Here is a 103,615-nt window from a genome sequence, read left to right as displayed (position 1 = left end):
AGGGAGGGGCCGCCTCCCAGGTTGGGGCGTGATTTTGAGACTCAGCAGGGGCGAGGAGGGTTTGTTAAGCGCTGCAGATACAAGTCACAGGTGGCCTCCAGCAGGCCACAGGCTGTGCCCTTTACACTGGCCACCTTGATCCTGGGTGGTCACAGGTCCTTGGACAAAAATCCTGCTGGAGTTTAGCCCGTGTATCCAACCCCCAGGCCAGGGAATGTTTTCCCCACTTCTGAGGAGAGAAAACTGGGGCAGTGGATGTGTCCATGGTAGAGCTGGTCTGGGAACCCAGGTATCCTGGGCTGCCATAGGGGCCTACACGCTCCATCCCCAGTGAGCACCTGGGCCTTCCTTTCTCTGCTTCTGCCTGAAAAGTCCTGGGGAGGTGGGGCAGAAAACGCAGGCTCCCCAGTCCCTGTGTTAGCACATGGCATGCGGGTCTATCTAGTCCCTTCCCCCCTTGCAGGGGATGCTGCTATTCAGAGGTGCGGGGGGTGTGTGTGTGTAATTGCCATTTGTGCAGAGTAAACTCCCAGCAGGGGCTGAGCGGGGGCAGCACGGCTTGGCTCGCAGCGTTCCAACAAGAGGAGCGTTACTTAGCAGCCCTGGATCCTGGCCTGGATTTATCAACAGCCTCGGTTTGCCTGATGTGAATCCCAGTGGTAATCCCAGACTGGCTGGGTCTGGGAGTGACGCGGGGGAGGGGGTCTCAAGCTGCGGGGGTGGGGCAGGGTCAGAACTTCTACCTCAAAGCAGTTCCTGCCGCTGCCCAGCTCCAGACAATGACACCTGGCCTCTCCTCTAGAGCAGTCTGGCTGGAGATTTGCTAGGGGAGAGTGTGACAAAGTGGGACTGTTCTTAATGTTTCCTCTGAATAATGTGGGGGTGCCTCAGTTTCCCCTAGGCAGTTCTTAAGTATCTAGGGGGTGGGGTAAGGGTGTATGATCACTGCAGAGCCCTAGAGGACAGGTGTGTGCAGGAGTCTGGACACAGAGAATGGCTGACACCCTGTTTCCTGGCAACTGATGGGTGTGAAGGTGATTTAATCAAGAAAGTTTCAGTTCCTAACAGCCAGAAATTTTCTGTTGTGAATGGATCCACTTCTTTTCCTGTTGAAAGATCCAGTGTGGATAGCTTTGAGAAGGTCTCAGATGAAGTGAAAGCTGTTAAGAAAGTTACAGTCCTATAACCAAGTGGCTGTGTTTAGCCAGCTTGTTGGGGAGAAGACCCAATCCCAGTTTGACCCCCTGGGGTTTTGGAGGTGGCCAAAGGGCATGGGCCACATAAACCTTTCCACATGTGGCCTGCGAGTGCTATCGACCACCCCTGACCTAAGGGAGGGTGTGAAACTGGAAGGACCTGGTGTAACCCCTACCAAGGAATGGGAGAGACGCTGGGGCATCCATGGGAACGTTGGCGGCTTCAAACTTCCCCAGGTCACTGGCTAAAGTGACCCCGCTCAGTTTGATCTCGAAGGGGGGAGAGATGTGACAAAGTGGGACGGTTCAGAGGAAACATTAAGAATAGTGTGGGGGTGCCTCAGTTTCCCCTATGCAGTTCTTAAGTATCTAGGGGATGGGGATAAGGGTGTATGATCGTTGCAGAGCCCTAGAGGGCAGGTGTGTGCAGGAGTCTGGACACAGAGAATGGCCGACACCCTGTTTCCTGGCAACTGATAGCCTGGCCCTTCCCCACTGCAAGGTGAGAGCTAAAGGGTTGGAGAACAAAGGAATCAGGTGACCTCCTGGCCCGGGGAAAGGGACAAAGCCCAGGGGAGCGGGGGCTGGAGGGAGTTTCAGTTTGGGGCTGGCTGGGGACATGGAGTGAAGTGCAGACAGTGTTGTCTGGCTCACTGCCCCCAAAATGGACCCAGCTGAGGGGTCCAGTTCTCTGCACCTACAAGCTCTGTGTTAGACCATGTGCCTGTCGTCTAATAAACCTTCTGTTTTACTGGCTGGCTGAGAGTCCCGTCTGACTGCGAAGTTGGGGTGCAGGACCCTCTGGCTTCCCCAGGAGCCTGCCTGGGCAGACTTGCTGTGGGAAGCGCACGGAGGGGCAGAGGAGGCTGAATGCTCTGAGGTTGGACCCAGGAAGGTGGAAGCTGGGTGAGCTGTGTGTCCTGCAGACAGGCTGCTCACAGAAAGGAGACTTCCCCAGAGTCCTGACTGGCTTCATGGGGAGCAGTTCTAGAGCATCACCCGGGGACTTCATGACAGAGGGATACTCTTACCCCTGTACATCAGCTTGGTAGAGTCCCCTGATTTGGGAGAGTCCAGGGCTTATGGGTCTGGGGTGTGTGCTGTGCCCTCCTGGGGCTGATGTGATGGCCACCCAAGGAGTTTGGGCTGGTGCTTTTCCCTGATGGGAACATCTGGGCAGAGACTTTAAACATTCATAAGAACAGCCATACTGGGTCAGACCAATGGTCTATCCAGCCCAGTGCCCCAGAGGGAATGAACAGAACATGGAATCGTCAAGTGATCCATTCCCTGCTGCCCCTTCCAGTTTCTGGCAAACAGAGGCTAGGGACACCATCCCTGCCCATCCTGGCTAATAGCCATTGATGGACCTGTCCTCCATGAACTCATGTAGGTTTTTTAACCCTGTCAGAGTTTACAACATCCTCTGGCAAGGAGTTCCACAGGTTGTGCATTGTGTGAAGAAACACTTCCTTTCGTTTCTTTTAAACCTGCTGCCTAACTTTCATTTGGTGGCCCCTAGCTCATGTGTTATGAGGAGAAAATAACACTTTCTCCACATAAGTCATGATTTCATAGACTCCTATTGTATCCCACCTTAGTCCTCCCTTTTCCAAGCAGGTAAGTCCTAGTCTTATTAATCTCTCTTCATATGGCTGCTGTTCCATACCCGTAATCATTTTTGTTGCCATTTTCTGAACCTTTTCCAATTCCAATACATCTTTTTTGAGATGGGGTGACCACATCTGCACGCAGTATTCAAGATGTGGACGTACCATGGATTTATATAGAGGCAACATGATATTTTGTCTTCTGTCCCTTTCCTAATAATTACCAACATTCTGTTTGCTTTTTGGATGGCAGCTGCACATTGAGTGGATGCGTTCACAATCACTGAAAGGTCTTGTTCTCGAGTGGGAACAGCTAATTTAGACCCCATCATTTCATATGTATAAATGGTCAGACTGGGTTCCTCATTCAATCCCTTGTCTGAAAGGGTAAAGTTAAGCCTGAGCCTCCATGGCTTGAGAGCTAAGAGGCAAACTCTGTTGCTGGGTCACTCCACTCCTCTGGGGCTTGGGCACACAATGGGGGCACATATGTCACGGAGTCCCTGGGCGATGCTCTGGAACTGCTCCCTATGAAGCCAGTCAGGACTCTGGGGCAGTTGCCTCTCTGGGAGCAGCCTGTCTTCAGCTCACACGGCTTCCACCTTCCTGGGTCTGACCTCGGAGCATTCAGCATCCTCTGCCCCTCTGTGCACTTCCCAGAGCGAGTCCGCTCATGCGGGGCTCCTGGGGAAGCCAGAGGGTCCTGCCCCCAACTCTGCAGTCAGACGGGACTCTCAGCCAGCCAGTAACACAGAAGGTTTATTAGACGACAGGCACATGGTCTGAAACAGAGCTTGCAGGTGCAGAGAACAGGACCCCTCAGCTGGGTCCATTTTGGGGGGGCAGTGAGCCAGACAATCCCATCTGCCCTTCACTCCATGTCCCCAGCCAGCCCCAAACTGAAACTCTCTCCAGCCCCTCCTCCTCTGGGCTTTGTTCCTTTCCCGGGCCAGGAGGTCACCTGATTCCTTTGTTCTCCAACCCTTTAGCTCTCGCTTTGCAGGGGGGAAGGGCCCAGGCCATCAGTTGCCAGGAAACAGGGTGTCGGCCATTCTCTGTGTCCAGACCCCTGCACACACCTGCCCTCTAGGGCTCTGCAATGATCACATACCCTTATCCCACCACCTAGATACTTAAGAACTGCCTAGGGGAAACTGAGGCACCCCCACACTATTCAGAGGAAACATTAAGAACAGTCCCACTTCATCACAACATACCATGGTACTCAGCGGGTTACAGTTTGGGAGGCAGACACAGCGGCCGGGTGTGCTTTTCGTTTTAATGTCAGTTATAATAAAATTATTTTACAGAGCCCAAAAAAGTCAAAATAGTGCAAAACATCTCACTGTCATGCATCCATGTTTACCATTGTTTGCTCCCGTTCAGGTATGGACAGACACACGGGCCCTTGCTGACAGATGTGCTACAGGAGCAGAAGTTACTTTTGTTTGAGTTTCAATCACATGCCGACCGGAAGTTCTCGAAGGGGCGCTTTGGAGAGGGAGCCCAGGCAACGGGTCTTGTGTTCCAGGAGCCGTGGGGCTCAGCGGGGGCCTAGCTCGCCGCGCTGCAGGCAGGGATGAGGTCAGTCAGTGCAGGGGCGAGAGGTGGGGAACGGCCAGGGCTGCTGTCTTTGCAGCCCTTTGGGTGGCAGGGCAGGAGGCTGCATTGCTGCTCGCTGCAGGAGCTGGAAAAGGGGTGTAAACATTGAACTGAAACAGGTGTGAGCAGCTAACACTTTGGTCCCAGGCACGTACTACAAAAAGGACTGGATGTTGAGGGCAAAGGGGAGAGGCTGAGGTCTGGTCGCCCTGTCTGGGAAAGGGCATTGTAGGACTACAGGCGGGAGGGTGGAGACAGGAGCTGCTCAGGGTCAGCATCCCTAACCAGAGTTGACGTTCCCAGGGAGAAAGAACATCCACTTTGACGTCAGCCAGGGTTGACATTTACCCCCAGTGCTTGGGGCTCTACACCCCCTTGGGTCTGCCCCTACTCTGCCTGCTCTAGCACACTGGGTTTCTTTGCATAGCTCCCTGCAGCACTTAAGATGGTCCCCCAGGCCACGGCAAACCCATTGTCAATCTCTGTTCCTACGTGCATGCCTGGGGGCTCTCCTTGCTTGCATGTTGTCTACTTGGCATGAGCTCAGGCTGCTGTACTGGGCTAGGTCACTGCCCCTTACCCCTGCATTATGTGGGGAAAGGAGCCTATTGCTCCTGGCCTTCAACTCCTTATGGGGCCGGGGCCTCCCTTCTTAAAGGGGGGAGTAGAGCCAAATCCCTGAAGCTGCTCCTCCCCACCTCAACACTGGCTAGAGGGCTGCTAATGCCCTGGCCGTACCCTGTGCCTAGCAGGGGCCTGCGTGGTCTGACAGGTACAGCAGGGCTGTGCTGTTAAGAAACAGGGCTCAGGAGTGAGCCCCCAGTCCTGTGAGTACAGGGCGGGTGCACTCCCAGCCCTGCCAGCTCCTTGTTTCCAAGCTCCCCCAGGGTCCCTGCCCTCTAACCCCATGAAGCAAATGGCTGCTTTGTCCAGCTCTCTTCAGGCCAGGGCCTGAAGCTCTTTGCAGCCCTGCTGCTCCATGGAGCTTGGCTGTTTAAAGGCCCAAGCAAGGCCTGGAGCCGAGGCTACCCTGGAAGGCTTGCACCTAAGCAGGGCCCTGCTGGCATTCGTATTGCTTTGCCAGGGCCAAGGCTGCATCACACCGTGGGGTACTGTGCTAGGCACTAGAATGGATCGGCCACTGCAGGGCTGTGCCCGCTGCCCCGTTTCCGCTCCCACCCAGGCTCCCTGTCCCTGTCCCTTTCCCGCTGCTTGCGTTTCCCCTGACACCCAACGCATCTTCTGCTTTGATGCCGCTCTGGGGGCCTGTTGCAGAGGAGCTAGTTCTAGGACATTGCACCCCTCAGCTGGAGATGGTTTGTTGGCTTTGCTGTGGGAAAACGTAAGCCCTGGTGTGAAAGGGGGCTCCAGGGCTTGCTCCCCCTGCCTGAGCCATGGGACTGTGCAAACTACAGCCCTGCCTGGCACTGCTTGGGGGCCCTGGGTGGTGTTAACCCCAACCTTTAGAAACCAGCTGTGCATAGGGGGAAGCAGTGTCTGCCCTGTGAATTCTGCTGGTGGTGGTGGGCACTCTGCCCTCCTGTGCCCCACATATCTTAAAAGGGGCTGAGGGGTGCGTATGGGGCCTGGATTCAATCAGGCTGGGGCAGGATTGGACCAGGTTAAATCTCTTTGGCTGTGGGATTCAAGCACTCAGGGGTCTGTGCCAGGGCAGAGGGACCATTTCCAATCAGCCTCTCGTGGCTTGTGACCTTGGTCAAGCTTCCCCCAGTTTCTCTCAAGCTCCCCACTTCGATGCCAGCCCCAGGCTGCACCGGGAGCCCTGCTGGCAGTGCCTACCCCGGGAGACTGTCTGGCAGCTTGGAAAACCTGAGCTCCTTCCTGGCCGTGATACAACACTGCAGAGGGCCCAGCTGTCCCAGACCAGTGCCAGGGAGCTGGAGGCGTAATGTCTAAGTCCAGCTGTGGAGGGGAGGAGGGATGTTAGGTGCCAAAATTAGCGTGGCCTTTAGCCTTGAAACCAGCCCTACCTCTGCTAGCCCCCCGGTGCGTCCAGCCAGGGAGGCCCAGCTGCCAGCCTCTCTGCTCGGCATGGGGCTGGGCTTGAAATGAGTTAGGGGTAGCAGAGGCAGCCACTCTTGGCTCAGGAGTGACCAGCCAGTGCTAGGGAGAGTAAGAGCAGCAAGTTATTAATGGAGGTTGGGGGGGGGGTATTAAAACTCCCTAGCTATTAAGAGGCCAGGAAGGGGTGGGGGGCAGATTATCCCACAGCGGCTAGTAGTGGTTCTTGCCTCTTCCTCTCAGGTACCCGCTTCTGGCCAGGGGAAGAGCCAGGATCCTGCACTGGACCTTGGGGCAGCTCCACGCTGTTCTTGGAGGCTCCCAAGGTGCTGCTGGGTTTCCTTTGGGGTAGGGCTGGTGGGTGTTTACACAGTTGGGGGCAGCTGCCTGGGTTTGGGGTTCCTCTCTAAGGGGAGGGGGCTGGGACCAGGCGCTGCCTTTGCCATGGACAAGTGAGCATGGCAGAGCAGGGCACAGGGTTACAAGGGCTGCACCTCCGTCCCCTGTGCCATGTGGCCGTGGTCTGACGCGATAGCCCTTTGGAGCTGTTGCAGTCGGGTAGAGAACACGGAAAAACCATCTGTATTTACAGCTATTTACATATTTACAGAGCTGTTGGCGGGGGCCAGGCCCTCCCATCCCCTCTCCCTGGGCACAGCTCCCTGGTGCAACTCAATCCACAGCCGCCCGGCTGCCAAGGCTGGTACCGGGCAGGGCAGGGTGGGGGGAGCTGGTGCCTGGGCCTGGAGGCTGCTGTGCCCCCGTTTTGCCTGCGGGGAGGTAGGAGGTTGCCTGCCCCGTATGGGGATGAGAGGCCGGTGCGGGCGCAAGGAGCAGAGGGTTGGGCCTCCCCCTGCCACCCTGGGCCTAGCCCCGCTGCCTGGGCCCCGCAGTGCCTGGTCTGAATCAAGCCTCCTGACTCTCGGACCCCTCGTCAGCGGGTGCCGGGGCATGGCTCCTGCACCTGGCCAGAGCCCTCGCTGCATAACCAGGGCCTGGGCGCTGGTGAGTCACTGGGGCAGCCGGGAGTGAGCGTACGAGACGCTGGAGGTCAGAACCAAGCCCGGGCCCCGAGCAGGGTGAGCTCTGCCTCTGGCCTGATGTGAGGCTGTTCTGGCTACAGGATCCAGCCTTCCTGGGCAGCTGCTGCCCACGGAGCTGGGCCAGGCTCTCGGCTTTCCGTGGCAAGGGCGGGGTGACTGCAGGCTCTGCCTGGGGCCTCAAATCATCTGTGCGCAGAGCACCCCCTTCCCCCAGGCTCAACTGCGCGCCCTGGGCTCTCCACTGGGTCCGGCCATCACTCCATCCAGCTGCCCCACATGGTGGGGCTGTGACAAAGACTCTGGCTTTAGGGACCAGCTGAGCCCATCCTGGCCTATAGGCCCTATGCACTCGGGTCTGCTAAATCAGGCAGTGCTGCCCATGGGCACAGCCCCATGGCTGTGTCGGGAAGGGCTGGAAGCTGCAGTGAAGGTGGGGATGGGGTCTCTCTCCTACCCGCGAGGTACCCGGGTTCCTGGCTGCCGGGAAGAGATGGGCTCTACGTTTCCAGCTGGCGCCCGATGGCCAGCGAGGCATGGAAGAGGGAGGCACGGTCCCTGCAGAAAAATGACGGAGTTGGCACTCTCCTGGGGAGAGGGGATTCACGCTCACAGGGCCAAGGCGCGGCCAGCCAGGCAGAGCGGGTAGGAGGGTTCTTGGCACACCTGGGCTCAGGCTGTGCCAGGGAATGGATAAAGCCCACGGACCTCCCCCTGTGCTCGCAGCGCGTCGCTGGGGACCAGGCAGGAGCCCTGCTGAGCCCGGACCCCGCTGCTGAACTCCACTCGCCCCTGCGGCCAGACCGGGGTGGTGGGAGCTCTCCCAGGTGGGGGGCAAAGGAAGGTTTAGGGCCCCCAGGACCATCGTGCAGCGCATGTGCACAGGGGCAGCGCTCTTTGCCCCACTGCTTTTCAAGCACCCTGGGCCCGTGTGGGAGTCCCGCTGCCTACCGGCTGGGAGCACCCACCCCAGCACCACCGGGCCCTCAGCACGCCCCCAAGGCAGGAATCACGGGCCTGTGCCACTCTCCCCCGTGGCAGAAATATTTTGCCTTTTAGCCTGTAAAGTGACCCAGCCTCCTCGGGTGCCTCCCCTTGTCCCACCTGCTGCATCAACTCACTTGCACCCATGCTGCGACTCCGATGTTTTCACTCCCTCCCACCTCCACCGCCCGCCACCCAGCCTTCCTTTACTCACCGGCTCCCCCACGCAGGCTGGCATCCCCCCCCTTTGCGGCTCCTCCTCTCCCAGGGAGCCTACCCTGCTTCAGCCCCCCAGGAAGGGCTGCCTGCGGGGAGGGGGGAGATGGTGTTTGCAAAGGTGCTGCAGATGGCATGTCCCTGTCCCAACACAGGCGCTGCCTGGGAGGGACGCTGGTGCTGCGGCTGCATGGCCGGATCCTATTTATACCTGGGGGCGGGACCCCTTCCTAACAGCACAAGGCCCTGCCTCTTCCCGGCGGCACTGGCCTCCTGCCATCTCCGAGCCTGCCGGGGAGGGAGGGTAGAGCTGGGATCCTGGTTCCTTAGCATGATGCCACCCCACGTGTGTGCGGCCCCGTAGAAGGGACCTGTCAGTGGTCCTGGTTCACATCTCCCCCTCCCCTGCCCCGCTCTCCTGCTAGCACTCTCCTGCCACTGGCCTGGGTGGACAAGATCGGCCCCAGCCCTGCTGCCTGGCCTCAGACTAAGATGCTCTGAGCCACCTGCCCAGGACTGTACAGGCCCTGGGGGATACGGCACAGGGCTTGGCTATTGCTGACTCAGCTTGTGGCAAGCTCTGGCGTGGGGGGGCAGTGGACTCCCAGAGCCGCCAGCCGGAGCAGGCTGATGCTGGCCCGTGTGTATCCTTAGCAACCATGCTCTGTGAAGGTAGCCCTGGAGGAGGAACTAAGGCCCCGGCTCAATCTCCCTGTGCCCATTGCTGCCTGGCTCATCTCTATTGCTGAATGACGTTGCCGTCACAACCACAGGGCAATTTGGACATGTGATGCTGCCTCCTGCTGGAGGGAATCAACCTACTCAATCATGTGTCATATCCTCTATACTGCTACCAGCTAGGGTAATTCTCCTGGAGCTCAGGGACGAGTGTGGGGGCTGGAAGGGCGGGGATCGAGCCTTGCTTCCCTTGGAAGTGGAGGGCAGCGATGTGCCAACCTTGCGGCCATACTGAGTGGCTCACATTTGTTCAAACGCTCCTGCCTCACGGTCAGCTCCAGGCCTCGGCTTCTGCCTCTCCCAGCATCTTTCGCAACAGAAACAGGTTTGGGAAGAGGCGATAAGTCCACCCCTGCCAGCAGCGAGGGCAGCTTGCGCTCCCTGGGGCGGCTGCATCTTCTCTGCCCCACAGCAGCCAGGGCAGTGCCCTTGAACTGCAGCCCAGGGATGCAGGGAGGGGCACAGAGTGTCTGTTTTGATCCCTGGCACTGGGAAGTGGGCGCCTGCTTGTGGCAAGGGCTGCCCGGAGTGGGGGCTCCCTTCCCTAACCGGTGTGGGGCTGTGGACGACCTGTATGGCTTTTACGTGGCTGGAGGATGCTGTAGAAAAGGGACAGGACGGGGGTGGTGCTGGGGATGTTCTACACCTGCTCAGGCCCTTAACTGCTGCCTTCCTCGGCCGAGCGCGTGTCCGACTTGAGCTTGACGAACTCCTTGGCCACCTCGTCGTTGTTGCGCTGAGAGAGGATGCGCAGGACGGTGAGGCCCGTGTCGTCCATGTGGATGCGCCGGCCCAGGGGCAGCCAGCAGGCACAGCTGCCCCGCTGCACGATGTCCTTGAGCTGAAGCACAGCGATGCCCACCGTGCGGTCCTCCCGAGCGAAGCAGTAGTCCTTGACGCACACCTGCACCTCGTAGCACTCGGGGCCCGTCTCACTGCTCAGGGTGCTGCGCGGGAGGGAAGGGGACGGACACGGTCACCGGCCCCGCCCGCAGGGTCCTGCTTGCCAGCCACTGCGTGCACCTGGGCACTGGTGCGTTGCTGCCCAGGAATCAGCCTTGGGCGGGGGGATTGCAGAGCGGCGCTGGTAACCTACCCAGGCGGGAACGTGGACCCCAGGCCCCCAGGAGGGGCAGGGCCCTGGGACCCCGGTGGTTGTCTCTCCCTGGCAGCTGTTGGGTCCCTGGGCTACAACAGCAGCTGCCTGGGCAGTGGGGGTGGTGCCCCAGCCCAGCGTGGCTACCTCTGGCTCCGAGGGAAGGGAAAACGCTGCTGGCCGCAGGGCGAGGTTCCCAGAGGCTGGAGGCGCCGAAGCTGAGCTCCAGCTGCCATCGCAGGCCCAGGCGGCCAGCCATGCAGTGACCGTCCTGCCACCCCAGGGCTAAACGTCTCTTACCAGGAACCAGCCGGGAGAGCGTCAGCTGAATCATTAATTGCAACTAGTAATCGCCGGGGGAAAATATTGGCAATTCATAGCGAAGGGGGCGTTTCATGATCAGCCTGACTCCAGCGATGGTGGAGCAAGGTGGGGAGAAAAGGTCGATTTTTTTCGACTTTGGAAATGGTGCTGCAGTGCCTCATGGGAGCTGTAGTTCAGGTGCCTCGCGCTCCTATTTTCCTCTACAGGCAGGGCTCCCCGGCTGGACTACAACTCCCATGGTCCCCTCCTTGGAGCAAGGAAGCAGAGCCTCATGGGAGCCCCAGCCGTGGTGCCTCATGGGAGCTGTAGTTCATGCACCCATTCTCTTCTATAGGCGTGGCTCCCCGCCTGGACTCCATCTCCCATGGCGTACCATGGGCGGTGGTGCGTCATGCGAACCCCGGGCCACAGTGCATCATGGGAGATGAAGAATCTCAGGGTTGGAAGGGACCTCAGGAGGTCACCTAGTCCAACCCCCTGCCCCAACTTTTGCCCCAGATCCCTAAACGGCCCCCTCAAGGATTGAACTCACAACACTGGGTCTAGCAGGCCAATGCTCAAGCCACTGAGCTATCCCTCCCCCAACCGTTTTTTGTGAAAAATTTCATTTAGTCAAAACCCCAATTCTCCATCAAAAATCATCTTACAGGGAACATTTTTGACCAGCCCTAGGTGGCACTTTGAACAGCTTTCCCCACCCAGTGCATCAGCTGACTCAGAGAGACACACAGACATCACTGAATCACCACCGCTCACGTGCAGTTCATTTTCCACTGCAAATCCCTGCCCTGCTTCGCTCATAAGAGATGATGGACGGAGGGGGGCAACTGAAACCCGTGTCAAAGCCACTCACAACTGGAAGCTTTCGTTGTATTTGGGGGCCCAGCTGTTGTTCTTGGACTTGGTGGCAAATTTCCTCTTCTTGTCACTGAGATGGGGCCCAATGATGTTGACCTCGATGAAGGGCCGGAAGATGCCCGATGTTTGCCACTTGAGGTCATTAGCAGCCACGACTGCGAGAAAGGAAAGGGTGCATCAGCTGGTAGCTTGGGGCCATGGGGAGGATGGGGGGCACTGGGAGGGCTGGTGGGAAGAGTGCAGCCCAGACCAGGCAGTGCTGGCTGCTCCTAGCCTTTGGCAACCGAAAGTTCAATTGCTGAAACATTGTGACCACAGGAGACTCACTCCTGCCCATCTCCCAACAACCCTGGCGGCAGGGCAACATCCTGGGCCAGCCAGGTAGGGCTATTGAAGGGGTTTGGGCATGTGCATGTCCCCAAAGAGCCGGGAGGGTATCCCTGGCCTCCTGCCTCCCTCCCTGTGCTCAGAGCACTGGGCACGCCCCATGCCGGGCACCAACCTTTGACGGTGACTTTGTGTTCCCCGGTGCCAGGGTGAGTGAAGAGCTCTATGTGGATCGACACCTCCCCGACTGGGTCATCCACGCCAGATCCTGCGCCGCAATGGCAAGGCAAGCTGTGAGCCCCCCCTCCAGCCAAGCACACACGGCAGGCCAAGTTGGGCCCACCCTGCTGGAGGAATCAGGTCACCAGCTTGGGCTGAGCACCTCAAAGGCAGAGAGGAGACAACTGCTCACGGATGTCCCCCCCCCGCCCCCCCCGACATGTTCAGCAGCGTTTTCCTGTTCCCTTCCCAGAGCCAGCATGAGACGGCCCGGGGGCTGTGGAGAGCCAGCTGCAGCTTTCCCCTTGCTCTGAGCAGGGCCCCGGTGAAAGGAGCATGATGGTTGTCCCATTGCCCCCTGGCCCATGGAAAGTGTTCCCTTTCCCTTCCCTAGGGCGGTCCCCTGAGACGCACTACACCCACTATGGGCCTGGTGTTCCACCCACACCGGGACAATCGAGCAATTCCAGAGCCGGCACTGGCTCTGTACTGGTTTAAGTGAGCTCGACTCTGACCCGGACACCTTAGACCCTTCAACTACCCATTGATGACAGAACAAGGAGCAATGGTCTCAAGCTGCGGTGGGGAAGGTCTAGGTTGGACATTAGGAAACACTGTTTTATTAGGAATCATAGAATATCAGGGTTGGAAGGGACCTCAGGAGGTCATCTAGTCCAAACCCCTGCTCAAAGCAGGACCGATCCCCAATTAAATCATCCCAGCCAGGGCTTTGTCAAGCCTGACCTTAAAAACCTCTAAGGAAGGGGATTCCACCATCTCCCTAGGGAACGCATTCCAGTGTTTCACCACCCTCCTAGTGAAAAAGTTTTTCCTAATATCCAACCTAAACCTCCCACTGCAACTTGAGACCATTACTCCTTGTCCTGTCCTCTTCCACCACTGAGAATAGTCTAGAACCATCCTCTCTGGAACCACCTCTCAGGTAGTTGAAAGCAGCTATCAAATCCCCCCTCATTCTTCTCTTCTGCAGACTAAACAATCCCAGTTCCCTCAGCCTCTCCTCATAAGTCCTGTGTTCCAGACCCCTAATCATTTTTGTTGCCCTTCGCTGGACTCTCTCCAATTTATCCACATCCTTCTTGTGGTGGTGAAGCCCTGGAATGGGTTACCTGAGGGGGGGGTGGAATCTCCTTCCTTAGAAGTTTTTAAGGTCAGGCTTGACAAAGCCCTGGCTGGGGTGATTTAGTTGGGGTAGGTCCTGCTTTGAGTAGGGGGTGGGACTAGATACCTCCTGAGGTCCCTTCCAACCCCGAGATTCTCTGATTCTATTGAGTAAAGGAGGAAACAGCTGCCCAGAAACAGTGCGGCCTAGTGGGCTAAGACTAGGCTGGGAGGCAGGCGCTCAGGGTCCTAGGCCTGGCTCCATCACCCTCCTGCGAGAGTCCCTTTGGCCTACAGCCCCAAAGGGGTTGAGGGGCCAAGCTCCCAGCCCCTTTGAGGAGCTGAGCTCTCCCCTCGCATGGTCGGCGTGTCTTTGTGGAGTGTCACCGGCTAACCCGGGGCCTGGATCGTGCCTAGCACAACGTGAGGCTGCTTTTGGGTTGCACGTTTAGGTGCAGCTCTAATGCCTGCGCCATGGCCAAGTTCTACCCAGCAAGGCCGTGGCAGAACCAGGCCTAGAACCCAGGAGCCCTGACCCCCCCCCTCCCAACGTCCCCGCTCTGCTGTGCAGCTCCAGACACCCAGGCAGCCCTGCGCCTGTGACAGGCCAGCCCGCGTAGGAAGCGTCACCCTGCCAATGCATTCGGAATGACGTGCAGGAGCCAGGAGGGGGGATTCATGGCTCTTTTCGCCATGAACCGTAGAGAACGGCAGGGCCCAAGCTAATTGCAATAACAAAATTGCTCAGTTATTGAGCCATAATTCACAGGTGGCAGCTCATGGCTTTGGGGACGGGCCCGGCCAGGCTTTAGACCCTGTAGTCCATCCGGGGGCAGAGGCTGGGCCTCTGGGCAGGACCGTGCATGAGGCTGAGTGATGGCCAATTACCACCCGTTTTGTTCTTTTCTAATGAGTCCCTGGGAAGCGACTCGACTTTGGCAGCAGGCAGGTTGGGCTCAGCGAGGGAGGCTGCTACATCCCCACCTGCTGCGTGGTGCCCAGGAGTGGAGGAGGCTGCCCACGGGTACGGGGGGGGCTCCTGTCCCAGAGAGCTACCAGGGGCGAGCCCCGCTAAGGACACCCAGGCAGCCCTGGAGTCAGAGTGCCCTGCCTGGGGAAGACGCTGACAGCTCTGCTGAACTGTGGGGAGCAGGGGGGAGAGTCTTATGGGCTCCGCAGAGCCTCCCCGCCCATCATATTTCACCGGGACCTGCTTGGAGCCATCAGCCCAGAGCCCACCTGATTTCTGGCAGCAGCGTCTCCTTGATAGCCAGAATGCCACAGTCACAGACTAGCAGCGCACAAGCCCACGTGACCTGAGCCCACCAGCACCTCCCCAGCCCAGCCCCCAGCTCCCCCACCCTATCCTACCCCCTGAAGGCTGACCCCCCACCCCGCCTTACCCCACAGGCAAATCCTGACCCGCAAGACCGTTCACAGGCTAGACAGGGTTCCCTGGGGCTCTGCATGCAGGTGGGGGGACGGGGAGGGGAGAGAGGATGGGAGGAGGTGCATGATGAGCAATTCAGTCCAACTGAGGGTGGGGGGCGGGGGTGGGGGTAAGACATTTAGACGGTGGGTGGGCGGAATCTTCCAAACCATCATGGAAAACAGCCCCGGCCGGAGAAGGAAAGGCTAACGTCCTCTTGTGCAGGGCTTGAGTCGGACGAGCAAAGACCATGGATCGCAGAGCAGGAGTCCCTCGCCAGCCCCAGCAGCCGGCTTTTAGCCAATCATGGCTGGGCTCTGAGTCGGGGGATGGGGAAGGACACCCAAAGGTCCCTCCCACCAGGGATTAGGGTGAGCTACTGCTGGATAGGGGGGCATTATGCCTGGGCTTCTACTGACTTGCCCGGGTTGGTGACTTTCGGTGGGGAGGGTGTGACGAAGTGGTACTGTTCTCAGTGTTTCTTCTGAATAGTGTGGGGGTGCCTCAGTTTCCCCTGTGCAGTTCTTAAGTATCTAGGGGGTGGGGTAAGGGTGTATGATCACTGCAGAGCCCTAGAGGGCAGGTGTGTGCAGGGGTCTGGACACAGAGAATGGCCGACACCCTGTTTCCTGGCAACTGATGGCCTGGGCTCTTCCCCACTGCAAGGTGAGAGCTAAAGGGTTGGAGAACAAAGGAATCAGGTGACCTCCTGGCCCGGGAAAGGGACAAAGCCCAGAGGAGGAGGGGCTGGAGAGAGTTTCAGTTTGGGGCTGGCTGGGACATGGAGTGAAGGGCAGACGGGGTTGTCTCGCTCACTGCCTCCCAAAATGGACCCAGCTGAGGGGTCCTGTTCTCTGCACCTACAAGCTCTGTTTTAGACCATGTTCCTGTGGTTTAATAAACCTCTGTTTTACTGGCTGGCTGAGAGTCACGTCTGACTGTGAAGTTGGGGTGCAGGACCCTCTGGCTTCCCCAGGAGCCGCGCCTGAGCGGACTCGCTGTGGGAAGCGCACGGAGGGGCAGAGGATGCTGAATGCTCCAAGGTGAGACCCAGGAAGGTGGAAGCCGTGTGAGCTGTGTGTCCTGCAGACAGGCTGCTCCCAGAGAGGAGACTTCCCCAGAGTCTTGCCCGGCTTCATAGGGAGCAATTCCAGAGCATCGCCCAGGGAGTCCGTGACAGGGGGCACCAGAAAGAGGGGAGCAGTGAGACAGCCTTTGAGGGGGCATGTGCGGGGGTCCGCACTGAAGGCCCCCCCCTTGTTGGGGAAGGGGTCAAAGTCTCAGCCTCTATCCCATGCAGCCATGTTGCCCATATACCCAGTGTGTGCACTGGGACCTGTAGCCTAATGGGTGTGTGGTAGAGGATAACAGCCTACTACTGCTAATGGCTACCAGAGATCCTCCTGTAGTGCAGAGGTTTGTTCTGCCGTACTGAAGCGGCTGGATTCAAATGACTGTAGTGTACGGGAGGTGGCTGGTGCATACAGCTCCATCTCAAAGGTGGAGGTGATGGGACCGGGCCCCACTGCTGCTCCAAAGGGGGTGGGGGGGGCTGGGGTGAGGGGGAAACCTCTCTGGATCCATAGCCTTTGGCCCCTGCGTGGCTAAACTCATGTCTCTTTTTCTTTTCCCTCCAGAGCTGCACCAAACTAAAACAATATCCCCCCGGAGTCACATGCTGAGACTCGCTCAGTCCATAAACCGAGGGAGGGAGGAGTGATCATCTCTGTGCTCAGTGCAAGCATGGAAAACACAAAACGCAGTGACCCCTGCACCAGGCTGAATGGCACCAACACACGAGGGCTGGAATGCAAGTGGCAGGGCCAAGCTGCATGGGGGGGGAAGGGGGGGCGAGGGGATGGGGCAGCCCCACCCCCGCATTCGGATGCACTCTTAAGGCGGGCAGGACTTATTTGCACCCGGAGCAAGGCTAGTAAGAGTCTCCGTGAGGCTGGTGAGCCGCTGGCCGCATCTGCGCCCCCTCGGCTCTCTTTGGAGCCCAGTGTTCAAAGGCCGAGGCTGGGCTGGCTCGGATTTCCACCTCCCACACCCTGCCCCGGGCTCCCCAAAGGTTTGGAGGCAGGCAGCTGCTTTGCTGAGGCTCAGCAGCTCAGCGGCGGGAGGGAGCTCTCGGCTCTTTGCTGCAGCCGTCTCATCGTGGGGGCGGGGGGAACCTCGGCTGGCTCCCCGTCATTTCCCACCCACTTGTGAGTGCTGTGAATGCCTGCACTGTGGGAGAGGGGGTCTGGCAGAGGCAGAATAAGACCGAGCCCTTGGGTCCCTGGGATCAACGCCCAGTGACCTAGATACACAGGCCCAAAGAGACCCCTGTGATCAGAGCACAGGCCTTAGAATGTTACCCACGGATTCCTGCATCCAGCCCATAGCTTGTGGTTGAGCTAGAGATCTTAGCCAAAGACCCCCAGTCTAGGGGTACAGACTCCAAGCGAATCCCTTGGTAGGCTGTTCCCGTGGTTAATGACCCTCCCTGGGGCCACCTCAGCAGTGAGCCAGTGAGAAACACCAGGGCTGGGTGTAGCCCTCAGTTAGTGGGCAAATCCGCCCACTTCAATAGGGCAAGTGCCGACTGAAGGCCAACTCTCATCGAGTAAGGTGCCTCGGAGCCTCTGGGCCTAGGAGTCTAGCCAGTGGCCAAGAAGGGATGACTTGGGGGGAGAGGAATTGGGAAGAAGTGCCCATTTGTGGGGCCGAGGCAGGTTAGGGGTCTGACTGGAAAGAAAGACACAACCACCTCCTCTCTCCCCATCCCCAGCCGCTTTTAGAGCAGGCATTCCCCAGCCCTGAATGAACAGGCCCCCCGTAAGCCACACGACACCCCCTCCCCATCCTCCCAGCTCTCCAGGCCTTTGCGCCCCGATCGGGGTTGGAGGGACTGTTACTAGCTCTGGCCGGTTGGAGGTGGGGTGCTCAGGACGGGTGCATCAGGGTTCGGAAGTGTTAGACGTACCCTTCTCAGGATAAATTTCTTCACTAAGGGTAAACCTAATACCTTTTCCACCATGGACTAGTAAAAAGGTAAACGAGAAAGAGAGAGAGACACAGAGAGAGAAAGAGAGAGAGACACACACACACACAGAGACAGAGCACGTGTAAGGGAAGGCAAAGGGAAACATTGAAAAATAGGGAGGAAAAACAACAGAGAAAGAGATCAGATCTCGCAGACAGGTGCCGGCTTCAGCTAGAGAATCCAAAACAAGACGTTACAGCGACATTGTGTTAGACAGCGGGGGGGAAAAGGGGGGTGTGCTGGGAGCTGGATGCTTCCAGGAGGATGGTTTGAGCAATCTGGGGCCAGCGTCAGCTGGGGTCCCCCGTGGACAACAGCGATTTAGGGTCTGTGGAATTTGCCAGCAGGCGTGGGCATCGCACTGCCTGGGAGGGGGCTTTTTTCGCTGCATTGTTACTCCAGGATCCCTGGTGCTTTCATACAGGTTGTTACTGCCGGCTGGGGGCTAATTAGCACCAATTGGGAGGGTGGGTCTGTGGCCTCCTGTCCCACTAGCAGTGGAATCCCACAGTCCACCACCAGTACCGAGTCACTAGACCCCTGTGGATGTACATGGCCCTTGCCAAGGGGGAGCGGGCAGCATTACCATCTCCCAGCACAGCCTCTTCTGCACCCCCCGCTCGGCCACCAGACGGGAGGCACAGACAGGACAAACTCCCCACTATGCCTGCCAGGGCTCCACCCGACCCCTGCAGTGCCTGGCCGGTGCCCACGCGCACACACTGGAGGGTCTGCCTGCGCCGTCCAGCACTGAACCGGGTAATTCCTTCTGCTGTCTGGAGAGTCCCTGACTCGGTTTCCCCTCCCGCAGTGGTCCGGACCAGGGGGAGCTCCCTGTGCTAATCTGAAGAGGAACAGGCCTGGATGCGAGGCAGGAACCAGTGCTGGCAGCTGTGGCCTGCGGGGAGCGGCATGTGGAGGGTTAACCCCTTCCAAGCTGGGCCCTGCACACGGGGTCCATCCCCCAGTGCTCCTGGGGCACGCTGAGAATTTTATTTAAACATTTTTGGAAGTGGCCAGTGAGTTGGGGCACCCGGAGGGAGGCACCTGGAACCTGATTTTTGGGGGTGCTGGTGGCCCGTAACGTCAAAGGGAGCTGGGGGGCTCCGTGCCTCTGACAATCAGGCACCAGGCTGAGCTTCCAAAAGCTGCGGCACCAAAACCAGTGGCCACCTTGGGAAGGCCCCCTCCTGCCCCAGCGATGCCCCGGCTGTTGGCTCCCCTGGGCCTGGAGCCCGGGAGTGCAGGACGCAGCCAGCACAGCTGCTATTCCTGGGCGTCCTGCAGGATCCCTTTGCATGCACCCCAGATTCCCCTGCTGCGTGTGCTCCATAGGTGCATGTAGCAGTTATAACAGGGGCCAGGCTGCTGGCCTGGGGGCTCTCGGCCCCTTTCCCTAGCAGTGCCAGGGCCCCACCACCAATGCCCCCTGCCCACCAACTCTCCAGCACCCAGGCAGGGCAGCGGAAGGGCTGATGCCCCACTGGGGTTAGAGTCCTGTTTCACTGCTACCCGAGGAACAGCAGGATACACCCCCAGCAGGTGCCCTCCCCACAGACATGCCCAGCACGCCGAGTGGGGTTCGCTGGGCTGGGCCGGTGCCCCCATCCTGGATGCACCCAGGACATTAGGTGGACGTACCCAGGATACCAGTCAAACAAGTGGGCGCAGCGGCTGTGGCAGCCCTTGGCGGGGGCTGCGCAAAGGGGGCCGTGGGGTCTCTTACCCTGAGATGACTGAGTCTGCACGAAGGTTTTGATGAGCAGGTCGGTGGCCTGCGTGTACAGAGACAGGGCATAGCGCAGTGATTGCAGGTCGGGGCTCTTCTCCAGGAAGGTCTTCTTCAGCCCCACTCCTCCGGCATGGAAATATTGCTGAGGGGGAGACAGAGGAGACCGGGTGAGAAGGGAGCCATGTGGGGGTTCAGGGAATGGTGGGCATGGCTGGACAGCTACCCAAGGAGCCAGCATGGTGGGCAATCTGCTGCGGGCACAGTCCCAGGATATCCCAGCAGGGAGGTCTCCGCTTCTCGCTCGTGCCATGGTGCTGTCGTGGGCGGATGGGGAATCCTGCTGCAGTTCCCTGGCTGGATGGTGCGGACACCTCTTCTGTCTCCACTCCCAGAGAAGGGGGGCTTCGACAGACTGCATTTATCCCACCCTTTAGCAGGAGGGAAAGGTGGGCAGGCAGCCGACCAGGTGCAGGGGAGACGGCACGGATTTACCTTGATGGTGTCCAGGGCCAGCTCCACCACGGCACACTGCTTGGGGGTCAGGCTCTTGGCCTCCTCGCGCACCATGTGGTCCTGAAACCAGCAAGTCACTCAGTAAGAGCCAGGGCTGTACCATGCCAGTTCCCAGGATGGTGCACCTGCCTCCCCCCCGCCAAGCTGGGGTGACAGGTGCCTGATGTCTCTCAGTTACTATACCAGGTCCTTTTCATAGGATCATAGAATATCAGGGTTGGAAGGGACCTCAGGAGGTCATCTAGTCCAATCCCCAATTTTTGCCCCAGATCCCTAAATGGCCTCCTCAAAGATTGAGCTCAACCCTGGGTTTAGCAGGCCAATAACTCAAACCACGGAGCTATCCCTCCCCTTAATTAGCCTGGTTTCTTGCTTTATATTAACGATGTCTCTGACAAGCTAAAGAGACTTCCAGGTGCTACTGCTTATATTCCAGCATTACAATAACTGGCTAATTGACCTCTGGGGAGGAGCAGCCTCACCCAGAGATTAAATATACCGGCGCTGTCCCATTCCTTTTACCTTCAGTTTGGACAGCTGCCCCAGCTCCTTGGCTGCATTGAAGATCATCTGGGTGCCCTGCAGTGCACAAGAAAGAGAACAAAAGGCGAAGAGGCTTGAAAGCGATTCTTCCCCATGCTAGCTGACCGCGCAGGGCCCACCCCCAGTCACTAGTGCTGGGAGGAGAGACCGCCTGGCAGGGGATCGCAGGGCAGTGCAGGGGAGGGACAATACTAGGGTATAGAATGGCGGGGAGATGTGTGTACGAATAGTGCCCTGTGGGTTTCCCTGAATTAATTTCACCAGATCCCCCTGCCGTGACGCACTTGAGCAACCAAGGGGCCTGGGGCTCCACCCGGCAGACGGACCAGCTGGCATGTGAAAAAATGGACTCCCCTATATTTGTACCAAGGAAGCAGCGAGTTGGCAGCTCTCTGCCTGGCAGGGTCCCCAGGCCCCAACCCCTGCTGGATAGCCATGGAGATGTTTGTGACTCACGCAGGCTGATGTTAATGAACACCCTCGGAGCATCAGTCCAAATGATTTGCGGGGGTATGGGTGCAGCACCCCTCCTCCCGCTGGGCTTGGAGAGTGGAAGTGCTTGACTTCCCTCCACTGCACGCGGTTCCGGCTTCATGAGGGCTGCTCCCCTTCCTACTCCCACTGCAGCTGTGTGACTCTGGGGAGGAGCTCCCAGAGGGTGCATTGGCCTAACCCCAGCCAGAGCTAAGCCATGACTGACTCTCTGGTTACAAAGCAGCAGCTGCTCTCCCTTTGGCCCGTGCAGGCCCTTGTGACCTGGCCCCGATGGCTGCACTGCCCAGGAATGGCTCTGGGCAGGAGGGGTGGAGTCCTTCCCTCCCTGACCTGCAGTTTGCTGCTGGCATTTTCAAAGGGGACCTAAGAGACAAGCCCTAGCCCCCACCCCGGATGGCTCCCCAGGGCAGAGTGGGAGCTGGGGCCACTTGCTCCCCTTCCGCTCCGACTGGCCTACAAGGTGCCTTTCAGCCTCCCAGCAAGTCTGAGTCAAGATCTGACCCCTGCTCCCTCCTGCCGCAGGATCCCCACCCCGGGCCCTGATTCTGACGTGCATGAGTCCAATGTTCACTCTTAACCCCCTGGGACCAAACCGTGGGGCTCAGGGTGGGGGCAGGGGAGGTCAGAGAGACAGTCTGACACCCACCTTGCTTCCCCCCTCCCCTCCATCCCCACAGAGAAATGAGCCAGAGAGCAAAAGAAGAGAGGATGTTTTAACAGGAAAGGAGCGAGAGAGGGGTGACACCGGGCAGAGACACACAGGAGCTGGGAGGCGACACACAGGTGACAGGTTCCAGCCTAGAGGAGGAAGGTCCAGCTTGCTGAGCTTTCAGGGACCAGCCTGGGTCCCCGGGGAGCCCTAAGGGGCACTCGGTGGCCATATGATGCTCACGCCTCTGAGCGTCCTTCTAGCCTCCCTGACAGCAGTTCTGCTGTCCGGGTTCCCGCTGCCCGGCAGCTACTGCAGTGCCACCTTGGAGAGGGCACCCCTTGGCCACGCGCTGGTCGGCAGGTTCACCGGAGCTGGGGCTCGTGAAAGCTGACACCCCTTGGGGAGGGGTATCTCACAGGGGAAAGGTCACCCTTCCCCCAGTGCCCCTTTCAAAGGGCTGCTCCCCTCAGCCCCTTGCGACGAAGGAAACCCGGCCCAGCCAGGCCTGGGGTGAATCAGGCTGCGGCCTGCCCGTGGTGGGGTGGGAAGGCGAAGTTACTGCCCTCGGGCCCAGCTCACCGTCTGCAGGGCCCCCCACGGAGCAGCTGAAGGAACGGCAATGCTGCAACCGCAGGGCCTCATGGAGCCCTTTGCTCCCACCAGTGACCGACAAACCCAGCTGCCCCTGCAATGGGCCCTGTCCCACGCCACAGTGGGGCGGACTAGGGCACAGCCGGAAAGTGGCCGCACAGTGAGTCAAAGCCAGGAATGACTCCTGACCCCAAGTCCCTTGCTCTAACCACTAGGCCTAGTCCCTCCCAGAACCAGGCAAGAACCCAGGTGTCCTGACCCCCAGTCCCCTGCTCTAATCACTAGGCCCCACTCCCTTCTGCAGGGTTTGGATTGCTGGGCCCTGCCTACACACCCGGCCCCAGTCAGGAATGGTTCCATAGCCCTTGTCAGCAGAAGGGCCGCCAGGAGCCCTTCTTGTGCTGGCCTCAAAGCCCAGCCCGTGCCCCCGCATGCAGGCAGGCCAGCGAACTGAGCCCCAGTCAGCAGCGAGATCGACGAGACACAGTCCCTGGGGAGCACAGGGTGGGGCAGGGGGTGAGAAAACAACAGCAAGAGGCACAGAGGAGAGAGAGAGCAAAAACCGAGCAGGCTAAGAATCAAAGAGTCTCCTTACATCTGTGTGACTGGGCAGCTTCACCCTGCTCTGGAGAGAGAACAGCATTGGATATAGTTATCACCATCAGCAAACCGACCCGGCCGAGGATGGACCCGCCCCCCTGGAGCACCTCACCAGGGCCAAGCCCACTAGCCCGAGCGGGATCGGACCCCGGGTCCGCTCCTCTGGCCAGCTGGGTGCAGAAAGAGTTGGGCCCAATTCTTTGCTGGGGTAAATTGGTGCTGTTTTTGTTGGCGCCGGTGCACACCAGCAGAGGATCTGGCCCATTGTGCTCGCTGAGCTTTGTTCCACCCCCACAAATGGCTCCGCTGGCTGCTTGCAGACTTCAGGAAATACCTGTGATGAGTCCACCAGTTCTCATGCAGCTCCACCTGCAAGAGTGTGCTGGGAGCTCTCCCTGCCTTCCCAGGTGGCGGCTGCAGGAGGAAGTCTACTCTGATCCCCATCACAGGTATTATGGGGCTCCTTTTGCCTTCCTGGGATGAGTAGGGGGAAGCTCCTGAATGATGATACCCTTCCAGGGTCTCCAAGCCCTTTACAATGCACTAATCCACCAACCTCTCACTACTTGTAGCCTTGTTTTACTACTGGGGAAACTGAGGCACACAGCAAGGCAGTGGCTTGCTCAAAATCACATGGCAAATCAGTGGCAGAGCCCAGGAGTCCTGGCCTCCTGCTGCTTCTGTCCACAGCACAGGTGAAGGTTTCCAGACACTCCACAGAGCCAACGAAGAGCTGTGCCCACGGGCAGTGGTTCTGTCACTCACTCTAGGGTGCTGGCTAGCCAGGGTTGCTGCTCTTTAGACAAAACCCACTGCAGGTGGGCAGGTTTGGAGGACCTGGATTTCTGTGCCCACCTGGAGTGGACACTTCTTGGCATCTGCTCCCGTGCACGGCGGAGTCCCACAGGACTCCTGCCTGCCTCACCTTGACGGTACAGACCACTTTGCAGGAGCAGCCCCTGGCTAGCCGGCGTCAGGAGCAGAAAGGCTCCCCCACACCTCAATATGGCATCAAATAGCTCCTCTGCCACACACACGCACACACAATTGCCTTGCCTGCCACGCCGGCAGATCGGTCCCTGCCCGGGCGGGTGCCGCCGGGCTCTCTGGAGGTGCACCAGCCCTGGCATTCTGTAGAGGATGGGCTTTGCTGCCTTTCCCCCAAAGCACCAGGGTTCCTCATTCTCCGCTACCTGGGGCCATGGGCGGGCGGCTCTGTCCCCTCTCTAATCATAGGGGCCAGACCATTAAATCCACAGGAAGGGTAGGGCTGGGCTGTGGTACAGCCATGCAGACGCCTTGCTGCTCATTCCTGGCAAACCGTCCTCGAGGGCCTGCTAGAGCCGCGGCTGGGCCGTCCCCACTGCGGCTCATCTGACCTGCAGCAGACCCAGTTCCCGGCACGCACCTGCTCTGCTCCAGCTCCCGGCCGCCAGTCTCCCCAGGCCACGGGCAAGACACCGCCTCCCCAGCCTGGACGCCACATGCATGGGTATCCCCAGCACTCCCAATATACACAGACGCACCACAAACCCCCCCCCCCCCCCGGCTAAACACCTACATGTGTAACTGCTCATGCACACATACATCCCCGGGCAACACAGACCCAGACAACACAACACACAACTACACCTCTGTACGACAACACACACACACAGTGCACATCCAGACGACACAACATGTGAAGCACGACACCCGGGTCCCCAGGCAATAGGCAGCCGGGTCTGTCTCTGCTCGCTGTACTGAGCAGGGCTAGCAGATTGACTTGAGTGGGGGGTGGGGGACAATACATGGCTAGCACAGACAGTCAAAGAAGCCAGAGGGCTAGTTACCTTCTCTGTCCCCTTGCCGTGTTTTCTCAAGAGCGTCCCCTGCAGAAACAACGTCAGAAGTCGATCAGCGGTCCAGAGAGGTGTGAGTGTGCCGGGGTGTGTGTTTGTGTGTGATCATTCGCTGGAGGGGAAGGATGCACTAACTGACCCCCCCCCCCACGCTCCCCACATCCTCCTTCCCTTGCAGACTGGGGGACTTTGGCAGCTGGGGATGCAAAAGGGGGGGGACTGCCATAGGAGGCGGTATGGCTGCCTCTCGCAACCTTCCCGTCCTGGGCTAGTCTCAGTCCTCACCTATGACCGTGATGGTGGGGGTGTGTCTGTGTGTGTGTGTAGGGGGGCTCAGGCACCTCACTGGCAATCCGCAGGGGAAGCCTAGCACTCGTTGAATCCCAGGCAGCTTGGCAGGGCGGCTGCGCATTCTCGCCCCCAAAACCTTGGCCGGATGGGCGCGGATTGGCCTTGAAATGGGCCAGGCCCCTGCCCTGGGAGCCCAGCTGGTGTCTGCCCAAAGGGGCCCTTCCCTGCAGTGACAATACCTTGCACGTCACTTGGCCATAAGGCGGTCAGGCTCCTAACTCTGAGGGATTCGCGGCACGAGGTCAGGCCCCAGGTGCCAGACTCCGCCCCGCCCCCTGCTGCTCGGGGAGGCTGACGGGTCTGCGGGCGGAGTGGATCGGGGGGCACATCCCACCTGCCCGCTAGGCCTCTCCCACTGTGGACCCCTGGAGGTGAACGTGGCATTGGAGACAGCAGGGCAACAGTGTTGAGTGATGCTGCTTTTACAGCCAGCTAAAAAGGAGGAGAGGAGGCAGTGGGCACAGCTGGTAAAGGGGGGGGGCATGCCCGTTCCCAGCAAAGGGGGGAGCTTTAGGAGTGTCCTTCGAAAGGGGTTTCACAGCATGGCTGGGATTATGCAAGACACCACAGCTGAGCTGGGGGAGCAGAGAGCCAGCAGTGGGATGAATGGGGGGTGGGTGGGCATCCAGAAAGGACAAAAATCCCCAGGCAGGATGGGGGCCTGGGAATCCACTGCTGTACAGACAGGTGGGGGGAGCTGGAGAAGCCAAGCAGCAGCGGTCACATCGCTCTGCCCTGAGCGGCCTGCCCGGGAGGAGGGGACACAAGCCGAAGGCTGCCTGCACTAGGCGTTCTTCTCTCTGGAGATCCCTAGCGGAAAGCAGGCCACGCTGTAGGTCAGGTACCGCCTGTGGGCCTCCACTCGGGGTCTTCAGCGAGCCAGCTACCCATGCTACCCATCGCATGCAAAGCTCGTCTTCCTACCCTAGCGAAGGCGAGCCCCAGAGGGACGATGGTGAGTCGCTTGGACACAAGGGCATCCCCTTTAAAGAGCTGGAGTGTCGGGGGAAGGATCAGCCCAGCACCGGCACCGTCTCCTCAGCAGCTGAACGGCTAATGCCACAATTCGGGAGGAACCGCTAAAAAAGCCAAGGGGTCTCCACCCGCTGGTGCTGCCTCGCCAGGGAGCACTAGGCTCCGTGTCCCGAACTGGGCCGGATCCCACACAGCAGGGACTAAACCTGAATAAGCGTCTCAAACTCCAGCGGAAACAAAAGGGGGAAGGGGGGAATGCAGCATGGCAGGTGGCCAACAGGGCGGGCGAAAAAGCTGTATAGTCACAAACCAATAGGAAGGGAATTAAAATGCCTGACACTGAACACAGCCTTTGCTAGTAGCTCTTCTGACTCGCTAGCAAGCCCCGTACACTCACCACCATTACATTACAGCTCCCACTTCCCCATGTGACGGGGCTGTGCACTGAGCGAGCGGCAGAGCTGAGGATGGAACCCAGGAGTCCCGGCTCCAAGTCCCCTGTTCTAAACACGTGAGGCCATTGCCTGTGAAATGGAAGAACTGACAGTGCCCTTTGAACAGGCTCCGATGACAGAAAAGCGAGGTGCTGGGCCTTGTGAACAGCTGCTCAAAGTACAAATGCATGTAGGGCACCTATTTAAGCGCACTTGATTCATGCTCCGTGATCCTTCGTTCAGTAATAACCCCTAGGAGGGGCCTTGCGTTTCCATTCAGACGCAGCTCAGTCTCATCACCCACCTAGGGAAACCGAGGCACGGGGAGGGGCAGTGTCTTGCCCAAGGCCAAACGGACAGCCAGTGGCAGAGCGGGGAAGAGCTGCCAGGAAAGCCTGGTTCTCACTCCCACGCTCTGAGCAGAAACCTAGGCCTGGGCCAGCCTGGCAGAACTAAGCAGCAGAGCCTGGTTTGCTAGCTATTGAAACACGCTGCTACTCTTTTGCCTTCCCCACACACCCTGGGCCAGGAAACACAGAGGGATTTCACACAGCCGCTCCCCACACCCCATCCCACTCTGTGCTGCTCTAAACACCAGCTGGACTGCAACCCTGCAGTGCCCGGGGCCCCCCAGGTTCAAGGTCCCCCCCCAGCCCTCTCTGCATCGCCCCAGTCCCCAGATTCACCCACTTCTCCTAAAAGACAGAGACCAGAGACACGGGTTGCTAGCTGAGAGTGCTGGGCTTCCGGAGTGTCACCAAACGGGCGTCACGCCAAGACCCAGAAGAGGAAGGAAAGGGCTCTTTGTTAGGAGTTGCAGGACAGACCCTTAAATAAAGATGGGCTGTTGCTGGGCTGCTTGGGCCAGGGAGGGAACCAGCCACTAAGCCCCAATGCAGCACACAGGAAAGAAAGCCCCCAAAGCCCCCGCCAAGGGGCGTGCGGGCACGAGAATGCAGGTCCCACCTTGGCCTCCAATACTAGGGCACCAGCCGGTCTGAGGGAGCTGTCCCTAAAAGGACTCCACATCTCTTCCTTCCACCCCCTTCTCCCCCCCACATTGTCCCCCGACCGGACCCAGCCACGGTGAGTTTCCGCGGCGCTGCCTGGCCCCTGGGAGACAGGCTCGCCCTACAGATCGGGGCACAGGCGGTGGATGAGGAGCAGCTGAGCAACGGGGGGGACAGAGGTGGGGTCACTCGGGGAGGGAGCGGAGCGGGGGCGGGGAGGGGGCGTGGGCAGCCACACAAGACAATAACCGGCTGAGATCGGAACCGACACACAGCAGACAGACAGACAGACAGACAGGGAGCTGCCGTACTTACAATCATCTGCCATTGTGAGGGGAGCGGAACAATTGGAGAGAACAACCGTCACATGAGTGTCATGCCCGCCTGCCTTCCTGCCTCCCCTGTCCCCCCTGGCCAGCCTCACCACCACCACCGGGCCCACTGCCCCCATGCACCCCCAGGAATAACCCCCGGCAGACCCAGAGCTCCAGGGCGCAAGGGGCTGAGCTGGGGGGATCCCCGGTGACGGGGACTCTGGTGAGGGGGGATCCCTGGTGAAGGGGATGTTCTCAACCTCACAATAAAGATCTATGAACAAAGGAAAACACCAAGCAATCTAACCCCCTGTGAGGCCTTTTGAATCAATGGTGCCAAAGGCAGAACCCCCTGCTCCCCAAGGAGATAAGCCTGTGGCCATGGGCAAAATCCTTCTCTACTGCTCAGAAGCTGTAACTAACAATGGCTGAATCACCACCTTTCATTCTAAAAATGCCCAACACTTGTCTTAAACGACCATCGCCATGCAGGGCTCACTCAGTGCTGGAATGCAGCACGGCAGCTGTTTAGCAGCGCACGGCAATGCTACGCAAGGTGTGGTCAGGACGTGAAGAATTTGAGATCCAAGTGAAAGTGCAATGGGGAATCACCTACGCCGAAACGCAGCAGCGTCCTGGGGTGAATCCCCATGGGCTTCCAAAATGCACCCTGAGACCCCTAAGAAGCGACCTCCAGCAGGACAGGCCTCCTTGGCCTCCCACTGATCAACACTGACCTCCACCCACCACCACTCCCTGCACAACTCGGGGGCTGTCTTTCCGGTCCCCCAGTCGCAGACGGAGCAAGCCGAGCTCTGTTTAGCTGTGACAAAAGAACGGGCTGCGGTGCCAGAGCAGACAGCCTGCTTAGTTCCAGGGCGGCTGAGCTAAATGCGGGCGAGGCTGACTCACGGCTGGGCCGCCGCGTGGCAGCGGAAAGCATCCTCTGATGCTGCGTGGAGGAGATTCCATGGCATTCTGCTGTCTGGGTTCCTGTGACTCATGGCACGGAGCTGTCAGGTCTCTGATCAAGTTTAAAGGGCCCCTCAAACTATGCCCGCCATCAGCTAGCTGGTGAGACAGCTCCCTGCACTGCAACAGTGGCAGCGGGGCTGTAGGAGTGACTCAGGAGTGGCAGAGAGCAGCCGGCTGGAATGCCAGAACACTCCTCCCAGAGGGATTGGTGCATCTGTTTGCCTGGGCAGATCTTCCTGGGGAGCAGCTGTTAGCCCCTGCAACGGCTCCCCAGGAGTGAAAATCTCCCATTGTCTGGGACACTAAAGCTAGACTAGGAAATTCCCATGCAAAAAGCTTCATTAAAGTTAAGTGGATGGGCCAGCAGCCTTCTCAGGAAACCTCAGCAGCGTGTTTCCATTGAAGGGGAAACCCTCCCAAATCCTGTAGAAGGCCTGGAAATTCAAAGGCAAAGCTCCAGTCAAATGGGGCAGTAGGCCCAGTCCCTCTGGAGTCTCTGGCCTCAGTTCTCAGTCACTGCACTTGGGATCAGGAGGGAGGAGGAATTAAGGGGACTTTAAGCCATCTTTGCACTTCGGGGGGCAGTTCAAGGGCTTGTCCAGCCCCTGGGGCTCATTAGAGCAGCTCGGCGGTGTCTCCTGACACTCTGCTTCCCACGGCCCTGGAAAGCAACGCCCGGGCTGGAGGAAAGCGTTCCCCGATTGTGCCCCCAATCCATCCCTTGCCCCAGGGCTGTGAGCATGGCCTACTCCAGGGGCATCTCCCGGGGCTCTTTATACCTACCTTATGGGCCCTTTATGCAATACGTGGAGAACCTCAGAAATCCCCCTGCAAATGTCCCCCTGTGATGTTATTGACAAAATCTGTAACTGTATAGATCCGATGAAGTGAGCTGCAGCTCACGAAAGCTTATGCTCAAATAAATTTCTTAGTCTCTAAGGTGCCACAAGTCCTCCTTTTCTTTTTGCGGATACAGACTAACACGGCTGCTACTCTGAAACCTGGTATAGATCACTGTTGCAACCACTGTTATATATTTGCAGCACATATTGTACAAAGGTTGTTGTGTGAGGTGTCTATGGGAAGGTTATGATTGGCTGGTTATAATTATGCTATCTGTATATATGTATCATTTTGCAGTTGAAGTTATGAATATTGGCTCTGTCTGTATTTCAAACTTATGCTGTGCTTCTGGGTGACACCCCAGACAAGTTGGTGTCAGCTCTGCCTAGCCTGCTGGATGGCCCATTAAGGACTATCAGCTATACAATGACCCATTGAGAGAAGGCAGATACGCCTTGTGACTCAGCCAGGTATGCCGGGACTTGCCCATGTGACTCCAAACTCCATTTTGCTGTAATTTTCCACAGTAAGAACAAAGAGGGGTTCTTACACCTGGAAAAGACTATAAAAGACTGCTGCAGCTCCTCCATCTGGTCTTCAATCCTACTTCGTACTTCTGGAGGGGCTTTGCTACAGACAGAAGCTCTACACAAAGGACTGAATGACCCATCTCAGGTGTGGATGTTCTCCAGAGACTTGATTTGAACCTGCCGTTTATTCCATCACTGCTACAAGCCTGCACCAAGAACTTTGCCATTCCTGTATGTCATTGATTCCATTTAACCCATTCTAGCTCTCGTCTCTATCTTTTTCCTTTTATGAATAAACCGTTAGATTTTAGATTCTAAAGGACTGGCAACAGCGTGATTTGTGGGTAAGATCTGATTTGTCTATTGACCTGGGTCTGGGGCTTGGTTCTTTGGGATTGGGAGAATCATTTTTCTTTTACTGGGGTATTGGTTTTCATAACCATCTGTCCCCATAACGAGTGGTGCTGGTGGTGATACTGGGAAACTGGAGTGTCTAAGAGAATTGCTTATTGACTTGTGGTTAGCCAGTGGGGTAAAACCAAAGTCTTCTCTGGCTGGCTGGTTTGGTTTGCCTTGGTGTGCAAAGGAACCCTAGCCTTGGGCTGTAACTGCCCTGCTTGAAGCAATTTGTCCTGAATTGGCACTCTCAGTTGGGTCCCACCAGAACCAGCCTCATTACATGCCCCCGTCCCCTTTCCTTCCCCACCCTCACCCTCCCACCCAGAGACAACCCAACCCGATGTTCTCTCCCCCACGCCCTCTGCCTACCTCGCAGAGAGGCCGATGCCCAGAAGCGGCAACAGATGCTAAGAGGAGCCCCCTTTGCCCTAAGCAGCATGTGCAGCTCTTGGAGAGGAGACAAAGTCCTTCCCTTGCCAGGGAGCCGTGCTCAGGACACACCTGCCCAGTGCTTGTGCTCAGGAGGCAGATCAGGGTGCTCCCCTGCCTGGCACCCCACACTTAGAGGAAGGGGGGCACCAGGGTTCTGCTTCTGCTGCTGAAGTGGGAGGCCCGACTTCCTGACTCCATGTGCCATGGCACTCCGTGCCCTCGCTGGGCACGCTGGGCCGGGGCAGAGGGGTGAGGTGGAGACATGCTTCTCCAGCCAGACCCTTATTCCCAGGCGTTGATCGGGGAATGTAAATGCTGGGGGAGTTCCCCCCCACACCAGAGTGATCTGGAAACGTCCTGGGCAGGGCAGGGGGGAGCTGAGCCCCTCATTCCCTGATTGAGCTCTGGAGCTAGAGAGCTCAAGCACGCTCTGGATGAAGCTCCGCCCCGCTAAGTGCTCGATGCCCAGGCTCACGCGGTGCCAGGGCTCCAAAGCAGACCGCTTCCAGCTGAGCTTCCGCCATGGAGAGCCCAGAGCCCAGGGGAGGGTCCCCACGTGTCCCTCCCTCCCTGCCCACCATGTCCTGACTCCCGCCCCCGGGGGCTCACCGTCTGGTCGGTGAGCGGCGGGAGGACGATGGTCTTCTCCATGGTGTTCATCACCAGCTTCCAGAGCTCCTTCAACACACGCTTCAGCACCGTCTTCTCGCAGATCTTGGCGAAGAGAGCCAGGCTGGGAACAGAGGCGGGGAGGGAGAGGATGGACTTGGGTTCTGGGCATGCCACCCACCCCCCATACAGAGCCCCCCCCCCCCCACACAGAGTCCCTACACTCACACACACAGACACACAGCCCCTACACATCACTACACACAGACACACATAAAACGCACGTACACATCACTACACACACACACACACACAATGTCCCTACAAACACACACACAAAATGCACCCCCCCATGCTCTCCAGGACTCTCCCATAGGACCCCCCCCCATACTCCAACACCCTCAGCCTGCATGGGCTGGTCCTGGTGCTCCGGGCCCTGCTCCCCCCTGCCAGCTGCCGGCCATGTCTGACTCCTGTGCTCTGCACTGGCAGCTCCTTCCCTCCCCTGGCGGCCGAGGGCCCACCCCAGCCACCCGAACCCCGGTGTCCCCATCCTCTGGGCAGTGCTAGTCGTCACAGGGCTCTGTGTAACCCAGGGAGCAAAAGCAGCACCCGACACGGGCTCGGCCTTTTGCCAGGCTGAGGTCATGGGGATTAAAGGAACACGCGGCCCGCGGCTGGCCGCAGAGCGCCCCACGGGGGCAGAGGGCTCACCTCGGGGCACAGGGGGGAGGCGACCGCGGCAGAGCAGGGAGGACATGCCCGGGGTAGAGAGAGGCTGTGCCCTGGGGACAGCAGGGACTGGGTGGGCACAGGGCTCGGGGTGCAGGGAGGGATCCTGTCGCTCACGAGAGCCACTGCTGGGCCCAGCAGAGCACCCCTGGGCCGGGGGAAGCCACGGAGCGCTGGACACTGCCCACTGAGCGCCACGCCTTACCCTGCGCAGGCCTCTGGGCACAGCGGCCTAGGCACCCCGCTGATCACAGGGCACAGGACCTTCCCCCGCAGGGCCCCCTCCCCTGCAGTGCCCTGCCCCCCTCGGTGCCCTCCCCAGCCCTGCTCCCCCACTGTGCCCTCCTCATTCCCCCACCCCACATGCCCTTCCCAGCCCCAGCCCCCCTGCGGAGCCCCCAGTGCCCCTCCCCGCAGTGCCCCCCAAGCCCCCTGCACTCACTTGCTGTCCAGAAGGTCCATGATGGGCTGAAGGACGTTGTCGGCGTCCTGAGCGACGCTGCTGCAGGCGCTGGCGGGGACATTCCCGGTGCCCTTCACCTGGCTCAGGATGTCGCCCATCTGCTTCACGCACTCCTCAATGTGAGGCTGGAAACTGGGCGCCACAGGGCGCAGGCAGCTCCGTGAGCAGGGCAGGGAGCCCCTCCCCATGGCCCAGGAACACCCTGCTCCACTGGTTTTGGGGAATCCACCCTCCCCACAGCCACAGGCTCTGGGGACCCCCCAGCCCTGCCAGCTCCAGGGACCCCGAGCCCTGCACACTAGTTCCTGGGACCCCCCCCATCCCCGCACAAACTGGTTACTGGGGGCCCCCCATCCCTGCACACTAGTTCCTGGGACCCCCCATCCCAGCACACACTAGTTCCTGGGCCCCCCCATCCCTGCGGGCTCTGGGGACCCCCTCATCCCTGCCCACTCTGGTGCCCAGGACTCTCCCAGCCCTTCAGGCTCCAGGGACCCCCCACCCTGGAACACTAGTTCCTAGGAACCCCATCCCAGCACACACTGGTTACTGGGGCCCCTCCATCCCTGCACACTGGTTCCTGGGACCCCCATCCCAGCACACTGGTTCCTGGGACCCCCATCCCTGCAGGCTCCCCCCAACTCCTGCAGCCCCAAACCCGACCGTGACCCTCGGGGCTCATCCCCAGAATCACCACACAAGGAGCCTCCTTCCAAACAGGAGCAGAGCCTGACCCTGTGCTTTGCACCCGACGATTTATACCCCTCCCCCCCGCCCTCTCCCCGGCGCACCTGGTGGCAAAAACTCCGCTGAGCTCATCCAAGCCGCTGTTGAGTTTTGCCTGCAGCTCCGTCAGGGTGTCGCTGGCCTCGGCGTCCAGCTGCAGGGGGACGCGCCTGGTTAACAGACGCTGCCCCTCTGCGGGCAGCGCCGGACACTCGGGGGCCCGTGGTCCCCAGAATACTCCCAGAATGCCCTGAGAAGCAAGGGCCGAGTCTGTCTTGGGTGGAAGCTGGCCTGAAAGCCGGACGGGGACAGAAGCTGGCCACGGGTCGCTGGGTCTCTCACAGCACCACAAGACGGCACTGCTGCCCAGGGGCCAGGAGACAGGGGCCAATGCAGTGCCGTGCCCTGGGGGCCAGCGGCACCCCGCTGGGGGTGGGAGATCCCACCAGACTGGGACATACCACTGCAGAGCCTCACTATGGGGCCAGCGTCTGGAAACGTCGGGGCACACCCCGTACAGGGGTCCAGCTGCAGGAGCGAGCGGGGCACCCCGGTACAAACCTCCTTCCCCCCCATGGCTTCAAACATCTTCTCCAGCTGGACACGGAGCTGCTGGATGTTGTTCATCAGGATACAGGGCTAGAGGGGGACCAGAGGGAGAGGCGGTTAGTGCAGGACGCTCACACCCTACTGGCTGCGATCACAGCAGTGGGGAACGCAGCAACAGCCAGACCGGCTCAGACCCAAGGCCCAGCTCGCTGGGTCCTGTCGCTGTCACTGGCCTGGCCAGCAGGCATGGTGGGGTAGGCTGCCCCACATCTGATCTCTGGGTCTCTAGTAGTTAGAGCCTGGCTGAAGCCCTGGAGCATTCATCACCCCTCCCCCCGCCAGCCAACACTTGTGCTATTGTTAACTATGAAACCTTGGGCCAGTGGCTGCATTCCTGAGCCTGGGGGATTTTGCAGCCCAGGTGGGTGGGGACCTCCCCCATCTCCTTAGCTCACATTAGAGATGCGGGGCAGAGAGGTCACGGCTCAGCTGCCCCCATTGAGGGATCTATAGCCACATTAGTCACCTGGCTAAGTGGCCATATGCCAGAGACACTGAGCCCTCTCAGTGCTCATTGATTTCACTGGGGGTTGTGGTGCTCAGCACCTGGAGACCTTGCTGCAGGATTTAGGGGCCCAGCAGAAGGCCTCCAAACTTCAGAGCAAGAGCTGGAGAGTCAGCCGCAGAGCAGGGGGCAGATGGAGATCTCCCAATTCCCAGAGCTGGTGGGGGGGAAGGCTCGGGAATCCTGACCCGGGGTGTGAGTACACGGGTGGTGGGAGGGCAGGGGAGGTGGAGCGGTCAGCGTGGGAGCGTTTTCCAGAAGAGGTTTCTCAGGCCACGTGACTCGATGTGAGGGAGGAGGGGAGGGGCTCCGGCCTGAGCCAGCAGCTCCGTCTCCATTCACAGGAGCCCCCAAACTCCACATCCCCAGCTGCCCAGGCTCGCCTTGTGGTGTGGGTGTGACACACACAGGAGAGGCCGGTGCTCCCGGGTCATGATAGCAAGGCACCCAGGCCTGGATTTACCAGCTCTCTGGCCCTGCATGGAAACTCCAGGGGCTTGCTGGCCGGGGGGCAGGGTCGCTGGGAGTGGGTCAGCATCACTGCTCCACCCATTCGGCTGGCTGACAGCCTGGCATTTTCCAAATCCACCCCGTGCTGAACTCTAGCGAAGCCAATGGAGTTACGCCACAGGGTGAATTTGGCCTGTTGGCCCGAGTATGCAGGTGGGGTCTATCTGCCACCCAGCTGGCCTGACAGTGGTGCCTTTAAACCCCCAAAGCCTGCTCTGAGCTGGTGGCAGGTCTGCCAGTTCCATCCGAGTCCGTGGAGTGACTCCGGGTATGACTCTCCTCTCATTTACCCTAGCTTTACATCACTGAACTCAATGGACACTGGGGCAAGGACTCCTGCTTTACACCAGCTTCAGCAGGAGAAATGGGCCCTCCCATATCTAGAGGCCTCTTTGCGGGATTAAAGGGAGCGTGTCTCATGAGTGAGGAACAGGGCTGCCTCGTGACGCCTTTGTACGCCAGTGCATGGGAATGAGGGTGTGACACACCTGCTTGTGTGGGGGTTGGATGGGTGTGTAAGCACGTGTCAGTGTGTCCTGTGTACCCACACAGCAGGGTGAGCTATGGAGCTGGGACTTGGGTGCGGATCTAGAGCTCCCCAGACTCTGGCGGGGTTTGGATAGGATGGGCTTTGGTTCTGCCCAGGGTAGAGACAGGCTGCCACGTTCAGAACCCCATGTGCATCCAAAGTGTCCCAGGGGTTTGGATCCAGCCTGGCAGAATCACTCCTGGGAACGGGTGGCCCAGAGTCACATAAGACCCAAGAGCAGCTTGCAAATAGCAGAGATGGGGCCTTTCAAGGCAACCAACAGAGAACGGAGAGGAGAAGAGGAAGGGTGCAGAGGAGACTGGCGCTAATTGCTTCCAGGGGGGATCTGGTGGCATCGGTGGCATGGAGACACCGCGACAGAGAGTGGCCCCGCCAATCGGAAGGCAAGAGAGCAAGGCAGGAGGAGGGGATACGTCACCACTTTCTCCTTCTCCTTGGAGCAGTACAAAGCGAAATCCTTGGAGATGATTTCGGCGTATTGCAGCAGCACGTTGCTGATGGTCTGCAGGCAGGAATGGCCAGGCCGGGCCGGGGGCGGAGCAGAGCGAGCCGGGAGAGCCGGAGGGAGCAAAGGAAGGCAAGGCAAGAGAAAAGGAAAGGAACGAGACTGTGAAATCCAGGTTTGGTCTGAAATAAAGTGCCCGAGGATTGCTTTGGGCCTACGAAGCTGCAGATTGAACTCCAGGAAACAAAAAGGCCCCCGTTGTGCATCAGCGCTGTGCATAGGTGTGACTGTCGGGATGGGGGCATTTCAATGGGCATGCTGCCATCCTCCCATTCCCACTTTTGGCCCCCCACAACTTTTTGTTATACAAGACCTGAATTAACCCTATAAAATCCCATTCCCTGAGCCCACACTGCCCAGGAGGAGGTGCTGGAGATACGTGTGGGTGGGAGGCACTTCCCAGCGCTGCCGTTCCTCCCCAGCACTAGTGCTTCAGGTTTCCATGGCTGGCACACGGCACATGGCAGGGCCCCGGGACAGGAGCCCCTTCCACAGCTGTTTGTTGCTGCCGGGGAGAGGCGATGTGCTGACATGGGGCCGGCGGCGCAGGGCTCAGCTCCCTTCCATGGTGCCGCCCCGTGGAAGTCAGTGGAGTGACCCTGACTTACCCATTGTGAGTCACAGGAGACTCAAGCCTGCAGCGTTTAATTAATCCAGGAGCTAGCGAGCCTGGGGTAACCGCAGGGTTTGCCTGGGTCCAGCAGCCTCAACAAAGGATCCCCATTAGTTACAATATGGCCCGGTCCCACGCCTTCTCCACCATCGGGGCACTGCAGTCCCGGGTGCACGTCCCGGTTAGTGCCATCTCTAACTGTGCAGCATGTTGCAGCCTGGACGATTGAATGGGTGCAGATGCTGCTCCCGCTGAGGTCTTGCGCTGTTTGAGCTGGGACCATTGCCATTCCGGGGTGGGGGTCACAGCAGTGTAAACACAAGGTTGGACCCAGCACATCGCCTGGCCCCACCGGGCTCCTTACCTTGGCAAACCTCCGCATGTAGTGCCCGACGATCTGCGGGTCGGGGCACTCCAGCTTCTTGATGATCTCAAAGCTCTGGTTCAGCTGGGAGAAGACGTCCACCACGGAGCAGGAGAAGAGAGCGTGCTCAGAGGTTTGCTGGAACTGGAGCAGGAGACAGAGGGGGAGCAGAGCATAGGAAAGAACGGGTTATTTTCTGGGCTCAGAGCTAGAGCCTCGGGTCTGGGTGATATGTCACAGAGACAGCTGCTGAACTGACTTTACGTCCTGCCTTCTTCTGAGCATCTCAAAGCATTTTGCAAAGGCAGGTGAGTATCCCATTGTATAGATGGGGAAACTGAGGCAGAGAGCGGGGCTGTGACTGGCCCAACATCACAGAGGTGTCAGGAGTGAAGTTGGAAATAGAACCCAGGGGTCCTTATTCCCAGTTCCCTGTTCAGATCAAGGCTTCTCTCTTCATAAATCCGGCTGCCAAGCTTGGCTTCCTCCGAACAGCCTGGCCCTGCATGCTCATGCTACCAGGCTTGCTGGCCATGTGCCTGCTGCTGCCTGATTCAAGATGGAGGATCAGAAATAACCTGGAGAGAGCCTCTCCTACAGCATGTCCAGCCGGCCGGCAGGACCCAGAAGTGCATTGGCAGCAAACAATGAAAAACAACCGGGGACGGGGATTGACTGGTCTCTAACCACGCATGGCCTGGATCCGACTCCTGTTTTGGGGGATGGCCTGGGTCAGCTCTCTTGAAGTTTTCCCTCTCCAGCTGTCACTGGAGGGGGTAGGTTGGACAGGTTGGCTGGTTTCCCACCCCCTGGGGCAGAGGTTCTCTGGTACCGGTGGGTGAATATGGCTGTTTCTAAGGCACCTCAGATGTGCCCCATCTCGTTCCCACAGGGAGGTGGAGCGCTAGGTACAGATCTCGGGGCTGTATGCAAAACCCTGACAGGGCTGTCCTGACAGATGGCTACAATTGAAGGGCTGGATGCTCTGCTCACTCACTCCGAGGGAAACCCCAGTGTGCTACACCCGCGGGAGGGGAGAACTGGCTCCTAGAATGAAGACTCAGCACCTGGGCTAGACTCGAGCCCACCCCCGGGTGGCAGACTTCCGTCCAGGTCACTTTTTGGCTCTATACCATACCCCGTCCTTCTTGTCCCGCTCCAGCGCTCCATGCAGGAAATCCCGGGACACCTCCTCATTTTCATCCAGCCACTGGATAACGAAAGGCTCAAACCAGCTGGAAGAGAAAGAGACGGGGAGATGGGGGAGCGGGAGAGGGTCTCACGTCCCCGCTGTTTGGAATAACGCTCCAACAAGCTCACAAGAGAGAAGGGAAATAGGTCGGTTTGATGCGCTATGCAGTCCCTGGGCAGGCTGCCCTCCTCATCTGGTCCGCACAGACCACACGGCAGAGGGGAGAAGAGGGATTCCCAGCCAGCGTCTGCCCTCTGTTATCCAGGGGCGGATCTGGCATTTACTCCACTGGCTTCCAATCCATTGGGCTGGCTTCTCCTCTTCCACCCATGATCCCACTGAGCCCAGGTCTGCATTCCCCGGGATAATGCGGGACAGCTGCACTGCCGGCCAGTGGGACTGTGCTCACGAGAGCAGAAGGACAATTGCGCCCAGTGGCGTCTCTGGGAGCTGCTCCCGATTTACACTGGGGACAATGAGAGGAGAATCCAACCCATGTCCCGTCACCCTGATCTCAGAGCAGGAGGGAGCATTCTCTCAGTCTCCGGGGGTGCTCAGCATCCCCAAGAGAAGCTGCAGGGGTTCAGCACCTCTGACAATCCGGCCTCCCGCATTCGAACCTGGACCTGCTCACCCCGCTCTGTCCACAGACCCCTGCCTGGGCCTGAGCTGGTGGAAGGAGCTGCCTGATACTCCTTGCACGGGGTCCAAATCAGAAATCAGAATCCATCTCCTGAAGCACACTTGGTGCCTGGCCTCGGTCCCTTCCCAGAGCACACTGAGACACACCTCAGCTCTGTTACGGAGGGGGAGCCCCAGCTCCCTCGGGAGGCAGCTTCTGGGGCCAGGCGCTCCCCTACCCCAGTGGGACAGGCACCAGGGCTTGGAAGACACTTTTAACCCCTGTCCGCAAGCCCCGTCAGTGGGAAACAGACAGAAGCCGGGCTGGCCACTCAGTGCCATGGTCGCCTAGGGAAGGACAAGTCCTGGCCCGGTGAACTGAACGGGCACCTTGTCCCACAGGGATGTGTGGAGTTTCGTCTGTCTCCCAGGCCCCTGGAGCACTAACGAACCTACGTGCTGAGGGCATCAAGCCTTTAGCTGCTGGAGTGAAATACTAGCTTCGCACTGACCCACTGGGAAATCAACTGAAGCACGACAGTTCCCTGACTGTCCCCCCGAGCACCCTCCGGCGAAGCCTTATTAAGCAGATAACTAAGAGAGCCTCGTTCAGAGCCCAGCCGAGACTGGGTGCCAAAGTGGAAGATCCCAGAGGAGATGGGTGTTGGTTTTCTGTCTCGGCTCGCAGCTCCCCTCCCGTCTGAGCTGTAGATCTGAAACCCAGCAGAGCAGGCAGGAGAATCGATGCTGCCGCTGGATTTAATTACTGATCCAGAGCAATCGATCCCTCGGGCCCCTGCATTTCCCGCTGATGGGAGGGAGCCTGCTGGGTAACACCCGGAGCAGAGTCGGAAAGGCTGAAAGAGCTCCGGGAACACGCGGCGGCAGCCCAGAAACTGGCCTGCTTTGGACCTGCCAGGCACAAGGCGATGCCAGACGAGTGTCTGGGGGGCCAGCCCTTCCCACCGCACCTGTGATCCATGGAGTGCAGGCATGTCGCCTCGAGCGGGACACTCCAGCTCCAGCTCCGAGCACAGCCGGGCCCTTAGTGGGGAGGAAGGGAAGGGGAGGGAGCAAATGGAGGGGTGAGGAACAGGAGGGAGGAGGAGGAGGTCGGTATGACAGAGGCAAAGGGTGGTAAGATCCTGCTCCTCCCCTCTCCTCCCTCCTTCCTCTCCCCATCCTCTGACTGCAATGGGAGAGAACGCCCAGTGTTAGAAGTGTGTGGGGTGACCATATTCCCCAAAGGGAAAAGAGGACACCACATGGGGCTGGCCCGAGCCACTTGCCCAAACCCTGCCCCACCTCCCCCACTCCGCACATGGGGCTGGACTGTGCCCTCCCTTCCCCCGCACGCATGAGTTGCTGGCCTGAGCCCTGCCTCCCTACACGCAGGGCTCTCATCCGAGCCCAAACTGCTCCACGCACGGGGCTGGCGTCGCTCCTTGCCCGAGCCCTGCTGCCCCTCCCACATGGGGCTGGCATTGCTGCTCACTGGAGCCCTGCCCCGCGCCCCCCCGCAGGGCTGGTGTAGCTGTAACCCCCCAAAGGAGTGTGTCCTGTCCCATTTGCAGTTGGCAAGAACAAATGGGACAAATGCCCGTTTTTGCCAAAAAAGTCAAGATGGCCAGGACAGGGCTTAAAAGAGGGACTGTCCCAGGCAGAATGGGATGTATGGTCACCCTAGATGTGTGCCTTGCCCAATGCCTCAATCCAGCAGCTGAGGGGTTAAATGCACCTGCCTCTCCCCCAGGAGTGCTGAGGCGCCCTGCCTGGCACCCTGGGCTGGCGTTTACACCTGTGCGTGTGGAAATGCAGTAGATCCGAGGGTAAAGGGCCACGGGAGGGGCTGGGCAGGAGAGAACCAGTCCCCGATGGCACCACGCTGCCAGCGCCTGGGGACACACGGCAGACACTGTTGCAACCAATGTTCTATCTTACACCCCTGCGAGCGTGCAGGGCACCGGCTGTGAGTGGGGCGTGTGCCTGGCTCCTTGGAATCTGCCTCCTGCTTTTAACTAAAAGGGGCCATTCAGGAGTCCCCGGCCCCTGACCTGCCCCTGTCAGGCCCAGACCCCCCCGCTAGCTGGCCGGCCGGCCGCAGCGCCAGGACTTACGCGGGGTATTCGGGGACGCGGCTCTTGAAGGCAGGGAGCTCAGTCACATACTCGTTATAAAGCCATTTCACTTTGAAGTGCAGGTTCATGTAGTCAGCACTTTTACACAGGCGATGCTTGTCGTGCTCTGCGGGAGAGGAGAGAGGGAGGCCATGGGTGGGGGGATCTCTCCCTTGCTCACCCCACTCGGGCTGAATCCCAAAGCCCTGGCTCAGGCTAAGCTCCCCGGGACCCATCCCTAGAGGTGCAAGCCAGGCTAGGTGCCCGCAGGGAGGGAGGTCAGGGGGTTTAGTGCAGTGGGGGCCAAGCTAGGGACCCGGGGGGGGCACTCCCAGGCTGGAGGTCCCACCGCCCCATAGGCTTCTAGCCTGGGCACAGCGGAGAGCGGCCATTGGCCAGCAGGCTGGCAGGGAGCCACAGACTCACTCCGGCCACCACGGTTCCTTTCCAGGGTGGAGTTCGACCCAGTGCTGTGCTCCTGGAGGGGACAGAACAGCTGCCGACAGCCTGTAAGCGGGGCTGGGGTGTCAGGGCCCAGAGAGAGATGGGAGGGGCTCACCACCTGCTTGGCGCATCGGGGGAAGGGGAAGAGGCCACTAAAAGGGTGAGAACTGTGCAGTTTAGAGAAGAGAGGCTTGGCGGGGGTGGGGGGAGGATATGACAGAGGGCTATGAAATCATGAATGGTACAGAGAAAGTGAGTAGGGAAGTGTTGTTTACCTTTCCCACAATACAAAAACCAGGGGTCACCTGAGGACATTAGTAGGCAGCGGGTTTCAGACAAGCAGGAGGAGGTACCTTTTCACATAGTGCATGATTAACCTGTGGAACTCATTGCCAGGGGATGTTGTGAAGGCCAAAAGTATGACTGGGCTCAAAACAGAACTGGGTAAGTTTCTGGAGGATAGCTCATCAATGGCCACCAGCCAAGACGGTCAGGGACGCAACCCCATGCTCGGGGTGACCCCAAACCTCTGACTGCCAGAAGCCGAGAGGGCAAGACAGGGGTGGATCATTCCAATTGCCCTGCTCTGTACACTCCCCACAAAGCTCTGGTACAGGCCACTGTCAGAGACAGGATACTGGACAAGATGGCCATGGTCTGCCCCAGTCTGGCGGCTTTGCTGTTCTTATGATCATGGTCTATAAGGCCGAGATCTGCCAAAGTATTTCCACTGAAGTCAATGGACGGTAGGAGCGAGGAGGTAGGCTAAGCACCTAACTGGGGAAAGAGATCTGACCACTGGGGCCCTTTCAGCTAGTGGATAAAGGCCTGAGCCTAATGAAGCCCGATGGCTGGAGGATGAGGCTAGGAAAACACAGACTGGAAACAAGGGGCAAATCCTTAACAGGAAGGAGCAGCTTCCCTAGCTACCATCAGCAGCTCTCAGGGTCTTTAAATCGAGCCTGGGTGTCTTTCTGAAAGCTGAACGTTCAGCCGTAGGTTTGGTAGGATCACAGGATGGAAGAGGGCAGAACAGCCCGCTCCACTGCAGGAATCCCTGGGGAAGGCTGTGCAGGAGGTTGGACTCGATGACTTGGAATCCCTGAAGGCGAAGGCACCTTAGCTAGCTGGTGACTGTCTGCCCTGGAGCTTTCCTGATGCACAGGTCTCCACGCAGGAGAGGAGCGGGGACGGGGGCTTGGCCCACCCTGAGCAGTGGGTTAATGTTACTATTTTCCAAACTGAAATTGTTGCAACCAGAGCAGAGAGGGAAATACGGCTGCATCTCCCCCGGGAAGAGGACGGGACTATTCTCCACCCCTGCCCCGCAGCCAGCCTCATGGCGGATGCTGCTTCTTCCCAATGCCCCTTTCCCTGGTGGGTCTTGTCGTGCGTTAGCTGAGTGGGTATGTGCAGTGCTGCCCTTTGCTGGGTGTGTCCGGATTGGCATCATGGGACTGTGCTGTTAGCAGAGACTCTTGGTTCGCTCAGAGAGCAGGGGAACGCGCTGCGTCCCATCCCCACAGCTGCGGCTGCACGGACCTGCAGCACAGGGACCGTGGTGGAGTTGGGGGTCGCCATGGCTTTGGTTCGGTGAAACGGAGGTTGATCCCCCGTCACCTCCCAGCAGGAGGCAGAGGAGTGACAAAATTCAGCCCAGGAGAGACTCACCTTCCATTGCATATTTCATGTCCTGAGCAAAGAGGTTCCACATCACCTCGGCGCTGATCTTACCCACGTTCAGCTCCTGGGGGAACCTGGCAGGAAGGGAGGAAAAATGGATGAATCCCACAGCTACAGAATAAATCCCCAAACCAACTGCTTCCGACAGAGAGGGACGGTCTCCCTGGTGCCCCCAAGGCACAGTGCAGACCCAGGAACGGTGGCACACACATGGGCCACCCAGGGCTTTTCCCAGGAGGCTCCATGCTTCTCCATTCAGCTCCGAACAGGCAGGAGAGGGGCAGGTGACAGGAATCCCAAGCAAGGGACAAGGCCAGAGCTGCCCATGGAGGTGCAAGGAGGGAAGTCTCCTACGGAGGTCTCTCCCCAGGCTAGGGCAGAATCCCGATGGCTCATACGTTGATGCTCCCAGCACAGTGTCTGCGAACCAGCTCAGATCTCAGTTTTACTGACACTCCCTGGTGGAGGCAGGGCTGGTGTGACCGTTCCCAGGCCGGTACTCACTGGTTCAGGCAGGGCGTATAGGAGTTCTTATCCTCTTCAATAATCGAGACAATCAGCGTGATAAGTTTGGACCAGAAATCCAGGTTCTTGATGCTGGGCCCCTGCTCCTCGGGGGGGACCTCGCCTTTCTTTGTCTGGGAAAAGCCCAAAGACAAGGGAAGGAAAGTCTCTGGTTAATCGCGTGTGGGAATGCAGGGATTGCTGTCCTATGGGGCACAACCTCAGTTTGGCTTCCAGATGCTGAGATTTTCCTTTGGCTTGGAAATCAGCGATGGCTGTGACCTGCTAGCTCCTTTCCAGCCCATCCTCTGGGGACCAGGAGAGGGCTGCTCTGACACAGGCACAGAACCAGGCTGGGGTCCAGTCCAGGGCCAGGCTCCCGACAGGGAGCATCTCTGCACACGTTTCAGAGTCCTCCCTCCAGCCCCACATGGGAAACCTGGAGACTCGGGCCCCGTTTTACAATGCGCGGCTTTTCTGGGAGAGGAGATCCCAGCCGGCCAACAGGCACTCCCGGAGACTCCTGCCTCCTGTCCCGTGCCTCGCCTTATCCTTAAACGGCTCCACCGAGTAAAGGAAGGCTGCAGCTCCTCTGGGCCCAATCTCCACCCAACAGCCAGCCGGCGGAGCCCGGTCCAGCAGGAGGCAGCCGGCTGGGAAGGGGAGCTGGTTACGGGAAGTGCGGACAGCTACGAGGAAAGCTCCCACAACTGGGAACTAGGAGCTGAGATTCTTGCTACCCAGCAGCTGACAAGCTCTGCTCCGGGCAAAGGCTCACCAAAACCTCTGGTCCGGAAGTGCTGAGTGCAACACCTGCCGCGCCTAAAGGCCCTGCCTATCACACGGCGGGGAGGGCGGCCAGGTGGGGCGCTCCCCCCCGCCCCGCCCCACGTACCGGGTCGGTCTGGTACTCGCGGCTATACAGCTCGTGGCAGTTGTTGAAGATGTACTCGTAGGTGGAGTTGAGACAGGCTTTCACGCAGTCCTTCACCACCTGGCTGGCCCGAGGTGGGCTCTGGAGCTCCTGCACCTGTGGGATGGGGAAGGGAGACATGGTCACGCTTTGCAACGGATGCCTCCCGAGACGGACTCGCTGCCTGGAAGAGAAAACCCATGTTGCCGGGAGCTCAGGGGAGGGACCCCAGACAGCAGGTGTCACTCAGGAAGCTGCCATGGGATGCATCACAGGCCCCCTGAGTTACACAAGGAGCCTTGCTCAGTGCCCATGTGCCCAGTGCCAGCCCAGGGCTGCTTGCCTGGAGCAGGATGCCTCCCGTGGTGAGAAATCCCACCCCTTCTGAGCCCGCAAGGCAGACCCCTGGCATGGGACTGCTGTCACTTCAGGATCTCTAGACAGAAGCACTGTTATTACCACTGAACTCCATGGTGGTTTGTGTTGGATTTCAGTACACAGGATGGGCAATTAATTAAGCTAATTAATATGCGGCACAGCTCCTCAGCTGCATTCTGGAAGCAGAGGGATCCCAGGCCAAGTGGCTGCTCCTTTGGGAGCTGGGGGAATCTCTCCCTCTGGGAGGGACCAGCCAACAGGCACCGGGCATTACCTTCATTCGAAAGAAGGTGATGCTGGTTAACAGATCCACCGTTGACTTGAGATCCTGCAGCCTCTCCGGGCTGCTGGCAGGGAAGTTGTTCTGTCAGGAAAGAGAGAAGATTAGAGGGCTACATGATGGCTAGGAGAGCAAGCAGGGGGTACCCCGGCTGGAGTTTCAGAGCTAGTAGGTGATCTGATCACAGCCACCTGGTGTTTAACACCAAACCTGCTCCCACTGAAACCTGTGGAAAACCTCCCATTTACATCCACAGCTCTCCAAGCTGAGCAGCGCTGGTTCCATAGCTGGGGAAACTGAGGCACAGAATGATTCACCAAGGCCAGTAGCAGACGCTGGGCCTAGAATCCAGTTTCCTGAATCCCCCTCCAGCACCTCATCCACTGGACCAGCCTGAGCCCTTGACAGGCTCTAGCCTGGTGGCAGGAGACTCCTCACACAAGGGACTAAGCTGCAGGTGATCAGGGAGCAGCCCTTAAACCCGTTTAAAAGTCTGCCGGCGTTCGTCCCCATCCCTCACCCCTTGTGGGGCTGGTTCCCCTTACCCGGTACATGGACAGGTCAATCCGGAGCGAATTGTGCAGCTGGTCCAGCAGCTTGACAAAACGTTCTTTCTGCAAAGACACACCCCGGCGCCAGGTAAACAGGAGAAGGGCGACCAAAGCCCATTTCCCCACCTCCCCAGCTCAGCCGTTTCCAGCGCAAGGTTGACAGATCGTCCCCCTCTGTCCCTTTGCCGCTACCCCCTGCAAGAGGGGCACCCATGCACGGAGGCGGGGGGGGTTCAGCAGAGCCGTGCTGGATGAGGGGAGTGTGTTTACTGATGCCAGCTACGATCTCTCTGTTACACTTAGCAGGAAGGTTCAGAACAAACATAAACTCAGGAGCAGCTTAATCCTAGCCGGGTTGTCAGCAGCCCCTGTCTGGTGAGACTGGGATGGGAGCTGGACAGCCAGAGAGAACCACAGCGTCTGTCTGAGTCCAGCAGCTTCAGTAGAGAATCCCCTTTAGATCCACTGCAGGGGAGCCCGAGCTCTCCTCTACTATGAGCTGTATTAGCTGGTACACAACTGTAAACTGGACTACAAAATGGGTGCAACATTTCAGGAAGGATGTGGACAAACAGGAGAAAGTCCAGAGAAGAGCAACAAAAATGATGAAAGGTCTAGAAAACATGACCCGTGAGGGAAGATTGAAAAAAATGGGTTTCTTTAGTGTGGAGAAGAGAAGACTGAGAGGGGACATGATAACAGTTGTCAAGTACATACAAGTTACAAGGAGGAGGAAGAAAAATTATTGTTCTTAACCTCTGAGATAGGACAAGAAGCAATGGGCTTAAACTGCAGCAAGGGTGGCTTAGGTTGGACATTAGGAAAAGCTTCCTAACTGTCAGGGTGGTGAAGCACTGGAATAAATTGCCCAGGGAGGTTGTGGAATCTCGCAATTGGGGATTTTTAAGAGCAGGCTGGACAAACACCTGTCAGGAATGGTCTAGATAATACTGAGTCCTGCCTTGAGTGCAGGGGACTGGACTAGACGATCTCTTGAGACCCCTTCCAGTCGTACGATTCTGTGATGCCGCCTTAAAAGGGCCTGAAGTCTTTACTCAGTGAGGATAATGGGAACTTTGCTGGAATAAACCCTAATGGCTGGAATCTGGTCTCATTTACACTGCTGTAAATCTGGAGTAACTCCACTGAGTTCCCTAGAGTCACTCTGGGTTTACAGCACAGGAAGGGAGAGCCCTAAGGCAGAGCGTTCAGGCTGAGGCCTTGGGCTTGTGCCCCATCAGCACTCACTAAATAGTAATACTACTAACTAATAATCGTAAGTAAGTAAACTTTCCACTGGCCGGAGGCCAGGATGGGAAAGGGACTGAGCCTGCTTCCACAGCCAGAATGCTCAGCACGGAAATGGTCTGCCAGGATGGTTTCCTGCTGGGACGCTGGCCCATGCTGTTATATCTCTCCCCAGTGCTGGTTGCAAGGTCTCTCTGTGGGGGAAGGGATTTGCTAGGGACTTTTATGGGGTTATTCCAGAATTGCACGGGGTGAACAGAGATCAAGAATTGAACCATCATTTTGAACTCAACTAACTAACATGTTAATCTGTCACCTTTAGAAACTTTCCTGGTTTTAGCTTCCAGCCCCATGTCCCAATCCTGCCAACACTTATGGACCTACTTCCCTTTACACATGCGAGTATTCCCCTGAACTCCCCTGGGCTGGTCAACATGAGTGCAGTCAAACACATTCCACAGTCTTCGCAGGATCAGGGCCAAAATGCAAATCTCTCTGAGGTTTGTCCAAACCGGACGGGCAGTCTGTGGTTCTATAGATACCCATAAAACCAGGTGAGTTTGCTCTGAATTCAGGTTTCACCGAGAACTACCAGGGCCGTGCAAAACTCACAACGGGTGCTGGCGAAAGCGTTCGGGATTTCTCTTTGGGCAACTGCCCGCCTGCAAAGATTTGCTTTCTGCTGGTGGGTGGGGAGGTTTTTCGGCATCAAAAGGGTGAGTTTTTATATATAATTTCATTGCGATTTCCACCAGTGGTAAAAAATGGGCCAGATTTCACTCAAAACTTCCAGTGCTTTTTTTAAAGCAAAGTTTTCCCCTTTTAGGTGAAATAGTTGAAAATTTGGCAAGAAAAATGGGAGGGTTTTCAAAGTGGCGATCAAGCCAGGAGCACTTGCCCTTTGGAGGTGATGGTTTTGCACGGCTCCTTCTACTCCGCTCCCCTCCCAACGAGCGCCGAGAAGAGAGAAATAGGAAGGAGAGTTCTACGCACCATCGGACTTACCCCGAAATTGGAAGCAGCAAAGCGGTCTGAGGCAGACACGTTGGTGGAGGCGGTGGTGTGGGCATAGTATGCATTGATGTTGGCTAGAAGGGTGCTCATCACGGCTGGCACTCCGGGACACATGTATTTGGAGGACAGGCAGGCAAAGTGACTGAAAGAGAAGAGATGACAGGCTGCAAGGCCCGCAGAGTCCGGGGCCATGGGTGAGGGCTGGGATGCTGCAGTTATGGGGTATGCTGCACGACGGGTCTGGTGTGGTCTGGGTGTGAGAGCAGGGTATGCAGGGTTCAGCGTGGTGGGGGAAGGCTGTGGGATGTAGGATGTGTATGTTCCATGTGGCGGGTGTGCTTTGTAGAGCATGGGCCTTGTGTGTCAGAAGGGGCTGCTGTGGGTGCTCCTGTGCACAGTGTGGGTTGTGAAGCAAGTGTGTCAGAAGGGGATAGTGCATAGAGTGTGTTCATCTGTTTATGTATGCATGGTGTGTGGCTTGTAGAACGTGTGTGTGTAGGGGGTGGTTTGGAGATTGTGTGGTGGTGTGTGAAGGGTGTGCAAGGTGTGTGAGTGTGGGTGTGGAAGGGTGTGCACATGTGTGCAGAGTGTGCAAGGTGTGTGTTTGTGTGTGTGCATGCATGATGTGTGTATGTGAAGGGTGTGCAGGGGGTGTGTGTGCAATGTGTGTGTGTGCAGTATGTGTAGTGTGTGCAACGTGTGTGCATGTGTGAATAGTGTGCTCTGCATGTAGTGCATATGCAGTGTGTGTGCAGCGTATGTGTATGTGCAGTGTGCGTGTGCAATGTGTGCAGCGTGTGTGTGCAGTGTGTGTAGGGTGTTTGCAGTGTGGGCAGTGTGTCTGCACATGCAAAGTGCGCAGTGTGCACATGCGCAGTGTGTGTGCAGTGTGCATAGGGTGTGCGTGTGCAGTGTGTGTGTGTATGTGCAATGCATGTAGGGTGCATGTGTGTGTGCAGTGTGTGCAGGGTGTGTGTGTGCAGTGTGTGCAGGGTGTGTGTGTGCAGTGTGCATAGGCTGTGTGCAGTGTGTGTAGGGTGTGTGTGTGCAGTGTGTGTAGGCTGTGTGCAGTGTGCGTAGGGTGTGCGTGTGCAGTGTGCGTAGGCTGTGTGCAGTGTGCGTAGGGTGTGCGTGTGCAGTGTGCGTAGGCTGTGTGCAGTGTGCGTAGGGTGTGCGTGTGCAGTGTGCGTAGGCTGTGTGCAGTGTGCGTAGGGTGTGCGTGTGCAGTGTGCGTAGGCTGTGTGCAGTGTGCGTAGGGTGTGCGTGTGCAGTGTGCATAGGCTGTGTGCAGTGTGTGTAGGGTGTGCGTGTGCAGTGTGCGTAGGCTGTGTGCAGTGTGCGTAGGGTGTGCGTGTGCAGTGTGCATAGGCTGTGTGCAGTGTGTGTAGGGTGTGTGTGTGCAGTGTGCGTAGGCTGTGTGCAGTGTGCGTAGGGTGTGCGTGTGCAGTGTGCGTAGGCTGTGTGCAGTGTGTGTAGGGGGTGTGTGTGCAGTGTGCGTAGGCTGTGTGTGTGCAGTGTGCATAGGCTGTGTGCAGTGTGCGTAGGCTGTGTGCAGTGTGTGTAGGGTGTGCGTGTGCAGTGTGCGTAGGCTGTGTGCAGTGTGCGTAGGGTGTGCGTGTGCAGTGTGCATAGGCTGTGTGCAGTGTGTGTAGGGTGTGCGTGTGCAGTGTGCGTAGGCTGTGTGCAGTGTGCGTAGGGTGTGCGTGTGCAGTGTGCATAGGCTGTGTGCAGTGTGTGTAGGGTGTGTGTGTGCAGTGTGCGTAGGCTGTGTGCAGTGTGCGTAGGGTGTGCGTGTGCAGTGTGCGTAGGCTGTGTGCAGTGTGTGTAGGGGGTGTGTGTGCAGTGTGCGTAGGCTGTGTGTGTGCAGTGTGCATAGGCTGTGTGCAGTGTGCGTAGGCTGTGTGCAGTGTGTGTAGGGTGTGTGTGTGCAGTGTGTGTAGGCTGTGTGCAGTGTGTGTAGGGTGTGCGTGTGCAGTGTGCGTAGGCTGTGTGCAGTGTGCGTAGGGTGTGCGTGTGCAGTGTGCGTAGGCTGTGTGCAGTGTGTGTAGGGTGTGTGTGTGCAGTGTGTGTAGGCTGTGTGCAGTGTGTGTAGGGTGTGCGTGTGCAGTGTGCGTAGGGTGTGCGTGTGCAGTGTGCGTAGGCTGTGTGCAGTGTGTGTAGGGTGTGCGTGTGCAGTGTGCGTAGGCTGTGTGCAGTGTGTGTAGGGTGTGCGTGTGCAGTGTGCGTAGGGTGTGTGTGTGCAGTGTGTGTAGGCTGTGTGCAGTGTGTGTAGGGTGTGCGTGTGCAGTGTGCGTAGGGTGTGTGTGTGCAGTGTGCGTAGGCTGTGTGCAGTGTGCGTAGGGTGTGCGTGTGCAGTGTGCGTAGGCTGTGTGCAGTGTGTGTAGGGTGTGTGTGTGCAGTGTGTGTGTGTATGTGCAATGCATGTAGGGTGCATGTGTGTGTGCAGTGTGTGCAGGGTGTGTGTGTGCAGTGTGCATAGGCTGTGTGCAGTGTGTATGTTTGGGAGCAGACTGAGCCCTGCACCTTTGTCTTAAAACCAGAACCAATCTGATGCTCCGAGGTGGCATGCGCCTCTCCCCCGCCCGTCGGGGGCGACTCCGTAGCAGCCAGCTGGAGGAGGGACGCTGCAGGCTCCATGTGTCTGTCTGAACGGCTGAACTCGCTCCCTGCTAACACCGGGGAGTGCAGGGGCACCCGCCCCCTGGGCTTGGACTAACCAAACGCTCTGCACCCACCCCATGCGGGGAAAGCAAGTGGACACCAGTGCCAGGGGCTCTTGGTGATGAGGTATCCCAGGCCCTGCGCAGAGAGGGACGTTCCACGCCTTTCTCCCCTCCCATGGCACAGGGCAGGACTCAGCTGGTGTCAATCAACTTCACGCATTGACTTCAAGGGAGCTGCCCCTGGTGACACCAGCCAAGGATCTGACCCTGTATCTTTACCCCTTGCCCAGTGTTAATTTAACCCCTTCAAACAAACAGGGAGAAAATGGGAGAGACGCACGTCATGGCCTGGTAGATGGACTCCACCCCGTATCTCATGGCGAACTCGTCCACTATCTCCTGGGCCGTCTCGTCGAAGTACACCTTCCAGGCGTCATCCCCCTTGGCCTCGGGGATCTTCACCACCCCGTTGTTCTGTATGTCCGTCACGAAGTGGAAGAGGTTCTAACGCACGGGACAGAAGAGAGCCCTCAGGATCACTGCTAGGAAAGGCTTAAACTGGAGAATCAGTACGAGTGGGTCTGGGGAGGGATTATTTCGCTGCTGTGTGTATCAGAGGCCGGGCCCTGCTGAGCGGACACTGTGAACGGAGAGCTCAGTTCTCTGGCGCCCTGGTAAGCATCTGCACCAGGGAAAGTGACTGCAAGAACACTGCCTTTCTGATTGGCACGGGTGCACCTGGTGCCGTGGTGGAGACTCGGGCTGTAGCTGGTAGTGGGCAGGGATACTCAGATCCTGGGGGGGCAGGGGGCGATATAAACAGATGCCCTAGGAAGACAGGTCCACTAGCCCTGGAGACCAAGCTCCCTACACGGTCCCTTCGAGTCCCAGGTGAGGTACGCTGGCATGGGGCAGTGTGCGACAGAATCTGTGCCCATGCTGTGCCCGCTCTGGAGAGGACGGGAGCCCTTCGCTCTCTGGGGCTCCCAGACCAGGCTGTTCAAATTCACTTGAAACGTTAAGACATTTTAAAACCAACGTTCTGACGATAAAAGGCAGCAGGGCAGGGTGGGGTGGGGGCCCCTGGGGCACGGCTCACCTCGTGCAGGCAAGTGTATTGCACATGGTATGGTGCCACCTTCTCCTCTCCCTTTATCTCCACGCTGATGTGCAGCCGGATGGCTCCGGACACGGCTGACTTGTCCGTCCGCTTGTCTGAGGACCAGAGAGCAGGAAGCAGAGGAAGCATTAGCTCACTGATGGCCCTTTACAATAGCAAACGGCAGCAGAAAAAGCTGGCCTGGGGGGTGCAGCCCGGGCCTGGCATGTAGGCAGGCTTGGTTCAATGCCTGGCTATGCCCTGGGGGCTTTGGGCAAATTGCTGGGTTCAGCTACTGTTTGTAAAAGGGGATAATGCTGTTCCCTTGGTCTATTCAGCTGTAGCTCTCCGGGGTGAGGACTGTCTCCTGCTACGTGTATGTACAGCACCCTGCACAATGGGGCCTGTAGGTGGTATTATAACACAAACAACAATGAATTTTGGAGCTTTAGTCTTGTCTGGACTCCTGCCTCCAGTTCCGGTCACCCCCGGTGAAGGATGGAGCAGGTGCTGAGAAGGGCTCCTAGGGTGATCAGGGGAATGTGGGGCCTACCTCACGAGAGGAGACAAGAACCTGCCTTGTACAGCCTGGCAGAATAAAGGCTGGGAGGGGATCTGATTGCTTTCGATACATACATGGGGACGCCACGGAGGGGGACACAAGAACGAACGGGGATAAACCGGCCAGGGACAGATGCAGGTTTCTAACCGTCAGAGGAGAGAGGCTCTGGAGCAGCCTCCCCAGAGGAGCTTTGGGGACACAGGACCCAGCTGGGTTGAGGATGGAGCGTGACGTGTGTCAGAGCAGGATTATCAGCCGGCGCTGCCTGCACTAGCAGGGACTGGACTCGGGGGCCTGGGAGGTCCCTGCCAGCCCTAGGGCCTCTGTCCAATGATGCAATAACAAATAAATACAATACAATGAATAGCACCTGCCATGGAAATGATAAATAGCGACTACACTCTGACTTGCTAACTCTGAAAAGCTTTTCAACCTCGTTTGCACGGAAATCGCTACATACCACAGAGTCGCAGCCAGTGGAATCAATGGGAGCGGGTCACTGACTGGCGCGGGGGCCGGAATGGGTCCTAGGGTTGTATAGGTAATTAGTGAATTACCTAAGTTGTACCAGACATCCATCTCCCCGCTCAGTGTCCGGACCTCTATGATCGTCTGGCCCAGAAAGTCATCGGATTCTCTCTTAAAGCGCTGCTTGACGCGGGACTTGATATCGTCGTCCTCGTCCCAGACCCGCACCTTGATCCGATCGGAGGAGTTATGGCATTCGCTGGGGTTCGGGGGAGGACAGAGAAATTCCCAGAGCAATGACGTGAACCAGGGTAGCCTCCAGGAATGGGGCATTCCTAGCAAAAAAAACCCTCCCCTATCCCCCAGCAAAACCCAGCCTTTCAACTGGGAGCTCCCTCAGACCTATTGCAAAAGGCTCCTGGGAGTGCTGGGGGTGGGTAACTGCCCCTGGCCCAGCATCCTCTGAGCCTGCAATTCCCTGCCGTCGAGAAACAGTGCTGGCGTGCGGACGCACTTTTTAATTCCCACAAGGCCCATGCACCGGGCTTAAGTGCATGCATGGACCTTGCGCAGGCTTTCTAAATAGGGGTGAACCGTCCAGTGTCAATCCTGGCCCAGGAGAGCTGGAATTCCACCTCCTGGGGCATCCGGCAGAGAGAGCTAGCACAAAGCTCAGGTCATACAAGGGTCTCCTGCAGGAAGGGTGGGAAGATCAAGCATTCAGGCGGCATGAAGCCACAGGACCCAAAGCCCCAGGCCAGCCAATCCCTCCAGTGCTGGTTATTAAGTGCAGTAATGTCATGGGGGAGAGGCTGTCCCCTCCAAATTCCTGACCAGGGTTTGGAAACAACCAGAAGAAACTGACCCCCGGAGAAAATCCATCCCAGATATAGTGAGCCCAGTGCACACCAGGGGTCGGCATGGCAGGGGAATGTCTACACAGTACGCTAAGCCCGCTGCTCTGACTCCAATGTCAGCCCATACCCTCCTTCGGGCTGCACACAAATCAGTTTGACTCAGGTCAGCAAGCGTGCTGGTCCCAGGTCTGAGGACGGGGTATCGGACAGAGCTCAAAACCCATTGTGACTTGGTCCAAGTCCTGTCATTGTGCAGTGCGGACGCAAATCAAGCTGCAGACCTGGGTGACTGAGAAGAAGGAACACACGGCCCCCCACGCTGTAGGGCAGGCCTGTGGACTAGAGAGGTAGGACTGGGAGTAGGATGTAACTTACAAATGGAAATTCTCCTCCCAGACCGGATTTAGATTTCCATAGATCGTTTTAGTCCTTTTTTTCGTCTTTCCAACCTGGACAGTAACATACGGGTCACTGGAGCCTGTCTTATCCTTTGCCTGCAGGCCCTGGGCACAGACAACTATAACACAACACACACCCCATGCGCACAGAGGCACAAATGTTTATATGCACACACACGGCACCACGCACCAGCCAGCCCCACAGAGACACAATACACACACAACAGAGAGAACAAATAAAAACAGGAATCAATGGCAAATACAGAACAACCGGGCAACATGCGATTTTCAAATCAGCCAGCGCTCGAAAGAGGAGACTGACTTGGCTTGCTTGGGATCCATTGCAAGGGCTGGATCCAGGCATCCAGCTGGATTGGTGCAGGTTCTAATGGGAATTCATTTCCTTTCACCAAAAGCCGCACTGGAGACACGTGCTTCCTGGGCTCCCAAAGGGAGGAAAGCGCCGGGTTAATTTCCTCTCAGCTGCATGCACCTGGCACAGTCTCTGCAATGGGCTAATGACAGCGGAAGAATATCTACCCCTTGATGCACGAGGGACCTGATCTATCCTGCTGCGAGATCCACAGCAGGGAACAAAGCTGGGCTCCAGAGACCTGCACACATAGCCCTGGGAATCGAGAGCCTCATTAACAGGGAGATGCAGCCCATGCAGACTTCAGGTCCCAGCATGCAATGCTCTGTCCTTAGCCAATTTCCAGTGGATCAAGGCAACACACAGCATGCTGGGCGCCTGGCCTGGAGTTAGGAAGCTGGCAGGGTGTCCCTGTGCCGTGGTGCTGAACGGTCTCAGCTCCAGCGTATCTCGGTGTGATGGGGACCTCCAGGGCTCTCCAGGGGGCCGCAGGTTCGACTCCCATCCCCCTCTATCAGTGTTCGCTCAGAGGTGCACGTCCAGAGCTGGCAGGGCACGTCAGCCTGGCCCTGCACCTACCTGTGATGCTGATCTTGGCCGACCATTTGGAGGTGCCGTCCAGCACGCTCTGCTTCACGGCCTTCATCTGCTGGGTGTGGGTGGCTTTCGAGACGGCGAAGATCTCTTGGATCAGCTCGAAGATCTCGGGCTTGTTCCGCTCCCGGATCTTCATGCGGTCCTTCAGCACCATGATGATGTTCTGGGTCCGGTCCTCTGCCCCATGCTTGGAGCTCTTCTCAGCCGCTCCTGGAGGTGATTGGGAGGGGAACAATGAAGAGGGGAGATTCTGGGACAGGTTGCCTTTGGGGAGCACTCGCACAGGGGTGGCCCCCACCCAAGAAGTCATTCCGTGCTGGCATTAAAGAGTTAATGGGGATACGTAAGACCCTCCCCCACCACCCTCGGGCCCCCTGCATGGGGGTCTGTAAGACATCAAAGGCACAGAAGCCAAAGGAAGAGAGAGGCTGCACCCCTTACTCTGTAGGCAGTCTGCATTGAGCAGGTCTTGGCACTTCTCGTGGCACTTCACCCCGCACTCCGTACAGCGCATGCCCTGCCGGGCGATGCCCCACAGCAGCCCCTCGCACTCGTAGCAGTACGTGGGGGTGGTGGCGGTCCAGACCTCGAAGTTGTGGGGTGTCGTGGAGGAGATGGGGTAGATTAAGGCTTGAAGGGTCTTCTTGTAAACATGGTTTTTCTAAGCAAAGAAGTGGGGCGGGGGAAAGGAGAAAACGCTCACACCAGGCAGGCTCTTGTCTGAGAGGGGCAGGGCTGCTCCCAGCCAGCGAGAGACCCCAGAGATGGGGCTTATAGACAGTGGTCTCCATCTCTCCAGTACTGGGCATGCAGACCTTCCCCTGCCACTGATGTGCGGCCAGCTCTGGGGTGGGACGCAGCCGCTGCTTAACAGCGCGCAGCAATGGGATGGGCAATGAAGGACACCAGAACAAGTGGGCAGAATGCAAGGACCTTCCTTGGGATTAGCCCACTTCATACCCCAGCTGGGAGAGCTTTAACAGCCACAAGCAGGCTGGTTAGTTTTGCCCCTCTGAGAGATGACACCTCTCACTGCACAGAGCCCCTGCTAACCATCCTGGTTCAGCGCTGACTCATCTGCATCGCTTCCCTGCAGACCCGTGGCAGGGTCCCGTCCCACAGACGACCCCGCCTGACCCTGCTTTGTTCGTGCAGTCTGACAGGCTCGTGTCTGGAGCCTGCGGCAGCAGAGTGAGACATGCCGAGGGGTGGCACTTACTAGCTCTTCATTGTTTAAGGTGCTTGATGCTAGTGCTGACGTGATTCCAGCTTTCCTGGACTGGACCAGCGACTGTTGGAGTGAAACACAACCAAACCGCTGTATCAGCAGGGAGGAGTCACAGCCAGCCCCGCCCCCCAGCGGGTGGGCTTTTAAAAGCAAAGGTCCCAAGTCAAGATGCCCAGCTCCTCAGTGTGGCGGAAACAGCAGCATCTCCAGAGCATCTCTAGGGACATGCCCCAGCAGTGCCGGGCCCCTCCCAGGCCCGATGGCCAAAGTACTCAGCAGGCCAGTGGGACGCATTCAGACTGGTCCTGGGCACTGCTGCTGCAGCAGGGGGTGGATGAAATGACTAGCACACCAAGGCCACGAGCCCTTTAGGCGTATGGGCCAAAGCTTGGGCGGGGAAAGGGGGGGTTCAGGATTTGTCACATGGTAGCTACCAAAGCAGGACAACCGTTCAAGCCCAGAGACCTCATCTCTGACAACAGGCAAGCTCCTCAAAGCCAGGTGTAAGACACCTGCCTGGCCCTCAACTCAGGTGGCCTTTGCAGCATGTGGCCAGACAGGACCCAGTTCACCAGCCCACACTGGCCTCAATTTTCATCCCCATTCAAACAGTTTGGGGTGGTCTTGAATTGACCTCCAGATCCTCCCCCCCACCCCCTCCTGGCCAGAATCTACAACTCTCTGTCGTCCCCGGCCATGCCACATGGGAGCTGCGCAGGAGCCTGGCAGTTTATATTAAAGCCCCGAATATTTTCTGCAAGAAACAGGACAAGGGAGGAAACTCAAGTGCGAGAAACAATGCAGGACTTACCATAGCCTGCGAGGGAGCCCAGAGCCAGAGGGATGGAAAGCAAAAGACAGTTATATCAGCCCTTTCACACAGGGAAGTCAAGTCCTACTTCTTTCCTCTCTGTCACAGGGAGTCAATGGGTAAATAGACGGCACCAAACGCTAACCCACTTCTGGACATTTCTCTGTTGCTTTTCCCCACTCTCAGCCAGGAGTTGGAACTAGCTGCATTCTGTACCTCAGCTATTGCATGGACCCCCCACCCCTCAGGTGTTTCATGGTGGCTGAGCATGGGTGTAACAAAACTTAGGCATACACCAGAGGAAGCAGGTTTAAGATTCAGGTATGGCTCTGAGCCAGCGATAGGGTTTGGTGGGGGGTCGGGGGGGGGGGGGGCTTTCTGCCACTCCTTTAGGGCAACAGCATATTCTTCACTCTGAGAAGAGAGGGTGCATACTCCCATCTTTATTCGCCTGGGCACAGCCGCCGGGCAGGGCCAGCTTGCTTCCTGGGCGTCTAGCGCCCGATTTGAAGCTCAGTGGAGTCTATGGGAATCTTTCTACGCGGTTGGGGTTTAAGGGATCACCCAAGGAAGGGAGCCCGGCTGCTACAGAGATAAAGCTATCCATGGTGGATGGGGATAAAATGCATCCCAGTGCAGCGAGTCACCAGGAGGCCACCCCCAGCCCCCATCACAAGCACAGGGCATCTTTCCCGCTGTCCGTATCCCCCTATACATACTACAGCCCAGGGGACACACCTTCCCTTCGCCACCCAGCCCAGGATCGCTCCATCACCAACACAAAGAGACAAACACCACTCAGCACAGGGGCATCAGCAGCAGCTGCCCCCCCCACCCCAGGGCCAGGGGAGAGCAGCACGCAAGCACCACGTGGACAAGGCAGCAAAGGAACAAGGCGAGGCAGCTTGCGTGGAGAGAAACACAAGGAGAACAGAATCCCTGGGGCGGGGCACAAAGCACAACCCAACCAATGGATTAAAGAGAGGAAGGGGAAGGCAAAGGGGGAGCCTAGGTGAGAAGGCAACAAGGGGTCCGGTTTCAAATTTTGTACTTGTCACCAGTGAAAATAGCACCAAGCAGGCTGTGCGTAACGTGTGGGGTCTGCACTGAGGGGAGCTTGACTGGGCCTTGGCACTGCAATATACTGTGAATTACAGCAGAGCACGTAATGGTATATAGTCTGTGAATTACGGGAGCGTGTTGGTTAGAGAAGTTAATTACAGGAAGGCACCGGTTGTAAGGGTATGTACTGCTACTTATGGGTGCGTGTGTGTTGTATATTGTGGTGTACACAGCTTAAATTAGAAAAGCACGCTCACTCTAATGGTATGGAGATTCTGAATTATGGGGCTGTGGAATATACACTGTGAATTACGAGAGTGTCCTGAATGGTGCCATCTATGCGCTGGGAATTACGGGAACGTGCTGGGTGGTGCTGTCTATGTGCTGGGAATTACGGGAACCCGCTGGGTGGTGCCGTCTATGTGCTGGGAATTACGGGAACGCGCTGGGTGGTGCCGTCTATGTGCTGGGAATTACGGGAACGTGCTGGGTGGTGTGGTCTCTGTGCGGGGAACTACGGGAATGCGCTGGGTGGTGCCGTCTATGCGCTGGGAATTACGGGAACGCGCTGGGTGGTGCCGTCTATGCGCTGGGAATTACGGGAACGCGCTGGGTGGTGCCGTCTATGTGCTGGGAATTACGGGAACGCGCTGGGTGGTGCCGTCTATGTGCTGGGAATTACGGGAACGCGCTGGGTGGTGCCGTCTATGCGCTGGGAATTACGGGAACGTGCTGGGTGGTGCCGTCTATGTGCGGGGAACTACGGGAATGCGCTGGGTGGTGCCGTCTATGCGCTGGGAATTACGGGAATGCGCTGGGTGGTGCTGTCTATGCGCTGGGAATTACGGGAATGCGCTGGGTGGTGCCGTCTATGTGCTGGGAAGATTTCCACTGCCCTTGTGAAGGGATCTGGGAACAAAACTAGAAACCAAATGTTACCACAGAAGGACTCGGACTGATGCCCCGTATTGGACAAGGCCCCTAGAACCTCTGTTAAAGAGACAGCACCCTTTGGAACAGTGACCTCCTCCGCGCTCTCTGAGCAGGCTGACTCATTGCCTAGGAACCCGAGGGGCTGGGGGGCAGACCCCCATGGGCCAGCTCTGCAGAGCTAATGGCCCACTTCCTTCAAGGGCAGAAAGTGACACTCCCAACAGGTTTCAGAGTAACAGCCGTGTTAGTCTGTATTCGCAAAAAGAACAGGAGTACTTGTGGCACCTTAGAGACTAACCAATTTATTTGAGCATGAGCTTTCGTGAGCTACATTGGTTAGTGGTTAGCCTCTAAGGTGCCACAAGTACTCCTTTTCTTTTCACTCCCAACAGGGGAGTCCCTGGGAATCCCAGAAATGTCAGGCTGGAAGGGGCCTTGAGAGGTCCCCTAGTCCAGCCCCCTGCACTGAGGCAGGACCCTGTGAACCTAGACTGGCCCTGACAGGGGTTTGTCCAGCCTGGCTGTGAAAACCTCAGTGAGCCACAACGCAGGGTGAACAGGGAACAGAGGTAGGCCCCAAGCCGGGACACCTGATCCAATCCTGCTCCTTCTCTCCGAGCCAAGTCACTTTGCTTCCTGGCTTTCTCTCAGCCGATGGTTGAGACGGTCAGGATTTCCCCTGCCTTCTCCATGTCTTGGTTCTCCCCCAGCCCCCCTGCAATTCATACACACTCACTCAGACAGCGTCTGGAGGGCAAAGTCTCCCAGGCGTGTCCGAGAAGAGGCCTTCGCACTGCTGGATGTCCCCAGCTGCAGGCCCAGCTGCTGCGGAGAGGCTAATATCTGAATGGACTTGGGGTGAAATCCTGGCCCCACAGAAGTCAGTGATCAAGCCCCTGGGCTTCGCCGGGGCCTGGGTTTCTCTCCTCTTAGCACGCCTAAGAAGGGCTCCAGTGGGTCAGCATTGTGGCAGGTGGGGCCGCTGTTGGGGGGCAGCTGACTGCTAGGTTTTTGCATGCTCGTTCTGTGCTTGGAGGAGCCTGTGCCATCCATGCAGCCAGGGAGTGACGCCCACTCGGAGACATGGTTCCGGCACCGGCACACCCAGGCTGCCAGGAATCAGGGCCTCGCCCACGCGGTTCTCTGTATCGGCTGCCTGACGGGGGAAAGAGGCCGCAGACCGGCTCTTAAGCCCAGCAGCAGTTCAGCGGCTGCTCAGCGCATTCACCCATGGCTGCAACAGCTCCCGTACCTGTCTGGAACCCAGCCCTGCTCATGCCTTGACCTCAGCCTTACCCCGGCCTTGCCTCACCTGAGATAACCCAGTCCTGACCCTCGGCTCCAGCCTCTGACCCTGGCTCTGATTCCTGGCTGCCAACTCCCGCTCTAACCACTGGCCCTGACTCCTGCTCCAACTACCAGGCATGCCTGCCACACCCCAGTCCCGTGCCCCTCCCTGCCCTGTGATCCAGATGCCTCGCTGGAGGCAGCCTGCTGGGGCTCGGTGGAGGTTTTGGGCTGGGTGCGGGAGGGAAGGACCGGGCAGGTGATGCAAAGGGTGCTCTCTCTTTAACCAGGAAGACCACGAGCTCACCAGATCGCTGACTAGTGGGAGGGATTTGCGTCCAGGCTTAATATCAGGCATGCTGTCAATGCAACGCAGAAACTTTACCGCCGCTCCCCTGCGGTACAACCCAGCCAGCCAGCACCACAGGAAAGAGAACAGAAACACAGCCGTGTTAAACAGAGCAAGCGAGGCAAACGGGGCGAAGAGCACCTGAGCCGGATTAAGGGAGGAGGGAGCCACTGATGGGCGAGCGGGGAGGCCGCTACTGATGCTAAGAGAGACCCCCTCCTCAAAGCAGCAGCCCCACCATCCCTTTGGTTAACCCGGCTCGGGCCAGATCCGCGGCACACTCCAGCAGGGCAGAGCAGACAAGCCGGGGAAGCCAGCGGCGTTAGGAGGAGCCTCACCAAATCGCTAACTAGGGGGATTGGCTTTCTCTTTCGTATGTCGGGCATGCTGTCAATAATGATCAGACCGCCGCCAGGCCTGGAAGAGAGACAAGAGTCAGAGGGGGCGGGACAGGAAGGGGAGACCAATCGAGACACCCACGCACACACACAGAGGGGCCTGTGCCCTGCCCAGCACCTGGCAGGTGTTCCCGGGCTGCATGCCAGGGTGAGGCGGCGTCTCCCCAGCGGGCAGCGGAGATGCGCTGCACTACTGTGTGAAGCAGCCCCTGCCCTACCTGCGTCCCTGCCCCGCAGGGGGGACAGCGGATGGGTCAATGTAGTGCTGGGTCCATTGGCCCCGGCTGGCCCACACCCTGCCCCAAGCCCCCTTCAAGCCACAGAGTGGAAGGCCAGAAGGAATCGCCCGATCAGACAGACGGATTTCCTGTAGATCAAAGCACCAGATCCCACCCAGCTGCCCCAGCACTGAGCCCATCTGTTGTGTCCATTCCTGCCCAGGCTCTCCAGATCCATCCTGCATGGCAGGTGGGTTTGTCCCCGAGAGACAGACAGAGGGGAACAGAGCACGCTCTGACACCGTGCACAAGAGTCACCAGCCACTCCTGCGCATGTCCCCCTCCCCGTCAAAGAGACCTGCAGTCGCACGGCCAGGGAGAGACCACCGGGACCACAGAAAGGGCAGTGAAAGGGCGGGGGGTGGGAAGTGGGGCCATGCAGGGAGACTACAAACACTGGCTCGGGGCAGGGAGATCACTCCAAGGGCCTCGCTCGGGGTTCGCTCACACCAGTGTGAACGGGGAGGGACTCAGCCAGTGTTCAGCCTTCCACTGAGAAAGGGGGTTTATTCTGAAGAACACAAATGTGAATTTCAGTAAGTTTCGGCCTTTTGTCAATGGTGGTTCTTGGAACTTTGCTCCTATGCTGGTTTCAATGGAAAATGCTGCACACCAGGGCGGGCTTTGGGGTTTCTGAGTCAGGGGCAGCATTTTGCCCCTACTTTGCACAGAAGTGAACAATGACGCGAGGTGCCCAGGAGCGGATGATCCAGCCCCCTCGCTCTAGAAGGTTCTGTAGGGTGCAATCTCTGTTACTACTACAGCTGCTGTAACTAGTTTGTGCAGAACGTTTTCCCACTAAAACCTCCCAGGTTTGTTGAAAGAGAAATGTTTATGTTAGGATAGAGATATTCAGAGATGTCTGTAAAGGCCATTTACGCTAAGAATGTAGGTGTGATTTTATCACTTAGCTAGTTATAGAGGTATAAAACAAAGAATCAAAATCACAGTCCGCCTGTGTATCGGCCTTCTCTCACTAGGCTAGTCTGAGGCCCTGTTCGTAGGCTAAGGCCTTTGCCTTTGGCAGGGCAGAAGAGGCAGCCACAAGCTGGGAAGCGAACGGGTCACGTCCTCACATTCCAAACTCGTCACATTGAAATAAAGTGCTATTGGGCTGTTAGGAATACAATCCTGTCCTGATAATGCCTATCGCCTTCCTCCAGAGAAAGATGGTTAAAGAAAACTTTTAGTTTGATAGCATCCTGTCTTCTCAATAGTTGTGGTTGTGAAGCCCTCATTTCTCTATGTTTTATCTTTTCTATTGTTAATTTGTTTGGCTCTCTAATTGTTTCTGTCTGCTGTATAATTAATTTTGCTGCGTGTAAACTAAGTAAGGTGGTGGGATGTAATTGGCTCGATAATTATGTTACAATATGTTAGGATTGGTTAGATAGATTTCAGTAAAATGATTGGTTAAGGTATAGCTGAGAATATTACTATATAAATTAGGGGCAAATAGGAAGTAAATTGGGATTAGAAAATAAAGAAAAAGGAACTTGGATTTAAGCTTGCTGGAAGTTCACCCCAATAAACATTGAATTATTTGCACCTTCGGACTTCGGGTATTGTTGCTCTCTGTTCACGTGAGAAGGACCAGGGAAGTGGGAGGGTGAAGGAATAAGCTCTCTAACAGTTTAAGTGTCAATTCAGACAAAATCTTTGGATCTTTCCTGCCCTAAACGTCAGAGTGGGCATTTTTGTCCCCAAGTGACACTCCGAAACTAAACAAAGTGGTTCTTTTGACTGAAAAGGCTGCTTTGTTTTGGGCTTTTGAATTTAAAGCCAGATAAAGCATTTCACGTTGCAATGTCAATTCAAAACGCAAATGTGCATTTTGCCTCACACTGGCATTTTGTTCTGGGTCGCTGAACGGTTTGCTGTGGCAAGGGAATGGCTGGAAGGGAAAATGAAAAGGCTTGTTTTGTTTTGAAATGTCAGTTAGAACCTTGAAATCTCTCAGGGAAAAACCTGTTGGTTTTCTGACCCACTCCGATAGCTACTTAGGCCAGGCCAGGAGTTCTGGACACCCAGTTCCACCGCCTTGGGATGGGAGCCAGTGAGAACCAGGTCTGCCCATGTTCAAAAGCCTCAGTACAGAATGCTCTTGCCATTCGTCACAGCTGAGCCATGTGTCTTCTGAGGGACTTGGCAGGTGGGGGTTTCTCTGACTCTTTAATTCTGGGTCTCTCTACACAGATCCAGGAGACCAGAGCTCCCTGGAAGCAGGTCCCACTGTATCCGTCATGGGGGAAGTGTGGCTGATACAGCTCCCTGCCTCTCAAGGGATGGCTGGCAGCTTGGCTTCATGCCCTCAGCCAGAGATGTCACTGCTGCTTCACCTCAGCCAGCCAGCCCCTAGGGCAGGGGCTCTCAAACTGGGGGTCGGGACCCCTCAGGAGGTTGCGAAGTTATTACATGGGAGGTTGTGAGTTGTCAGCCTCCACCCCAAGCCCTGCTTTGCCTCCAGCATTTATAATGGTGTTACGTATATAAAAATGTGTTTTTAATGTATAAGGGGGGGTCGCACTCAGAGGCTTGGTATGTGAAAGGGGTCACCAGTCGAAAAGTCGGAGAACCCCTACCCTAGGGGAACTCAGCCTCCTCTTCCCCGGGGAAGTCTGACAAGCAGTGCCCTTCCCGAGCAGTTTGGAAGACGGGACTGTGGCATGCCGCCTGGGAAGGGGACCGAATGTGGCATGTCTAGAGAGCAAAGGGTATCACATGCTTCGCTGCTTGGCACATCCTGGGCACTTAGAACATAGAAAGAGGGTGGGAACCTGCTGCAAGGTGCAGCAGAGGGGTCGGTGACAGTCGGATCCACTTGCTCTTTCCTCTTCTTCCCCAGCTTTTTTTGCCCGATTCGTTCCCGTGGAGAAGTGGAGCCGTTTGCTGGCTTGCATCCCGGATGGGTGCTGCTGGGGGCTTGCAGATCTGCACCACGCTCCCTTTGCAGTAACTGACCTGTGCCCAGTGGAACGGCCTACGGAAAAGGCCCATCTCTGAAAAACGGCACTGCTGTGGCTGTCGTGGGCTAGGGAGATGTATCTTGTTCCAGAATGCTCCCCGCCCCACAGGGCCACTCCATAAGGCTCATGTATCCAAGGTGCCCCCCACCCAAGCCGCCAACGCCAGGGAACATCAGCATTCCTCCCAACAACAGGCTCAGGTTTCGCAGATGCCATGGGGCTGGAAGTCAGAGAGGTTTCAGGTTTGCCCAGTTACTCACCCGCCTTTAAACCACAGCGACTTCGCCTCGCCAGATCCTTCTCCCCGGGCCTGTAGGACAGACAGACAGAGTCAGCGCTGCCTCCCGGACGTGTAGGTAAACCAGGGCGGGCAGCTAGCTGGGGCGAGGCTCAAGCAGCAGATTTACTGGGGCTTCCCTGTGTTGACGAACAAGTGCTTGGAGACACATGGGGAGCGTTGGACAACAATACACAGTGCAGCAGACATGGTGGGGGGGGGTAAGGTGGATTGGGGGACAGGGATTTGAATTGGTAATAAAATATATTAGAGAGTCCTGAGATGAATGAGCAAAATAACAGCCGCATTTAACTAAAAGCTAAATTCAACTAGACGAGCAGGAGAAACCAAACGCCCAGCACTCTGGCCATGCAGATTCTAGCAAGGAGCTCTGTTGCCTAGCAGTTTGACAAAGCTGATTAACCCTTTGCTGGTAGCACACAAACTACAGGGACCATGTGCTGGGGTAATTTGGAAGCAAATGAATTGAAGGTTTGACTGGTCTGTTCCGTCCAGTCTTTCTTTTGGAAGACACTGGACTGGCAGAGCACCTATGGGATGCTGAGTATATCTGGGATGGGCAGTTGCAGAGGGATGTGGGTAGAGACCAGATATCCATGGAGGACTTTGCTTTCCCAATTGATTTTTCACTTGCCAGGACTGGGGAAAAAAGATGGGGGAGCAGCAGAGCCTGGGGGAGAACAGGAGCAAACACCAGGGAAGGCACCTCAGTGTGGCACCCCATCCTCCCTGCGTGTGCACACACACCCACACACACCGACGCACACGCTCACACACACAGCAGGATGGGCACACGCAGCATGGGTCCAGGTTCAATCAAACATGCTTACCTGCATGCGGGCCACCGCCCTGCCCCGCGGGGAGGGGAGAGGCGGCCACAAGGGCCAGGGTGGTGAACAACTGAAAAGAGAAGCAGCGGGGGGGGAATCGACGCCCCAGGGGGGCGAATCCGGAACCAAAAGAAAAAGAAAAGATGGAGGATGGAGTCTAAAAACAGAACAAAAAATGGTCAACTCAATAAAAGCGACAGAGGGTGGAGGTGGGGGAGGGAGCCACGTGGACAGATCAACGTCTGCACGAACCAGACACATCCAGAAGTGAGCCCTGCTTCAGTGCTCTGCACTCTACCCTTCTCCTGGGGAAGAAGTCCTGCTTGGGGGCTAGGGGCCTGTCTACACAGCACCCGAGCTAGCCTGAAGCCAGTGAGTGCAGCTGGCAGCTGGAAGACAGCACAGCAGGGGCTTCAGCTTGGGTAACCCAAGCCCAGTGCGGACTCAGGGTCCACACTGGGCCTGCTAGCCCACTCCAAAGCCTGTCGTCGCTTAGCCACGCCCGCTGGATTCAGGCCAGGTCAGGGAGGCTGGCCCATGCCCACCTTGTGCTGTGTAGACGTATCCTGAAGTCCCAGTTCAGCAAACGGGCCACTGACTTCACTGGGAACATGCAGCTCTTCAGTGCTTTGCTGGGCAGGGGCCACAGGGCTGGGCAGGTGCATGCGGTGATACAGGAAGGCTCGCTCGGCTCTGCCCAAAGCTCCTTCTCCTGTTCCCCCAGCCACCCTACCCGCCATCTTGGCCAAGTCTCCAGCACTCCAGGGCTGTGCACTAGCTGCCCCGGTACTTGCTCTGCGGGTGGGACTGGGGTCAAAGGCAGGTTCTAGTTAGATGAAGAAACCTCCTGCTCCTTTCCATGGAGGGTGGCTTGGTCAGTGCTGCCCAGCTGATGGCAAGGAGGCCCTGAGCCCATGATCTCCGGCAAGGGCAAATGGGAGAAGCTAGGGGGGCTTTCACCCTCGGTTGGGACCCACCAGGCCCAGCGAGCCAGGGCTGCACAAGGGCATGCCTTTGCTAACCCCCACCCCTTGCTAACTCCCTCCCCACAGCCCCAGGAGTCATCTACCGTCCGATTCCAACCCAGGGCTGCTCTGGCTAGGGAAAGTCATCAACCTGTCTTGTCTAAGTCCTCTTTGAACAGGTCCCTGCCAGCCCCCTGTCAGCTGGCGGGGGCAGGAGGGGCACACTCACCTCTTGCAGCTGCATGCAAACCTTGTTGAATGCTCTTAACCACTTGGCCTTGGCCCGGGACTTGGCGTCCTGGACTTCCACATCCTCCCGCTCTCTGAAACTGGACAGACAGATCAAGCATTTAGTGGGTCCTCACGCGGGGTGGGGGGGAAGGGGGGGGCTCAGACCCAGCCTGGGGGGTGGCACCCGCCAACTTACACGGACACCCATGTCTGCAACTTTCCTACAGAGCCAGAGTGTTTGATGAAGGCATCTGGCTACAGATGGGGGTGTGTGTGTGTGTGTCCCCGTCTTGCTTTTTGTTTTAGCTGTTTAGCCAATGTTGCACGAACTATTTATTTCCAGTTCACCAGCGATGGGATCTTCAGCATGCCTGGAATTCAACTGGAATTAGCTTAACATCTCTGCAAAGGCAAAATGCTCTTGTCTACCCATTTTTTGCTTTGCCCTCCAGGGCATGGCACTGCTGACACACAGTCTATGGAAAGGCTGCGAGGTAGAGGTGGCTCACCTCCCTCTGGTCTGGTAAGGGAGAAAGGAGTGGCATTTAACAGGTTGTGTTATCCAGAATCAGACGTGATCAAAAATTAAGCCATTAACACAAACAAGTGAGATGCAAAGGGAAGGGAAGTGATTTGGCTGCAGTCCTGCTGCAAAGCTGGGAACAGAACCCAGGAGTCCTGACCTCCCAGCCTCATACTTCCTATGTGGGCCCTGCCCTGGGGCATCGACACGAAAGCAGTGATAGGAAAGCTCCGAAAGTTTGGCGGTTCAAGTTCAGGTAAGCACCCAACAACCACGACTGCTCCTCTGAAAGGTCACTTGGCTTCTGCGCTATCCAAGCCCCTTGGAGCTGCCAAGCCAGGCTGGAAATCTCCCTCCCAGTATCACAGGGTCTTACAGCTCCTGCATGGGCTGGGACTCAGACAGGAAAGAGTTGGAGGCACAGTACTGCGGGACTTCTGCTTCTGGTCCCAGGAGACCCAGGATGTGCAGAACTGCACTGAAAATTAAACACCAGTCCCTCCAGGAAAGGGCTGTCAAAGATTTCTGCCCAAACGCCATCCCATATCTCGAGTCATTTAATCCAGTCAAGTAAGTGAACAATGTCTCAGGAGGATTGGAGTCTGCAACCATTACTACAGACACACAGACTGCTACCACTTGAGCTGGAGGAGTAACCGTTAGGGGTAAGTAGCAGTAGTAGGCTGTTATCTTCTATGTTGACCCCCCCCGCACTGGCGGGAGACATTGAGTGCAGAACACACACTTTACAAGCATGTTGCATTCAGCATGCAAGATGAGGCCAACTTTATGAGAATCATCTGAGATTCCCCATCCCTTCTTAATTTTATAAATATATATAATTCTAAAGCTCACTATGTGCTCTTTTAAATCAGAGCTTCGGTCTATAATTTAAACAAAGTAAAAAACCCAAGAAAGAAGTCTGTGGCTGCATCCCCTCCATTCTGGAGCAATTCTGCTCACCCAACCATAGAAAAATAGACCTGTTTAATATTAAAAGCAGAGACTAACATCCGTGAATTATTCACATCATTCCAGGGATGCAACCATCAAATTTCTTCATCTCTGCAACTCAGGAGGGTATGGACGGGCTTTTGTCTGCAGCCTGGAAAGACAAACACCCTCCAGGAAGTTTTCTTCCTGCTTTAATACATGTGACAACACCCAGGTATCAGACTGATGCCCCTCCAGAGCCCCCATGGCTCTGGTCCAGTGAACACCAGAGCCACCCCAGGGTCTACGTGACTCCAGTGCAGTGAACTAAATCCTACACTGGTTGGAAACCCGGTAAACGCCAGTGCGGCAGGAAGGCTGCACTCATGCAACCAGCAAAGCAACTGCTGTGGGCTCCTCGGAAAGGGTGAGTGGTTTAAAGGGACACGGCCAAGTGAAAACTTTTAAAGGTTTAAAAAAAATTAAAAGAGGCCAAAAATTGGCTGAAAGTTAGTTCCTCCATCCAGAGTTGGGAACCTGAACAAAAGGGGCCTGGTTTTCCAGAGGGGCCGAGCCCACAACATTGGACCTTCCCCCTCCCACGGGAGGGACCTTCATATGGGGGGCAAATTGGACCCTTTCCATTCCAACCAAAAGGGGAGCTTTACCCCACCTTGTGGAAATGCCGGCCGGCCCATCAGTGCCGTTCCTGCTGGCTCAGGAACGGCCAGACCAGGGGTGATGTGCGGAACACTTGTGCCTTAGGTGAAATGAGACACCGAGCTTCTTTCCACCTGACTCTGATGGGGGTTAAAGAGAATACGGTCAGCGCTCGCCTCCCAGCATGGCTGGCTGCAAGCACACATGTAGGCGCTATCTCTGAGCGCAGGCTGCCTCTTCTGCTTGTGTGAGTTTTTCATATTGTTTTGTATGAATATTGTGTGTGCCTCAGTTTCCCCTAGGTGGTGCATGTTGACTGGGGAGAGAGGGATGGGTTGTTGACTCTTTGCAGAGACCCAGAGATACAGGTGTGATGGATGCCTAGCTGCCTGGGGGCCATGGACAGTCCCAGAAGACAATGGTCACTCCAATTGCCCAGACTCTTGGCACCTAGCAACAAATAACCCTGAACAGCCCACCCTCCTTAAGAAGCCAGCCGAGTGTGAGCAGCTGGAGGACAAAGGACTGAGGAGGGACCAGGTGGGGTAGGTAAGTGTGGGCTGCTGGAGGCAGGGAGAAAGGTTTAGAGGGTCTGGATTGACCCCGATGGACTTTGCTGTAACTTTCTGTTCTCTATGGTAACTAAGGACTTTCTACGCTGTGTTCCAGACAGCTGTTACAGGGGCAGGAAGTTGGGGTGCACTGCTCCCTTTGGGGGTGCAAGTCTTCCCCAGGTGTCCAAGCCAGGTGGACTCGCTGAGGTGAGCTCACGGCATGACCCAGGGGGGCTGAAGGCTCTGAGGTTCGGTCCCAGGAGCAGTGAAGCCGAGGGGCTGACCCCAGTGGCTGTGTGACCCTGCGGGGGCTGATCCCCTGAAGAGATCCTCCCAGGGACTTTTGCAGAGCTGTCTGAGAGCACCAGACCTGTGGACAGCTTGGCAGGCCCTTCACTGCTTGCAGCTCGCTGTGCCAAAGGTGCCCAGAGCTGTGACAGAGCAGACCCAAGCTCAGCACCCAGCTCCGGGGGCTTCCCTCTGTACCAGGCTTTTCCTCCCAAGCCTTTCCCCTGGGCGCTGGCCCCAGGTCAGCTCTGCTGGCCGGAGGGGGTGGGGCAGCGCTCCCGGGGCAGGCAGCATGTCTGGTCCTGCGTTGTCTGCCCCTGCTCAGAGCAGGTCTGGGTGCCACAGTGGTAAAGCCATCGCCAGCTTGGGATCGAGGCACCACGGCTGCTTCAGGCTGCTGGGGCCCAGGTCCTGGGGCTTGCTCCAGCTGCTGCTGGCATAAAGGGAAAGGCTCCGTGGGCACCAAGGAGAACAGGACGGGGCCCTAAGGCTGGTTCAGAACGTCAGCCCGGGCCCCTCCTCCATGCCTATGGCCCGGTCGCCGTGCAGCAGTGGGGTGCCCAGCAACCAGCCAGCCTGGCACAGGGCACACTCATGGCAGCCACATGCTCCCCCCTGGGTCATGTAGCAGTGGGCCACAGTGTGCAAGGAGCTCATGTCCCCACTAGTGTGACCTCCCCATGGGTCACTAGCGTGCCGGCCCCACGGGTCACTAGTGTGACCTTCCCATGGGTCGCTAGCATGAGTTCCCCACGAGTCACTAGTGTGCTGGGCCCGTGGGTCACTAGCGTGAGCCCCCCACAGGTTGCTAGCATGCCGGCTCCATGGGTTGCTGGCATGCTGGGTCTCCCAATCGCTAGTGTGATCTCCCCATGGGTCACTAGTGTGAGCTCCCCACTTGTCGCTAGTGTGCTGGGCCCGTGGGTCACTAGCGTGAGCCCCCCACAGGTTGCTAGCATGCCGGCTCCATGGGTTGCTGGCATGCTGGGCCTCTGGGTCGCTAGTGTGATCTCCCCATGGGTCACTAGCGTGAGCTCCCCACTTGTCGCTAGTGTGCTGGGCCCGTGGGTCACTAGCGTGAGCCCCCCACAGGTTGCTAGCATGCCGGCTCCATGGGTTGCTGGCATGCTGGGTCTCCCGATCGCTAGTGTGACCTCCCCATGGGTCACTAGCGTGAGCTCCCCACTTGTCGCTAGTGTGCTGGGCCCGTGGGTCACTAGCGTGAGCCCCCCACAGGTTGCTAGCATGCCGGCTCCATGGGTCGCTAGCGTGACATACCCACCATGAGTTGTTACCGCCAGCTACGGCTCACGCCCATCGTGGCCGCCCAGGACCAGTGCAGGGACGGGGCACGCCAGAGAGCTGGCCCTGCGGACACAGCACGCTGCCAGTCCGAGCCCCGGGCTTTACGTTGCAGTTCCCTGGGCCAGCACAGGTCGCTGCACGGCTCACCCCAGCCAGGCCCAGCTGCCTGGCCCCAGGGTGGGTGAGCACCGTAGGCAGCCTGGAGACCTACAGGAGAAAACGCCACCCACCTGGGAGCCCTTCCTCCCTCTGCCAGCGCCCCCCTTCCTCCTCACCTCTCGGCTGGCTTTGGGGGCTCCGGCGCTCTCTCTGGGACCGGGGGTTCCTCCGCTGCTGGCTTTCCCTGGGGGATCTCCGGAGTTTCCTCCAGGACATAAGCTGCCTTCTCCTCCTTCCTCTCCTGCTGCTGCTTCTGTGCTGGCACCTGCTGCTTGACCGGCGGCTGTGGGTAGGGCTCACGCTCCAGGGGCTTGGCCTCGTCCGCCTCCTGGTCCCGCAGCGGGGCGGCCCGGGCCTGGGGGTAGTCCCGCTCGTTCTCGCTGTAGTCCTCGTCCTCCTCCTCAGGGTAGAAGTCCTCCTCCCAGTGGGGCGAGTCGTCGTGGTAGCTGACGGAGCTGTGGCAGGAGTGGTAGGAGTCCCCGTCCCGCTCGTCCAGCTCCGAGCCCCGCAGGCTCTCGTTGTCGGGGTCGAAGTCATCGCTCAGCTGGGAGCTGCCTTGGCTCAGCTCCCCGGACGAGGCGTAGTGGCTGCTCCCGGTGGGGCTGTGTGGGGGTGGGATGGAGGGGAGAGGACAGAAAAGGCTTAAAATGAGCCTGTGGGTCCCAGCCGGTTCCCCCTGCCCCGTCCAGCTGGCTGTATCCTTCCCCAGGCTGCCGGAGCCTGGCCGCCAGGCGGCGCCGCTGAGGGGAAGCGTGCCAGGATGGGCCCATTGGTACCCGCCCGCGGCTTGGGCCCGCGGGTGAGCCGGCAGCGGGGGCAGGGAGAGGGAAATGTCGCCGTTTTCCAGTCCTGCTCCTCAGCCCAGGCGGCACCGGAGGGGCCCAGTGCCACGCCGCTGCTCTGGCCCCGATCCTGGGCCTCACGGCTGGGCCGGAGAATGGGAAATTGGTGGGGGGGCCTGCAATCAGCGGCTGGCCAGTTAGGCCAGGGTACCTCAGAGACCCCTTGCCCATCCTCTCAGCAGCCCCCAGGCGGCAGGCAGAGCAGACGTGCCTCTGTCAGCCAAGGCACGCGGTGCCCCCCTGGGAGCGGCACTGCACGGGCAGCCGGGTGTAGCCCACGCCCATGGTCCCCCCCCACGTCCCCGCCCACGTGCCCTTTCCGGCCATTCCCTCTTCTCCCCATCACTCGCTCCTCCATCGCGCCCAGAAATCCCTCAACTCTTTCTTCTCCCCACAGCTCCTCTCTCCTGCCCTCCCTTCCGCCCCCCCCATCCCACTGCCTCTCCGGCACACCGCCCCACGGCCCAGCTCCTCCGCCAGCCTGGCCTGGCCCCCGCCCACCCCAGACACGCTCCTCGGGCCTCTCCCCACAGGCCGAGCCCACTGCTCAGGGATCCGGTCAGGGGGAGGCTCCGGGGGAGGAAGGTGGAGGGCTCAGAGGGAGGGGGTTCGGGGAGAAGGGGGTCTTTGACAAACCAAACCACTGGACACAAGGAGGGAGAAAACCAGGGGCGATTCTCCGAGCACCACAGCAATCGCGGTGCCTCCGAGCGGAGAGGCTCACAGTAAGCGCGCATGCAGACATAGTACAGGGACACGCCTGGGGATAGGCCGACACCACATCTCCGGCACCGGCAGTGGGGGGTGGGAGCGGGGAGGGCACGCACACACCGGCACGGTACCCTTCTGGCCAAGCCCCACGTTCGGCAGGAAGCCGGCTGGAGGGGCCGGTTGTCTGGCCTGGGAGAGTATGGGTGGCTTGCGGATGGACGCACTGGGGGAGGTCATCCAAGCTCACAGAGCTGGGACTCATCACCGAGGGGACCCGGCCAGGTTGTGGCAGAGAAGAGAGGTAAGACCTCCCCACTCCGGGCTCCTCAGCACCCAGAGTCCCCCTCACCAAACCCCACCCCCCAAAAGAGAATTTAAAGAGCCAGGAAAATGCTCAAAAGCACAGGAGTCACCCCTCCCATATGGGGCTCCAGGCCCCAATCCTGTAAAACCCCGAGCGCATCAAGGTCTCAGGATCAGGCTTCCCCAGGCAAGGGTAGGTGTCCTCAAATGCATTGCACATTCTCGTCAGTGTTTCCTCCCCATAAGGCCTAGAGCTACCCTGCCAGGCAGCTACCCTGGCCCCTCGCTGCTTAAATCATTCACGGGCCACCCGGGAGGGAGCCAGCAGCAGTGCTGAAGCTGGGCTCTGAACGTTGGTCGTGCATGGGTGGAGGGTGTGCTGAGATCCGGAGCCTGGCTTCCCACCCTGCTGAGCGCTCCGGGAAACTGCACCCCGGAGATTTGGTCCGACTGGGGAGGCTAGTTAGATGGGGCAATGGGGACCCCAAGCAAGGGGAGGCCGACCCCACCTTTGGGGTGGTGAGAATGGGACTGGTCGAAGGACCAAGGCTGCGTGGGCCGACCGAGCCAGTCGCACGCCCAGGCCACAGGGGGTGAACAGAATGCCTTCAATCCCAGCCAGGTGAAGGAAGCTGCCAGGCTCCATCCTGCCCCCTTTAGGTATTTCTCCCCCCACACACACTGGTTCTGGTTCTGTCAAAGCAGCAAGGACAATGCCAACCTGCCCAACTGGCATCAACTGCCCGATGGCCAGGGAACCCTGCCTCAGGGAGAACCCTTCAGAGAACCGGTCCGGTCCCTTGGCTCGGGCATCTCTCTCTGCAGCTGGGATGCATGTGCAATGCACTTTACACTGGACACCGCGAGGGACCCACGCAAAGGAGCCTTGTCATTTCCCCCCGGGGCCGATGAATCTGATACGCAGGAGTGGCCGGGGAGGGGGGAGGCAGCGGGTAATTCCGGCAGCCACCTGGGGCTGCCATTGCCGGGACTGGTATCGGCCTAACCCGGGCGGCAAGGACCCACCACAGCACGCTGCATCAGGCACAAGGCTAGAGACAAGGTAGAGACCCACCTCTCCGATAGGTCTAGGGACCGCCTGCTCTCAAGGGAGAACTGGCGGCTGGCCCGCCTGCTCGACTCGGAGGCGGACTCAGCGTCGCTGGGCCCGTTTGTGGCAGAATCGACGCTATCGTAGCGTCTGCCGGGGAGGAGAGGAACATGGTCAGCAACGGTCACCCGGGAACCAACGACCCCACAGCAGACAATGAGCTCCCAGTAGGGCCGCGCCGCATGAAACCTCCTCTCCTCGGGGCCGCGCCCCTGGCATCCGCCCACACACCGACGGAGCCATGGCACTGGGGGTCCTGCGGCCATTCCCCCCATGCCCGAGGGAGTGTAGGATTTTGGGGGAGGGCTAGGAGGGTATTCCCCAATCTGGGATCTCCCTGAGGGTGGGAGTGAGGGGTCTTGAGGCTGAACGCTGAAGAGCAGGGAGGCTGTGCGGCCAACAGATAGATCGGTGCAGGGAAGGCAGACGGCATGGAAACTTCCCCCGACAGCTCTGCCAATGCGGACAGCCCGGCTACACTTCCAGGCCGGGCCCAGACAGCTCCACAACGTCTCTGTAGCATCTTCAGCTACTCCACTCCTGGTCCGTCCTGCACAGCCCTGCCCGGGCACCTAAATCCTGATCAGCGATAGCCCTGCCCTCGGTGTCTCCAGAGTGGAGAGGACTGTCCCTGGGACTTGGATGGATCCCCCAAACCTTCATCTCCCCGATGTTTCTTAGGGTTTTGCTTTACCCCTCAGTGTTCTAACGCTAGCCAGGGATTAGATGGGGAGGAAGCACTGGTTAGTCAAACTCCACCCACAATCCCAAACTCCACCCACAATCCCAGAATAGCTGTTTCTACTACCACAGAACAGTGAACAAGGGCACCACGGGAACCCATCATTAGGTTTCAGAGTTAAACATCCAGCGAGAGGAATGCAGGCAGCCGCTGGCCCCTCTCCTCGGGCAGCAGGTTCTAACTGCCCGCATCCGCGCAGCCTCTGGGGCTTTCCCCACAGAGCCTGGATTTTAATTTTGAATGAAAGCTAAGATTCTGGAGGAAGCGGCCGGCGTCGGCACAGAAATGCTAGGGTGGGCACCACTGCATACCAGCTCTGTCCAACCTGTGCCAAGAGCTCTAGCTAATCTGCCCAAGGGCAAGGCTTTTCTCCTCCTCCGAGACAGCTCCCTTCCCATCCATCTCTCTCCCCGTCATTGTTGCAGCATAGCCTGGCCTAAGCTCTCCCACCTGATGGCTGGGGCTGCCAACCACCACGTATCTGCAGCACTTGCCTTCCGAGGGCCGGTGCCGGCCTTCCCCAACTCTACCTGATGGGCCGCTGATCCGAGCAGTCCACCTCGTAGCTCTGCACGGAGTCCGTGTACGAGTCGCGGGAGCTCTGCTGCTGGTGCCTCATGGGATACTGGTGGACCGAGGCATTGGGCTGGGAAGTGGTGTAGTACGGAGGCGGGATGCTATTACTGGTCTCGCTTCGGTAATCGCTGTCCCGGTCATCCATGGTGCTGTCGGGGTCGTCATCTGCAAAGGGCCGGCTGCCACCGGTGAGTGTTTTGCATGGGAAGGGGCCAGAGGCCAGAAAATGACAGAGAGGCCTGAGATAGCCACTGTCTCAGCAGCAAGGACAATGCCAACCTCTACTGCCCGGCTGGCAGCAGTGAGAACCGGGCCACTGCTTCAAAGGCCCCCGCCTCTGTGGGACTTTCTCCTAGGAGACTCAGCTGGAAGACACCGACCGAGGCTTAGAGAGGGGCCTACGCTTGGTGGGCGCTGATGTCCAGGGCACTGCCAATGCCCAGAAGCTCTGGGTATCCGGCCCCGGCTGTGTGTGTGGGAAGAGGGGCGCTGGCACCTGCTGGGTACACAGGGAAGTTTCATGCTCCGGTAGCCGATGGCTCTGACCAAAGCCAAGCTGCCCCGGTGCGCCCCAGCAGCAGTCTGCCTCCGTGTGCCGTTCACCCTGCTCCACAACCCACCCCCTGTGCACAGACCGCTGGCAGAGGCTAGACCCTGGTGGCTGGGCACCATGCCAGCTCCCCAATCCTGCAGAAGTCTGTCCTGCTCAAGGCTGCCCTCCGTCACCCCTTAGGGCTCCTTTCCGTTTGGAGGGAGTGGGCCTGACACTGGAGTTCGAGGCCACACGGTTCCACCTGGTGCCTGAGCACTGGTGGGCATGACTGAGCCGTGTGCTCGGCTGGTGCATTGGAGCGGGTGGGGCGGAGTCGATGAGGGGGATTTAGACGGTCGAGCTCTGTGCATCTTACACTGGAGCATCGTTCCCAGCTTGGGCAGATGTCAGCAGCGTGGCCATGGTGCTGTGAGCGGGAGGTCAAGGCCTACCACATCCTCCAGCCTGGGAGCGCCCAGGGCCTTCAGGGCATCAACCCACCAAGCTGCCTTCCCCCAGCCCGCAAGGACCTTCCACCTTCCGGGGGGTGGAGTGCAATGGGATTCCTTATCCTGGTGAATCAGCCAGAGCCGCTACCCCAGCCTGGGAGGGAGGGGAGGGAATGGGAGTATACATAAGGTGGGAGGGGAGAGGGGGAGGAAGAGATGGAGGAGGGGTCTACAGGATGCCGACTTACCCCTACTGCTCTCCTGCCTTGGAGAGGCAGGGGGTCCCTGGGCAATCCCCTCTGGCTGGTGCCCATGGACCAAGAAAAGCCCAGTGCCCTGTGTCCGGGCCCGGCGTGCTGGGATTGACCAAAGATTGCAATGCCATCTGCATGCTGCCCCAAACCCCTGAGCCCAGCCTCCCTGCCCCGGGGACGGTCCATCCACCCACCCCATTTAAAAAAGCATTTGTAGACAGTCCTGTGCCCCTCTATCCAGGAGCACTGGGGAGACGTCCCAGCTACATGAAAAGATGAAAGCCAGGCAAGGCCAAGGCAGAGGTGAGGCTAGTCCCAGGCCCCCCTGCATTGCCCGCTAGTCATGCCACTCCCTGAGCCACCTGGACCCCTCTGCTCCCCTGCACGGCTCTTCTGTTTTAGCTGCCGGGCCTTAGGGGGCCAGAGGCAGAATGCTCCTCCCCCTGGTTGGGGATGGGTGCATGGGCAGCCCTTTGGGAGGCCAGTGGGTAGGAAAGGGGGGTGCCACCTGCATTCGGGGCGACAAGGCGATCGGATACTTACTCTGCTGCTCTCCCCAGCCAAAATAATTCCAGTTGCCTATAAAGAAAAGGGGCAGAGACAATAAGATGGACACGGCTGTGGGAGGAGGTGTTAGAGCCCGGTTGGGACAACCAAGCCCCATTTAGAGCCAGGCCCAAAGCAAACCCCCAGTTTCCCCCCGCAGCCCCAACGCTCAGACTCCGGCACAACGCCGGGCTGAGTCGGGGTTCTGGCTTCAGCCCCGGCCCCCACCAAGCGCTGGGGAAATTCAGACCCTGAGCTGAGCGCTGCGTCCTGGGCCCCTCTCTGCCGTAGGCTCGGAGAGGGCGGATCAGGCACTCTGCAAGGACATGGGGAGAGCAAGGATTCGTGGCAGGAGAGGACTGGGGGAAGAGCGGGGGTTTGTGAGAGACAGATCCAGATGTTCGGGGCAGGCTGGGAGAAAGAGCATAGGGCGGGGGAGTGGCTCTTAAATCCTGGTGGATCTGGGTCGCCTCCTTCTCGCCCCGGATGGGGAGTGGGAGGGGCCGGGGTGTTCCGCTGTGGGGCTGCTCTGGGCATCCCGAGCCCCTCTTTCTGCCCCCCCACCCCACACTCCCCGGGAGGAGAGAGCCTGGCACTGGGCCCTGAAGCCGCCATCTCCACATTCAGGTCCTGGGGGGCCCCGCTCCCTGGCCAGATCTCGGCTGGTCGTTGTTCTCCGAATTCGTCAACACGAGCGTGCCAAAAAGACCCAAGAGCTGTTCGGCCAGAGCCCACAGCTGCATACGCAGCTCCCCAGCCTTCGTGCCACAGCGAACCAGGGGAAGAAAGCCTGGGGCAGCAGGAGGGAGCAAACGCAGGAGGCCAGACGCCACGCTGAAGGACGTCAGCAGAAGCAGGGGTGAGAACCCCTCACGCCTGGCTCAGATCTAATGGGGCAGAGTCATCCTTGGGGTAACCCCACTGACCTCACCGGCCTTAGGGCAGGAGAGAATTAGGCCCACTGACCAATTTGCCTCAACGCCCAGCCCTTTGAGGTGGGTGTGATGACCCCCATGTCACAGAGGGGGAAACCGAGGCATGGAGTGTCGGCAGGCTGGGGGAAGTGACTGGTTCAAGGTCACCCAGCGACTCTCCTGCCAGCTGGGCTGGGTGGGGCCACATCTCACTGCAAGGCCAAGAGATTTGGGGAGGATCAAGTCCCCAACTCTGCCTTCATGTGGGCACCTCCCTACCTCAGATGCTCCGGCCCTGATACCTTAGCTCCTTCCCCACGTGAGCAGGGCCACCCAGACCCAGCTTCCTCCAGGCTCGGTGCTACTCGGCCAGATCCGACCCTCCATGCCGTGGCTTTATCTCCCCTCGGTGAGTTGGGCCCTTCTCCCTAAGCCACTGCTGAGTCCCCATCCCTGTCAGCTCTTCCTCAGCCCCGTCCCAACTGCTCCCTGCCCTTCCTGCTCCCCCCTCTGTTCAGGCAACCTGCCTCCCCGACGCGGGCCGAGCCGAATGGACCCTGCTCCAAAGCTTCCCAGACCAAGGCAGAGGATGGGAGCGGAGGAGAGCGAACACACGGCAGAGGAGGGGAGGGAGACAGAGCAGGAGGAAGGAGAGAGGGAAGGGGGCCAAGGACTTCAGAGGAGGGGGATCATGTCTCCAGCGACCGAGGCCGAGTCCCTGCTTCCCTGGCTGGGGCGTGTCGTCAGCCCAGACCCCTCCGCAGCTGTCGCCCCCTTGCAGGAACGCTGCCAAGCTGCAGCTGCTGACCCAGAGGGGGCGACGCGCAGGGTGCGGGTGAGAGGCGTCGGCCCCATGCTAATCAGGTTGGGGGGGGGCCATGCACGTGAACTGGGTGGGGACCGTGAGTTGGGGGGCAAGGGAGACACAGGCCCTATGATCATCCTCATCCCACCTCACCTGGTGGGGGTCAAACAAATTCCGGGGTGTTGCACAGAGTCAGGAAATGCCACAAGCTCCTCCCACCCCCCAGCTCCGTCCAGGCACCATCCAGCCCCCCTGGGGTCTGGCCCGAGAGGTGCCTGTGACCCAGCTCTGCGGGAGCGGGCGGGTCACAGACCCAGAGGAGTTGGGGGCTGGCTGCTGGAGGTGATCGGTACTTACAGCACGGGGAGCCGGGCACGGGGAGCGGCTTGTCCTGCTCCTCCTGGAACTCGTACTGGGGAGAGAACAGAGGGATGGTCACGGGCCCCCCAGCCAGGCAGTCTCCGGCCCGGCCCCCTCCCCCAGGTCCCGCAGCCCTTCAGGGGGTGACCCCCAGGGCACTCAGTGCAAATCCCTGCGGGACGCTCTGATTTCCTGCCCCGTCCCCCTGGTCCTGTCTCTGCCAGTGAGGCCCTGGCACGCTCGCCCAGCCAGGCGCCACCCGCATGCACACAACCCAGCAGTGCTGGGGGGCGGGGGGAGCTGAGGACACACACAGGGGATCAGGGCCGGCAGGGGGTGCCAGGCCCCAGAGCTGACTTACATCGTCCTGATCCTTCATAGCATTCAGCTGCTCCAGCTTCTTCGCCCAGTACCTGGCCTCCTCCTCGGGGATGTCTGAAAGCAGAGAGGCCCCCTTGCCAGCAGCCCGTGGGGTCTCTGTAGCCCGGCCCCTCCCTCCCAACGCAGCCCCTGGGGCCCTGCATATGGGGGCCCACGTCTGGAGCATGGGACCGGCCTCTGGCTGGGCCTGCAGCTGAGCAGAGGATGGCGGGGAGAGGCAGCCTGTTCTGGGGGTGGGGGGGGGGTGGATCTGTGGGGCATGGAGGGAAGGGGGGTGGCAAGGCTGGGCCAGAGGAGATGGGAGAGAAATTGTCGTCCCAGCCTTACCCCCGATGCTGGCTTGTGGCGGGCGACGGCGAAATCTGCCCTTACAGGGAGCCAGCGATGTCACTGCATTGATTGTTGGCATCAATTCACCAGGGGAAAGGACCAGAGGTTGGGACCAAGACGGGCAGGAGCCAGGGCTCCCAGCTCCAGCCTGGGGAGTGGGAGTGGAGTTGGGGAGCCCCACACTCCGATCAGCTCGTCACCGGAAGGGAAAGGAGGGTGGAGAGGAGGAGCTGTAAGCTGGGCACACGGCATGAGGGAGGGGATCCAGGAAAGGACTGTGATGATGCCCCTCAGTCCTGACCCCTGGGCTCGCCCCACAGTTCTGCCAGTGCCCCTCAATCCTGAACCACAGCCCCAGCTATCCCAGCCCTGGGCTCGCCCCACAGCTCTGCTGGTGCCCCTCAATCCTGAATCACAGCCCCCATTGTGTTTCCAGTTTTGGGCCCCCCCATCTCTTTCAATCCCCCCTCATCTACACATCTGGGGTGTGAGGCGGGAAATATCCCCAAGGAGGGAGAACCCCGGGCACACGGATAGGGATGGGGGCACAGGCCAGGAGCCCCTCTTGCCCCCTGGCCCTGAGGAGGGCACCATACCGAGCGGTAACTCAAAGCGGGTGTCCAGCAGGATGCGGTGGAAGGTGGGGTCCTTGGTGCCAGAGATCTCGTTGTCAGTCATGATGACCTGGGAGTCGAGGGTGAGCCATTCCCCGGGGCCCTCCTAGGGGAGAGAACTGGGGGGTCAGGACAGATGCCAGGGGAATGAAGCTCAGTTTAGACTCTCCCAGCCTGGCAAATAACCCAGTCATGCTCCCCTGCTCTGGCCCTTTCATGGGGCTAAGCCTCACAGCTCTGTGTGCCGCGGGAGGGTCTGTTACTGGGGGGGGGGAAACTGAGGCACAAGGGGGGGGCGCGATTTCCTGAGCCAGGAATGGAACCCAGGAGTCGGGAGTCCCAGACCCCTGCTCTCCCTCCTGCTAGCAGCAATAGCGAAGAGCTGTGCTGTCTGGACAGCCATGTCCCATCCACCTGCCCCCTGCCTCGAGCCCCCCTTCAGGAGAAGACGATTTGAGGCAGTGCCAGGTCATGGAGCATGCAGGAGCAGTACCAGGGCAGGGAGGCTAAATCCCTGGCCTGCCCCATGGCGCCTTAGAGCATCGACCGCTTCAGGGGGGACAAGGGCTTGGTCCACAGGCTCATCATTAACCCTTTGCACCCTGGAGACTCCTCCTCCCCGCCCCCCCACCTTGCTTTCCTCCCAGCTGCTGGAAGAGAACCTCAAACCCCCTGGCTGACTCTGCCCACCCCCAAGCAGGTGGACACCTGCCCTTCCCCACCTGTCTCCTGGCACCACCAGCCTGGCTCTGCTGGGAAGTGCCCTGTGGGTTAGGAGGAGGCTGAGCCTCAGCACAGGAAGGGGACTTCGGGGTCCAGGGGACGGGTGGCTCCCCCCAGACACAGACCCTCCCCTCTCCCCGCCCCCCAGAAGGCCGGCAGGTGGCGAGCGATGCCCAGTCCTGGCCGGGCTCCGAAGGGCAGAGACCGGGACAAGGAGCCAGGAAGGTCCGGGAGTAGCTGCTGTCTGGGCCCTGCTGGGGAGAGCGCCCTGTGCCTACCTCGTTGGACTGCCGGATGGTCTGCAGGGGGATCCACACCGTCCCCACCATGGTGTCCCAGATCAGCCCCTTGTTCCACACCTCCACCGTCAGCCCCAGGTCCAACCGGTTAATCTCACTGCAAGGGAAGCAAAGTGACCACGTGCCCATCGGTGCTGGCCCCATCTGGCTCGCTGCCTCTCCCAAAGCCCTGGGCGGCCTGGCTCCCGGCCCCATATATGAGTGAGCTCATGCCACAGGGCCACTCGCTGCAGCTGGGAGTCAGTGCTGCTGCCCCATTCCCCACAGCGCCCCCTGCTGGGAGAGGCTGGGACCGGGGGAACTGGGAGCCCCCCCCCAGCGCTGGAACACGGCATAGGGAGGTTAGATAGCGCCAGCTCCCAAGATTGCACTAGCTGTGACTTGTCATCTGGACACAGCTCAGCTCTGGAAATTGTGTCGGAGTTAATTGTGGAGGGGGGCACTTTTTTCTTTGGTAGGTCCTACAGAAATGTGTGTGTGGAGGGGGAGTTTGAATTTCCCAGCATCCGAGGTGTGAGTTTAACACACACCAGCATGCTTCCGAATCTCCTCCCGCTTTGCTGCGTAGACGTCAGAGTCTTCGACCGTCGGAGGAGCCGGCTTCTGAGCAAGGACAAATCTGGAGCTGCCAACGGTTTGACCCTTGGCACTTGTGACGCAGCAGGGAGGGGGGAGTGTTGACCTGGGAATGTGGCAGGGGAGTTTCACTGGGGATGGGAGACCTGAGAGCCAGTCACCTGAGCCAGGAGGGGGACAGGGAGGTAACACCTCTGCCCGGGAAACTGGACAAAGGCTGCAGGAGGGAGCCTGCTGGGGGGGTTTTGGTTTCAGTTTGGTGCTGGGTGGTGGAACCAGGGAACCCCAGGGCTGGGGTCTAAGCTCCCTGCCCCCCAGAAGGACTTGACAGAGGGGTCCTGGTTGTACCCACAAGCTCTGTTTTAGACTGTGTTCCTATTGTCCAATAAACCTTCCGTTTTACTGGCTGGCTGAGAGTCACGGTGAATCCCAGGAAGAGGGGTGCAGGCCCCGGACTCCCCCCCACTCCGTGACATCACTTTAATCTCCCACCGGAGTGTGTAGCCTGAGATGGGAGCATCATTCGAGTGATGGTAATTAGGGCCCTTTGGTGAGTCACGGCTGTGTCTGCAGCGGCCCCTCCTGCAGCCCCCTGACCCCAGGTCTGGGACGCGCTGGTGTTTGACGCTTTAAGCAGACGGATGCAGAATGAGGGAGCAAAGGGGACAGGCGCTTTCCTGCCATGTGGAGCAGCCCGGTCCTCAGCGCCAGGCTCTCCCTTGCTGCTGGGATTCCCCCAGGGGCTGCCTCGTCTTGGGGGTTAACAGCTGCCATGTTCCTAGCAGCCCCAGGCTCCGTGCCTAGCTGTGGCCTCCAGGCATGCCCCATGCCCCTCTCTCTGTGACACGGCAGTTTACACTGCTGACAGGTTGGGAATTCCTGGTCTCACCCTGCTCTGGTTCCCCAGGCCCCCTCTGCAGACTGCAGTGGCTTTCTCTGGCTCTCAACCGGTGTGTCGAGTGCCTCGGGCATCGTGCCCAGGCAGAGAGCAGGGATCCGGCACCCACCCGGGGGTCTGGCAGGGCCAACGGCCATGGGTGCGCCAAGAGACGCCTCCCCTTCCCCTCCATGCGATTGCAGGCTCCATGGCCTGGAGGCTGCCGAGGGGCCGGGAGTTTCTCCGGGCCACCCATCAAAGGCGGGGTGACCTGAGACTCTCCGAGGATCCTGCATCCGAGCTCCCGACTTCCCAGTTTATCCGGCACATACCTGATTTTGAGGATTTGTGGAACTCATGCGGCACACGGGGTTTATCTGACACCAGCTTCCCAAGAGCACAAGGCCCCGGGAGCCCACAGACTCCTGGCGTCCCCCGCCCCACCCAAGGGTTGTACTCACAACATGAAGTCCTGCTCCCAGCAGGGCAGGTTCCCCCGCACTGCGATTGTCGTGCTCTTGACATTCTGCACCTTCAGGGTCACGTAGGTGTTGAACTTCTCTGCAGGGAAGGGAGCAGAGGGTGGAGCCTTGGGCCCGGATCAGCCCTGTCCCAGGCGGGGAGGCACCGCGAGTCCCCTGGGCGGGTCGGACAGCCTCCTGGGGCTGGAAATGCTCCCCACCCCTAGCCTCAAAGGCCACCCGCTGGCTCTTCCCATCAGCCCAGGGGCCTCCCCGTCCCCATGCGGAGTCTCCAACTAACACAAGGGAGGTTCTCCCAGCATTGCCCTCCTTGAGCCCAGCTCCAGCACCGACCCTGCCCATGACTCCCCGACCATCTGAGCCCTGGGACCGGCCCAGCCCCCACTCCTCCAGCACCAACTCCACCCCCCCATCCTTCCTGACCGTCTCAGCCCTGGGACCGGCCCAGCTCCCACTCCTCCAGCACCAACTCTACCCCCCCATCCTTCCCGACCATCTCAGCCCTGGGACCAGCCCAGCCCCCACTCCTCCAGCACCAACTCCACCCCCCATCCTTCCCGACCGTCTCAGCCCTGGGACCGGCCCAGCCCCCACTCCTCCAGCACCAACTCCACCCCCCCATCCTTCCCGACCATCTCAGCCCTGGGACCAGCCCAGCCCCCACTCCTCCAGCACCAACTCCACCCCCCCATCCTTCCTGACCGTCTCAGCCCTGGGACCGGCCCAGCTCCCACTCCTCCAGCACCAACTCCACCCCCCACCTTTCCCGACCGTCTCAGCACCGGGACCGGCCCAGCCCCCACTCTTCCAGCACCAACTCCACCCCCCACATCCTTCCCGACCGTCTCAGCCCTGGGACCGGCCCAACCCCCACTCCTCCAGCACCAACTCCACCCCCCACATCCTTCCCGACGGTCTCAGCCCTGGGACCGGCCCAGCCCCCACTCCTCCAGCACCAACTCCACCCCTCATCCTTCCCGACCGTCTCAGCACCGGGACCGGCCCACGCGAGAACTTTCAGCAGTTTGTCGCCAGCTAGGGGCATGGTCAGCTCCCGACGCTGCTTCAGCTCACATGGAGCATGGTTAATGCAGGTTATCCTGACCCGACTGCCCTACATAGCTCTGCCAGGGCCCCTCAGTCCCAACCCGCAGCCCCCTGCTAACCCAGTCCTGGGATCTGCCCCCCCCCAGCTCTGCTCATGCCCCTCAGTCCACCCCCCAGCCCACTCTGGCCTGGCCTGCATTTCACTCGCCCTGGGCAGAGATGGCAGCACCAGCTGGTGGGCAGGGGTGGAAGCGGGGGGGATTCCAGAGGTGCCAAATGTCCAGGAGTGACGAGACTGAGAGCGGCTTGACTTCTCTCCTCCAGCTCAGGGCCCTCCCCCACCCCGGACCTGGGGCGTCGCTCACCCCGCTGGGTGTTTCAGCAAAGCTGCCTCTGGCCGCGTGGCTGGCTCCCCTCTCCCACAGCCCCCAGCGCATTGCTTGGCGCTCCTCTCGGGCAGCCCCCCCTCGACCCGACTGCTGTGTGCGTGGGACACCTCCCGCCCTCCCGGGCCAGCGCCGGTAGAGGCAGGGGCAGAAGGGGACTGACAGCAGCTCTGCTGTCCAGCAGGGGGCGCTCCTGGTGCTGGCTCAGCTCCCGTGATGCTTGGAGCTCTGTGCAAACGGGGACAAAGGGGCCAAACTCCCTCAGCTCTGGATGGGTTTGGATGGCCCCTGCCCCCAGCAAAGCCCCTCTGCACGCCTGCTCTACACTGGCTGACGGGGAGGGGGCGCTGCCGGGCCTTCCCATCCCAGGTAGGGGAGCAGGGTGCCCCCCAGCTCTGCACAGATGGGGTGAACCTGCCCAGGCGTCACAGAAAGGAAGCCAGTGAGATCTGTGTGTGCGACACACCTGTGTGCATAGTATGCTTGTGTGTCTGTAGATGTGGGTGCTGTGTGTGTGTGACCCATGTGTGTCTAGACCCCACTTCCCTCCCAGAGCCAGGGACAGAACCCAGGAGTCCTGGCACCAACTCCCCTGCTCTAACCCCTGGACCCCACCTCCTCTCTATTTGGTCCCTTGTATCTGCTGATCCTTTTCGGTAAACTCTGGGGAAGCTGGGACGGGCTGCCCCATGAGTCCTTAGAGCAAGGCCTGGCTTGTGGCTACAGGGTCCCCTCCCTCAGGCCTGGAGGCTCCTCTTGCCTAGTCCCTCGGTACCTTTCTCCCCAGCAAACTCAAGCTGCTCACCCAGGGGCCCTAAATGACCCTTCGTCTCATTAGCCCACCCTGCTTTTTAAAGTCAGACCCACACTGGAAGCCCGGCTGCCCCCTGCGGGAAACCCGGCCCCCTCCTGCAGTGCGGATGGGGACCTGGGGAGAGGCTCCTGCCCCAAGCATTCGTGTAGCCCATGTGACCAGGGGTGGTGGGAGTGACTTACCTTGCGCCCCGTCAAACTTGGCTTTTTTAACTGCAAAGAGAGAGAGAGAGAATAAAATGTTTTAGCCTCCATGCCCAGAGAGCTGCCTGAGAAGTGCTAATGGCCCCATCTTGTCCCCGCTCCTAGCGAGCCAGGCCGAGACCCGCTGGAGATCCCCTCGTTGCAGGAAACCAGGGGCCCCACCCTCCCCTCCACTCCGGATGTACTAGTGCCCACTGCAATGGGGGCTGGCAGCTCGGGCCCAGGTCAGGACCCTCCTGTGTCTTTGAGACTTTTGGGGTGCAGTCAGTCACCCCTTGTCCTACAACCCTGAAAGGTGGGAATGGCTGGGTCTGCATCCCAGTGTCCCGGGTGTAACCACCCCCCAGATCCGAGCCCCTTGGAACTTGGGCCTGGATCCGGACTTGAGCCCCATCCCCATCTCAAAATGCCATTGAGACAAGTAACCCCCTCCCACTAGCAAATGTCTCTGGGAAAGATGCTGGCCCCTGTGTGTCTTGGCCCCCTCTCAGCCTCGAGCCACTCACAGGCGCCCCCCAATCCCCACTGCCTTCGTGTCCAGCCATGCAGTTATGAATTCTTGACACGAGCGACTCGACCTGAAGAGCGCTGTCTGCCAGCCCCAGAGAAACAGCGCGGTATAAAACCCTGCCCGTCATGCTGCGCTCTGGACACAGGGTGGGGCTGGGCTGGGGGGCTCTCAGCCGTGCTTCGGGTGCTTCTCATTGCATGAGAACAGCAGCCAAGTCCTGGGAGGTGCGTCGTCTGGTGCTAGTGAGCACGGGGGAGCTGATGGCAGGAGCTCAGAAGGACCTTTCTCACCAGGCCTGCGTTGAGTGGATGCTGCGATCTTGTCATGAGACCTATTCTCGCATCTGGCTGGCTAGGATACTTGAGGACCCCTGCTCTCTCCTGGATAGACAGGGCCAGGAATTCCTCCGCCTCTCTCTGGAATAATGCCCATCAGCCACAGATAGCAAAGCGTCAAAGAGATGCTAATTAAACTTTGCAGAAGCTCTGTGAGATAGATGAGTTGCTTAGCGAAGGTATTGTTATGGGGGAGGGGGGCAGAGCCTAGAGGCATCACCATTCTAGGCACTGTGCACAGATCGACTAAGAGTCAGTCCCTGCCCCAAATCCCCCGCCCCAATACTGGCCAGACAACTCCAGATCCTAAACTGGCAGAATTGGTGCTGCACAAGGAGTCTTTTTCTCTTTTAATGTGGCATTGCTCTCGAGATCAAAGGAACCAGATTCTCCTGCACGCTGCTTGTCACAGAGTCCCCGGACGATGCTCTGGAACTGCTCCCTACGAACCCAGTCAGGACTCTGGGGAAGTCTCCTTTCTGTGAGCAGACTGTCTGCAGGACACACAGCTCACACAACTTCCACCTTCCTGGGTCTGACCTCGGAGCATTCAGCATCCTCTGCCCCTCCGTGCGCTTCCCACAGCGAGGGGTCCTGGGGAAGCCAGAGGGTCCTGCCCCGCAACTTCGCAGTCAGACGTGACTCTCAGCCAGCCAGTAAAACAGAGTTCATTAGACAACAGGAACATGGTCTAAAACAGAGCTTGTTGGTGCACAGAACCGAACCCCTCAGCTGGGTCCATTTTGGGGGGCAGTGAGCCAGACAACCACGTCTGCCCTTCACTCCATGTCCCAGCCAGCCCCAAACTGAAACTCCCTCCAGCCCCTCCTCCTCTGGGCTTTGTCCATTTCCCGGGCCAGGAGGTCACCTGATTCCTTTGTTCTCCAACCCTTTAGCTCTCACCTTGCAGGGGGGAAGGCCCAGGCCATCAGTTGCCAGGAAAGAGGGTGTCGGCCATTCTCTGTGTCCAGACCCCTGCACACACCTGCCCTCTAGGGCTCTGCAGTGATCATACACCCTTATCGCCACCACCTAGATACTTAAGAACTGCAGAGGGGAAACTGAGGCACCCCCACACTATTCAGAGAAAACATTAAGAACAGTCCCACTTCGTCACTCTGCTGCTAAAGGAAATGCCAGTGTCTCGCTGGATGCTAATGTGGCATGTCACTGGTTAGCTAGTGAGTTCCTTTCACGTGCCCTGCTGCGGCGCCGGTCGGGAGTGTCTTGATGAAATGGACAAAGCTTGTCCTGGGAAAGGGCTGGGTTTGATGAGGCTCTGTGCAGGTCCCGTACCGAAGCGAAGAGAGACCCCAGAATAACCTGGTAGCAAGGGCACTCCCTGGAGGGGGCAGGGACCCAGGTTGAAGAAACAGGGATTGGAACATGGACCTCTCACATCTGAGGTCAGGGCCCCAAGCACTGGGCTACAGAGTCAGTATCTCTCTCATACTCTGCCATAATGAATAGCTAAGTACTTATACACAGTAAGAAAAGGAGGACTTGTGGCACCTTAGAGAATAACAAATTTATTTGAGCATAAGCTTTCGTGAGCTACAGCTCACTTCATCACAGTAGACTCACTCCACGGGGGAGAACCCCGCCACAGAATAGCCTAGATGGCCAAGGTTCAAGTCCACTTCCAGATGAGCCCTTGACTGCTGAGCTAGGGCACTTTCTCCTCTCCTCTCCTCCCCCCTGTTTTTAGATGAAAAACGTTGAAGGCTCTTGGCTTCATCCCCACATGGGATGGGACAAACCACTTCCTGTCCCCCCACCCCCTTTTACACTTCTAGGAGTCTGCTGGAGTCAGCTGTCTTTGTGCATTCAGCTCAGTGCAGATTGTACCAGGCGAGACACACCCACTGTGCTCTCTCTCACCGAGTCCTTCCTTGTGCCAGCATTTCCCCACAATCGCTCCTGAGGACCCATTAGATAGCTGCCCTAGGTTAGGCCTGCTGAAAATGCTGTTTGTGTTGTAAGAAAGGAGGCCGCAAATATTCCCCAGAATTTGGGATAACCCAGCGGCGCGTCTCAGCAGTCGAGGCTGAGTCCAGCTGTAACAAGCCGAACTTTCTGCTCCCTGGCAGGAGGGTGGAGGGTTCAAGTGGGACTGGTTCATTCCCGCCCACCGCCCCCTTGTTTCCTTCAATAAACCTTAAAGGGCACGACTGAGTCTTGCTTTCCCATCACTGCCTCCAACATGATGGTGAGTTCCCGTTGGTCCCAGAATGCAATAGATCCTGGATGCGTTACCTGGTCTTTAAATCACAGGGAAGCTCGTTTAGGGAGCGAGTCAGGTGAAGGTAACGGATTTCATAGAATCATAGAATCATAGAATCATAGAATATCAGGGTTGGAAGGGACCTCAGGAGGTCATCTAGTCCAACCCCCTGCTCAAAGCAGGACCAATCCCCAATTAAATCATCCCAGCCAGGGCTTTGTCAAGCCTGACCTTAAAAACTTCTAAGGAAGGAGATTCTACCACCTCCCTAGGTAACGCATTCCAGTGTTTCACCACCCTCCTAGTGAAAAAGTTTTTCCTAATATCCAACCTAAACCTCCCCAACTGCAACTTGAGACCATTACTCCTTGTCCTATCCTCTTCTACCACTGAGAATAGTCTAGAACCATCCTCTCTGGAACCACCTCTCAGGTAGTTGAAAGCAGCTATCAAATCCGCCCTCATTCTTCTCTTCTGCAGACTAAACAATCCCAGTTCCCTCAGCCTCTCCTCATAAGTCATGTGTTCCAGACCCCTAATCATTTTTGTTGCCCTTCGCTGGACTCTCTCCAATTTATTCACATCCTTCTTGTAGTGTGGGGCCCAAAACTGGACACAGTACTCCAGATGAGGCCTCACCAATGTCCAATAGAGGGGGACGATCACGTCCCTCGATCTGCTGGCAATGCCCCTACTTATACATCCCAAAATGCCATTGGCCTTCTTGGCAACAAGGGCACACTGTTGACTCATATCCAGCTTCTCGTCCACTGTCACCCCTACGTCCTTTTCCGCAGAACTGCTGCCGAGCCATTCGGTCCCTAGTCTGTAGCTGTGCATTGGGTTCTTCCGTCCTAAGTGCAGGATCTTGCATTTATCCTTATTGAACCTCATCAGATTTCTTTTGGCCCAATCCTCCAATTTGTCTAGGTCCCTCTGTATCCTATCCCTGCCCTCCAGCGTATCTACCACTCCTCCCAGTTTAGTATCATCCGCAAATTTGCTGAGAGTGCAATCCACACCATCCTCCAGATCATTTATGAAGATATTGAACAAAACCATTCCTGCACAAGAGGAGATTCATATGCAACGGGGAACAATTCCACTAACGAAATCAGGTACTCGGCCAAAACTCCCCTGGTCTTCCGTGGAGGTGCTGCCAATCTGCAGCAGAGCAAGGGAGAGGAGAGTTGGGCCCTGAGACTGGAGTGAGAGTTAGGAGCACGGCCAGCGGGGAAAAGCTAGTTTGGGGAGGAGCCTCCTAAGGAGCAGAGGGGAAGTCCCTTGATCTGAGGCATTTTATGGTGATGCTGGCCAAAGCACTCTCCGGAAGGATCACGCTTTAGCAGAGAGGGCGGGGTGGCATGGCCAGCTGGCACTGGGATTTTCAGGAGATCTTTTGGGCTAGAGGAAGCTCGGCCTCTCAGGTCGCCACAGGACCTGGCTGGAGTCTAGCCACAGAGCAGTTCCCGTCTGGGCAGTCGGAGCAGTCCCAACACAGCTCACAGGCTGGGGCTGGCTTTGAAACCAGTGAGCGAAAGCAGGAGTTGAAACATGTCGGAAACGCTCTTATCGGCTTCCCGCCAAGAGACCAGCCACTCAGGGGTGGGGGAAGCCGAGCGCCGTGAGCTAGAGAGTGGGGAGACGGGATTGAACCACGAGACAGGGCCAGGACTAGCCGGCAGCGGCTGGGAGATCCCTGGGCGGCAGGATGGGCTCCCAAAGGCCCGCTGGAGGGCCAGGGCCTCAGCTGGAGGAAACCCAAGGAGGATACTGGCATCAGCGGCTTGTGCAATGAGAGCGAAACTCACAGCGAGGCCTGGCAGGGAGGCTGCCGCCTGATCTGCAGCCTCTCCTTCGCGGCAAGACAAGCCAAGGCAGCCTCTCCACAGCTGAGTCACACTGCAGCCATTCCCCGAGTCCCCTGCACTGCGTGCTGCCTTCATCTTTAACACACACCGGCCAGGCCCCTGCATGGGCTCCCCTGTCTCCCCTCTGCCTTCGCGCCCCTGCAAAGCTGGGGGGTTGGCTCCAGGGAAGCAGCCCCAGACTAGCCACCTGAGGGGCAGCCCATCCCAGCTGCGTGAATGGGAAGTGGTGTTCCGGGTGTTGTGGGTTGAAACTTTGTTGAAACAGTTGGGTGGCAAACACTGTCCTTCATCTGGGATAAATGGAAACCACAATCAAGCTCCTTTGCGGAACCAGGTAGCTGAAACAGTAACAGCCCCCTACCCAAAGCACAGATCCACATGGGAGGAGTTTCACGGGGTATTGTTTCGGGAAGGCTGGCGTGTGGGTAAGAGAGGCAGTGCTAAGAAGGTGGCAGAGAAGCACCCGCCACAGAAACACTGGGAGTGTGGCCCTGAGAAAAAGCTAACGGGGAGAACTTTTGGGCAAAGTGCTGGCTGAAGGGGGCGTGGGGTTGTGAGCAAAGAAGCTGTCTCTCGCTGTTCGATTCCGGCTGTGTTCAGGGAAACAGACTTTGTACATTCTTTGTGCAGAACCCGAATTGCATCCAAGAAATACCTGACTTCATCATCAGTTTCTCCTCCTCCCTGAAACAACCCCCAGGCACATGAACGTTGGCTAAGCACTCAGGTCAGACGGAGTCATGAGTGGCTGGAGTGCAGGGGATTGGGCTCCTAGGTGCAAAGGAAACACATGGCTCGGCGCTCTCATCCCATGGCCAGGACCTCCACCCCTGTGACTGTAACCACGCACTCACACCCCAGCACAAGCCTAGGACTTGCCAGCTGTTCTGTACCCTCTCCCTGCAGCTGAGCCTGTAGCAGGCCTTCGAAAGCCTCCCCCGGATGGCTGGGCATTGACCACTGTCGCCTGACCCTTCCTGGAGCAGGGCTGGGTGATGTGGCTGGGTGAACGCTAGCCACACCCATCAGAGCGATAGCCTTGAAGGAGGCAGCCAGGGCCCTGTTCCAGCTCTCTGGCGCCCTGTGACCTGCTCCCAGCTCTACCGCTCAGCTGCTGAGTGACCTTGGGCCAGTCACTTCCCCTCTCTGTGCCTCAGTTTCTCCGTCTCTAAAATGGGGATAGAGCAAAGGGCTCTGATATCCATGGCTGAACAGCGCCAATTGAAAGCTAAGCAGTGGCAGGGGCTGGGGGGGGCAAGGGGGGCGAGGTAATACCCTGTCTTGGCCCAGCTACAGCTATTCCTTCACCCACCTTGTCGCTCCAACATCCTGGGACAGACACAGCTACAAGACTGCAGACAACCAAGGGCAGGGCAGACAAGACCCAAGAACACTGCCCCCATCCCCCCCAGTTCTTTCTCCATCTGAGCCCTGCCCCGCAGTCCCAATCCTCGAATGCCAAGACAGCCTCGGCAGCAGTGAGGAAACTCCCCTGCATGTGGCTGAGCCGTCTGGAGCGAGCGCAGAGCAGCCCCGACTGTGAGCCTGTGTGAACTGCTCCCAGAGGCTTCACCCAGCCTAGCTCATCAATAGCTCATCTCTTACCCTGTCCCCAAACCCAGGCATGCAGCTGCCCTGTTCCTGCCTTGCCGGCCCCTGGCTCCCACTGGTTTCCGTCCCTCCCCAGCCCTAGGCCTTCGCTCCCTTTAAAGCGGCAGGATCTAAACAGCAAGGCTGAACGCGCGGAACCGGACGCTACAGGAACTTGGAGGCAGGTGCTGGGTGAGTTATGCGGGGCTGAAACCTCACTGCATTCAGATGAGGATTAAATGGAGGAGGCTGGGGGGCCAGTCAGCCTGCCACATCCCAAGGAAGGGCAGCCAACTCCCGCAGCTCCCCGTGAGGGCTAGGATGTAACGCTCCTGCCACTGGGGAAATACCGGAAGAGAAACAGTGAGGTTGTGCACTCCTCTGTGTGTGTGTGTGGGTGTGTGTGTGTCTAGAGCTCATACTGTCCCCCGAGAGCCATGGGAGGGAACAAAGAGTTTATCGCACCTAGTTTAAAAACAGGGAAACTGAGGCACAGAGAGGGGCAGGGACTGGCCCAACCACGAGTGAGCAGCAGAGCTGGGTCTAAGAACCCAGGTGTCCTGGTCGGTCTCATTCCAGAGTGTTCGTCAGACCTGCAAGGGGTCTCCTGGAAGTTCCACCGAGCGGGTTTGGGGAAGCAGGTGACGCAGTCACCGGGTGCATAGACAGAGCTGCTGTCTGGACCCATCCCTGTTGCACACCCAGGGAGCGGGGGCGTCCTCATGCAAGAAAGATCCCGGCGAGGGGACGAGACCTGCCGCCGGCAACCTCTGTGCACCAGGCTCTTCCACTTGCCGAGGTCCCCCAGGGCCTGTCACAGCAGATCCACCCCGCCGGTTGACACATCACATCCTCTTAGCCGCTGCGTGCGATGCGCCGGGCCCCACCCACTGCTGGCTCGTCGTGCATCTGTCTGGGGGAGCCTGGCCTCCCCCGCCACGGGGAGACGCGTAACCCAGCAGGGTTAAGGGAGCTGCAGTGCGGGGGGCAGGGCTGTCACTCCAGAGACAGCGCATTCTTTCTGCATCGCCCCCCCCTGCCACCGTGTCCCGGGGTCCCTCCCCAGCAAGAGGATGGTGGGACTGGAAGAGCATCTGCCACCAGCAGGATCCTTCCAGTGCTTGGCCATGCTGGGGGCTCTCTGCGGGAAGGGTGTGCGGACACACAGGCTTGGGTGAGCCTCCCATGCGGCTGCGGCCCTCTTCAGAGGTCAGCCGGAGCCCTGGTGACTCCACGCCGGTCCCAGGAGCTATTCCTGATGGACGCAGGCTCCCCTGGCCCGACCATTACTGGGAGAGGATGCTGGGGCTGGCTACACTGGGCTGAGATCACCCACTGCGCCTCAGTGGAGCGACAGCGGAGATCGGCTTCAGCAAGGCGAGTCTCCTCTCTCTTACCCTGGTGTAAATCGGAGGAGCCCGAGGGGAGGGCAAGCGAGAGGCAGCACAAGGCCCTGTGGATCTGCTCAGCCCACGGCCTTATGCCCGGATATGTGCCGGGAGCCGCATCAGCCTCTCCTCGCTCCCAGGACACGCGGGAGCTGCTGTGAAATCGGTGGCCCAGTTCTGGCCTGCCTGGGAGCGAGGGTTAAATCTCGTTCTCCAGGCAGCACGTTCAACCCGCGGAAAAGCCACTGACCCAGTTTTGAGCCATCACCACTCGTGAGCTAAATCCCAGAGACACGACTCCTTCCGCTGCTTTCAAAGGGAAAATCAATTCATTGAGGAACTGTTTGTAACTGACAGCCCCCTCCCCCACCCCCCGTCTTCCCCGTCTCTGCGACTGGGCCAGATCCTCAGCTGGTGGAAACCAGCATGGATCCAGTGAAGTCACTGGAGCTATGCTGTCACGGAGTCCCTGGGCGATGCTCTGGAACTGCTCCCTACGCAGCCAGGCAGGACTCTGGGGAAGACTCCTCTCGGGGAGCAGCCTGTCTGCAGGGGAAACAGCTCACACGGCTTCCACCTTCCTGGGTCTGACCTTGGAGCATTCAGCATCCTCTGCCCCTCTGTGCGCTTCCCACAGCGAGTCCGCTCAGGCGCGGTCCTGGGGAAGCCAGAGGGTCCTGCCCCCCAACTTCACAGTCAGACGGGACTCTCAGCCAGCCAGTAAAACAGAGGTTTATTAGACGACAGGAACATGGTCTAAAACAGAGCTTGTAGGTACAGAGAACAGGACCCCTCAGCGGGGTCCATTTTGGGGGGCAGTGAGCCAGACAACCCCATCTGCACTTCACTCCATGTCTCCAGCCAGCCCCAAACTGAAACTCTCTCCAGCCCCCCCTCCTCTGGGCTTTGTCCCTTTCCCGGGCCAGGAGGTCACCTGATTCCTTTGTTCTCCAACCCTTTAGCTCTCACCTTGCAGGGGGGAGGGGCCAGGCCATTAGTTGCCAGGAAAGAGGGTGTCGGCCATTCTCTGTGTCCAGACCCCTGCACACACCTGCCCTCTAGGGCTCTGCAACGATCATACACCCTTATCCCACCACCTAGATACTTAAGAACTGCATAGGGGAAACCGAGGCACCCCCACACTATTCAGAGAAAACATTAAGAACAGTTCCACTTCATCACATACGCCACTTTACACCAGCTGCAGATCTGGCCTGCTGTCTGCAGTTGGCTTCTGTCCCTGAAACCAACCTTTTCTGCCTCCTGATAACATGGTCCCTGTTTTACAAAGGGCAAGTTTCGAGATCAGAGGCCTGATTCTGCTCTCACACCAGTTTACATGATAGATTTCAGTGGAGTTACTCCTGATTTACATTGGGATTGGTGAGAGACAAATTGCTCCCTGAGCTCTGTGCTCTCAGTTCCTTTCCGTTCAGTGGATTTACACCCGCTCAGGATGTGCCCTCGGATGTGAGGGCCTGATTCTGTACATTGCTGCCAGAGAGCAGAACTCCCACGAGAGGCGGGTCCGACGCTTCGCACTGACCCAAAATTCCTCAGATTCTGCTAGCTTCCAGCAGGCCTGGCACATTGTTTCAGGCCCTACCATGGTATACGTCCCAGCCCCAAGGACCCTTCCGAAGCACTTTATGAGTTACATGCGCATGGAGTCACTTCACTCACTGCTGAAATGCAACCGTCTCTGGGGTGGACATCTAGTTCTCAGCACAGAGTGAGAGTTCCAGCTGCGAAACCAAGCTCTTACGGAGGTCTGTGGGATCTTTAATGTCCATGCAGAGCATACAAGACCTACAGGGGTGAGGTCTTATCTGAAACGGCCTCCAAACACTGAGCTGTGAGGCCCCTCGGGGCTTTAACACAGTCCACCGCAAGGGGCTTTTACCTGCGGTGCTCAGAAGCGTCCGAGTCTGAGCTCAGATACAGCAGGAGCAGCGCCAGTTGGAATAGGGGAGTGACACAGCCGTAAAAGTGGGGTGAAAGGACAGTGAGACCCCAAGGCCTCTCCATAACTAAGATGAAGGGCCCATTAAAGGTACATCTACACTACGTGGCCTGTGCCCCACCCTGGTGCCGAAGCAGCACACACCCACAGACGTATGGGAACACCACCTTCCCGAACGGTGTTAGAACCCCTCTTCCGTCGACATAACTGTGTCTGCACTGGGGTTTGTGTCTGGGGAGCACATCAGCTGGGGTGTGGGTACGTCCCCCCGCTGAGCGGCACGGCTGCCCAAGCCTAAGCAATGAGCATAACTTCCCTTGACACAGGGGGACAGACTCTGCTGTCACATCAGCCTTATACCGGTGTGAACCGCCACTGTCTGGAGTGGAGTTACTCCTGATTTACACCAGGGTAACGCAGATCAGAATCAAGCCCAACAGTGCCCCAGCTGGAGTGCTTCAATGTAGACACTATTGGAGGGGGTTCTCCCATCGCTGTAGGCAATCCGGTGCCCTGAGAGGCTGTAGCCAGGCCGATGTAAGTTCCTGGAGCAGACCAGCCCCTAGTGTATGCCCACTGACTTACTCCTGATTTGCACCCTGAGGTAAGTAGGATCAGAATCAGGCCTAGGACATGTATAAAAATCACTATCATCCATTGCCAACATGCAGCCACTTCTGGGGTGGACACGTGGCAGCCACTCTCCACCCAGGCGCCGTCACAGCTCTGCCACGCAGCAGGGCAAGAGCAGCATAACATGCCCTGCTGCAATGGAAGGGAGGAGCTGGGCCAAAGGAAACAAAGCCCCCAGCCACAAATCCCAGCTTTCGACCTGCATCTTTATTTCAAACCCTTCACAGTCCGGGAGGATTTGGCACAGGGGTTCTGGGCAGCTTATATAGGGTTTGGTTCTCTGCTGCCTGCCAGCCTTGGGGGCTGGAGTCTGCTCTCAGTTACACTGGGTGTAAATCAGGAATAACTCCACTGGATCCCATGGAGTTCCACCTGTGTGAGTGAGAAGGGTTTACAAGTGAAATAGACAGCACAGAGCAAGGAAGGGCTGTTTATAGAGGTGCAAATTTGGGGTCAAATTTCCTGAACATCAGATGCCACACTGGGTGCTGAGACATTTCAAAATCTGGTCACATTTGTGGGGCCACATTTTTGCCAGCTCTCCGGGGGCCAAACTTTCAGGGGCTCAACACCCACAACCGGGGCCTGGTTCTCCAAAGAGCACCCACGTGCTGAGCATTGTGGAAAACCTCGCCCTTAGTCTCTTGCCAAAGGTCATGCTCTGAGTTCTCCTGAGTCTCGATCTACTTCCTCCAGGGAGACACTGTGGCCTCGCAAGGAGAGCACTGGACTGAGAGCTGGGGTCAATTCCCAGCTCTGCCACTGATTTGCTGGGTGGCATTGGGCATGCCACTTACCCTCCCAGTGTCCCCATCTGTAAAATGGGGATAATGCAGACCTGCTTTGTAAAGTGCTTTGAGCTCTATGGATAAGCACTAGCAGCTAAGCATTGCTGTAAGCCACAAGACCATTCTTCTTCTCTTGTAAACATGCCCTGGTTCTTTCCTGTGCCTTGGAGATCACACACTGTGGGGGCAGCATGTCTGTAACGCAGCACGCTGGGAAAAGTTGGTAGGAAAATTCCAGGAAAGTTACAGCCCCAGGCCCAGCAGCTAAATGTTAAGGCTCAGGAACCAGGCGGCTTTGTCGTTCTTTTGCAAAGCTCCTAAAGTAATTAGACCCTATTACAGATTGGGCTACTGCCAAGTTGCCTTTTGTTTCACAGATTCAAGATGTTCTTGTGTTCTTGAATCACACACACACACACACACACACACACACACGGCCTCTCTCCCAAACTGGTCGGTTTCTTTCTAATGCACAGGGCTTAAGCAATCAGCCAAAGCATATTCTTCTAAACTTTGTACAAACCCCAACCCCTCCGGGGTAGGGGTGTGTGTGTGTGTGTGTCAAGGCCGAGGGAGGTGAATTTCAGCCTCAGATTAGTTATTGTGACTTGCCAGTTTACCAGCCTTTTAAAACCAGAGTTTGTCGTAGCCAGAGCTGGTCAAATATTGGAATTCCCATTTCAGGGAAATTTCATCAACATCCATACGATGTTGTGAAAAAAACTGGCTTAGTCTAAATGGCATTTTCTTATGGAAAACTGGATGAAAATTTCCTGCCCGGCATTAGCCATGGGAACACCCACGGAGTGGAGGCTCTTTCAGACAGGACAATGCAAACTATGCAATGCAATGCAAACTAGGTACCTTTTACTTCGCACCGGCCATGTTCACATAGTGCAGTTCCAGCACAACAAGCTGCCGATCACCCCCCCCCAGGACGAACTGCAGGGCCATGTAGACAAGCCCTGGCCATCTGCAAAAGATCGCCCTGTATATTGGGCTCAGAAAGGCAGTCCTGGGCGTGGGGGATAGAATCCCAACACCCCTGGCTCTGTCAAGATGACTCAGTCCGATTCAGGGTTGGTGGAGAAAGACGGGCAGCCCCGGGAGCTGTGTCCTATGGGAGAGGAGATGGTGAGTCTCACCTGTTCTCCAGGACCCCTCGTAGCTGGCATTGATTGGTCCCTTTGTTGGCAGCTTCTGTTGAGAAGAGACTGACGTGCTCTAGTGGTGGGTCCCTCGCAAGTCACATTGATAGTGAGGGGCATCGCTTGCCAGACAGTGCCCATGCCATGTAGTCAGTCTCCAGGGCTCCCGGTCCATCCCCTTTCATCAGCACAAAAACCATCCCGTAAGGACTTTCGCCAACTCTCAATGGAGCTTGGCTCATTTTGGTGCTTCGGAAAATGTTACTCTGAATTTTTAAAAAGCTGTCGCCCTCTCACCCACAAAATCCACTCGGAGCCATGTTACCCACATGAAACAGGGTTAGCTCTTGATCGCTGCTCTGCAAAATACATGCCCAGGGCTGGACTTTGAACCCCTCGAGCTCGTTTGGGGTTTCAAGCTAGTCTCCTTTCAGCTTCTCGGGCACCTGGACAAGGCTGCAGTGGTTGGGTCGCAAATGCTACAGGGGGAGGCTTAACTGTGGGGAGTTCCTTAAAGACTTGACTCTGTTTCCACTGGAATTTAAAATAACCCCAGAGCCATTTCTAGAGAGCTTAGCTCCTGCCAACGTTTAAAATTTGTACAAAAGCGAAAGCTGGGGCCAAATCGGATCTGACAGGATCTCGTTAACCGGAGGAGCTGTCCCTTTTCGGATGGCTTAAAGGCTGTCTCGGAGGCGATGCCAGTTTTTGCAAGTGCATTTCGTTTCCTGGAAAGTGATGCATTTTCATGAGCCTCCTGCTTGGGAAGAAATAATTTGATGCACAATCCAAAGCACTGTGCAAAAGGCCCAGATGTGCAAGAGACACAAGTCAGCATGCCAGAGAAGGAGGAAGAGGGAGGGGTCAATTCTCTGGCTGCTTGGATGGAGGCACAGCTTGTGGCTGGCACCCTCTCTGGCTCAATTGCCCACTGGCCTAAGGGGACCGGAGGTGGCCCCTGTGATGCAGACACAGAAGCAGACAGACCCCTTGCACACTGAGCAGTGTATCGTCCCGGGAAGGCCCCCTCCATCTTCCAGACCAGCACTCTGGACTCGCCCGGTAACGCACCAGGCCCAGTCGGTGCAGACCCAGAGCACGCTGGGCATCTGCGAACAATGGGAGCTGGGAGGTGTTGGGGGAGGGGGACAGAGACATGCCCCTGCAGCCCCACAAGCCAAGACCCCTTCATTGCATTCCCCAACAGGCTTCCCTTGTTGCCTCCCAAGGCCCCAGCTCTCCCTGGCCTCCTGCCTCTTACCCTGGGGTGCCACCTTTGTCTGGCTCCTGGCCTGGACTGCTGCAGCCTCCGGAGAGCCAGAGGCATTCCCAGCCTTGCTAACCCTCACAGCGTCTGCTCTCCTCTTGCAGGCTCCCCCTGACCCCCCCTAGACTCCTATGCTGCCCCCTCCTCTCAGCTACCACGCGCTGTACCTTCTCCCAAGGCTCGCCTCTCTCTGGACCCCAGCCTCACCCCTCCCAGCCCCCCAACTTCACCCCCTCAGAGCCCCCCAGCCTCACCCCCCCCAGAGCCTGTCCCAATCACAAGCTGTTCCATCTCAGACCCCCCCATCCTCACCCCTCCCAGCCCCCCAACCTCACCCCCTCAGAGCCCCCCAGCCTCACCCCCCTCAGAGTCCCCCATCCTCTCAGCCTCACCCCTCCCAGCCCCCCTCTTTCTCTCTCCCCACAGTCTCTTTCTCCCTCCTCCCAGAACCCCCCCGGCTCTCCCCACCTGCCCCACAGGAAAACAGAGCCTGGTGAGAGGCACAAGTGCAGCTTCCTTCAGCCTCTCGAGGCATCCCGGGACGGTCTGGTGGTTAGAAACAGCACAGACCCAGGGGGACCGTGTCCCCGTCTGCGTCTCCTACAGGCCTCGAAGCTGGGATCCCTGGATCTACACATCGGAGCAGGCATCCTGGCCAGCATGGAGGCAGAAACAGACTCACAAACCCTTATGTTTACTCTGGACACCGGAGAGAGATCCCCCCCCCCCCCACATCATAGAGTCATTTCTTTGAGCGGCAGCGGGCAAAGCAGATGTGGTTTGTCTGTCACATCAGAGACCTGGCTCCCATTCCCAGCTCTGCCTGGAGCGACCTCTTCCAACCTTTGCTAGCTACCAAACAGGCAGGGCCTTGGCTACCGAGTGCTCAGAGATACTGGGGAGACCTCGGCTTGCAGCTCCTGGTGCCTTCCCCTCTGCTGCAGGGCCGAGTGAGAGGGGGGTCTCTCTCGCTGCACAAGACGTGGCATTTGACCCCAAGGAGGTGGGAAGGCTGAAGTCAGGGGGCGTCTTCACCCTGATCTCAATGGCCATCGTCTCAGGCTGGGCCAGGTGCCTGCTCGCAGTTCTGTATCTCAGCTCAGGGAAATGGCCCCCAACAGGGTTTCCAGCTGGAAAAGGACGAAATAATGAAGGGAGAGGAGAGGACCTTTGTGATCTGAAAAGAAAACCAAGGTGACTAGAACGGTCCTAAAATAGCCCTTTGCAATCTCAAAGGGAATTTTATTTCAAAGCTCCACAGCTAGCCAGCTGCTTATCGCTGGCTGCCAGCTTGGGAGGGGGTCAGCGACTGTGCGAAGCGGGCTGCTACACTAATCAGTCTCCTTCAGCAGCCCTGGGCCTGCTTTGTGGGAGCAGCCGGGCATACGCTAGATGGACTCCAAGGTGTCCTAACCCCAGGGCCACCGGAGGATCAGGAATATTGCACACCGGGCAGCCGTCCCTCAGTCGCACTAATAAATTGGCCCTTCCCAGACTGACTTTCATCTGAGGATCTCAAGGCACTTCAGAAACATCTACTCCACCCTGTCGGAAGGAAGGATGGATTATTATGGTTACAGTCACCCATTTTACAGATGGGGAATCCGAGGCACGGAGCATTTGAGCCACTCATTCATGTACCCCCCACCCCCAGCCACAGCTGGGAAGCAAAGTCAGGACTCCCAGTGCCAGCCCTTGGTTCTAACCACTAGGCCACCCTGTCTCACCTTCAAGTTATTCACCAAACCCTGTGTGGCTGGGGAGAGCGTGTGACTCTCCCCAAAACTAGCCTACCCTGAACAGGCTGCCCCAGTGCCAGGCTGACGGCTAAATTCCTGGAATCCAGCCTTCTCTTTTAGCTGCGGAAGGACAATAATATAGAGGTAATCGATAAGGCAATCAAAAGCCCTCCCAATAGATTGGCCAACATTTCCCTGCCATGACCTGATTCCATCCACAAAAGTCTGGGGCCAGCGCAAAAGAACCAGAGAGTGAAACTTGACTATCTGCAAAAGTGAAACAGACCAGGCAAGTTTCCCCCTCCAGGCTGAGAGAAGTGCAAGAAGTAAACAAACAGCAGAAACAGTGAGAAGCCAGTTACATTTTGAAAAATCCTTCCAGTTTAACCATCTAGGTCCTGATCCTGCAGTTGGAAGTCTGCGTGTCTCTGTGGACTTTGACATGACTCTGCTGACACCTGATGACGGGATCGGGTCATTAGCCACAGGGGTAGAGATCCTTTTTCTAAGGGAAAAAGGGTTTTATCTTGACAGCATCCCTTCAGCTTAAGAGACAGATAATCCAAATGAGTCTTTATGGTGGTAAAAAGGCTACAGAGCCCAGCTGGAAATTCATTTCCTCTCTCTGCGGTGGAATGGAGGTGGGACAGAGGCACATGAAAGCACAAAGCTCCCCATCTGGGTGCAGAGCTCCTGACGGGGATTGTCTGAGTGCCTGGAATCGAGCCGCATAGCACCACACATCAACGCCGCACAAGCAGGACGCTGGAGTCGGACAAAGACGGCTCACACAGCTTAAAAGTCTGTTTATAACAATATAACTGGACCCTGAGCCCTCCCTTTTCAGAGTATTTTCTGTGCGGCTCATTTGAGTTCCTGAGCCATTGAGGAAAAATATACCAGCCCCCGCCCCTTCAAACACAGTGGCCGGGAAGCACTGCCCTGCAGTCCTGCCCGCCTTGCCAGAAAGGGCTGCTCCTTTGGGATGCCCCAGAGGAGCCCCCAGCTGGGCACCCAAAATCAGAGGCCACTTTGGCAAAGGCCAGCCTCGATCCACAGCATCCAGGAGTGTCTAACACCAGCTCAGCATGAAGACATCCTGACCATCCATGTCTCCCCGCTTGCAGCGCCTGGCATGTTGCCCCCCAGCCACCCCCCGAAGGCTGGATTTCAAAGCGCGCCGTTCCCATAACCAGAGCCCAATTTTCAGAGGAGCTCAGCTCCCATTTGAGGCACGTACATGGAGTGACCAGCGCTTCCTCCATTGCTCAGGAGCCAGTCAGCTCCCATTGAGAACAGGGGCGAATCCCCCTCTCACCCGGCCCCCAATGAGAAAACCGGGAGCTGCTGGGGGCTGGCTACCACACTGGAAATCAAGGAGCCAAAAGTGGGAGCTGAGCATTTGCCATTGTGGCTCAGAGTCACAAGCCCAGCCCCAGGAAGGAACACCTGAGGGCTACCATTTGTCCTGGGAGCAGAGAGAGCAGCTTCTGAGCAGGCTCCTCCCTTCGACAGCAAACTCCCTGCCTCTATTAAAGCATCGTAAGGACCCCAGTAAGATTCTCCAGTTCCTTCCTTTGTGCTCCAGAAGCAGGAACAGATAGTAGCTACTCAGCCACTTTTCCTTCTAAGCCCAAGAAAAGAAAAAGAAAAGAAAAGAAAAGAAAAGAAAAGAACCAAACTGAGGGCAACAATTATCCAGAGAACAACGTCTAGTCTGGCCTGTTGTCTCTGTCTCTTTCTGCAGCCGTCTGGAGCTGCTATTCTGCACCCTGGCCTAGCTTTCACAGCTAGCGTGTTGCCACTGCTTGGTCAAATGCAGCCCTGGCTCGCCCGTTCCCTGGCAGGCCCCAGGAAGGAATGAAAGGGGCGTTCTCAGCGGCTAGCTTGGCCCCAGCATTGGATCTGCCTGTTTCTTTTTGCTGGGCTAAATCTGACGCCATGGCAGAGAGAAAGCCGCACCCTCTTGTAACCTAGAGGTAAGAGATTCAACAACCAGCACCTAAAGCGAGGCTCCTTGGCTGGAGTTTTCAA

At 58.1% G+C, this 103,615-nt stretch overlaps 1 protein-coding gene across 1 annotated transcript; it reads right to left on the bottom strand.

The window, feature by feature from the left end:
* Positions 1–10,066: 10,066 nt before the first annotated feature.
* Positions 10,067–98,381, bottom strand: UNC13A (unc-13 homolog A). The gene is made up of 46 exons (XM_077805458.1): positions 98,306–98,381; positions 86,104–86,133; positions 83,654–83,753; positions 81,719–81,836; positions 80,700–80,823; positions 79,754–79,827; positions 79,390–79,444; positions 77,311–77,346; positions 75,487–75,697; positions 74,179–74,304; positions 71,364–71,849; positions 66,824–66,923; positions 64,762–64,811; positions 60,818–60,905; positions 57,229–57,234; positions 56,409–56,480; positions 55,631–55,850; positions 55,172–55,399; positions 54,197–54,338; positions 53,054–53,223; positions 51,935–52,050; positions 51,176–51,339; positions 48,152–48,314; positions 45,905–45,973; positions 45,354–45,443; positions 44,684–44,818; positions 43,789–43,922; positions 43,273–43,358; positions 41,158–41,284; positions 38,366–38,462; positions 37,228–37,371; positions 36,164–36,247; positions 34,133–34,210; positions 33,637–33,725; positions 32,825–32,977; positions 31,651–31,774; positions 27,864–27,869; positions 24,770–24,808; positions 22,933–22,962; positions 20,579–20,635; positions 20,036–20,116; positions 19,538–19,685; positions 17,752–17,808; positions 12,189–12,281; positions 11,682–11,841; positions 10,067–10,355 (listed from the first exon to the last, which is right to left on the bottom strand). The coding sequence occupies exons 1-46, from the start codon at positions 98,379–98,381 to the stop codon at positions 10,067–10,069; spliced, it is 5,325 nt and encodes a 1,774-aa protein (XP_077661584.1).
* Positions 98,382–103,615: the final 5,234 nt, after the last annotated feature.

This window comes from Eretmochelys imbricata, chromosome 25, assembly GCF_965152235.1.
Source record: "Eretmochelys imbricata isolate rEreImb1 chromosome 25, rEreImb1.hap1, whole genome shotgun sequence".
In the NCBI taxonomy this organism is placed as follows: Eukaryota; Metazoa; Chordata; order Testudines; family Cheloniidae; genus Eretmochelys; species Eretmochelys imbricata.
This window is presented reverse-complemented; position numbering and strand designations above follow the sequence as displayed.

Coding starts and splice junctions, on each gene's coding strand:
- UNC13A (XM_077805458.1), bottom strand. CDS start 98,381: ATGGCCCTGCAGTTCGTCCTGGGGGGGGGTGATCGGCAGCTTGTTGTG. Junction 83,754..86,103: donor CAAGTTTGACGGGGCGCAAG/GTAAGTCACTCC, acceptor CCTTCCCTGCAG/AGAAGTTCAACACCTACGTG. Junction 37,372..38,365: donor AGCGGGACAAGAAGGACGGG/GTATGGTATAGA, acceptor CTCCTGCTCCAG/TTCCAGCAAACCTCTGAGCA.